This window comes from Aythya fuligula, chromosome 3 (assembly GCF_009819795.1).
Source record: "Aythya fuligula isolate bAytFul2 chromosome 3, bAytFul2.pri, whole genome shotgun sequence".
Classification (NCBI taxonomy): Eukaryota; Metazoa; Chordata; class Aves; order Anseriformes; family Anatidae; genus Aythya; species Aythya fuligula.
Genome location: NC_045561.1, coordinates 22,862,228 through 22,978,788, shown reverse-complemented (window position 1 = coordinate 22,978,788; position 116,561 = coordinate 22,862,228). Strand labels below are relative to the sequence as shown.

The following is a 116,561-nucleotide window of genomic DNA, read 5'->3' as shown; positions in this document are numbered from 1 at the left end:
AATTACAACCCATCATCCTGTGACCTTTGAGGAGATGTCATTAAGTTGGAAGAAAGTGGGAAAGGCAATGTAGTGCTTCGGGCATTTTTTGGTATTTTTTTTAAAGAAAAAAATAATTTTTAAATTGATTATCTGAACAGATAATAGCTTGAGTAAAATGGGAATAAAAATCTATTAGTTTAATATTAACCTACTTCTGGATATTGAGCTGTATAGGTGAAAGTAGCAAAAATATAACAAGGCAATCTGGTAGGTTTGTGATTAAATTCTGTCTGAACTGTAATTAATCAGAGCAACTGCGTAGGGTTCAACCTGCCTTGCCTACAGCCAGTCTTCCATAACAGGTTGCAGAATAAGGAGATAAGGACCCTCTTGAAGTATATGAGTGTCTTGTCAGCCATTTCAACAGCAATAGGATTTCGTGTTCCACCATATCTTTCACAATATTTTCATCCTCCAGGAATGTTCTACACTCAAAGTATTATCTCCTGTATCTTGTAAATGACTACCTAGAGATGATTTACACTAAAGGTTGTTCATTCCAGTGGTAACCATTAGTGCAGATGGGAGATTTTCACTTTCTAAACAGTACCTGTTTAGCAGGATAACTTGTTCTTCGGAACATAGGCTGTAATTCCTGTCACCTTAAGGTGCGGAAGCCTGGTTCAGAGCCTAGGAGAAGTAACTGAAGCTCATATTTTTCCATGTCAAAATGCCTTGATCTTGTGACAGAGTCATGATTGCAGGAGCATCAAATCACTGAAACAAATCATATGTCAAGTGGTTTAAGGTAACAGGTGCTGTCTTTACCTGAGACACTTGTTGAACTAAGCACCGAGGGCTATGCCTTCAAGGAACTGAGCTCTTGTTTTGAGCTAGCAAGCTACATCTCTGAATCATCTTTCCTTCTAAAGGACTGACTGAAAAGTACTCCATGATTGCTTCTTTTGAAATATTATTCCCCAAACCCCATATGTATGTCAATCCCATCTTATGCAGGTTTTATTTTGCAGGTTTTCCATGCAGAAGATACTTCTTACTGATGTCTTTCTCCTCAGTGTTTACCTTCTAATTGCCAAGTGGGATTTGGGAATGACCAGGGCTGCTTATGATAGTACCCTTTCCAATAGTTGTTACTAATGCTATGTTGAAAGTTAAGCCTGGCACTGCTCAGCTCTGAGCAGTCAACCAGTTTAGCTTACTATAAGTTTTACAGGCTGGCAGTGGCTTTGAGCTAGCCTGGCTTGACAAAACTGAAGAGATGCTTGGTCAGCTGGCTTTGGCAAGTATTTCTTCTGGTAACAGTGCCTACTTAAGAATCTCTTGGGGAAGCTAACTACAAAGAAAACCAAAAATTGAATTGCCACAGTTCCCTGACTTGGTAGATAGCTATATAAAAACCATTGAGGCGATGGAAGTGAGGATTTGCAGACACCGTTGCCCACTAAGAGGACTGTTCCATCAAACTATTTCTTGAAGTGTAGAGTTGGTAACTTCTTGTTGGCCAGGGACTGCTAAAGTCTTCCTTTGGCACAGCTGGCCATGGCTGAAATCTGGATTTCTTACCTTCATACCACCCTGTAGACTGATCTACAAAGGTTGATGGAAAATACACTATTGTGCCATAGAAAAAAGGTTCTAGGTGCTCTCTGTGTGTGGTATAGAATTTCTTAATCTTTGTTTAGAAATAGATGTATTTCAGCTAGGAATTTACCAAAAGTGTTTGGTAGCTGGCTAGAACTGTCCCAATACTCAAGGGTTTATATATAGGCCTTGCATCCAGAATGTCTTTTAAAGACATCCCTCAAGGTCAGGTATTAAGACTTTTTTTGTAGCCAATACTGGTTTGGCAGTAAATGGAAAACAGTGTTTGGACCATCTTCAGGTCCATGACAATCAAATTTCATTCTTCCTTTCTGAAGCTGACCTAAACAGTTTTCAACTTACTTGGAAATTATCACACTTTGTTTCTCTATGTTTTGTTGATAACAGTTAACTCAATGGCTTGCAATCTTTTGTTCTCTGTGACTCATCTGTGACCCAGTCCACAATAAATAAAATACATTCTGCTCCTATATGGTATCCTTCTTGGGCTGACTTTCAAAAACCATCTTTAACCACAACCAAGTGCTCCATCTGCACTGCACAAAATACCAAACGTGCTGGAAAGCAAGGAAATGGAGAAAGCAACCAAGGAGCCCATATATAGTTTATTATAAAATAGCTTGACAAGAAACATTTCATGTCAATTGTTTTATAGAAATATGTGCTCTGTTACTAGGAAAGCATGAAGCTGAAAGGACAAAGCAAAATTAAAGCCAATGATTACCTTTCATTTTTAAGCCTCAAATTGGTTTATTTATTTTTAAATCAGAACAAGCAACTTTCCACCCTAATTTGAGCCTTATGGGAAAATTTTAGGAACTACAAGTACAGCAGGACTACAACATGAAGACCCACTACTCCAGGCTTGTACAACTAGGCTTGGACTTGAAGTCAAGAAAGGATTATGTATAATGAAGTTCAAACATCCTGTTTCAGTAAATACAACATGATAGCTTTAACTTTGTTTAAGCAATACCAGTTCTTTTTTTGAAATAGTTCACTCTTGATTTAAAGACTTCAAATGATCACAAGTCTGTTAGAGTGGTATATTAGTTATTCTGAAGGTGAAATACCGTGAAAAGATTCCAATTTGCATTTTGAATTTGTTTAGCTTTGCCTTTCAATTATTAGCTCAGTTTATTCATTTTTGGTTTGTGTTAAAGATATTTCTACTACTATAGGTTTTTTATCCAATATGTAGGAAATCCAGACATGAGATTGAAACACCTCTTAGTCTCTTTCATGAGCTAAATAGATTCTTCATACAAAAGACCAAAATATTTCCACAGCTAGGGAAGCGCTGCATTCCTTCACATCAAGGTTCCACTGCAGTAGCTCTACCGGTATTAACACAAAGCCACACTGTCTTTCATTTACCTCAAGGACTCACCTTTATGATTTACTTCTCCCCTCTTGTCTAAAGAAGAATGGCTGAATTGTTCTATAAAGTATCTTTAACCATACACTTCTGTAACCATGCCTAGGTTTTTTATTTGTCTCATAAATTATGCAACTGCCTGGTTGCCCTGTGAGTGTGTTCTCAGGTGCTGTTGCTGAGTGTGCAGCAGAGGAGGAGATGGACTCAAATCCAAGCACCAAAGAGCGAGCTGGGTAGAGCTGGTCAGTCATTCCTACACAGACTTACCTGCAACTGGGGCAAAATAACAGTGCACCTTTTTTGGTTTGGGGTTTTAGCCTTCTAACTTTCACACCAGTATGATATAACCTCAGTCTGTTATATTCCTGCAAAATGTGTTAGGTACCTAAAAAAAACAGACCAATAATAGTCCATAGGACTGTTACACTGTATGCTGGTGCAACAGCAAAGCAGGCTGTGTTGACAGGAGCTTAGCAAATATTGTCAGGGTGTATTACTGAATTATGCAGTGTTACCATTATTTCTGTTCTGCTAATTTTCATGGATTTACTGACAGAGGAAGTGGCAGCGTGTGTATGGTGAGATTAAGGAATCCATGAGATTCTTGAAAACAACTTGTGACTGAAATAAATGAAACAAGCTCTGATTTGCTTGCAAAGACTGATTTGCTGTAGATAGTTGGTGTCAAGGTGGTCATGTGAAAATTGGGAGTGTTGCATCACAACAAGTCAGTTGTTTGTACACACGCAGCTATTCTAAGAAGTGAGGCAAATGATAAAGAGGAGGCTGATGTTTGCAGAAGTAAGCAGAGGTACAAATAATCGATGTGAGAACAAAACTGAAAGGACAAAGTACATTGCATAAGAGATGCTATTGGCAGAAGAAACTAAACCTCACACACTTGTTAGGTACATAAAAGAAAGATTAGGGCTTGGGAGGCCCACTCTGTGCCTCCGTATCAGACTGCTATCTGTATCCTCAAGCTTTTTTCCTCTGTGCAATGGTACAGTTGTCTACACTTGCCAGTCCACCCTGATTAAGAGCAAATGCAAGTTGAAAGGCTGCCCTTACTCCAGGGTAGGGAGTGCCTGCTCTGATTAATCTGCCCTCAGAAAGGGTCAGTTTTGGCTGGGTGTTTCAGAAAGGGATGCAAGGCCGCTGGGTGACTGGCACTACATAAAACCAGACATGCTTCCTAGCCGGAAGGCAACAGGGAAGTGTTTCCACATGAAAGCAAGTTCTGCATGTCCTCGTCCCAGCACCCCCAGTTATGTCAGGTGGAAAACGGCGACGATGAGAGCGACAAGCACGGCACGGCCTGTGTGCACAGCAGCAGCTCATGGCACTGTTAGCATTCATGCCTTGGCCAGGCTGGCACCTAACTGGATGCTAACTGTGGCACAATTAAAGGTTTTTACAGACCTTTTCTTCACATATACCACAGGAAGCCAACCAAGTGGTTCTTCGTCCTAATTTCCTTGGGTATCTGCTCTCCAACTCACTCCAGCAGTGGGCCTCGAGCTTTACTCACAGTGGCGGTGGTTTTATTAAGAGCCGCAGGCAGGTTCCGTGCCTGACTCGTCTGCTGTCATGTTGTAATACGCTGTTGGTTTATTTTTCAGCTGACCAAAGTTCCCCTTAAACTCAATTCATCTGTGTTTACAAATACTTCACTGTGTAATATACGAAAGCTTTTTCCCAGTGTTTGAGCAGGACCGAAGATTTACAGCTGAGAAATTTCCACATTATATGCATTAGAAAAGTGTTACCCTAAATGACTAATGGAATTTCGTTTCTGCTCCAGGAAGCAAATTGATGCTGAATGAAAGAGAGAAGAAGGTTTATCCTTTCACCCTTGTTGTGTGTCTCGCCACAGCACAAGGCTGTGCCAGAACATGTTCCCACAACCTTTCAACCCATTCAGCAGAGTCTGCAACTTTCCTGGCTATTTTTGTGTATTGCACTCAATGATTAAGTGCTGGGGACAGTGCTAATACATCCTTTCACCAAACACACACTGCAGAATGCCATCTCAGCTGCTCACACTGTTTTTCCAGTTACTCTTCCTAAAAACTGGATTATCAATAGATTATCCTTCCGATCATAAGGGCGTAAACTTGGAGATGTATTGTTCCTGGCTAGGACTCCATCTCTTAGTAATCAAGCATTATTTGTGTTGACAATACAATCTCTGCATCTAACCGAAGCCCGTTGCAGGCTGCCTTTGCCTATTACACAAACAAAGTGGCTCAACCACTGCTGCAGATTAACCACCGCCGGGGTGAAGCAGAGCAGCTATTTAATTGCACAAAGCTGGAGAACACGGTGGTTTCTTTAACGTCTCCCATTGTATAGCGGCTTGCTAGCTTCTCTTCGCCTTCTTAGTCTATTTACCAAATGTGCTATAGCTCTGCTAATGGTTTATGCTGGGCAGAAAATCCCCTTTCTGCTGTGAGAGATGCCAGTATTTCTATTGCTCAGCGAGACTGGGGTGCTGCAAACCCTGCTACCACAGCAGAGAGAGCAGTTCAGTCTCACACGGACCACATACAAGAGTTAGCCTCCTATCACTACAGTTTGCCAAACTTGTCGATACTAGAAGAGAGCCTCCTTTTTTGAGTTCAGGCACAGCAATGCAGCATGAATAAACCATCACAGCTGCTCCCGTAATACCAGCTGACAGCAACCAAGGCACAACACATCCTCAGTGACCGATGGGCAGCCAACTGGGAGCTCACGATGCAAATTGCCTCCATTTCACGTTGCAACCTGGTACAGAAAGAAAAACAACCCCAAAAAGACCATTTTCGTCAAACAGAGTAGAGGAGCACCTGGCACAGCTATGTGGGCAGGATCAGAAATCCTCACCTTCACAGAAGAGCATCTTCAGTAGTGCTTGAACCCTCGAGTAGCCTCTATCCCCTGGACTTTCAGGCAGGTTCCGCAGTGACATTTGAAAGCAGGAGGCAGTCTTTCAAGGACTTCCAGCACCAGGGAACATTTCAAAATTAAAGCCAATGTTGCTAAACAGAGCAGGCGTAATTGTAGCTAGCCAAAATTGTAGCTAGCCCAGGGGCAGAGCATGGGGCTGTTTGGGGAGTTTTCCATGCGTGTATTTCCAAACAGGTTCAGCTCATGGAGCCACCACGTTCTCACCGGGTCTTTGCAAGCCCAAATGCCACCTGATGGCAGTTTTGGGGCTAGCTGCAGCTGGGTTTCCACTCCTGCCCTCCCAGCTGGGTGTCCCATTTGCGCATCATCATCATCACACTGGAAACTTTCACTGGTGGTTTCACTATGGAGGTTGAGTTGATGAGAACAAAATTCTCAACTCATTTCAGCCTCAGGAAAGGAAAGACTAGTATCTTCAAACTGAAGCCTTGGATGCTCTTCTACTGTGTTTAAAGGCAGAACTCACTGGTTCATCAACTCATCAGACAGATCAATGCATGAAAACATTTGCTGTTCTCTCCATGTCCTCTGTTGCAGCACTTGCACATTGCTTGTTTTCCATCAGTCATGCTGTGGCAAATCAGACATTAATATGGAAGTCTCTGCAGCACCCTATTGTGGCAAAGTAACAATACCTTAGAAGCGTTTTTCCAACTCAACTGTAAGTACTAATGTATTTCTCATACCTCTGTGATCAATATTTCTCTTCAAACACAAGAGACCCACAGCACTTCCTATGAAAGCATTTCAAAGGGCAAGCGCACAGGGAAGTATAAAGCCCCTGTTGTGGAGAGGGGGATTGATGCCAAAAAGAGGGATGCAGACAGTGGTGTGTGAACCCAATGGAAAGGCAGAAAAGCAGTAGATACATTTATTTATCTTTTTTCTTGTCTGATTTAAACGTCAAGCCTTTTGTACCACATCATCATTGAGAATGTGATCTGCTGCCAGTACAGTTTGAATGGTATTTTACTGGACCACATTTGTGTGTGTGCTTCTAAATGAAATCTCCTTTGTAGCAGACTGCAGCAGCCAGCTTCACACTTTTTCAGGGCAAAAAGCTTCACCTTTGTCCTTTCTTGCCAATGTGCCTCACTTAAATTAAGCCTGGCTTTCCGATGACTGCCCCGGGGCAGTTTCTGTGCATGCGAGAGGAATGATGGCACAGGGCTGGCTGGTGCTAAAGCACGCCAGAGGGGCACGGGGAAGCGTGCTGGCAGGGGAACAGATAAACAGTGCGAACAAAGCGAGCAGCCCGATCTCGCTGGGTTGTATCTCACATCAGCTGCAGCTCTGCTGTCCCCGTGCAGCTCTCACACGGTCACAGTACAGGCAGGCAGATAGGAAACACAGCTTGAAGCAGCGCACCTCGAAGCAGCGAGACTGAAACACCCGCAGAAAAAGAAAAGGTGTGCTCACTGGGCTGTAGCACACACCAGCAGTTTCCTCTACTGCTTCTGCAATTTTTTGGAAGCCTCTTCTTTTTCTTTATCTGCCACGTACAGCAGGAAGCCACGGTCTGTGTGCAGGCTTATCAGAGATGATGATTTTTGCTTAGCAAGGCTGGAGATGAGTCACTTGCCACACCAGAAGTGCCGTGCCAAGGACGCCCCGAGGAGCCAAGACTGCTCAGGTACCTGTGGGTGTCCACAGGGCAAGAGGCTTGAGGGACACTGTCCTCTCCAAACAGCTCTCTGCAGGTTATCTGGCACGTTTGTGCTTGTTTCTCCTCCCTTACAGTGAGGCTGCTCCTCTCCGTTTCACGTCATGCTGGTGGAGCCTGGCCCTTGCAAAATGCTTTAAAATCATTGCAGAGAGAGGGGTGCACTTCACTGCTCCAGGGTAACTGACGGAGAGAGGAGTTTAAGTGCATTGTCCCCCAAATCCAGAGAGTTAATATAACCACAGGCATCCTGCCTTGGAGCTGGGGATGCCAAAAAAAGTGCTTAACAGCCATCTCTCACTCTTTCTGGCACCTCCCTTGGGGTGAGGAGAGAACCCAGGAAAGGATCGCTGCAAAAGATCCTGTAATTAATAATTCATCCAACCAGGATCTTAAGACAGTAAAAAAGAGTCTCTTTTACAGTATGATATCTTTATGGTGGACATGTTATTACACTGCTTCAAGTTCAGTGAAGCCACCCCAAATTAGTCGCAAGGTCCAAATGCGCAGGTGCTTCATCATTAAAAAAACCTCTTGCCCTTTGTATACTCTTATGTCACTGCCACCCAAAAACACATGCAAGGGAATATCCTCTGGACCATCCTCTCCCCTCAGGCATCACCAAGCCACTCACAGGCTGCAGCCTGGCAGCGCGGCACAGTGACTGTCCTGGTGGCCACTGGGTGCTTGCTCCAAAAGCTCTTCCATCCCCAGCACAGACCCTGAAACCACCGTGCACTGCTGTGCCTGCAAGCTAGGCGACCTGCTTCTGCTCTGCTTCCATCCTTGCTGCTGTAATGAGAACCTACACTTGGAAATGTTTGGAAAAGCATGGGCTTCTTGCAAAGGAAGCCCATGGAGATGAACAATTTGAGGTGTGTCACAGCCTGATTAACAAAATCCTTAAATCCTTAAGCCTCTCCTTTGAGCCACTGTGAAATAACCTTTAGCATAGATGTTGCTGAGGGCTCAGGTTCTCCAAATGCAGAGCTGACAGGTCTCAAGGTCTCTCTCCTGCTTGTTTACCTCCTATATACTTTTCTTACGTTGATTTTGCATTTAAAAGCAACAAAAGTGGAAAAATTACACCTTGTGGGAGGTTTAGCTCTGTCTACATGAGCTTGTCTATATTTTGTAGGGTGCTGCTTGCTGTATGCGGAGGGAGATCCCTCACTGTTGCTGGCAAAGGACATTCCCTTGAAGAGAGGGGCAGGCGAGGGAAGGGCCAGCCTGGGAGAGGGGAGCACAAGGCAGCATCTGTATGGGGAGCTGGGCAGCCCCTGCCAGCATGAGAGCAGATCTGGACCTGTAGGGAAGATTTTTGCACCACCCCATGCATTTCAGCTCTGCTGGCAGCAGCCGTGCTTGTTCTTTCCATGCTATAAATACAGGAGCAGGGTTTGCACGAGGTCAGGCTGGGGATGGATTCCACTGCTCTAATAGCAGGGAGTGATGCTTCATTCACTCATCCCAGCGCTGTGTCAGCCCCATGTGGGGAGGTGACCCACGGCAGGTGACATAGAGGCTGCCCCCAAAGCCTGTCACCTACTGTCCAACTCCCTCTCAAAGCTTGCAAAAGGGCCTGGGGTACAGCTGGTGCCCGAGCACAGCAGGGCAGCCAGGAGGACACAGTGTGCTCAGGACCAGAAGGATGGTAACATGGGAACGAGCAGGGCACTGAGGCCATGAACTCAGATGCCTATCTATTAAATATGTGTGTTAAATATGGTGATCACATGTTGAAGGAACACTGATCTCTCTCTGCAACTCTTTTTTTTTTTTTCCCCAGATCATAGAGAAAAGAAATTTTGGTACACTTGACATATACAGGCATTGTCCAGGCTCACAAATTATGGGCAAGGCAACTGTCTGTATGCACAATGACTGTTTGCTGAACACTGGTGTGAAGAGAAAAATGTCTCCTCTAACCATAGTTGATAGTCCCTACGCAATTCTGAGAATCGCAGAATAGTCTAGGTTGGAAAAAACCTTCAGGATCACCAAGTTCAACCATCAACCTGACCAAGTGCCATCACTAAACCACGTCCCTCAGTGCCATGTCCACACATCTCTTAAATGCCTCCAGGAATGGGGAGTCCAACACTTCCCTGGGCAGCCTATTCCATTGCTTGGCCACCTTTCCTGTGAACAAATTCTTCCCAGTGTCCAATCCAAACCTCCCCTGGTGCAACTTGAGGCTGTCAAATGAAGTTACCCAGCAGACACACGTTTTATTTGAATGATGAATCTGCCCCACTTCTGCACACCAGTGTTTGTGATCTGCCAGGATTAGCCCTGCAGTTGGAGTTAAATGATTATTTCTACACATTTATTTCTGGCTGAACAGCTGAGAGTGTCATTTCAGGTAATGATGGCTTGGCTCAGGGGAATACGCTGCAGAGTTGTAAAACTGCTCTCCTGAACATTGTGAATTATGTGCGTGCTGGACAATGTGAATTCAAAATCTTAAGGCTGTATCAAGGGAAAGTGAATTAAGTTGTTTCACTCTCATGCTGGTTTGGACACCCAAAAAATACATTCTCCGTCTTTGCTATCAAGAAGCCTGGACAAAGTAAAATTTACATCACTCCACCCTGGACTGTTCCTGCTCATCACTTTAATTTTGAGAATTCAGAGAATGATGTCATTTTTGTGCTTTGTTATATGAGTGAAGAGGGAGATTATATATGGGTGAAGAGGGAGATTTTGTTTTGGGGATGGAAGGTGGTTTAACTTACAGTAGGAAACTCTAACACTGAAAACTGACCTCTGAAATCTGATAGCTCGCTACGTACAAACGTAGAGCTCCTCTAGGCTGAGTCTGCAGAAGCAAGTTTCAAGGCTCTCAGAAACACTGAGGCAATTAAAGTCATTTCCAGTTCTTCTCACATACATTGCTAAATTTTTAATTGTCATCCATATGCACGCTGCAACGAAAGATAATTCCTGCCCTAAGGAATTGTCAAATCTAGGCAAAGGCTGGTGGAAGCATAATGTATTACAGGTAAACCACTTCCATATTTTAAAAGCATCCAATTAAGTATTAAAACATACCTGCAGAATCGCCTGTACACAGATACTTCTCCGACTGCGTTAGAGGAGAAACCACACGCATCCAGCAGGCAGCAGCGATGCCTGCTGATCGGTTTGTGCACCGTTCCCTCAATCTCTCTCTGGGGACCCTCGGGCCAGAGTGAAATCCGTATGCTGTTTATTTTCATCTCGGCCTGCCCCAACGACCACCTCGTTGGTTCTCTGGCAGCACACCTGCAGGGCTCTATCACCACCCATGTTTTTAGTTGCAGGCTATCCAAGACCTTCTCAGGCGCCAGGATGATAAGCAGCAGAGCAGGCTTGTGCTAAGGCTACCTTGGTGGAGCGTAAACAACGTTATCTTCAGGAGAAATCCACCTCGCAATCTCCTGGCATGCAGGAAGAATGGGAATTGCGGCCGAACTAACTTTCCCTCTTTGCACCACAGTGGCCTTAATGTGTTTGTAGAAGGAGTTTAAAGACATGCTCCAATGTTTGCAGAGATTTTGCTTCTATTTTCTCTTCTAAATGCAGTCTCCTTTGAAATATCAAGTCTTGAGCCAATCCCTTAAGACTTTAATGAGAATTTTGCCCAAGTAATAAAATGAATAATGGCTTCGGGTTTTGGCCCTGGATAAAAACAACTGTTGTCCCTGTGACAGAAAAAAAATACTCCATTGGCAAGAAATATCTTCGTGGTCACCAACACAATAAATCATTTCATAAATCCCTGACCACTGATCTTTCAATTGCTTTGTAGTTTGAAACGGGTATAATGCGTGCTTCAGAAAGCCCTTCATTACGCAGTTTTCCCGACGCAGCCGTTCAACCCCCTCACGCGACTGAGGCTTGTTTCTAAGGCAAAGCCCCCATGGGGAGCCGCTGCTGTGAGGCGCCTGTGGCCAGGCCGCGGGGGAGGCCTGCAGCGATGCTCACCCACAGGGGAGGGGAGAAGGAGGCGAAGTGCTCCTGAACGGGAAAACGGAGAAATAGGGATGGTGCTCTGCTCCTGGGGGAGCATTGCCCTGCTGGATGAAGCAGGTTTCTGGTCAGGAAGCGTGGCCACTGGTGTTTCTGTGGGCCAGCAGAGCGGTGTCCTGCTTGGCGAGGGGGCCAGGCCAGCTGGCCTGCAGCGTGCTGCCTGCCTCCTGGGCAGGAGCACCGGGGGAGCAGGCAGCAGCAGCTCAGCCCTCCTCTTTGGGTAATAGCACAAAAATATTCATGAGGCATCCTCTACTTCAGCAAGTCCTCCCCTCCCTCGTGGTGTATTGGCAGACGTTACTGTGTTTGTGTGAAGCATCATCGATGCTGCTGACTCAGACAGTTCCCAGTGTGGTGCGACGGAGAGATGTCCTTACAATTAGCAGGACTCAGTCCATGCCTACTACTGAACGTTAAATACCAGCAGACTGGAGTGCTGCATTGCAACTTCTGCCAGTGACTGCTCACACTTATCTTGTCTGCTGTTCTCTCTTGGGAACCTCTTCAGTGAGGATTTTTTTCTCCTGCTGGATGTCGTGTACCTACACAAATGCAGCAGTGGAGATCCCAGAGGGAAAAAAAGAAAAAATCCCTTAAAAACCTGCTGCATTTGATTGCTTTCTTGAGTTCAATATTCTGCTCCTGAGCTGCTTTAGCATCTCTTACTACACCAGTGTTACCTCCTCTGGAGGGTGTAGATTGATTCATTTTTACACTGTGATGTTTTTCTTTCCCCCATGCATTCTGCAAAGGAACAAAGCTCTTATCTTGGATATTTCAAGACCCATGAACCCACCAACAATGCAGAGCTCAGCCCCATGATGTCTGTTTCCTGTGTGATGCCTTTTGTTACAGTGCAGGCACAACTGAAACTGCAAGAAATCCCCGTGTACGCCGATGTGATGCTCTTCCCATCACTACTGAAAACTGCTTTTCTAATCTCCATCCCAGGAAAAAACAGGAGGGGTAGGATGGGCCTGCCATACCTCCTCCTCTGAGGTGCAGTGCTTCATGTGGTGTGCTGGCCACCGAGAGTGCGGAGGTGATGTAACTAAACACAATGCTGCTGCATCGAGGAACAAGCCTGATGAAGCCTTTTAAAAGATGGATTAAAAATATCCAGTCTGTTTTTCTTCTGTGCTGGTGACCACAGCTTTACACAACTGCACAAGGAAGGAAGTGAGGAAAGTGGGTTGTGGCGCTGTAGCACAGCAGCAGCTCTCTGCAGCTCCTCAGGCCAACATGGAGATCTTCAGAAATGTGTTATGACAGGTAAACACAGCACCAGGTGTATCAAGGGTATCGAGGGCAATACTGACAGTATCTCAGGGTATCTCTTCATCTTTTCAGTTCAGACCCTATATGCAAACATCACACCTATCTACAAATAAGTATGTCACTTATAAGTATGTCACAAGGGCCGTGACTACCTTCTGAGTGGGATGAAGCAAGACGGGGCTCTACTGAGTAGCTGCCCAAAGCTGTGTTTGTTTTATGAGCCAGCTTGAGCTGCACACAACTCACATTGATAGGAGTGAGGTTTACCAGATGTATGCCACAACTAAATTAATTGCTTGTGCTTATCAGCTGAGTAGTTTGCAGCTTGTTTTTTTCTCCTGACTTAAGGCACATTTATAATCAGGTGGCATTTTCTCCACCAACATGTCCATTTCTTGAAGGGGAAGCCATTTTTTTTTTATTTTTTTTATTTTTTTTTATATAGAGAAATCCCAGTGTCACCTGTTGAAGCAGGACACTTTGCCATAGTACTGGAACACATTTCCCCACAGCCTCTCCCCAAGCTCTCGGGGCTCTAGGATGGATTCACAGTGGTTGCACTGGGGAGGGAAGGGCGAGAGGGGGGGAGGGCTGCCAGCCACCCCCAGCCCCGGTTGTGCTGCGCCTGTTCCCATTTTAAGTTCAAAGCCTTCCACATGGCAGCTGAGTGGGAGACTTTCCAAAATCTACAGGAGGCTGGGAAGGGATCCAGAATCCAGCGTAACGAGGAGTATCCTGCCTGAAACAGAAGAACTGGCAAGTAAGCATATGCGAAGTGTACCCCTCTTTGTCAGAACCAGAGCTGCTGTTTTGCAAACAAACTCCCCACCCGTTTGCGAAGCAGCATTCGCTGCCTGTCTCTGTGTAGGTGAGACTGCGCCAGCCCAAGGAGCTGACAGCAAGCCATCCCTCCTCCCCACACACTGCACCGCTCCCACCTTTCCTTCCTTTTTCCAGCACTGCTAACCCTTTTATCACGCACTGGTTCCTCAGATCCTAGACCTAGCAGGCTATCATATTGCCAAGCAGATTGGTTTATTTTGGGGTCTAAAGATTCGTCATGGGCATGTCTTATATAGGACTGGGCCTTATATTTCTCACTGAGGTCCTTGCAACAATTTCTCTCCTGCCAAATCCCTTTCTGTCTAGCTCCTGCGCCCACATTCAGAATCCATTTCCTGTGGCTTTGGTTTGGCTGGGTTTTGTGCTCTTTTTCCCTTCTTAATCCCTCAGCCTTTTTTTTTTTTTTTTTTTTTTTTTTTTTTTTCCCTCTTCTCTTCTGCCTGTAACAGCATTTGTATAACCTTACTTCTTCTGCACAGCACTTAAATGGCAACACCACAGGCCTGCCTCTGAGCTGACACCACTCATTTGCAAGCATGGGAAGAGGCAGTGAAGGCCCCCTCCATTTAAACCATTACGGTATATGAGATCTCAAGCATTATAAAAGTTTCAGGCACAGACTTTGTAAGTCACAGACATGTAGAAAAATTAGTTCCTCCAAAACTTCCCTCACAAGCAGAGAGGCAAAGCCTTTACTGCTCTGCATTTCCCTTCCTGCAGTGGCTGTAATAACATCCAGCAGTAATTCAGATGAGCAAGAGGCTCCTGCTTTGTGTACAGCAGTGAAAAGCCAAAGGATGGAGCGGGCCAGTGCTTCTGGCAGAGCAGACACATGATAATTAAACAGCAGCAGCTAGATATCCGTCGGCGCAGGAATGGCATACTTTCCTGGTGAGCTGGCAGTGGCAGGTAATAAAGCTTGCATGCTTACACTTCCATTACGAACGGAGCTGCTAGGAGCCTCTCCTCCCCAAAGAATGCCGTAGCATACAGTGGAGTGAGTCTGTGGTCACCAGCGTTTCGCAGGCATCTGGCTGCACACTCAGCACACACTGGGTGTGCAAAGCCACAGCACGCCGCCCGGGAAGTGCTCAAGGGCTGCTAAGGGAAGCAGGAGCCTTCTCACATGTGCAAAGAGGGAGTCCCTGTGCTTTTAACACTTTTTGGACCACAAAACAAAGCCGTTCTCAGCAAAGAGAGATGGTTGCACTCACGAGTATGAGCCCCTAAGGTTTTTTGTGGTCAATATAAAATCCTCCCCGTTACTTCATGAGGTTCTTAGCTAATACCTCATTGATTACTGCTGCTGTAACTCCTCCTAAACAGATGAAGTATTTCAAGCACTTCAGAGAAAAGTATGTCCCCTCTCTGCACTGACGTGTGCAGAAATGCCTCTCATACTTTCTGGATCTAGCTTATCTTTCCCAAGGGCTGAAGCATGACGTTTCTTGGTTATTCTTTTCCCTGGCACTTTGAATAGTGCTTCTGCCTTGCTCCAGAGGCGAGGGAGGTCAGGATCCTTCCCCAAACATCTTGCTGAAATTACAGAAGTTCAGACATACTATTAATGTTAACATTATTGATTGTCTTAGAACATATTTTTACTGCCTTGTAATATTTACAGACTTTACTGCGAACCATCCAACTACTCCTTTCAGGCACATGTCCTTTGACGTAATGGATACAGTATAAATGCTTGAAATCTCGGGAGCTGTGAGGGTTTAGGACGCATGTGAAGATGATTAGTATTTCCTTCAGGAACTTCATGTTTCTGGGATATTCTTAACATCAAACTCTTGCATCCCTTGGACATTCAAAGCTCCCGAGGGACCTAGGCAAGCTACAGTCCAGCCAAGTACACTTATTCCCACAGTTCGCTTTCCACACCTCATTAAAAAAGTGATCCAAGATTTCTCTTCAAAGCTTCAGCAGCCCTGCACATTAAAAAAAACCTTTGGGAAACAAACCAGCATACACTGTTAAGTGCACGCAGTGCTCCAAGAGGATTATATGGCAATAAGGAAGTATTTCTGTGCAAAAACTAAAAGAGAAAAAATATTTTTAAAAAGCATATACTTTAATATGCTTTTAAATACTTTAAAAAAGGCCTGCAGAGCAGCAAGCCTTTCTGGCATCATAGCAATTACACTGGTATGGTTTAGTCCAGGTACACAAAGCAAAGCAGGGTGCACTGGCACAAAAATTTTTGCAGCTGTACATGCAGAGTGCAGTTTTTGGTGGCAATGTTTATATCAACAGTCATGTTCTACGTAGTAAAACCTCAGTATCAACCAGGTATAAATGCCAACCAAAGTCACTTTACATGGATGTGCTTACATTTCTCCCTATCATTTCTCCCACAATTTTCCTTTGGACCTCTCTTTATCACAGCCCTCCTTTTCCTTCCGTGCTGTACGTCTCTGTGCACTTACTTCCACAGCTCCTGAACCTCTGCACAGGTCTTGATGCAGACTGGACTCCTCCTAGCCCTCTCACAACACTTATAGATCACAGTGACTGGTTTGATCATTTAAATTCCAGTTTTCCTTCCAGCACGCACTTTCTCTTCTTCCCTATCTCATGGGTTAACAAAACAGCTGCAGCAGGTGGCCAATGCAAGCCCAGTTATTCCAGCAGGACAGGTGGGTGTTAAGCAATACTGTTACCTGCTTGTTCCTTCATTTTCATACAGGAAGATAGGGAATGAATACAATTTGGGAGAGGTATAATTTTGGTCTTACCATCAGACTGCCTCGCCAGCCTATTTTCCATTGCAAAGAGGTCTCCCCAAGCATAGACTTTATTTTCCCCCACCCAAATTCTCTTCGAGGCTCTCGCCCATTTATATTTATCAGAAATTTGAATTTGAAATCTACAGCCACCCCACAGAACAGGATGAGGTGCCTACATGTGTACGTCTGTCTTCCCTGATGCTGTTCTGGAGCAGCATGGTCACTCCTGACCCCAGGAGATCACTGCTGGAAGAGCTCCTCCACCTGAAGCAAAGGCCACCTCTGCGGACATCACATCATGCCATGGCTGGCCCCAGTGGTTTGAAGAGGGGTCTGAAGGCTGAGGTTTACCCACTAAAATGAGTACAAAGAGCTGTCTGGTTTCCTTCCTGCAGTCTCACTGGCCAAGCTGCAACACTTTGGGCTGGTAAACTTGAGGATTATTTCTCTGCTGGCTGTGCTGCAGGTACTGGGCTGCTTCAAAACATTGCTCAGGGAATAATCCCAGCCCAGCAAAATAACTTTTCCCCCTCCATAAGCTGGAAAAGCAAAGGGCTGACCAGCACTGGGTACAGTACTGTGGGGTTTTAATCCCCGATTACTGGGTGTTGGTCATATAAACAAGCTAACAACAAAACAAGGAAAGACCCTAGCTGACATGACTATAGGAGGAAAAAAGTCAGGCTTCAAAATCTGCCTTCCTTTGTGTTTACTCAGCTTGAGTGAGGACAGACAGGCTGCAAAGCACACAGTGCTGGAAGTGGGAAGCTGGAGCACCATGTTGATTCAGACATTAGCCTGAATCCTGCGGTGACCCAGATCACAAAGATTAAAAGCACCACAATCCTTGAACTAATGAAGTAGGTAAGTGGATAGGACTTAATGATGGTGTGATACTCGGGTTACAGTCTGTGTGCTTCTTGCAATAAGGAGAAACTCTTTGGCTGGCTGACGAACCTACATTTCTGCCTTCCTCCCAGCCTGTCTGGAACTAGTGCTTACACCTGCCTGGTGTCTCAATCCTGCCAGCAGTCCTGAGAGGGACACTAGGTGCTAGGAACATGAGAAATGGCTTAACTTTCTCCTATCAGCTGCTCTTTTTTTTTTTTTTTTTTTTTTTTTAACCACTGTAAGCTGTTTAACTAGGGCAGGGACAATTTCTTTTCATGGATTTGCATGCTGGATGCAAACCACAGTTCCTATATTCCACTGAAACCACTAGCTGCTGCTATTAAAAAAAAAAAAAAAAAGTCATAAAGGGATGTGCAGTGAGAAAGTGCAGTGAAAGTTCAGTGATTACCTGGAAGAAAAGCACAAATAGGAAGGTCAGGAGTCCAGTGATAAGTGATATCTAGTACATTTATGTGACAGTGATAGAGACAACGAACAAATAAGGCACCAATAGCACTATCAGTTATCAAAGGAAAAATTACAGCACTGTCAGCTGTGGGTGTGTGGAATCTCCATAGAAAAGCCTGTACCTCTACTATGCTGCTCTGATAACAGACGTAAACACTGAGACACTGAGCGATTAGGCTGCTGCTTTAAGGAAGATGATACAAACAAGTCACTTCAAACTTCGGACAGCCCTGAAATGCACCACAGCCTCTGCACCTATGTCCCAGCAAGCACAAACAGCCAGAGCGTGTGGCAGTGGTGGTGTGAGGCATTCAGACAGCACAGCAGTGGGTGACTGCCACAGGCATAGAAAACATTTCACAAGTTACTTGTCAAAAGTAGATACAATTAAAGAACAAGAAAAGAGGATTTTTTTTTTTTCATTTTTCTTTAGGAAGAGAGAAACCCTGGGGTATGATGTATTACAGCAGGGCTGCCTAAGCCTTGGGAGATGGGATGGCAGTTCTGCAGCACTTCTGTGGACCAGCCCTGACTGCTCCTGAGTCCTGTGAGCACAGAAGCTTGTGGGGCTCAGGATCCACACATGGGAACGCTCGGAGCCCTTGGGCTATGGCCTCACCACCAGAAATCCCTGGATTACAAACTGCATCTCTGTTAACTCTCTTTACAGACTAAACACATGGGGGATCCCCTCTAACCTCTGCAGGGAAGCGCATGATCCAAGGCATGAATATGGCAGCCAGCCTGATAAGAACTGGCGTTTTGTAATCAGGGTAGTGAAGACTGCCATTAGTTCCTCAGCTTTCAAGTCTCTGTTTTGGAGAAGGTAACACTCCCAGCAACAACCAAAATGATTAAGACAGCAGAAACTGCAGAGCAGATGAGTAAATAATAACCACTTGACTCATTTCCTAACTCAGAGATGCCTGGAAGCCTAAATTAACAAGTCTTAGAGCAAAAGACTCTCAGCAATTTCACCTTTTGTTTTTATTGTACATAAAGAGAGAAAAGTCTGCAGGGAGTGGACCTTGTGACAGTATCTTGCTTGGGTCACTTACAAAGAAGACTACACTTTTTGTGATAACTTACAGTCATGCCGTGTCTTATACACAGTGCACGGTTATGGGATGGATTGGCACCGCACCTTCCCCACATGTGGGCACCACGTGGCGTTCTATCTATGGGCCCTTCTTGCTCTCCCAGATGCAGAACATCAGTGGCTTGGGTTGTCCTTTATCATAATGGCCAAACAGATTTTAAAACAAAATTTTCTTGTTGCAAGGAAGGCTTTAAAGAATAAATAGATCTTCGGTAAATTGGTCTACAGAAGTTGCCAGAACTTGAGCTGGACATTTCACAGATGATACTTTCTCAAGTTATTAAATAGTCTGCCAAGGTGACCATGAAATCAGGTATTCTAAGTACATATTCATGGAGGTACCTGCTGAGATACAAATTTAACTGTCTTGTAACCAGAAATGAGTCACTAAAAGTATCCCAAATACAGAATTCTTGTTAACTGTGGAAAAGAGCCCCAGATATCTGCAGCCAATAGGATCCTGATAACAGACAGCCTCTCGGATGGGGTAAATGGCTTCACAGTGAAAATATAAGACATGCTAAAAACACCAAACATTTTCTCTTAGCTATAAACCAAAGTGGCACAACTGGAATCACAGAAATATTTTTTTTTTATCCTCATGACATGACTGTAGGAATCTGGAAAGGATATCAACAAAGCGGCTGGGTGATTTGCTCAGGAGCCAGCCATAAACCAGTTAAGGACAAGACTGATGATAAGGCTCAGTCAACAGGTACTCTGCTACATAAATAGGAGAAGGGCTGGGATCAGGGAGCACTGGCTGGCCTCCTCAGATATGAGGCTATCTATAACAGACAGACTTCACTGTGCGCAGACAGGCTTCAGCAGGGTGGTTTCAAGCCTGGTAGGGCTTGCTCAAAAGACAATACATTAGAAATTGCATTATTTCTTAACCCCATAATAATCTCAGATTAGCTTCACAAGTATAAAAAAGTGAAGTTTTCAGGAACTTTTACAGAATATGCTGATTTCTACCAGCCACTGCTGGCACCGGTCTGCTTTTCTTTGCATATATGTTGATTCATAAATGGTACTCAAGGATATAGGAACCAAATCTACCACACTTTACAAATGCTATATTTCCCTTAAACTACAAAGAAACGTAATTTGTGCTCATCCCTCAACAGGGGAAATATTATTAGCATATCTAACACAACATGGCATTCTAGAGGGAAGCCTTATCCTGGATGTACCCATGGAAATTCACCGCAAGTGTAAATACATGATAGAAACAATTCACCACACCTTGACAACGTGCAATCTGGATTTAGGAGTTCAAGAGATAAAATGTTAAGGTAGATATTAAAACTACTTAATTTGACTGTAATTTGAATGTCCAACAGAATGTCGATGTAGTCCCCAGTCAGCTGAACAAACGACTTTGCTCAGAAATGAGGCCTGGGGAACATTATTCATAGTTTCAAATTATGGAACAAAAAAAATAATGAGATAACCTACATTATTGGTAAAGGCTGGTCAAGTGAAAGACCCAAAGAGCCTGAGCTTAACAAACCTGAGCAGCAGAAGGTAACTTCCAAATTTATGAATTAGTTGTTTTGCTCTTATTTATCACTCATTAGTTCTCAAGAGTTTATTGAAAATAGCAGCATTTCAAATTTGGGTAGAAAAATTATACCAAAATTATAACCAAAAATATACAGTGTACCTACAGTTTTGGAAATTATCAAGTGTGCTATTTTGAGTTACGACACTGGCAAGGGATTTGCAAACATTTTGGATGCTCCAGTAATTCAAAACAGGCATGACGTACTTAAAGCAGGAGGCTTTTCCAGCCATGTGATCCATTTGTTTAGGCCATGAGTCCAGGAGGCCTCTTACACAATCCTGTCCCCATTTGTCCTACCTCTATTGCTTCTCGCATACATTTCCAATGAAATTCCTGTTAAATTCCTGGTTGCCATTAGCATGACTGTGCATACACAGCCTGCTGAGTGAAAGCAGAATAGCCTTTCATCCAAGGTAGCATTTTCACCTTTCTCCCTCCCTTTTTACTGTATCTCTCACTGGTGGAAATTTAAACTCCATCTGACTCCAAACATTTAATCAAGCCTCTTAAGCATCGGTGCCTAATTGTCTCCTGTTCACCAAGAGCCAGGCCCTGCAAGGATGTGACTTCAGCTCATCAGTGAACTGCCTCTCTCCAATGACCACAGAGAGAGCACAGATCCCAAATTCAGGTGCCTTGGTGATGTGTGCCAGATTAGTTTATGTGTAGCAGTCATATGTGTTAATTAACATCAGCATCAGGGTCTAACATGTATCTCCTTTGGAAAAGTTACTGTATTTCTGTGGGCTTGTCCAATACCCAGGATGATGGGTCTGGAGCTATCTTGAAATACACGTCCAATTAACCACATACAGAAGTTGTATACATGGTGTAGAAGTGCAGTCTCTCAAGCCTTCGTAGAAAAATTGTCCCAGAAAAATGATCCTTCATAGACTCAGATGAGTTATCATGTAAGAACCCCATGGCCAGATACAGTCTTCATGAAAAGCAAATATGCTAGGTTGTTAAAGAGGGGCAAACTAGATCCTAAATTTTCTTATCTGAACCAACATACAAATGAGCACTCAATTAGGATTGCTCTCTGCAGACTGTTATCAATAGAAGAAGACATCAATATTCAACACGATGGAGTGTTTTCACCACTGTGGTTAGGAGCACTGTGTTTGTCTATAATTCATTTGGGTCCTGGACTCATATCTGTTTCTTTCCTGCATAGTTGTTGCATATTAAGCCAGTGAGCACAGCCCACAGATTTTGGTTTATGTGCTTAAAACCTGCTTGCAGTCATGAGGTTTTAAAATTCACTTCTTTTCAACTGCTGAAGCAATACTCTGGGACAACATATCACAAAAGCAAGGCCAACTGCTTTCCAAAATGACATGTACCATGAAACAAAATAAATTGCAAAGAGAAATGGACCACTGCGAAAGCAGAAGGAAAATAGTGCAAGGTAATAACATAAGCAATCAAAAAAGCAAGCAAAAAATATGCAAGCACTCACACCACTCTTCCAGTCCACAAAATACTCAAATAAGGACAGCAGTGTTCAGTGGAAACTGCACAACAGTATCATTGTCCAGCTGCTTTGTTCTTCTCCTGTAAATACTGATCTAATGTCCAACACTGCAGTTCCCTGTTAGAACATAAGGAACCAATGCTGGCCACACACCATGAATCATAGTGAGTTTTCATCTGTATTTAAAATTTTTGGACTTTGAACAAACTGACCGAGCAGCTAAATATACAATCCAGTTCCCATTTCTAAAATCCCATTCCTGGCAAAGCCAGCAGTTCACAGCAGGTGATGGCTCTCTGTGAAGATACCAGTGCCTCCTCTTTTCTAAAAAGATGTGATGCAAGCTCCTACTGATTGGCAGGGATATATATTCAAGCAGACAGTTTCTCTGAGCTATCAGTTCTCCCTTCTGTGCTGTCCAGATATGAGAGAAGAAATTTAAAAGTTAATTACCTCAAAATTTTGCTTCCTTAAAAATATTTTGTGAGATTCTGACTTCTTGCTCCTGTTGCAAGACTGTGAAATACTGTTGCTGCCTGTGTTTGGTCCTGAATGGCACTGGTTGCAGCAAAGAATGAAAGCTGTATCTTCTTACTGGCCCTAACAATAAACCAGGAAAAAGGAAATAAAAGGTGGATTTTAACATCAAAATTACTACATAAATGACAGCTTTTCTGAAAAATATAAAGATCCACACTGGAAATCCACTCCGACTTAACAAAAACATCACTCCAAGATAAACTGATAATTATCAATAAGAGGCTGCAAGTAATTTTGAATAGGTAGCTGCATAATACTATGCAGACAAGGTTGATTAGACTTGGAAATGTTTCAATGGGGCATGTAGACTGGCTCCATATACTATGAAATTGAGGTTTTCTGTCATGCATAAAGCCAAATTCAAGCATCCAAGATCCATAAGGCAAGTCTGGAAAATGATAATGATTCTTCCATAGTCGTGTAACTATGTAATTTAGAAGCTTCACCAAATGCTGCTAATCTTACAGTACATTTGGAAATGCCGTACAGTGAAAATAAAGTGAATCCAAAAACCAGGATATTTGGGGTATCCAGCATATATATCTTCCTAATGGAAGGTTCCAAATGGTCCCATGGAGCTCCAGGGCAGTTGTGGTGGCCAGGGCTGGGTACAGGTGAGGTGTAGTTCAGGCAGGGCTGAGCACACAAGGGGATCGGGTTGAAGATCTAGGATCCTGTGGGGCTGATCAGGGCAACGATGGCCAGCTGTGCTCAGCACTGCATTCCTCAAGGTCTCCCTGGCTGCTACATCCAGCCTCACACTGACTGATGGGCTAGAATATAAAATGGAGGTCACATTATTATTCCTGAAAAAACAAAACAAAACAAAACAAAAAAAAAAAAAACACCTGATGCTAGCTATATATTTGCCTGCGTTCTCAAGGAAATGGGACTTACACAATCACACCGTCTGTTGGCACGGCCGTTAGATTTACCCCTACAACAAATCCTGAGTCTGTTGGTCAATTTTAACCACATCTGACAGAAGGGCAAGGTTCTTAAAGATAAAAGCTCTTCCAAAGTCAAACAAATCTGCACATGGGTTGCAGTGAGGAGACCGCAGCAGGTACCTCAGTGTGAGAATCAATTGCCACGAGAGCTCAACAGCCACAGGGCCTTGGGGACAGTCGGTGCATGTGTCCTGTATGGGCAGCCAACGTGCAGCAGACCTCAGAGCCACCACAGAACTGGCTGTGTCCTGCCCAAAAGAGCACTGGGGCACTGGGGAGGTCATAAGGACTCATGGGAGACACTTCTGGTTTGTGAGGCTCTGTGGGATGTTGGACACCTACCATAGGAAACCAGGCTGCATCAGCTCTGCTGCTCAGCTGGCTGTTCCTTTCTTTAAATTAATCTACAGAAAATCCTTGTTAAAGGTCACAACAACAGAGCCAAAGTTGGCACGAATATGTTGTCAAAAGCCAACATTTTAAAAGGCTGATAGTTTCAAATGCATCATGCTGTGACATTATAACACGACAGCATTATACTATACTAAAATAACTCCCAATGCTTACATAATCTGTAGATTAACATTCTGAAGCTCTCACTAAAAAAAAAATAATAATAATAATAAAAAATCCTACTGTCTTATTATTTCTGGAATTTTATGTTAATGCACATGAAGCAATGAGTAAAAACTGAAGAGCATAGAAACTCAGAATCACAGAATGGTTTGGGTTGGAAGATCATCTTAAAGATCGTCTAGTTCAGACCTCCTGCCATGGGCAGCATAAGCACTTTTATGCTGTTTTTCCTTTGTGAAAATGAGCAAGCATCTTAGGAAGCTGTTATTCCTGAAGGGAGCAGTAAGAGAAATTGGGTGAGCGTACTAGCATCAGTTTGCAGTGCTATCTTCTATCTTTGAAAACATCGGAAAAATGTGTATTTCCTCACTTTCCCCATCCTCACCAGCATCTTCTGTATAGAACCACCAAGAAATCATCAGGAAAGCAGTACACCTTATGATAACAACCACGAGAGGATGTGGTCTGTGCTCTTGGGAAAGCACAGAATCGCCAATTCTTGTCAGATTGGCTCAGGAGGAAGTAGAATGGAAAGTTTTAGAATCTGGATAGCAACTGTGAGAACAGCACTAAGATTATTTTAAACACTTGCTACCTAGAATTGGGAATGTATGATTTGTTTTCTGTAGAAGAAGAAAGTGGGTCCAATATTACTTTGTTAGTTTATAAAGATGAAAAAAAAAATCTCTCAAAATGTCTTTGAATGCAAAAGGAATCAAGCAGCGGGGGAGGCTTTGCTCACAAATTCAAACCCCTTTGCCGGCAGCATTCTGCCTAAATGTATCTTTTATTTTATTATTTTTAACATCGTCAGACTAATGGCATTTTTGTGGCTGTGGCCATCACTTTCTGACTGCCCTATTGCAGTTTCTCTTTTTTTGTGTGCCCTTCCTTCCCGTAACACAAACCTTTACCAAAGAGCAATCAAACCTCTTTAACTGAACAGGCTTCTGCTTTGGAAAATAGCCCATGTTGTTTCAGTTATCTGATCCATACAAGATCACTTTCCTTACCAAGTTATTAAAATTTACCTAAACTTATTAAAATTACTTATGCCTCTGAAGGCCTAATTAACGTTTAGACACAGCAACATGATAGCAGCTTGCAATCTGATTGAAGACACTCAGCATGATACAATCTATGAAAGTAACACAAAGAATTTCAACTCTGGTCTGCAGAGTTAACAGCAACATTAAATCACATAGCACTACAATTCCTACAGTGACAGATTGTTTGCACTTAAAAGAGGTCAGCGAAAACAGCAAATGTCATACAATAAATATAGAGGGGTGGGGGGCAGAAAAACAAAAAGAAACTTACTAAGACCGAAGAAATCACCATATTTGCAACTAATGTAAATTAGTATATCTTCAGTGTAGATGATGAATTCAGTTGGGCAATGGAGCTAAAAAATTGGCTTAAAACAGTTATTAGAAAATGGGATGGTAATAAAAGAACAATGGGGAAAATAAATTAATGAATTAAAACTAGTTCCACTCTGAAATATCCAGCAAAAGAAAAATAATAGAAATAATAATAATAAATTAAATAATGTGCTTATTATTTAATAATTAACTCAGATGAACAGACCATTCTAATATCACAGTGAACTCAGTCACCACACTCCTCCAAGTGCTGCTGACAGTTTCCTCTTGTTATCTGCACAAACTTCCACATATCTTCAGACCCACGGTGCTACTTGCCAAAACCATGAAGTGGCTGGGCTGTGGTACCCAATTTCTAGGGCATGACAAGCAAAATGCCAGTGTCTGGGAAGGGTTCCTTCCTACAGGAAGAACAGCTGGGCAAACTGAAGCAAAACACATGTGGGTTTTGCAGCTTGGTACTAGCAATGACCTGGACAGGGAGTAACTGTAAGTTGTGCAAGCCCATAATGCAAATAAGCCTGAGCTGATTTCCAAGTGTTTCATAGATTAAGTACATTTCAATACTGATAAATTAAACTCTTCTGAAACCAGTTCTTGGCACCGAGGTTAACCTGCTTGGAAGAACCAGTGTTTTTTCCAGAAAACTCCCTTACCCTCAAAACCAAGGCAGTACTTGTACACTGCATAATGGGGACTTGGGAAGGTCAGCCTGGGCAAGGTGCTGTTCCTGCCAAACAGTGATAGAGATGGTAGAGCCCCAGTCCCTGGGAACAGACCCCACACCGTTTACTTGTACAGTTATAGCCACAGTTGCCAGCAACCATCATGAATCCTTTTTTTACAGCTCCAGCTTTGGAGGTACTTCGGCCTTTAGAAGTCAAAGGCCTGGGCAGATCACACCCAGCACCTCCACTGGATGATGGTCTTGGCAGGCAGCCTCCAGAGAGCAATTCAGTCTCCCCAAGATGTGACTTTCCACTTCAGAGTGCCTATTTTGCTCCTCTGCCTCCCAAGAGAGCCTGGGTTAGCCGGGCTCCAAGTGAGGTGCTCCTGCTAGGTGCTTACAGCTGGTTAGGATCAGGCTGTGCCAAGTGGCTGGGCTGCTGTGCGAGGCAGAGGTCATGACCACGCAGACTTTGTACTGAACTCCAGAACAAGTGACTCTGCACTAGGCTCAGAAAAGAAATATACAATTGTGCACAGAATAATAAGCCTCGACCATATTTTCCAGTCCCTGGTTTCCATAGCACTTTGCAGTACTACTTGGCAGTACATCAGACATACTCTAGCATTTCTATAGGCTTCTTTTTTGTATCCTATTGCTCCTCCTCAAAATCAAGGTGGCTTTCTTTACATTGTAGGGTCTCACAGTTGAATCACGTCCCTTTGCTCCTGCTTCAAAAAAGTGCCTTTCCTATTCAAAACTTTTGAAAGACCTTGTAAATCTTCCTCTTCGTTCTCTCTGTGAGCCCTTTTGAAACTACCAGTCTTTTTTAATTTCTGTTCCTTCTTCCTGTTTGAGAACTTTCCACGTTATCTGGTACAGTCATTAAAGTTAATTACTCTTCACTCTGACAAGCATGTGGCATAGGCCCAGTCAGGAAATGGTCTGTTCCACATTAAAAATACAACATATTCATAATAACTTTGTCCAAGATTCATAAAACGTGTGTAGAGCATACTTGTCACCCCAAATGCCTGGGATCAAATAGGGTTTAAATATTGTTTTAAATGGATGTTTTAGTTTTTTTTTTTTCTAAGATAAATTACAGGACTCACTTTTGAGCCTCCTGTAGTCTCATAAACAGCAGCTGACCAGCCCAGTCAATCAATACAGATATTTAAATAAGACTTTGGTAACAGTGACTTTGAAGTTTCACTTTTTTTTTTTTCTTTTTTTCTCCTACAGAAAAGGTAGGCAATGGTAATAATAAAGCTGCAGAAATACATATCAGAGTTTGAAATCCTCACTGCCCTATAGGACAAACAAACACTAAAGAGGTTTAAATGAAAACAGTATCATAGCGTTTAGTAATTTCCTGCATAGACAGCAGTACATTCAACACTGGACTACAGTGAGGACACTCCTTAAAGAGTTAAGTGCTGCTACATTCTCTGAAACTTCTGTGGTAAAAATTGCTGAAGACAAAACAATTCACAATTCAGAATGCATATTTGGAGGTAGGAATGGCATAAAATCAGATATATGAGGTTATTATAGCAATTTGTCTATGTCATTTTGGAGATGCAGGGAATATTAACAGCAGTTGTCATAAGAAGTGATCCCATCTTCTACTCTTCAGAGTGATCTAGAAAAACAGCCGAGGATGCCCATATCAAATAAAACAGGAATACATCTTTTAACAATATCTTTTTTTTTTTTTTTTTTTTTTTTTTTTTTTTAATAATACTTCAGTTTGCACAATGGAAAAAAAAGGCATAGATTTCACAGCATGACACCTGACACATGGCCCAGTACAGCTGTTGACATGGACAGAATAAAAAAAAAATACTATGCAAGAAACTCAGAGCATGGCAACAGCACTTACAAAAACTCTCCTCTCACTTAAACTTCTTAACAGGCAAAAAAAAATCCAAAAATCAGAGTAACCATTCTTAGACTAGAGACAAGCAAGAAGGTCTGTGTAACAAAGCCTATTTTTGGAAGTCACACTATTGAAATCAGTAACAGTACTGAGTATTTTGGGATCAGTGGAGATCCTGTTTTATCAAGGCTTATGTTGAAAGAACACCTAATACTTTTCTGCCTTATTTTTCACATCTTTTATCAAGTATCATCTCAGGTGCATTGAAGTTATTTTGTGAGAAACACATTTGAAATGTCTTAATTCTACAAAGTAATCAAAGCCCAAACTCAATTATGATTTTCCTTGATTGCCTTAATTTTTCAGCTATGTAATGCTCTCCCATTTCATGAATTTCTAAGCTGCCTCGTTATTTTCTGTGCAGTACTTAAGGCTTGAAGATGTACCACTAGTAGTGGGCTTCCCAGAACACAAGAAGTTTCCACAAGCACTGGGATAATGAGAAATCAGTGCATACATACATCCTATTAATGCATGATGCATTCTATGAAAAAAATAATAGCTTTTATTTATTTGATTATTAAATTATTTTTATTATTTTTAACTGCTATTATTTTAGGACAAGGAGAGTAAATCCCAGCAGGGTGTTAGAATTTGTTGCACACGTTCCCAACTAATGAATGCCTGTAATACAGGAGCAATGGGAAAGGCAGAACTCATGCCAGCTCTGTGCAGAGATGGTTCAGGGCAGACTCATATGAATATGAATATTTCCATCTTTCAGGCCAGAATCATCCTGGCTGCAGCCAGGGGAAGTGGTGGCAGCACAAGTCACCACCTAGGTAAGAAAGGGAGGAGAGGCAGCAGGAGCAGCCCCACAGACAAGAAGAAGCAGGGCACAAAAATGCTGAGGACAACTGGGGAAGCAAGGAGGCAGTGTGTGCAGTCCTGCAGGGCACAGAAGTGAGGGGGTGGCATCAAATGGTGCCAGCTTGAGAAAGGCTGGGAACCAGCACTTTACTTGATACCCTGCTCACTGAGGGTATCCATATGGACCATGTCAGTACCTTGCAGAATGGTGCAGCAAATACATCTGTCTTCGTTTTTTGGTGTTGAGGATTGCAAGGATCTGGGAGAGCAGACACTAAACTCTGCAATTATTAGGCGATAGATATTCTGTCAAAGAGCAACTGAAACGGCGTGGTGCAAAGGAGCATTCCAGACCCTTTCATTCTGTTCAGTTGAGGGACTGTCTTGAACTCAATTTAAACTTGAACAGAAATACCAGAATAGAGCATACCGTATAAAATTAAATACAAATTTGTCATGTAACATAATGCAGTGGTGGGACACTAGAAGCAATCAGACAGGCAAAGGCTATGGAGCTGGACACTGGCAGCAAGACGTCTAACCCAGGCCAATGTACTCAATGTGATGGAGGTGTCCTGCTCTGAAGTATACATATTTCAAAAGATCTTAAGATTTATACTCAATATGTATATTGAAGATCATATATATACACATAGTCCTAGTCCAGTTCTATCCCTATGTATATTTAATGTTTTTAACTGGAGCAGAGAGATCAGGATCATGGGTTGCTTTTCAAACCAGTCCTCTCAGAAGAGCATTGAGACTTCCAGATCCGTTTGTAGTTCCGCTGCCTACCTGTTCTGTAAGAAAATGTATGGCTTTACTTTCCAGACACCAATTTTAATGACAATTTTAAAGGAAATGTATTATTTAAAATAATTTTTAATTTCAGAAAATGGCACTCCTGCATATTTACATTTTTTATTACAATATCTGGCCTTTGGGCTCATTTGAAGAATTGGTCCTTAATGACATGTTAGCACATTTCTAGTCAATGTAACTTTGATGACTTTGGTGATTTTATGGTCTCCAAAAAACAGAGTAGAGAAGAATCAGGCTACCAGTTTTTCCACAAAGGAAAAAAATGGAAGAGATTTCTGACATACCCCTGTGTGGGGGCATACATTACCAAATGGTTTAGCTTATTTTTCCTTTAAGGTCTGCCTTACTTTCAAACCAGTTAATCAGTGAGAAAGAATCTAGGAAGGGATTACAGAGGTTCTTGGTTATTACTACAATCTTTCTGCTTCCCCTCAGACAATTCCGAGGTCTACTAAGATGGAAAATAGTCTGTGATTATTTTTTTTTTCCTTAAAAGCTGGCAGCTTTTTAATGAAGAGATAGACTGGAGTAGCATGTGCAGTCACTGCAATCTGTTCTGATCAGTGCTGGCTAATTAAGGCTTTAGCTAATTTAATTTTGAAATATGGTTTGAGTTAGAATCTGAAACCCCTTGTTTAGTAATACAAATGAGAACTGAAAACATATGTTACTCACAACGGAAAAGGAAACAGCGCTTGTACAACTGATCTCGAAGGAGGCTGTAGGTGTCAATGACAGCAGTTAATTTTACAGTAACAACTCTGACTCAAGGCAGACTATAGTCTCCTAAAGTGTGCAATAACCTACTGGCAAACTCTGGTGCTTGAAAAAGGACACCAGAAATGAGAAGGCTGAAGTAATAAGTGGTGAGAGTGAATGGAAAAACTTCAAAAAAGGTTTTATTCCCTGTAAAGTATCTTTTTCCAGAGAAAGGGCAAGGATGCAGTTTTGCTTCATTTGAAGAACCGTCAGTATGAATTTCTATTAGTTTGACTAGCAACGTGCAACATTTTTCCAAATGTCTTAAATCACTGCCTGTGCTAAGCTATCAACAGGCTGACACGGTGGGCTGCTGCTTTGTGGTGTTCTCACAGGCTAAGAAGGACTGGTGGGGCTGTGCGCAGGCAGCTTGTGCAGCACAGCTCCTCTGTGCTGTAGTGTGGTTTGAGCCAGAAGAATATTAAAGATGGGCTCTTAATTTACTTTGCCAGTAAACTATCTGGGTGTTGTCCATGATGAAGATGGGATTTAGAAGAAATACAGTTAGGAAAGGTGATGGCTTTGGCAGTAAGACTGGCCTAGAGACTGCCATCCCTCTCCACCTCCTTGGTAGAGTAACTTCTGAAGCTGTCTTTGCACTAAAGCCAGGGCACCTTCTCACTGCTTGGTAAAACTCACAAGCTTTAGAATATATATTGAATGTCACTCAGTATAAAATTTCTGACTTTTAATGCTTTTACGTGGCAACATAAATAAAAGTATGTCTACAACAACATTTCAAGTTGGTTCTCCTTACACTTGGCTGTGATTGTGATCAACTCATTTTATGCTGCTACAAAATGTTATATATTACAAAAATATGGCTGGCTCATCTTTTAAGAATACTCAAACATGTTTAATATTCTTGACATTTGGCTACCTGTTTGCTTTCACAAAACTCTTTCTTGAAAGTGAAAATACAGCAATATTTTTCTGGCACTGTTTAACTTTCTGATTCTTAAATAGTAAAGCAATGCTGCTATTTAGATTGCAAGGACAGCAGGAAGAACATTTACTCTATTTAAATCTTCCCTTTCCGAAAACATGGTTTATTTATTTATTTAGAATATGTGAAACACACTTGATAATAGGTTTTGTAAAAAACAACAAAGGGATCAAACCAGAGTTATGAACTGAAATTACCATAACAGTATGAAAAGGCTGATATTTCGGAGCTAAAGACATGTTGTGTTGATAGCTCGTAATTCAGATGGAATTTGTCTTTTCCAAACATGGAAAAGTTGCACATTGTCTAATCACATGAAGTTTTATTTCTCAGAAAATCTTTATCTTTTTAAATGTTGTTGACTTAAGACATTAGAAATGGTTCCAGTCTACAGCAACGAAGGGAAAAAATCAGTTGTTAAACATGTCTGACTCCTGGAGATAATTCAAATGGAAAAAAATCCAGGTCATTGGCCTTTTTAAATAGACCCCCGGCAATATTTACTCCTCCATAAATAGCACAGTCACATGAAATAAAACTGTGTTCAGTAAAGCCTGCAAAACAAAAGAACAATTTACAGACTGAAACGCAAACTGTGGCTCATGTGTTCACTGGGTAGGATTAAGTGAGCTTGCTGCACGGTCTGTGCTTAGTGCCTGTGGTGTCAGATCCGCTGGAAGGAGAGCAAGTCAGGTCACCTAAGGGGCTCCATCCTTCTGCAGAAAGGCTGGGACTCTGCTGTACACAGCAACCTGTGAGAGACAGCTCCTGCTGTAATGCCAGGCTTCACTGCAGCAGAAACAAGTGCCGCTTCCTCTACCATCATGACTAAGAGCACACCTACATAAGGAAAATTCTCTGGCATTACTACACTGCTTTAATTTGACCACTACGGCTCTATTGCTATAGTAAAGGCGGTAAATTTCCCCAAGGTAGACAAGTCCTAACATGGAGGTGTGTATTCCTGAAATGGCAAGAAAGGCTGTTTACTTCATCTGCTGGCAAAAATAAACCTATAAGTATGTTACAGACAAAAAGACAAACAACTAATTACTATAAACATTATTAGATCTCTCAGAAGCTCATTTCAATCTCTTCTGTGGGCATATCCACAATCATGACTTTCTCTCTCTCTCTTTTTTTTCCCCCCAAAGATTCAGCTCTGGGAATCACGTTATTGCAGGGCAACAATAGCTGTCTCTTTTAAAACTTTTCCAGCTCTGAAAGCTGTTGAGTAGAACTTGAAAACATGAAGCAACTGCACACAGAAGCTTCATAACCTATATGACAAATTCATAGAATCCACAAGCGCATATGACTTGATTTTATTCATTAGCCAGTGAGTGGGGGGATGGGTTATAATTATTCAATATTTAGGACTCCTAAAGTAATAAAAAACACTTGTTCTGCTTTTCCAGCATTTTTTTTTTTTAAATGTCCCTGAAAAGCTATGGTTTGAAACCAAGGAGTGACAGAGAGGGGACAAACTTGCACATGATGGTTGTCAGGACACTGGCTAGCAGACTGCAGAGAAATGGCTGTTGAAGAAGACTTGGCTCTTTGTTTCCAGTTGTTAAATCACAGCAGGGACATGTGAAAATATAGAAATTATGTTCTGCTACTATTTGCCAAGTAAGAAATTACTATTTCTGACATGGGAATAGAATTACAACTTAAGATACAAAACTAACTCCTTATAGCATATGCTATGCTGTCAAAGCGTTCAGAAACTCTGGTACAGTGAACTCTTTCCACCTTGGATTTACTGAGAGACTTACACTTCTCTTCATTTCTCTTTGTTACAGCCAACATATCTGGTTCACATCTCTTGGCCATGTTTTATACTTTTCTGGCTGCCACATTCATTAAGTTTCCAAGAGCAGCTGATTCTTAGCATGCAGTAATTCTTGTTAGCCTGCTGAGAACTTGACAGAATAAACCTTGCTGTTTGTTTGTTTAATTCCCTTCACTGAGCATTAGGAATTATTTCTGAAAGAACTCTAGCTTCCAGGTGTTCGCTATTAAATGCAAACATTTCATAACAGAAATACTTCCTTTTTATTTTCTAAATGTTGTGTTGAATAAGCTTTGTAGAAGACTGCAAAGCTGAGGAGAGTGCTAGCTGGCATTTACAAAGGCCTGGTATTCCACAGACAAAAGCATTTAGAAATTGGTAGTAGTAAGGCTACAGCTGGGTGTTTTTTTTTTTTGGTGGTGGTCATTTGGTGTTTTTTATTTTTATTTTTATTTATTTTATTTTTGGCATTTCAGTGAATAGGGGTGCCACTTTTTCCATTTAAAAATACTACAAATCCACTCTTTTTGCTTAAGATCTTTCACCATTTTACATATAAAATGTAGGGTGATCTTTAGCACAGACAACAGATTAATAAATACATATACGCTCATGTTCTGTCAATTTTTGCTAAGAAAATGTCATTACAGCAAAGACACTAGCAGACTTCGAAAGCTTAGTTGTAAACCTATGTTCCTAAGGGTTGCTTTGCATCATACTAAGCCAGATTCCTATTGCTATCTCAGACAGCACTGTTTCCACCCAAAATGACAGTTCAAGACAAAGACAGAATTAAGGAGTTAAATTGGGGTACATTTTCACTGCACTATCAGTTATGGCAATCAGTGTATGCATGCATGTATGTGCTTGTGTGTACAAACTCCTTAAAATAATTTTTTATTTGCAACCCAGTCATGCTGGATTGTCTGACAGAAGATTTAATTAAAAGGTTTTTAAAATAACAACATGAATCAGAGCTAGTTTTAACAATCCATTGCCTGCAAATACCCATGCACATAGTTTTGCCTGGAAAGACTGTAGTGACGTATTCATAGGTATGTGGAAGGAAATCTTACTCAGCGCCCTTAAAAAGAAGGTCTTGCCAACTAATCTCTGGTTTCCAATCCCAGAATTTCAAATCCTGCTCTGGGAGGAAGGTGACAGATGGTCCCTGAGATAATTGATTCTGTATTATTTAAGGATTTATCAAGCAGAGGACTTAGGAAGACTTCTGCTAGATAGTGACTAGCCAGTGCAGACCACAGAACACAGTTAACCTGACGTTTGTGAACAGTAAGCTCGGTTTCACTGGGACAGTTCACATGCTTAAACTTAATTGAGCACAGCCTTAGCCCAGACAGTGTTTTAAGTTAGCTGAAATACCTTGAAGAACTGATGGAATGGCAGCCAGACACATCCCCATAGCAAAATCTCCGCAGCAACCCAGTACTTGAAGCCCCACACTTCCAAGTTCGACAGGGATCTAAAACTTAATGACACATCATAGTCCCATTCACCTTTCCACTCCTGGATTAAAAAAAAATAATAATGCTAGGAAGGTACAGGGAATAAATCTCTGTGACTGAATGAAAAGAACTGCAAATGTGACTTTCAGTTAAATCTGTTCTAGAATGCTGCTTCTCTGTTGTGAATAACGATCATGAATGATAATGAGTTTTCTTCCGAGTAAACTTAGATACACACATAAGGCTTTGCAGAATCAGTGCTTCGGTGCACACTGAAGGCTCTGCTTGAAGAGTGGGAACAGCCTGGCAGAAAATTACTATTCACAACATTCTCTGTGGACACCGCAGACTTTTATGAATTAGATGTGGAGCCGGCAGCTTATAACCTGGCATCATCGCTGTGTGCCTTTAAATACTCCGTAGAAACCATGGGGTTCAGAAGCTGACTCAGAAGCAGCTCAGGCAGCTGTGTAGGAAGCAGCAGCGTGTGCAGAAGCGGGGAAGGCAAACTTCAGCCTTCCCCAGCGCAGCTATTTCAGACTGCCAGCCGCAGCTCTCGCTTTCAGTCTTCCCCCAGACACCCTGGTCCGCACACCTTTACAGTCAAATGGCCTCCCACATCCACGTAATTCCACCGTCCTCAAGCAAATGCCAGTTCAACCATTAGCTTTTCAATTTGGGAAACTGCGGCTGGTTGACAGAGCTGCTGCTCATTCGTTTCCAAACCAGAAAAGTTATATTAACAAGACAACAGAAAACTCAATAGCTAAAAATACTTTTAATTTATTCACGACAATAAAGCAGCCTATTTTTTGCTCCGCTGACAGACTTCACCAGTACTTCTTTTATGAGCAGTCCATGAAGATACGGTCTGAAAATATTTTCCAGTGCAACTGATATGAAAATGCCATCATTGCAAGGCTATACCTATTATTTACTTAGGGCTTTGCGTCATGAATCTCAACTGCCAATAGGTTTTTACAACATTGTTTTAAGCAGCATGGCAACCATCCCAAAGCCTAGTACCTCTGAGAAAATATTTTACATCTCAGGAGATATTTTTGTGTTACTCAGAACCTACTTAATGCTTTTCATTAACCGTTTTCAAAATGTTCAATTGATGAAACGCGAAGGTAGGCACTTTCACACGGGGGACAGGCAGCAAGGGTTGAGTTGCCAATAAACAGTATACAGGACACACCGGACCGTGTCACTTTCTAAAAATGGGTGCAGAAGAAAATGACAGCTGTTGGAGGGCAGGCAGGAAGAGGGGAACACACTGACACGAGGTCTGGGCCTTAGTGCTCTGAGTAGGACCTATGGGCCATGTAGTGAAACGTGAATTAACCAGGTAAGGAATGCAAGCATTGCTTTTACTGCAATGGATACAAGTCAGAAGTTTAAAGGGCAAGTGTCCAAAGTATGCCATTTGGTCTTCAAAATTGATTTTATGAAATAACATATATATATTAAAACGTCTGTAGACATCCGAGAAAGATAACAGTATATTAGTTATCTCTGTTTACAAAACAACCATTTTTATGCTCATATAAAGCTGCTATCCAAATATGGCTTTTGATTTATGGATTCTACATAGTAAGTTTGGCTTGTGAGAGCACATAAAGTGCAATTACCTTACAGTATTTATGTCCTACCAAAATTTTAGATTTTAGCCTTTAAAATGCTGAACATGCTTACTTGCTGAATTGGCACCTAAAGCTAGGCACTAGGAAGGCACATGCTGGTGTGCATAGAGCCTCCCTGTACTTGTATGACCGTAAGCCATCCCACATGCTGGCAGTTCAAGAGCTGGGCTGTTTTTATATGGAAATGGGCCTGGGAAAACTCACTTTAAGGCATCCCAATGCCGCATGCACAAACATTGTGTTTTCCATGTGCTGCAGCGATCGCAATGCACGCTTCTTACAGCCTACCTTCAGCTTGAGCCACATAAACCATGTGGCATGTTTACTTTTTGAAACTCATCTGTAACTGAGACACCTGATGCAAACTTTACACAAGCGTAGCATTATATCTTTGGGGCAGGAGGATTATGACCTCAAATTTCTCTCCCCCATCCTTCTGCCTGCCTTACCGGCGCTCCCTGGCTCAGACACCAACACTTGCTACCCCAAACCTACACGATTCTCACTGTTCTCATCCTAACTCAACAGAGGAGTTAGAAACCCATCCCAAAAGGCAGCCAGGCGCTGCCGGAGCTCCGCCGCGAGGCGCACACGGCCCGGTACCACAGCGAGGGGCGGCTGAGGAGGCAGCCCCCACCCTCCTCCTGCCTGAGCAGCCTCAGCGGCAGCGCCACGAGCTAACGGCCGCCGCGCCTCGCGCCCAACGGCCGCGCTCCGCCACCGCCCCCCGACCTCGTAGCGGGAAGCCCCACCCACTCCATTTCCTTCCTTCCCATTGGAGCATCTACCCGCCAATCTCTCCCCCCTCTCCCCACCCTCTCCTCTCATTGGGCGCCCCGCGCTGTCACTCACCCCGCCACGGCCCCGCCCCCCGTCCCCCCCACCCCTTCCCTCGCCGTTGGCGGCGGGCGGGGCAGAGGGCGGGCGGGATGGCGGCGAGGCAGGGGAGGGCTGCGGGCGGCGGCGCCTGAAGGCGGGGAAGGGGCGTGCGGAAGCCGGGCGCTGGGGAGCCGCCCCCCCGGCCAGCCCGGCGGATGACAGCGGGCCCGGCCCGCTGCGAAGTTTGCCGAGCGCCCCCCCCTCCGCGGGGCCGCTCCACGGCTGGGGAGGGAACGGCGAGGAGGCTGGGTCGATAATAATTTTTAATTATTATCCCATTTTCATTTTATTTTTTTTTAATTTTATTTTTTTTTTTTCCCTTCCTTCCCGCCCGCTTTGATATATGCCCGCGGCGAGCGCGTCCCCCCCGCGCCGCCTCGCCGCCCAGCCATGTCGGCGGCCATCTCCGCCGCGGAGAAAGTGGACGGCTTCACGCGGAAATCCGTGCGCAAGGCGCAGCGGCAGCGGCGCTCGCAGGGCTCCTCGCAGTTCCGCGGCCACGGCAGCCAGGTGGAGCTCTCGCCGCTGCCCCAGCTCAAAGGTACCTCGGCGAAACCCTCCGCGGGGCCCTGCCTCGTCCCCCCGTCCCTCTGTCCCGTCCCTCTGTCCCCTCTGTCCCCGTGTCCCCCCCTCCTCCGTCCCCTCTCTCCCGCGGTGGCTCCTCCCTTCAGGGGGGTTTGCAAAGAGGAGCCCGGTGCCCCTGGCATCGTGTCCCGGGCTTGCCTCGGGCCTCCCCAGCGCTTTTTTTTTGGGTTGGTGTTTGCCCCGCCGGGGTTTGGGGGGAACGAGGCGGTATCTCAAAAGCCTGGGTGAAAAAAAAGGACGCCCTGGCATGGAAACCGGCACCGCAGCCTTTATCCTTCGTCCTGAAACTCAAATCCGGGCAGGCTGATTGCTAGCAGGTTGCAAAAATGAACCAGAAGTTCAGTGCAGCCTTCCCCCCCCGCCTTCCCACCAAAGTTTTCCCTCTCTTAAAAATTACAAAAGTAATTATTCAGCGGGGAATACGAACTCCTTGTTAACGTATTTAACAAGAACCTGAGCAACAAGGGGCAAACATTACCTTACCATTACCCCATAGCAATTGTGCTGTCACTCGTGGTGAAGTTTTTGAAGCTTCATCGTACGATGGAGGGAAAAAATAACTCTTAATGATCTGCAGTAAATGCCCCAAATCAGAGTGCAGTGTGGCCGACTTAAAAATAGTCCTAAAAGCTAAATATTTTTTTTCCTGTTTGATTTTTGTGGATTATACAGTCACAGCTGTAGTATTTCAAGGCAGTTTCTTGCTGCTCCTGAACGGCAGATGTTCATGAATCATGAAACTGGCTATTAGCAGAAATGTTATTAAATGCAAATAAGCTTGGGCAGGAAGGTAACATGGGAATTATTTTTTTCTTTAGCATCTTTGTTGCAGTGGCTGAGCACGTTGCTCTTAAAAACAGAAGAGGTGTTCTTCACGGTGCTTGTTTTGGGTTTTCTTTGTGAAGTTTTGTCCTCCCTTTAGCTGGATTTACAGGATTTATAACCAAGATGATTTCTTTGAAATCAAGCTTCAGTTTCTGCTATTGGTATGACTAAACTTCTGCCAAGTTTTAATAATAATGAAAAGCTAATTCCCATGCTGTACAGACAGTTTATTTTCCTCAAAGATAATTTTTTTATAAAACCATTCTTGAGACCTTGTAAAAGCACTTGGCAAATATCGCACATAGGTGGCAGACTTCAGAAAGTTTGGGTCCTGATCCAGCAAACAGTTAAGCGTACGTACTTTATGCAGGGAGCAATTCCAGCTTAAATCAGCAAAATGTCCAAGTTTACATTCTTTGCTGAACTGGGACTTTAATGTTAGATTTTTAACTTTGTATGATTAAGTCTTCTCGTTTTGTGAGTGCAGTTTTACAGCTTTTTGCTTATTGTACGGGGAAAGTTTGTGTGGCATCAGCAGCTCGAATGTTTGGAAATTTGAGGCCATAAACTATCAGAGGAATCTGTTCAGTTAAGCAGAGTTTTATAGTAGCTCGAATTGCCTGAAATTCTTAAAGGAAAATCGCATCTGTCTTCATGCTTATGGTTTACATTGAAAGTCTTGCCCTCCAGATCTGTTTCAGAACAGAAACTGTGGGCAAAGCATGCTTTTATGAGTAACAGTATCCCAGGTAGCCAGTTATCAGAAAGCTGGGCAGCACTCTTCTGCATGTTTTCTCCCATGGGTTTGCAATGTTTGGATATATGGGGAATTTTGATTTGTTGTGAATATCTGATGCTTTCTCCCCTTCCGCTTTTCTCCTTTCCTCTCTTGACCCTCCCCTGCCTCCCAAACCAAAAGAGCTGATAGAAAGAGTTTGCTCTCCATAAATGTATGGTTTTGTGAAACTTCTTGTTGTAATTGCATACGTCTCGGTAAGATGAAGCTCTGCTTTATTCTTTAAAGCCAGTGTGGAATTCAGCAATAGCTGTGATGCTGCCAGCGTAGTGTCATCTCCAGCCTGGCAGCCAGCGTTCCCAGGGAGGGGCGGAAAAAGGAAAGTACAGTCATTATGCTGGTGCCTAAGGGCCCTCAGCATGCACTTAGGAAATTAGATTAAGAAGTTTTGCTTTTCCAGGTATCTTACAGTAAGGGGCTAAATGTAGGGCGTGTGAAGCCTGTATTGGGAGATCAACAGTTTGTAGATGAAGAAGCAGTTTGGTGTTATACTGCAGTAAAAATACTTAATTTGATTTATAGTTCCTGTCCTGTTTGATCACTTTCAGGACAATAAAAAATATTCTGAAACTCCCAAATAGGTTTGTCAGGCAGGCCTGAAATACTTGTATTCTACTTTATTGGAAGGAAGGGTGTTCCAGAAGAAAAAAATAAAAACTAACCACTCACTTTATCAAACATCTTCCTGGGTAGATTTTTTTGCCTTTTATCTAGGAACTGTTTATTTTTTTTGTTTGCTACTAATAGGGCCAGATCAGATAGTGTAACACCCTGTCATAGGGGTGTAAGTGGTATTGCTTGAAAGCCTGTAGAAAGGTAACATACTTATTTACATATTTCTGGAGCTAATTGTGGTGCTGCTGGGATTACCAAAATTTCTGGATTTAGCTGCATATTCTGTCACTGCTAGGAGAAGCCGAGTTTCTGTCACTAGCAGGTGAGAGTCCCAGATAGTACATGGTCTTAGCTTTAGGGGTTTGGGTTTTGGGGGGACAGGGAGAAGTTGAGGGGGTATAGCGGGATTGTGTGTTGGTCATTAACATTTCACGTTATTTTTACATCAGATATTATGTATCATCCTTAGATAAAAGCTTAGCAAAACCTTACTGATGACAGGATACATAAAATAAATGAGGAATTACATTTCCTCTGTTATTCAGGAGAGTGTACGCTTCACTGTAGGGCTTCATAAGCAGTACTGAAGACCAGAATAATAAAAAAAAAAGAAAAAAAAAAAAAAAAAAGAAAAAGGGGGAGGGGAGGGAAGAGTGTTAGACCTGTGTCAAGTTGAAGCTGTTCCCCCTCCCATCTCCTTTTCATTTTGTTACTTTGCAGTTTACTTAATACAAATCCTCTGAAAATTTGTAGCCAAAGTAACATGCTGGTTAACAGCAGGATTTTATCGCTTAGTGAACAGTCCTGGGAGTGTTGAGTTTAAAGAAATCTGATGAAGGGATTGTTATTTTTAAATTCTTAAGAAGTGGTCATTTTGTCTCAATACCGAGTCCTTTTTAAACACTGTAATAGCCCATGCAGTTACCTTCATTTCTGGAAAAAGACAATCAGCTTGACCTTGGGAGCCAGTCTGACTAATCGCACTGAAACTATACATACACGTTTCTGTGATTTTTTTTTTTGGTTGAAGAAGCATGTGAAAATACAGGTGGAAAATGGTGACCAGATAGGATGAAAAAAAAAAAATCTTATTCAAAACAGCTTGTTGCTTTTATTTAGCACAGTTAATGTGGGCTGTCAGGTTGTAAAGAGAATGTACCTTTTTTCTGTTACCAGAGATGTCAAGTCCAGCTGGAGTGAATAAACATTTTCTGATGTCTCTCTGTGATCTTCTCAGTACTGAGCATCCTTTTGGGAAGATGCTTGTCACTGCAGGCTTATTTCCTATAACATGCACCAAGCACAAAAATATTACAAGAAATTCTTAGTGTTTGTTTCCAAATGAAACTCTCCCCATCGAGAAAACTCTGGCTCTTACAGCAGAACAGCTGGAAACTGGTCCAAAAATCTGTCAGCCGTAGGCTAGAGATGGTTGTAAGAATCTCAGTGGGACTGCGAGTTACAGTGGTGAAGTATACTGGAATAAGACATTTTTAAAAGACCTTCCAGTATGCAGTTTCAGCATCCAAATATGGGGTTCAAAACGGGTGTTATCAAAAGTATTTGCTTTATTTAAACCATCAAGGGACAGCTTGGATTTGACTGAGAACCAGGTGCTGTGTTCAAGCTAAGCTTTCATGACAGCATTATAGGAAGGCCTAGTAAGCTTGCTTATTGCTAAAATTTTAACCTTATTACATCCAGCAGGGTCAGTTCAGATGCTTTGAATCATACAGTGTGTATTTCAGAGTGACAAAAATAAGCAGAGTTAAAAACAGCTGAGAGGAATTTTATTCATGCTAACATTAAGTTGCCTTTGCTCCAGAAAGGAAAATAGCCTTCAAAAATTTTAGAATGGTTTACTTTTACTACAGCCTTCATAAATATTTGTAAGTTAAATGACAGTTTTCTGTTGCTCAGATTTGCACTGTTTTGTTTTGTTTTTGTTAAATCCCTGATGATTCATTGTTATTTCCTCTTCCGTAGTCCCCCATCCTATACCTTTTGTATTCAACCTCACTTGCATCTGTGACCTTCCCGGCTGATTTTTTCCTTAACAAAGACGATCTTTAGTTTTCAGATGAAGATGAGGATGTTCTCTAAGGAATTTCCATTTAACTCTTACGCATAGTCTCAACAGGGCACTCAACAAAGTAGTCAAAACTTGTGTTTAGTCAAGTTACAATCTTGAAAAATAGAGAACCTACAATAGCTAAAGAAGACTTAAGAACTTTTAATTTTAATATTCTAATGTAGTTCCATGAAAAATGTACTGCTTAATTTTCTTCTATATTAAGGAACTGTTCCTAGTTTATGGAGTGGAACATTTGGTCTTTAATTCTTAACAAATTGACCTTTTTTTATCCTTAGACTTGAATTTTTGGTCTTAGAATATACTTCCATCAAGAGCAACTCCTAAATATAGAGCCTATTGACAGTCTTCACATGAACTTTTCTATTTAAATCTTTCACATCTTCTGTGTGCCAGCTTAGGATCAGATTTCTTTTTCCATATTCGTTGCTTTCTAGTTTAGTCAGATATTAGTTTTGCAGGTGCCAATTTTAATGGTAGTTGCTGTAGGAAATACAAGTGGAATTACTTACTGCTCTGGCTGTCTGATCGAAAGAAGATTATATCAATCTGCAGAGTTCTTTTTAATATCCACCTATCTTAAAATTATTTGGTGCCGTTGAGAAGGCACCGTACCAACAGCTCGGGACAGAGTAAAGTTGTCTTTAAGCATAGAAGGGCTATGTGTAGTGTTATTATGAAGAAAGACATTTCCCTGTGGAAGGGTTTAACATTCAGTTTGTGCTATTGTCGTCCTGACTCCTGTTTTAATCCAGCAGGCTAAGATTATACGTATAGGCTCATCACAGTGTGTGAACTCTGAAGGTTGGAACCACAGGCTAACGAGACCAGTAGGTAGTAAATAAAGTCTGTTGTATAAAACTCCCTTGGCAAAATGCTCTTCTGGAAACTGGACCAACAGCGACAGCTTATTTTAACATCTGAATCATTGATTTTTATCAGAGAGTCACTGAGCTAGTTTCTGTTAAGTTTTGCTGAGCTCGTTGGTCAGTCTCAGTGGCATACGTTTGACTTCGAGGCAGGACTCCTCTTAGTTAAGGTCGCCTACAATTTTCCTTCACAAGACCTTATTCTCAGCTGCTTACAGCATTGCTAAACAGTTTGGACTGAAGTTTCCATGCCAAGTATGGACAGTTTTATTTGGAACTGTTCCTCAGGCTAATTTTCTGAGTTTCAGCAAAACCAGTTCAAACCGTTCCTAAGACTAGAGTAAAAATGCGTTATATGTTGTTGATATTAAAATAATAATAATGGTCTTGAGCTCTGATGTTTGCTGTACTTTGTAGCTTAGCATATAGCTCTGGATGAAAATTAATCTAATGTGGTCCAAATTCTCAGATGTGCTCAGCAGCTTTTGTAGCTCGGTAGCAAGACTGATGATGATTCAGTACCTCCTGTGCTGCTCTGCAAGGAACCACCTCTTTGAGGCTGCTGTGCACGGCTTTTCTTTGGTTTTCCTGCACTATAATTAAGTGTATAGAAAGCTTGCAATATGTTTTTCTGAAAGCAGGAGCCCAGAAGTGTGCTACAGGTGGCAGGATGGTAAGAAGCGGTGGGCTGACAGGAGATGCAGGTGGGAAAAGAGGGCAGGAGGGTGTGCTGCTGGAGCCAGCTCCTCACCTGTAGCTGCAGCAAGTCCTGAATGTCAAAGGCTGGCTGTGAAATGTACTGGAAATGTTTCTTACCATATCCAGTGTGAGTTTCTTCACAGCTTTTCATTGTGACCACGTTTTTTGAGACTTTACCTGACTCCAAAGGTAAACCGGAATTGAAATTTCATGTGCTTAGGGTTTTTGTTTGCTATATCAGGAATTGATTGAAGATGAGTTGGTTCATCAAATAAGAGTCTTAATTCGAGAAGGTAAAGATTAGAAGAACATACCTGCAGCTGCCATGATCAGAGGATGGAACCTGCTGGCAGTCACTGGCTGCAGTGTGTTTGGGGCAAGGAGGGCTTCTCTGGACGTCGATGCAGAACGCCAGCTCGTAGCACTGCTGGGGTGTAGAGAGGGACAGCATCTGAGCTGACCAGGTGGCCTGTAGCCTGCTACAGGAGTAGCTCATATTGCTGCTGTGGATATGGTATAGGGATTTCAGAAACAGACTGTGCTGTTGTGTTGCCTTGGCTGCCATTAGGAAAGGTTTTCTACCTTGTTCCTTGTCTCAGGTTCCCTCTCTTGGCTGTTGTTTCCCAAGGGATAGTTTTTGTCAGCTTCCCATCCCAGAGTAATGTGAATTTTGCAGTGGAGCTGGGAGGTCAAGGTGCAAGTAATGACAAAAAGTGTATGTGCATATACAACCCAGAACTGTGCTGCAAAAGGAAGATTTCCTAATTCTGGTCAGTGGTTTGTAAACTCTCAAGAATTAATAGCATTAAAGCTGCTCCCTGCCATAGCAGGGATACTTTAGTTATGTTATACAAGTTCACTTTTTCAAATTGCTGGTCAAAAGTAATCAGTACACCTGAGCCCATCACACACTTGAAGAGTTGAGAAGCCCTGGATAAAAGGGGTGGAAGTGGCACAGGGGATTTTCTCAGAAGAATTGGAAAACGAGGAGGGGCAAGCGAGGAGGGCGATATAGTGTGGGCCAGGAAAGGCAGATCCGAAGAAAAGCAGGAATAAAACGTTAGAGCCATTTGTCTGACTGTGAAGGGGAAACAGCTTTTTGTCTGCTGTTGCTGTACTTGTGAGCTGGCAGGGTGCATCGTTGCATAAGCAAGTGAAACTTCGGAAGTTAAAAAAAATAATAATAATAAATTACAGAATCACACAGAATTTCTAGGTTGGAAGAGACCTCAAGATCATCGAGTCCAACCTCTGACCTAACGCTAGCAGTCCCCACTAAACCATATCCCTAAGATATGCTTTTGTTGTATTCATTTCTTCCCAAGTAAAATTTTATGGGAAAGTGTGGGGGGAAATGGGGATTTTTTTTTATTTTTTATTTTTTTTAAGTTCCAATGCAGCCTAGTTGGGTAAGGTTTTTTGAAAACTAGATGATGTTTCTAACAAAAAAAAATAATCTATGCTTATTTAAAATATGGCGTAGGTGTAAACTTTTTGCAGTAGGACTGAAGTCCTGTTAAGCAGCATAAATTTTGGTCCCATCTGTATGTAACAGGAAGAAGAGTTGAGAACTACATGTAGGTTTTGAATTGCATATGTAAAATGAAATTGTGCATTTCAGCATTGTTGGTTTCTGAGGAAAACAAACATTTGTTATACTTTTGAGGAAAAAAATTTAGAAGCAAATGTCAGAGTCCCCTAGAGAGTAATGGTCTGGGTCCCACAGTACAGTCGGGAAGGACAAGGTTTGATAATTTACATTTGTGAGTACTTTCCCTTAGGAGAAGGAAGCAGGAGCAAAATAAACTCACTACATCAGAATGGTGTAAATAGAGTTTTAAAATAACTACGAGATTTTGCCAAATGGGAATATACTTAAGTGTAGGATCACTCCTTCATTACTGAACACTTGATGTTTACAATTTTTGTTAGAAAGAAAATAACTGTTGATGGCTAAAAATGAAAAATAAAAGTTTTTTGACCTTTTATGTATGCAACTAGATGCTTAGTTCAAGTGAGATGGATAAGGAGATCTTGCAAGTGCTTGAATATTTGTCTGCTCTGGACAACAGTCTGTTCCCATTGAGGTCAGTGGCAGGTAAGTCACTGAATGCAGCAAAACCAGGATTGCACCTGTATTCCCCATCTGATTTAATCTTAGTTCTTCCTGCTTAAGACATGATTAAGTATCTTGTTATTTTATTTGTCTGAGAAAACTTTAAAAACCAAGAAATATGACTTCAGACAAATATTGAAGTGTATATTTATCCAAGGAATTACTCCAATACCTGTAACTTCCACCCCAATTTATGCAGGGATTGAAGGGATGAAATTGTACCTTGGCTTTTGAAGACCTAGATCACATGTTTCCTCTGGCACAGATTTCCTATTAACTTACTCCCCTATACATCCCCTTCACACGTTTAAAATAGCCTAAGTGCTAAATTAACTGCAAAATGAGATTCTGTACTTCTGTGAAGTAATGTTTAACAGTTAGCCCTTGGTTTCCAATGAAAGATATTTTTGTATGGCACTCTACACTGATTTTGCCATGTGAAAATTCAAAGAGCATTTCTGCAGTTTTTGGACAATAAAAATGAATGTGATTTGTAATGCTGACTTGTGTTTTCTAGTGTGATGCCAAACTGGAGCAACTTGAGTATTTAATTCAAAATTAAGTTGTTAGATCAGGTGGGATCTTAAAATAACTAGGGAACAATATAAGCTAATAGACTTTAAATAAAAATAAAAATCCTGCGATGGAGCCATTTATGGCCTATTTCATTATCAGCAGTCACTGTTTATAAAATACCACAGTTTCAGTCAGAGGTCTTGCATTCAAATTAATAAAAAGGGAGCTTATTCAGATAGTGAACACAATTTCTATCCTTACAAGCTTAAAAGGTGCAAATGAATTTGTTTCAGGCTCTGGTCTAGCAAGGTGTTTAGGTTTAGGCGTTTGAGGATGATTTTAATAGTGTACCATAGGATGGTTGTTGAACTGGAGTTTGTGTCTGTGTGGCACACAGCTTTGTCACTTGCTTTTCAGCCGTCCTTATCCCCTGGTTCCCATCTGAGTGGAGTGCTGTGGCTGTTTGAGGAGGGAGCAGCAGCAAACAGAGCCGCTCACGTTACTTGGTTAACGCTGAGCCGGGAAGGTGTGAAGCAGTTCCTTGAGTCAGCCTCTTCACAACCCGAAGGGTTTGTTTTGTGTCTTCAAGATGAGGTGGGGAAATCGGAAATTCTATCCAACACTTAGATTTCAAGAAACAGCATTTACTTAAAAGCAAACATGGGTGTTTGGGGACAGGTAGAGTTAACATCTGGTCGGAAGTGGACAACAGCTCTGTAATTTGGATGCAGTGTATGTTTCGGGGACCAGCAGCACCACGGAGGTGGTTCCTTGCAATCTTTCTGATTCCACAGTCCGAGAGGCTTGGTCCCTGGTCCCGTTCCCTTTCTGTAGGGTCCTGCTGGTGGTTGGTTTTCCCACATGTTGGCGTGCAGTGAGCTACCAGGAGCCTATCTGTGGGTGCTTTTGGCTTGTGGCAAATAGAAAGTAATTGTGAGTTAGTAGGCTTTTAGGAGAGGACTTGTTTATATACCCAGGGCTTTACCTTGATCTTTATTTGCCCTCCTCTTGTTAAGAGGACTTTTTGAAAGCGCATATGTTTTACCATAACAAAAGCCTTTGTTACATTTCTATGTAACAAAAGCTATTTATTCTTGCTTTCTCTTTGGGAAAGCAGTTTGCATTACCAAGCCTTTGTGATTTAAAGTTAAAGGTTGCCATCTGTCCCATCTTTGTATCTCCAGAACAACAATTTCCCATTCCAAAAGTCAATTACTTACCCTTCTACCCCAGCTTAATGATCTGGCTGCGTGCATTAACTCTGTGATGAGATTTATCCCTATCTTCCTTAAAGAAGCAGGCTTCTTATTTTAAATTAATATAAGATCGATATTACATAATATAAATATAAAATTACATAATGTTCCACCTTCATGAAGCCAGTGAAACCGTTCTTTGGGCTTGCATGCAGGAGAGAATGCTAAATTCCCAGAGCCTCTGGTTACATTCGAGATGGGCCTGTCCTGGCGTATGATCAGTCGTCACCACTGCTTGATGGTTTTTAAATGAAGACAGCAAATGTAGTAGCTGCGTATGCCAAAAACATAAGTGAATGCACTGGGGAGCATAATAGTTGGCTTACTGGTGGAAGAAAGCTTTTTTGAATTCAAGAGGAGTAGCATAATTGTTCTTTGAAAATGCACACTACAACTGCACAAACTGAAATTTCTTTTATAGTAAGATTTCTTTTAGAATTTCTTGTATAATAAATTCATTATATCATTCTGAGCAGAGCTTGCCTACAGGTAACCATATGCAAAGCTCAGCATCTTGATGCTTTCTGTTAAAAGCAGCATAACCATGTCCTGTCATCAGACAACATACATATATATATATTTTTTTTTTAATTATTATTTTTTTTTCTCCTCAGAATTATTTGTTGCATGTAACTGAGTTTCAGTTCTGAACTGTCAGTGATGCTCTTGAGGAAATGTTTGTAGGGTTCGTGATGCACATTTTGTCAAAGATGTCTGCAGGGTGTTTAACGTTCGCATTCGACTCGTTGGCATGGTGTTTGATTTTGTAGTTTTTCTCTTTTGTTTAAGAAATGAGTAGGGCTTTAATTCTCCTTTTTGAGAAAGTTGTGGGAGAAATAAGGTGGATGTTGTCAGGTCTGGTCACTAGAGTCTTGCTGTTCATGAACTTTTTGAGGACTAAGAGAGTAATTTGCATTATGTTTTGCATCTGTCTTCATGTTGTCTTCTGTAATTAACCAGTAGGAAATAAGGCTATTAAATAGGAAAGCACTTCAGCTGGGTACTTTCTTATTGTCTGAAGTGTTTTGGTTGAGTCAAATTCTCATTAAAATTGAGGGATTTAATGTGGTAGGAGCTCTTAGCCATACGAGATTATAAGAATGCTTGGAAGATGACAGAAACAATTTAGATAAGAAAGACACTTTCAGTTTACTATCAGTCCAAGGAGTCATGTCAGAGAAAATTTGTGACAGATGTTGTTGGATCAGCATAGGCTTTTCAGATTTTCTGGACTGATTTGTTAAGGTCAACTGCTGGCCACATGGACTGGCAGACGAGCCTTACTGAACAAACAATATCTGGTATTGGACAGGACGTAGCTTTCGAGAAGTGCTTTTAGTAAACAACTTTAAAATTCTCTATAGCCTAGAATATGTAGCTATCTCTGTAAACCACAATAGAGTATGTGAATAAAAATCATCATAGATTGTGTCCTTATTTAGTTTCACTTCTTGTGTGAGACTCTTTAAATTCTTTTTTTGCCCTGGCATGTATCAAGGAGTTAATCTTAAATTCACAATATTCTAATGAGCAAAACTTGTGATTTCTTAGCTATTTCAAAAGAAAATGGAGATTTACTTGGATGGTGGTGTGATTTTTTTTTTTTTTTTTTTTAGCAGTTTGGTTGCTTTTTTGCAATTTTAATTTGATTTTGCACAACTGGTTGGAGGAAGGTGTGCATTAAATTGGATAAAACGCTTGCTGTGGGGGCAGTTGAGCAAGCAGCGTGTTGCAGTGTATTTTTAAAGTACTGCTCAGGTGGATCACTAGTGTAAGTCCTGCCTGATGAGCATCAGCAGGAGAGTTTCAGTGGAAGGAGAAGTTCAGCTCATTGCTGTGATTGCTCCTTTGCAGGCCTTTGGATTTCTGAAATAGGGAGGTTGTGTCCATCTGTATGAGCATGCAGATCCCAGACAGGATTGACCAATGTGCCTTCTGTACCTTTAGCTCTGTGCCAAGTCTTTATTTTGGCCATCTCCCATATGTGGTATGGACTTCTTTGTAACATCATGTTTGAGAATGGTGTTCTGCTTTGTTGTCTTCCAAACCTCCTCCTAAAGAATAAACCTCCTCTATAGGGAGCTGGTTAATTTCTAAGATGCATGATGTTCTGTCTGACTCCCTTATCTGCCTTGCAAAGTCTGGGCTCTGTTTAGTGAAAACATGCAGAGAAACTTACTCAGCCCCTTCCAGAAATCCAGCAAGAGATGCAGGCTTCAGGACTACAGGTAATTCAAATATATATGCTGTTCAACTCTGAATAGGGGAAAAAAAAAAAAAAAGGCAAATAATCAAACAAACCCCCGTAAGTCTGTTAAGAAATGGCACTTACTCCTTAGGCAGCAATTTATTTTTTTTTCTGTATGGGGGGAAAAAAAAAAGAAAATACTAGTGATGAGATTCCATGGATACCTAACGTGCTGCATAATTACTAGTCTGAGCGGCCTCACCAGTTTCAGCTGGGCTGCTGAGCTACCAAAATGGGGAAACTTCTCTTACAGATGTAAGGAGTTACTGCAGGAAGGTTTTAGACCATCAGTATAGCATGAGACTTTATACAGGGGCTGCATCTTCCTTTAGAAAGGAGCTTAAAGTTGCTTTCCAGAAGAAAATTAAAAAAAAAAAAAAAAAAAAAGAAACCAACTAGTTAATGTGTAATTAGGATTTTTCAGTTACCTCATACCTGTGAAGCTGGAGGATATGGTTACAGATGAGCTAATGAACTAACTAAACAACTTGCTGCAGCTGAAAGAGGAGTTTCTGCTCCCACCGCTAACCTTGTGCCAGACCTGATGATCGTCAGGCCCCTCCAGAAGCCATCTAACCTCACTAATATGGCCATGTTATTGAGTTAAAGCAGCTCGCAGAAGGGGCTGACAAGTTGCAGAGCCGGTGTTGAGGGATGGATGTGACTGGGAGCAGGGGAGGGGAAGGGAGGAATAAATGACAAGGGAGTAGAAGGGCAAGGGACCTCTTTCCTCATTGTCAGCCAACCATTGTGCTGCCTGCCAAGCTGCAGACACAGACTTCGGAGAACTTGGAAAGATACTTTGTCTCCTCCCATAACATCCATTGCATCAAAACTCCATTTTTTAACAGTGCCTCCTCCTTACCAGCTCTGTAGCACAAACACCGACACTTTCGGGTGCTTCAGGAGATTGCGATGACAGTGTACACAAGAACTGCACAGAACAAAAATAAGATTTAAAATGAGGTTAGGCAGGTTTCCTTATGCTTGACTTGCGTGGGCTAGGCCAGAGATTCAACAGCATTGATATTCAAATAATGTGAAGAAAAAAAAACACAAGTATGATGTCTCATGGTACCTGTGCTTCTCTCTGTGTCACTGTTAGGGCTTCATTCTGTGCTAGCAGATCCCACTGCCGTCGAGTGCAGCTGCACGTAGCACAGTAAATATTGGAAACCTGTTACAAGTGTTTGAGAGGGTTTGTTTTGCATTGGCAGGGAAAGTAAGGTTTTCTGAATTTCCAGTTTGTGAAGGGAGTTCCGATTTTTTGACTTTCCAGTTGAGAGGGGAGTTCTGGGGACTTGGATTCTGCTTTCTGCTGAAGCGAGGATAGTGTTTTGTTCCCTGGCTTTGCACAGGAGGTCCTGGATAAACAGTTCTGTTGAGAAAGGAGAAGCATCTTTCTTTTTCCTTCCAGGAGAAATGCCTGTAAACATGCGAGATAAATACACTGTGGGAAGACGTCATTGTAGTCCCCTGGTTAGTGCTATGGCGGTGTCTGTCTCTCGAGTTATATGCTCATGAGGTAGCTCAGACTGTAAAATTTCTTTATCTTTATTTTGGTTGGGTCCTCCCTGGAGAAAAAAATCATATTTTAACTCAGTGCTCCATGCTCAGACATGGACTGATAACCTGGAAAGTATTAAAGCATTTGATTTTGAGACCAATCTGTACAGTCATGCAGCTCTGATGTTTAGTAACTTCTGCTCCGGAGGAACTTGTGAGTCGACTTGTTTGTAATTTTTTATCCTTTGATATTGTGGCTATTGTATGTAATGATGAGGCTTTTGTAAACAGTAGTAGTAGTCTGTTGAGAATTTCAGTACCATGAAGTGCAAGGATCAAATGAACTATTTTCATCAGTTGCAAACATATTTTACCATCTATCCTGCAAATGACCAGAGGCAATGACAATCCTCAGAAAGAGTGATGGTTAAAATGGATCGTAATTTACGATAATTTTTTTTTTTTTGTATTGGACACAACTTTTTGTTGTTAGGATTTTCTACTGTCATATCTGATTAGGAACTGTCTCTCTGTGGTTGCCTAAAGTGTCATTAGGACCTTCCCAAGGACCTCAGGTCAACCGACAAACAGCCCTCATACGGATGTAACAGTGGATTTAAAGAGTTTCCTAAGACGTGCCTCTGTTGAGCAGCCTCTGGAAAACAAAGTTGAGCAAATTGGATTTTGATCACCCGGAGCAGACAACATACAGACCGTTTTCTATTATTTTTTTAAAGTGACTTTTCCAACAGCATACAGCAATGTAAGGACAGGTGGTTAATAGAATTCAGTCTTCGGTGTTTTGTTTTGTTTTCCACTTGAAAGTACAACCCGTCCCTAGGGTTATTTTCTTGAAGCATCCACTGCCTACTTTGAACCTGTGTTACCTTCTGCGGTCCTCCTGGTATTTAGGGTAAGCAGTTTTTGTGAACTTCATATGCGTGGAATAAATCTTGATAGAAGTTAAATTAAAACTTATTTAAAAATCGTGCCACAGGTTAAACTACTAAAGCTCAAAGCTCTGGTGTTGATGCAATAATGTTGGCAGAGTTTATTTTATTCATAGAGCTGGAATAAACTATTGCAATATGATTTTACTGCAACGTAGGGTTGTCTAGCTTTTGCTGTGCTGGGACAATTAGGTGTAGTTAAAGACAAGGCTTAAAAAAGCCAGGAATGCTGACATGAATATCCCCAAAGCAGGCAGTGGTTTCCATGGCACCTGTCCCCAGCATTCCTGGGATGCAGGTGCCATGTGTGAGGCAAGGGCTAAGCACATGAGATGCCGCAGGACTAGTCCTCGTGTTACCTTCCTTACAGTTTTCATCTCTTGCACGTGTCATTATTTCACCATTTCCCCTTGTCATTGTGAGTAATGGATGCATGCGTAGAAGAAAATACTTTGTATGGCTTGGCTTTAAATGGTGCAAGTAACAACACTGATTTATGGGCAGGCTTTTCATTTAGGAAGATGTCTAATTGAGATAGATCAGATCGCTAATGAAAGGGACTGGTGATGCGTGGCCGCAGAGATATGATCTCTGTTACTCTGATGTTGAAATACAAGTGGCTAACACCAGGATTTCTTTGATGTTCTAGGGAAGGTAATAAGGGATTTGATGATTTCTTCTGAATTCTGCTTGCTTGATTTCAACTTTGTTTTAACAAGTTTGTTTTAACCACTATGAGGAGTATTCAGACAATGTCAGCTGGTTTTTAAAACATTAAATTTTGGTTAATGAAACTTGATTTAACTGAACATCACCCAAAGATGCTGTATTTGCTGCACCTCACTACTGGCCTTTGCTAACGTGGAGCATAGCCAGGTTTTTAGTGGGCAGAAGTAAGAGCAGATCTGAGCCCTGTGTGCGGACGGCTGGCAGCACGAGGTTAGGCTCAGGGGAAGCTGTGTGTCCTGGGGCAGTTCCGCGAGCGAGGCTTTGGGGATGTTACCCACAGCGTGTCACTGTTATTGCTCTGTTGCTATGGCGCAGGTCTTACTCATGCAACCCGCTGCCGAATATTAGACGATCTGAGCTGAAACGTTATGTAACTTACAAATGTTTTTACAGCTGACGTTGATTATTTTGCAGGGTGTAACGATTCACGTCTTTGGTATCGTGCGATTTGTAGATAGCCGAGCAAAAATTAGCATCTTACGACATCCGCATTCAAAAGGAAAATGGTTAAAATTGCAGAATTAGCATTCAGTAGTACAGATCGCTCTTTATGAGGGAATAATAACCTCCGGCTTTCTGAAAAGCCCGCTGAAGTTGTTATGCTCAGTTAATAAGATCTTAACTGTCAGATGGCAAACGGGAATGCAGTGCAATACAATATTCTGGTGTTTGGACTTCCAGGGCACGGCGAGCAGTTGGGATTACAGTGGAGGCATTTCAGGCCATTTTAGCAATTACTTTTTTGCTTGTACAGAAATGCAAGAATTCTGTCAGATAATGACTGAATGCTAAAACCCCGGTTGTTGTTCTGGCCGCTAAGTGGGAGGTGCTTGGTAAGAAACTTGAGCAACTGGCCTCGTCAAAGAGTGTCTGAGTTGTTAAACTTACAAACTTAAAGTTTGCTTATTTAGAATACTCCTAAAACAATAAAGAGAAGTGTGAGACCTTTCTGTGTTTTGTTCAACCTTTAAAGTGAAAGATAAGATTTCCAACATTCAGTGTTACAAGGCTGGGTTCCTTTCCTTGTTGTGCTAATTTCCTTCTGAGGAAGCAGCAGCGTTCATGTAGATACTGCAGGGAATGGATGAAGCTAAGGGATTAGGTAGTCTGTCTATAGACAGGTCTTCAAAGTTTTACAGGGGGAAAGCATTCCTTAGTCCCAGATAAAACTGGGAATAAAAATTTTTCAGCAGAACAGGTGAAATCCCAAGTGACTGATAGAAGAGCTGATACTATTGCTGGAGTGACTAGGAACCCCAACGAGCAAAGCAAAAAAGCAAACAAAGGGCATTTGGGTTCTCAGTGTGTGTCTAGGCAGTATGACAGTCATCCGATTTCTCAGTTAAAACTACAGCTGCTTTTGCTGTGATCCTGCAAATTTTGGTTATAATATTCTCAGGATGTATTAAGTTTTCGAAGTATCCAGTACTCAATAATCCATCTGCCATAGAGCTAGTGTGAAATACTAATGGAGTAATTCTGTTTATCTACTACTGGAGAAACTGCACCATGAAATGATGATGCAGAGTCACACATTGTCGTAACGGGCCAAAAAAGATGGAAAGCCTGACATGACTAAGATCATGATAAATTATTTAAACCAAAGCATGAACATTCAGGATTAATCCTTTTGAAATATTGGAGTTGATTCTTAAGAGAAACGTTCATCACATGGTATCAAAAGTATGCAAGGTACGTTGCATCGTGGTTTACAAAAAAAGAAAAAAAAAGACAAGGTTCCTTCAAAGCAGATTTTACAGCTTTTAAGCAGGTTATGTAATAAAGGATTAGGGAACAGAATGAGACAAATCGGATGAATGAAAGGTTAGTATGATGCATTGCTTGTGTATGTGACTTTTAGTGAAGGCGAGTTGGTACTTACTAATGTCTGTGTACCTCAAATAAAATTAATTCACCTATTTTCCATATATACATCTACAACTATATTCATTATTTCTATGAAATACAAGTTTTAAATAGTGAATTTTTCATTCTAGCATACTTAAGCAGATCCATTCACTATCATTCAGTTTTTACAGTATTGTCTATTAATTTGCTGGTCCTGCATCATACCATTCCTCAGTTACAGGTCTGACACATGATGGGAATTTTAGTCAACAGAACAGATTTAGTAATCCTGAGTTTGCTTCTATGGACTTAGGTGTTGTTGTTTTTTTTTTTTTTTTTTTCTTTCCTTTTACAGATGCCACCTCCAATGAACAGCAAGATCTCTTTTGTCAGAAGTTGCAGCAGTGTTGTATACTCTTTGACTTCATGGACTCTGTTTCAGACCTGAAAAGCAAGGAAATTAAGAGAGCAACACTGAATGAACTGGTTGAATATGTTTCAACAAATCGTGGAGTGATTGTTGAATCAGCTTATGCTGACATAGTGAAAATGGTAAGTAGAATCTGGAATGGAATGTTCATGTGATATATTAAATTTGAATAAAATATCCTAAATGAATCAGTTTACAATTGTAACGGCACCTAACTCAGAATTGCTGTTGTTTTTTTTCTGCTTATAAAATATAATATCATTTGTTAATGATATCTTGGCTTACAGGCTTGCAAAGAAAAGAAAACCACACTACTTGTGTGTTCTAATTATTAGTTGAAATATGATGCTTTCAGGGTAATTAAAATGAAAGAACTGGTGTAATGCAGATGCTTGCATTCTGGATAAGCTTTGAAGTCATTCTCATTCAGAAAATGGAAATATTTCAGTGCTACCTGTCTTTGTTTCTTTAAGAACGGCAGTGGAATGACAGCATAAGGTCTTCTGGTAAAGATTCTTGTGGGTGCTAGTGTCAACAGAAAAGTTTATCAGTGTAAGAAAACGACTGTGCTTTGTAAATACTTGGTGTGGTTGTTTGTTACTGTTTGGGCCTGAGAGAGCTGTGCTGGATTGGTCTAAGTGGTTTTCTCAGTCGTAAACCACAGAATGACTTGTACCGTGCAATTTCTACAAACGGCTTGTTGAATAAACAACAAAATATGTGGCCGTATCTGCTGACTTTCCCAGATTTTAATGTGCATTTTCAAATGCTACAGAAGAGCTGTTTTACATATAACTACTACTTCACGTGCAGGGAACATAACTGAAGGACTATTAAAATACTTCAGAATGCTTTCAAAACTGATTTCTCTAGATATTTGAAATGTAAAAATAACGTGTTTAGTCCCCTTGCATTTAGGCTAACGGTTGTCTAAACTTTGGGTAAATTTACATATGCACAATGCTAACTTTGAAAGTAGCTATCGGGTGAGTAAGCAGACTTAAGAATATGGCCTGCAACTTTTTATGGTTTTCTATACACTGAAATCTTTTTTTTCCTTCAGTGTTGTTTTTGTTTGTTTGTTATATTTTTTCTTTCTAAGAACATTAATATAAACAAGCGTAGAAATTATACTGTTATACTGAAGAGCTAAGATATATTGAAACACTTCTAATAATTTTGTCTGTTTCACCAGATGCTTCTTAATCGTCACAAAAGATCTAGGACACTTCTGTTGTTTATTTATTTATTTACTTTAAAGGAGATGTGTTTCCTGTTTTTTTTTTTGTTTGTTTTGTTTTGTTTTGTTTTTTTTACCCAACACCATAAAGGACAGAGTCTGTCCACCTATTCCTCAGCTTTTTTTCCCCCACTGCTGGTGGCAACAAGCCTGAATCCTTCTAGTATTTTCTTACTGTGTGTGTCCTCTGTAGCCTGCTGTTCAAAGAAGGAGTATACTAACTAGCCTACCATACTTGTTGAAGGGTGAAGAGATTTTCTTTTATGTTGGAGCTGCTTCCTTTTCTTGGAGATATGGTGTTAAGCTGTTCTTTTGAGGATGTTGTTGTTGTTGTTGTTGTGCAAATGATTGGGCTCTGTGGATGCTTATTTTTCTTTCCAACAACCTTCCATCTCCTTTTCTCCCTTAAAATGACAGAAAACGAAGAAGGCCTTAAATGCTCAATGAGAGCTTTTCCAGAGCTTGAGACAAAAGATCACTCCAAGCCTGAACAGTATTTTTAGTCTCCCTGGCAACTGGCAGCAGCAAAGGTCTTTGCTATGAATTAGGACTAAGTACCAGCTTTCAGAAGGAGCTCTGGAATGGGTCTCTCCCTTCAAACAACACGTGTATCAGGTTTGAGGCCTTTCATTGTAGCTTCTATGAGTTGTAGAACTTTTTTTAATTTATTTTTTCAGACTTTTTTTTCTCTTCAGTGTTAGTGCATTAAAAGAAAAGGCATTTGATTTTATTTTTTCCCCCGGAGTTTGAAGGATAGTGGTTTTGAGGCAAAAAAAAAGTAGAAATCAGCCTTAGTGAATCCCAACTACTGTGGCTGGTAGTAAAGGATGGACGGACCACAGCAATCCCCTTAGAAAAAGCCATAGTGGCCTTGGTGGCAGAAACAGAGCTAATTTCTTTCCAAAGCACCTCGTCTTTCCCTAGACCTGGGACCCCTTTCCTGCAGCTTGCAGAGGAAGCAGCACAGTTTCATTGGAATTGCCTTTGTCTTGGGGAGGCAAAGTCAACAATCCCTTACAGATATCAAAAGGAAAAATATTGTTGTTGCTGAGCAGCTCATAGGCAAGGTGTGTGCAGGTGAGGAGGTCTCTTTGCTTTCCTTGCCTTCGCATGGTCTCTGATACTGTGATAGCTGCTGAGCCAAAAGCACACAGTCGTGCCTCCTGCAACTGTCCCTCCTCTGCTTGGATCCCGAGGTAGGCAGCACTAGTTGAAATGACACTAATACATTTTCAGGCCCTCAAGGATGGGATAAGATTATAAAAATATCTTTGTTTAGATGTGCAGGATTATTTTTTGGTGTACCAGGCAACCTGATTTTTCTGTAATTCCATTGCCAAAGTCTTTGTGTTAAGAACTGAGGAAAAGTTTTGCTTACGAATAGTTTTGAAGGGGGAGCACAAAGGGCTGTGCACCTCCTTTCTAGGTCATCCAAAATTAGCAGTTCCTCGGTCTGGAAATTGTCTATTGAAAGTACTCCGAAGCTAACAGCAAATTAGGGGTTGGCATTACAAGTCTTTTAAAAGTTTTAAAACCTCCTGGGAACCTCGAAAGCTATAGCCTGTACCATGTTTGGAAGCAAGACGTTAGTAGAAGAAGCAGGTGAAACTGGAAGCAAAACTATTTCAAATATAATGAAGTCATTGAAGCAGTTTTTTAGGGGAGACTGGTTAGTATAAAAACTGTATACAGCTTGTTCTAAGATTTTCTATGGAGACTGATAGTGCTAGTTAGATGTATGGAATACTCTGGAAATCATAAAATTAGTTTTTGAAACATCTGGCAGAGAGAACTGCCATTTCTCTGCTACAGCAATGTGTTTGGTAGTTAATACCTTTGTTTTGGACTAGAGACTTTGACTGGGTCAGTTCAGCAGGATGCATCTAGAAGTAATAGGATGTATTGTCAAGAGATGTTACCAGAAGAACTGTTACCAGAGGTGTAGCCTCAGTAGGGGACTGATTTGTGTGTTTTTCGTGGATCTTTTCTTGCATGCCTAATACGAGTAGACATTATCAAGTAACAGAACCAAGATTTGGTCCTTGGCTTTGATTAAAATGCAAATTCTCTCAAACTCCTGTTTTTCCCCTCCTTTCACCAGACACTTTTACTTGTGTCCTGTTATGTTTGCAACATCAAACAACTTCAATACAGCTTCTGCTGTTCAGAAAACTGGGAGATCGTGCTCTAATGGCCATATCCACATATCCACAGAACATCATTGCCCTTCTAGTGTAGAGCAGCAGTACCTGCAGATTTAACGTGTCCAGCAGGCCACAGGGATGGGGCATAGAATGGAGGAACTGAAAAGTCAGTTCATGCAGTAGCTTTAAGCCTTGTTTAATGAAGCAGCTGATTCAGCTATGCAGAGCCAGCTGGTGACTTCAGGATATTTTCAAGCCCTCTTGCAGGATCCTTCCAACGCCTTGGAGACTCCATGGAAGCTGTGCAGTAGCATTTGCTGCGAACTGTCAAACAGTCTTTCTTTTGTGCTTAGCAGGGTTGGGTGGTTAGCAGCTATTTGAAACAGGTTTGATCGAAAAGGCTAATGTGCTTGAAAGTTAATTGGAAAAATTGGGTTAAACCTGTTCCTGAGAGAACAGTAGAAAATGCAGAAATGAAGTTAACTTCATGTTCTCTATTGTTCGTGTTAAAGAGATTTAAAATCCAGTGTGTTGCATCTGGCAGATGACATGGCATTTATTTTTCTTCTGACATGCGAAAGATGGGTTTTCTATCCAGACTTGCATATACTTGAAAAATCCCCTTTAAATTTGCTCTTTTGAAATTGATTTGATATGACTATTTTGCTACTGAGTTACTTTGATTACCATTTTTCTGTTTTTTGTTTTGTTTTGTTTTGTTTTTCTCTAAGTTACTCTGTGGTTAGATCAAAAGGTTACAATTGTTACATAAGTTTGACTTCCCCAAACCTTGAAATATCTTGAAATGACGGAAGATGAAAAACTGTAAACAGTTCTTCAGCTCTTTCTTACAAGTAAAGAACACCTTGAAATGAAGTTAAGTGAAGAACTCTAAAATTAGATATATTTTGGGATTGTCTGTCTTACATGTGAAGAGATCTGTTTAAATCACAATTGGTTAGTCATGCTGTGTTTGATGTCTTATATAAAACTTCAGCTCTTGATGTCACATAGTTTAAAAAAAAAAAAAAAGAAGTTTTATTATGGAGGAAACAAAATGTTCTTTTAACTTTAATGGCTCTAGAGAAAAAAAAAAAAAAAAAAAAGATATGACAATATCTAACTGCAAATCTGTAAAACAATGAAGCCAAAAATTAATTTATTGGTGTTTTCATTAGCCTGCCTCATGCTTTCCTCAGTTTGAATTCAGGGCTTTTAAAAAATGTAAAGAAAAAGGTGTTGTTTTTTTTAGCTGGTGTCACTTCATGTACTTTTAGGATAAAAGCAATACCTTGTTCGGTGTGCTCTGTGGAAGAATAAAAAGTGATACAATTAAACTTCATTTTTTTTTGTTACAGATTAGTTCTAATATTTTCAGAACACTTCCACCTAGCGATAATCCAGATTTTGATCCAGAAGAAGATGAGCCAACTCTTGAAGCCTCATGGCCCCACATACAGGTGTGTGATTCCTTTATTTTCAAATCATCTTGTAAGGCAAGAACCAGGAATGCATACTTGAGTAGTTTTTTGCCTTTGATATGAACTTTAGAATTGAGCTTTACGAGTATAAGTGTGTTTCTATGCTCATAAGGGAAAAAGTGGTTGTTTTCCTTGCATGTATAAATACAGCAGAATGTAAGCATTCCAAATTGCTTAAATGCTCTTTTTGTTTTGTTTTGTTTTAAATTGAGTGATTGTGTTATTGAAATGTGGTATGTATATATATGTCTTAAAATTGTGTGGGTATTTTGGGTAATTATGTTCTTTATTTAAGAGATTGTTTTCTGTACTTGAGCAATTTTTGTATGATTTCAGTGAAATATAAGCAGATGTTAGCAATTCAGTTTCTTGTGACAATAACAAAAATGGAGCAATAGCCTTTATTTGTCTTTTCAGCAAGAAATAGATATCTCCTCATTCTTCCCACCCTCTTCCCTCCCTCTGTGCAAAAACTTTACAATATAGGCGTTGTTGTTTGGTAACAGTTGGTTAGTTATTCTATTGTTGCGCTCCTGTACCAATCTCGTGATTATTATAGCGTTGCTGTATCAATCACGTGATTGACTTGCAGTACTGATGAATTTTTCTCAATAAACTGTTAAAAGTTGAGGAATTCCAAGTCACTTGTAATCATCCACATTCATATCTCAGGTTATTTGTTGTTGAATTTGTAAAAGTAGTATCTATTAAATAAAATCTGCTGTGTAGCAACTCCTAATAGTGGGTAGAAGAGTAATTGCTGCTGCATATCTGTATACCATCTGCTCCCCTCTCACAGAGGAGTTGGGATCGTACTCTGTCCTCATAATACCACATGGACATATATGTTCCTTTGTATCAATGATATAGTATAATCAAGAAATGCTGTTATTAAGGCCTGGACTTTTAATACTGGATATTTAAACTTCCATGTTCAGGATAGTATTTCAGACTTAAACCAAGTAAGAAACAAGATATCACCAAAAAAAAAAAGGCTGTGATAATAATTAGTTTGTGGATGTCTGCGTCTAATTTGTAGGAGTAATGGCTATGCCTCAAATAAAGGGGGATTGCTTGGTTGGACAGGGGGAGGTTTGCAAAAGGGCTATGCAAATGTCTCTTATGGTCGGTAGAAACATCATCATCTGACTTCAAAATGCCTGTCTCTCAGGAGTAAAACTTGTAAATGTTTTCTCAGTTCACTTTAGGACACAAGTAAACTATAGTTCTTCTTATAGAAAAAGACTTGTGGTTTCTGTGACCGTTTCACTTTGTGCTTTATGCTTGACTAAGAGAAATTGAAAGAGTATTGTGTGTTATTATCTGAAATTTTATTTTCAGTGTTTTCCTTTGCCTTTTTCTAAATGAGTTTTGGCCAGGCTGCTTGATTATTGATCGTGGATTTCCTTCTCCTGTGTCAGTTATTCATCCTGTCCTTGGAATGGATTTGCTCACTGCAGCACAGTGACAAGTTTGTGTTTTCCTCTCCTTTCTTTTACATTTCATGTGCCCACAACTGGATGGTAGAATTCAAAATTCTGATCTGTCACATAGCCAGTTTTCTGGGAGGGAGAAGAAGAGAAAATCTGAATCTCTACTGTTCTTTGTTCTGTTTAATCTGTTGACGTTTCTCTATACAAAAACATCATATATAATGGCTTAGTAACTTACCAGCAGCATGCATAGCCTCTACAAAAGACTATAGACCTACATTGAAACTGGTGTGACATGAAAGACACAACTTTAAAGCAATGCTCCAGACAGTTGTAGCAACTAAACTAGGGTACAGAGGCTAGCGTTAGTCACCCTGTGTTTCTATTTAGGGACCTGTGGATGGTAGAGTTGTTAGCTTAAAGCAATAACATTCTAGTGGTCCCTGCAAGAAGGAACACAGAATCACCAAAATGTAATAGGAATTATTTGCTCTTTTACCCACACAGACCAGTTTTTGAGAACTGGAACTACCAAAGCCAACAGTTCTCCCATGATTTAGTAGTATTACTAATGGTAACCCTTCACTTACACTCAGGAAAGTTGAGCATAGCTGTCTGGTTTTTGTTTGTTTGTTTTAAGGTAGGACCAGCCAGTGTCTGTTGCAGGTAGAATCCACCCTTACTCTCCTTGTTGATGCTTAGGGTTGTGCTTCTGAGTTTGCAAGCCTTAGCTTACAGAAGAAGGGTGCCTGTCCAGAAATGGCCATTACAGTTTGCTTCCTGAAACACCTTGGATAGAGCTTCATGGATTTCCCAAGGAACTCCAGAGTCACTTGACACTTTTACCAGCTCTACAACTCACTTTTGAGCATGGATTGGGTAGCTAGCTGTTCAGGGATTTTTGAGCCCTAAATATTTGTTTTTCTGAAAGCTCCTCTCTTTAAGAACAATAGCAACAATTGAGGTTCTGCAATAGCCAGGATTATACAAAGCATTCAAACAGTGACTAATGCATCTTTTCTCTGTTGTAGAAACGAGGCATGCTACTAATTAGTTTTGCCGTCACATATTGAGAATCTTGCATTAGTATTGATGTGTTCTACTTTGTAGTCGAGCACACCTATTCCAAAACCTTGGGTTTGGTTCTGATTGATACCCTAAAGTTAATCTTGGGCAGTTTGTACAAAGATGCTGTTAGAGCATTATGCTTTAGCCTAGTTCTTCTGCTGGCTGTTCATCCCTGTTCCCATATCTATTTATGGAAAGAAGCCATAATTGTCCTCTCTGCCCCACCTTGCTTTAGGGGAAACAAAACATCCCCGTTCAGTCTTCACTCATAAGGGGCACTGGGGCCCAACAGGATTCTAGGGGCTCCTCTGCATCCGTTCAGGTTTTAATAGATTTTCTGCAGCATACATAGGACTGTGCATCTCTGTACTGTATCGTACATCAGTATCTTCCTGGAATATGTCTGGTTTTCATTTGTTGCTGACATGGCTTCATTGTGTGGCTGGATCTTTGTTACCCATGGTTTACTAGCATTTAGGACCAGTATCCATCCCTTCATTTCTCAGTTTAATATTTTCTTGTTGCTTAGCAGAGGTTTTTCTTGTCTTTTTAACTGTCTTTGCAATCACTGAGTTCTGTCCTGTATCTGTCTATTATTACCTGAGGCCTTCAGAATTTTCTTGTCCCTTTCTTACTGATACCCTGATATTGTTTCCCCCCCTTTCCCCTCTGGTGATAGCTTCCAATATTGCATGCAGCATCACCCCGGCAGTTATCCTATGACTATTATTTGTTGTGGTCACTGATAGTAATGTTTAATATATGAAATAATGTATGAATAGTTAATGAAATTTAATTCCAAAATTAAATCCTATAAAACTGTTAATGACTTCCCTCCAGTCATATGCTTCCCATTTCAATACAAACCACTAACAAATTTATCTAATTTCTAGCTTGAAAAAGATCAGTAGCCATGGTCAATCCCTAAGACAGAGGATGGAGTGTGGAAATACGTCTGATTACGCTATTGGATTGGCTATTACCAGACTTCTAAAAAATTGTCCTCTATTGTTCTGCAACTGCTATTGTCTGCAGTGTTTATGTGCAAGAAGACAAATTAAGGCTGTGCAGGGAAGCTTGGGTTTTATACAATTCTGTTTATACGACATTTGTGTATTTGGACTGTTGATTTGAAAAGCTATTGTTATGGTCTCTGTCAGAGGGGAGGAAAGAGTGAAGGGGAACTTGTGTTTTTGAGCTTCTGCTCTGCAGATACAGCATACCCCACTTGAGGCTGTGCGTAATAACTGTGAGCTCAAACGTTCTAGATAAAATTGCTGATTGCTGAGTGTATTTCTCAAGTGAACTTTTTAATTATGCATTACTCAGATGCTGGCTTTTGGGGGTTTTATAGGTACTTGTAGTGGTAATCGCTGAAATACATGCCTGTGTGTATGACCTCAGTGGGGGTTTTATTCAGGAGTCCAGCCAGTGATGTCTGCATACATCTAAGCTGCATTTTAGTATTATTGCTAATTGTTTAACTACTGTGGGGTTAAGACTAGGCATTGAGACCATAAGAGGCCCTGAATGCATCTAAACTGAAGACATTTTTCTTCTCAATTCTGTCTTAAGAGATGCCTGATGTGTATTTTATAAATTGGGAGAGCGTGCATCCTCCCCCACCTGCCATTGTTATGGAAACAGTAATTTGTCTTGGACTTCTGATGAATCCAAAAATATGGGACTTGTGCTCTGGCTTCTTCATGCCTTTCTCTGCTACCTCAGGCCCTCGCTGTCTGTCTTTCCATCTGTGGGCCATCTGTGGGCAGGATCATAGCGAATGGGGACTTGAACTCAATAGAAATAAGTACTACAAAATATAAAGGATATTGAAGGTAAATCTGCTGAAGGTCCTTTTGTTTGAATTGAATGCCCAGGATATAGAAATGTAACGTTAAGCCCAATTGTTAGGCTTCTACATATTCATTCAGCTTTTTAATGACCTTTCATTTTTGGAGCTTGCAGCTGAAACCTGGCTTCAGAAGCATTTAGCAAACTTTCTTTAATCTGTTTTTACAGAATTACATAATGTTAGAGCACTTAACTTTATCCTCAGTGCTGATAAGTGTTTGATAACTTATTTCTACATAATATGTTCTTAATATAGTAGGAAGTGTGAATTTGAGTAATACTTAGATCTTTCACTTGATTTTTGTGTTACAGTGATATCTTCAGTAAATTATTTATTAAGCCTTGACTCTTCTGAGAATTAAAATGTTCTTGATACTTACAGTAATTCTTACAGTAATTCCACTAGAGGCCATGATTAAGCAGTGATGTGTTAGACCTCAGTTTCCTTTTATACCTTTTATGTATGTAAATAACATAAATAAAATCCGTATTATGGTGTGCTTATTAACTTGTTCAGAATTTTCATTTTCATGTTTGTAGTTGGTGTATGAATTTTTCCTAAGATTTTTGGAGAGCCCGGATTTTCAGCCTAGCATTGCAAAAAGATACATTGACCAGAGATTTGTACAGCAGGTGAGTAGAGAGGTTTTCTATCTCAGATTCAAAGACCTCATCTCAGACTTAACTGCCGATTGTATGCTGAGGAGAAAGCAAAGCTTTTGTTTTGACACTGGGTTAAACCTTAGTTGTTCCAGCAATGATTTCTGCCAAACACTAAATGAACAGCACTTCATATCGCACAGGCTATATGTAATTAGCAACTTCAGAAACACTGTTTTCAGGTGGTATCCTCAGTGTTTTGCAATACAAGATTTTTGTATTTTGTATTTTGTGAATATGAGTTGTGCTTTTAATGATTTGTAACTTATTTCCAGTCAAATCAACAGTGGGCCAATTAAACTGTTTTAGTGCTTTGTAGTGCTATTTTGTGTGCTTTTCATAGAGGTTTATAATGGGAAAATGTAGAGCAGAATTGTTTTTCCTGTGAATAACTAACTTACTGTATATGAAGTGTGTTCCAGCACCTGCTTGTTGTTACTGGATAGTGTCATTCTCATACTATCATGTGTTAAGCACGGAGGGAAAATCAAGTAAGAATGTACATAGGAAAATCATGGAAAATTATGTTTCACCATGCAAAGTAACTATGAGCAAGAAAATTAAGTGAGACGTTAAATATAACTTGTCAAGGCTGTATGATACAGTAACAATTTTTGTCCCATATTACCTCAGAGGGGATTTTTACCATGTCAAAATACTCATTTTTTTCAAGGAAAAACTTGAGTGAGTGCTGGCAAGCCATAAGAGTACAGCAATGAAAAATAACAACATAGATGAACACTCCCCCTTCCCACCTTCAGTGACTGTTTATATTTCCGTTTGTTTGGTTTTACTGTTCTTGTTTATAGGTGTTCCCTTCTCTGTTTTGTTCAACTTACACACAAAATTCAAGGCTGAAGCTGCTGCTGACCTACTGGCCATGCAAATCCAATTCACTAATTGGACCGTGGTTCTTAGGAGCCACATTGCAGAACTTCAGTTCCTGATGTTTTCATGTGATCTTTAGAGTACAAGAAAGACAGTGCAGTGCACAGACAGCTATAAATGGGAGAAAAAGTGGGATAGTGACCCTGAGAAATTCCTTCTAAATGTAAAAATGAAATGAGCCCGAGCAAACTTCGTGAACAGCTGTTTCCAGTGTCTGTTGCTGCTTGGTGTAGACATACCTAAGCTCATAGACCTGGACTGAGCAGGAGGCTGTAGTGATTACTTGAGCTAAGTTACTGACTTACTGAGCACGGTTAGTATTTCTAAATATGCTCTTACTTGGACAAACAGGAGGAAAAAAAAAAAAAAAAACAACAACACTAAAGTAGTGGCCTGTAATGGGATTGGAATACCTTTTGATGTCTTCAAGAGTGCAGTCTTTTCTGTATCCTTGGAAAACCTTCCAAAAGCAAAAATGTGTGGAAAGTCTTGCTAGCTTAGCTTATTGGGACATTTAGTCTGTTTTAGAGAATCAGTTAATTTAATTACTTTATGATTCTTATGAATTTAGATTTTTGTAATTTTTTTAATTAAATCTTGAATGTCTAACATTCTTGTATAGGAACAATACCAAACATGACCATTACCCAAAATCAATAAGAAGAAAATGGGGTGTGCGGGGTAGGGGGGGTGTGGAGGTGTTTAGATAAAAGGAGACACTGATAGTAGATTCAGACAGAAATGAACCAACTTCTACTTGTGATTTCCCACCCCCGCCCCCAGCCCATTTTTAATGCATTATCATTCTGTTAAACGTATGTATCCCTCTTCTTCCCCTGGGGAAATGTGCATTATTCTTATCATAGACTTGTCTTACAAAATGATTCTGCAGAGAATTATGGGTTTGCTTAACCTTGAAGACATGAGTAGCTTATTGAAAGCAGTATTACAGGATTTTAATTAAGAAATTGTAAATATATGACATAAAATTGATTCATTCTTATATCTTAAAGACCACTTACCTAAACCACTTACCTAAAATTTGGTAATCTCATTCTTAAAGTTTCATTTTTATTTTGATAGTGTAATTGTTGGAATGGCTTTGTTCATGTCTGTTGGATACATATGTTTTGATATGACTGAAATGAAGCTGCTAGGTTTGCTTATAAAAAAAAATAATTAAAAAAAAAAAAACAGCTTTACTAAAAATCTAATTTTGAAAGTAACATTGGACATCCAAACAAAATTTTAGGTCAAACTGATTGTATTTTCTCTAATGCAAACTGTAAGTTCAAGATAAAGCTCAGATTGGTTAGTAGCATGACAAAATTTAAGTCTTCTAAAAGTAATACATTTCAATTTAATTTTTAAAGTTATTGGAGCTCTTTGATAGTGAAGACCCACGAGAACGTGATTTCCTAAAGACAGTTCTTCATCGAATTTATGGAAAATTCCTTGGTTTACGAGCATTCATCAGGAAACAGATCAACAACATTTTCCTCAGGTATGCCCTGTCTGGCTGTATGTCTGTATGTAAGGCAATATTTTATATTACCTTCATGGTCTGTGACTGCAGTGATTTGTTCTTGAATGAAAAGACCTGGTTTTGATCTGTGATATGGCTTTCAAATATCTAAAATTTATTAAAGATTTTTTCTTTTTTGAATCTCTCTCTCAATTTTTGTCTCTTTTCATAACAGGTTTATATATGAAACAGAGCACTTCAATGGTGTTGCTGAACTTCTTGAGATATTAGGAAGGTAAGTTTGACCTGACAGAAAAAGTATGAAGTGTTATTGTGGGTGTTTGCTTCAGCTTTCTTGCTTTGGAACTGGGAAAGGGAGGAGTATAGTAATGAGTGATAAAGTGCAGTCACTGATATAATCTAATACTGTCTTAGTTACCATGTGAATATAAAATTAGGATATTGAGTATAAATTGTTCTTTTTCAGTACAAGTTTTAAAGATGACAGGCAAAATATTTCTCAAGAGTCCTTGCTTGTGAGGAATATATCCAATAAAGGACATGTTCTTTGACTCAGACAATGAATGTTTACTTTTCACCTCACATTGAATAAAATGCTTTAATCTTCAGCAGGCTGGTTTTGTTTAAATGATATTCAGGAAAGCTTTGTAAGTGCTTTAGTTACCATTTTTGCCATTAATTCACTAATTTCATTTTTACTTAAGTTTTTTTGTGGTAGCATTTTACTAGTTTTCTAAAACTGTCACTGATATATTCACAGTAGAAGAATGTATAAATATTACTGCCTTACTGAAAATCCAAAGACTGTGCAAGTATCATGGAAAAAATCGTAATGAAAATCAAGTGAAAGGGATACCGTTTTCTCAAATTAATCTAAAATCTAGGGAAAAAAAAACATGCCTGAAGGACTGCTGTTCTACTACTGTCTTTTAAAATAAAATTGAGTTAGTGACAACTTTTTCACTTCATTTTTGTACAGAAAAGTTGTTCAAAATAAGCGTTCAAACTGCAATGTTAAAATAGCATAAACGTTATATACCATCTATTTTTTTCTCCTGCAAGGCAAGTTGTCTTAAGTGATTCTGTGCAAAATGAATCAGCTTCCTGATGTGTGTAAGCTTTACCATAGATTATTTTGCCTAATGGAGGTTGTGATAAAAATACTTTTTTAAAAAAACTTTTTTTTTTTTTTTTTAAATAAAATTAAATCCTACTTCTTCATGTTTTCAGTATTATCAATGGTTTTGCACTGCCACTGAAAGCAGAACACAAGCAGTTCCTTATGAAAGTTCTGATTCCCATGCATACTGCAAAGGGATTAGCTTTGTTTCATGCACAGGTAAGCTTTTGCCTATTTTTAAGAGTTGTGGTTTTCCCTGTATTTGCATTTGAAACTAATGAAAATGTAAAGCAGTATGTGTTATAATGTCGATATTCCGAGGTATTTGCAAATGCAATCTCAGATACTTATTTATTTTTAAGATCTTACATATCTTGTCTTAATTTTGAGATATTTAGCATATCTTAAAAATGCTAGAATGTAACAGCAATTCGAAGTCACATCAATGGAAGTTTGTGTAGTTTGCTACTCAGTCACACTTTAGTCCTAGGACCTTGTTCCATTGCTACTTTGTTTATGTAACTGAAATGCTGTGTATAAAGGCACCTGGGGTATGGCCAGGTGCTTATTTCAGAAGTGCTTTTTTATTTCTAAAATTCCAGTGGCTGAAGAGAGGGGAAGGGTGTTGGATATAAATGGCAGAAATGCATTATAGCTCTCCAGATCAGCCAGAAATTATGTAGATCCATGACATGCTGTCAAAATGTTGCAGTTATTCATTTGACTTCCATTCTTATACTTAGCACAGACGTTCATCGTCTTATTGGAGGAATAATATATATCCTTTCCAGACATATGGCACTTGAGTATTGAGTGTATTTGATGAAAAGTCACAAGTAATTCTGCTGTGGCTAATTAAAAATTTGCTTTGTTAACTTAGTCAGCTTGCTAATATAGCTCCTTTATAGACAAAAGATACAAGGAAATGAGTTTCTAATTAAGGTGAAATCATTATGACTATACAGCCTACAAACAGGATCAAGACAAGAGCTCAGTTAAAACTTTATATGAGAGCTAGGAATTAATTTAACTAAATCACTTGTCTTTGTGGTTTATTACTGTGCAATAGGCTGCTCCATGGAATGAGTCAGTGATATGAAAGGGACCTGTCATATGCCAAAGGTATTCTCACTGATAGATCAGTACAGCAAGCTAACCTTTTTTCTGTAATATGTTTAATCTGGGCCACTGGTACCTGAAAGGGTGCTATAAACTCAGCTGTACTGGGTGCTTTAAAGTAGTGTTTGGCTTGTTGGCCAGGCTATTCACCTATCCCTTGGTAAACCATTAGTGCCATGTACCAAAATACCACTTGGAAATGAAGGAGCAGTTTTGTCACTGTATGTTTCTGGCTTTGTGTTATCCGGAAACCAGCACTGAGCGTACTGCACAGTCAGGAGTGGCCCATTGCTTTGTTGCTACAGCACAATTTAGCCTGCTCTTAAAGTCTTAAAGCTGGCTTAAGATTGAGCCTTTGTGTCTTTGAACAATAGATATATTGCACAGGAACACTTTAATGGGATTTTGAGATTGATGTGTGCTGTGTTACTTTTGGGATCCATGCATACACATCCTTATCCTGAGGGTAGGAGCAGTAAGTTAGGTTTGTTGTAATTACAGTATTGTAATTGCCTCTTTTGGAATAACAGATTCCAAAAAAAAATAGAAAGGTAATGCTTGATTGCAGACTACTTAAGTATGGAAATATGTATGCAGTGCCCATAAATAATTTTGTCTCTGATCATGTTGTGAGATGAAGCATACTGTGATTTCCCCAATTCAGTCTTTATGGAATCTAGGGTTTCAACTGCTTCAGCAATAGGGTTAGTGTATGGTTCTGTGCATGGCACAGCTGTAGTTGTTTTGTTACTTAACTGCATGCTGAGTAACTAAACAATAGGTAAATGTAAGGAATTATGGAACATACAATATCACATTTTGGCCTGGGCAGAAATCACTGAGGGCCAGGAGAGCGTGCTTGTGACTTGGTCTCCTTATGCTTCCCACACTCTCTGCACTCTTCCACCCGTGTCTGTTACTGGCCACTGCTGGGGACGGGATCCTCAGCTAGATCTGAGCTCTATGGGCAAACATCCTTTCACATGTAATCTTACCGCTGAATTTTGACACCTATTATTTGAGTAATGTGTGGTCAGTCAAAGTTGTTCTTTAAAGCTTTTCTTTTGAATGAAAGTACCAACTTTTTCCCCAAAAATAGATGTTTGAAAATCCTAGCTTATTCACAGTGTAATGTTAATACAGGAACTGAAGGTGAGGAAAACCTGTCTAGATAATGGATCTGAGTTAAGGAAGTACTGTCAAATTTAAAAGTGATTGTCTTCCAGGATGATAAAATTGAAGATTTTTGGTATGCAGGAAGTTTTTGTAAGATACAGCTAGCTTGTATATCTTGCTGTTTTAATTGCTATTTTGTTTAGTTTGGAAGAACTTTAAATGGCTGTTCTAGGGGTGTTTGGGTTGGGGTTTTTTGTACCTTCTTCCTCATCTGAAGTGCTTCCATTATAAGTCGGGATATTTAGTTTTGCTGCAATGTCTAAACAGTGTCTGTTTAAACTAAATAATCATATGAATTACATTCTAGCTCGCCTATTGTGTTGTACAGTTCCTGGAAAAAGATACAACTTTAACAGAGCCTGTAAGTGTTTTTTCAGTTGAATGTTTTTCTATTTTTAATTTCAATGTAGTATCTCACTGCAGCTCATTGGAAATGCACAGCAGTGCTATCTGTGATATCTTGATTAATGATCCATAGTCATTGGGGGGGAGGGAGGGGGAATAATAATTAAATCTAGGATGGTTGTTAAGAAAGTCCTGGGTTTCAAAATGCAGGTCTCTCTTAGTCTATAACCAAGATGGAGCACAAATTTAAATAAAAATTTGAACCACTGAGATCATGTGAATCACCTTATATAAGAACTTATGTAACAACTGTACTCCCTCCTGGTAACAACTAAAATTTCAATGTTTTTGGTGCTGATGGCTTATGCCTAGCATTAATTTTCAGGGAAAACACAGTCAGAAAATAAAAGTGAGAAAGAGTAACAGCACTTTATTTAGACAGAAGGACCCTGATGTTCCCCATGTGATGTTCCTGTTCTGTCCTCTCAGTTACTGGGGTGCCTCTTGGCAGTTACAGTACAGGTGCTTCAGGCATCAGAGGCTTTTCCCAGGCTGAATCTCCCACGCCATGCATCGGCAGTTCAGCCAGAAAGGGGATTGCAGTGCTTTGTGCAAGTAGTTTGGCAATGCCCATAAAGAAGAATGCAGGCAGGGCAGCACAGCAGCTCGTGGGGAGACAGACTAACATCAGACCAGCTCAAAGAGAAACTTAGTTTGACAATCTGATGTCATTCTGTTAGGGGTATGTTGGAATTTAAACGCTTCATCACTTTTTGTGACAGAAAAGTGAAGAGCTTATGTGATTTGTTTTTTCTTAAACAATGCTAATCTTCACCAACCTTTCAGTGGAAGCTTGTTTTCTGCAGGGTCACTTAGTGTTGGTGTTCGTCATCAGGAAAGAAGTTATTTTGTAGGTGGTGGAAGTAGGCCTGACCGTGTATAAATTTGTCCTGTCTGCTTGAAGAGCCTTCCTCCCCACTGCACTGCAGCGTTGCCAGCTTAGCTGGTCAATAAGCTGATTTTGTTGAATAGGGTGAGGAGAAAGGAATTGTGTAAGCTCAGTTCCTTAAGCCAAGGGATAAAGCAATCCAGGTACTTGTACAGTTACAGTTGACACATGAGCAGCAAGTGTGTAACATTACATAAAAGCCTGCAAGGCTGAATGAAGTGACAACATGGCAAAGTCCTGATGTGAATTTACAGAACTGTGATACAGGCTCCAAGCCCAAGCTCTGCAGGGGGAAGGCAGGTCTTACTGACGTAGGAGTGCCACAGTACGACTCTGAGACTTCACCTGGGTCATAGCTTACAATTCTGGTCACCTCATCAACAGTAAAGATGAATTCAGAATGGAGAAGACACAAGACCTGTGCTTGCCTTGGTCATTAATTTGAACATAATGTAAAACTGGTTTTATAAAAGAAGAGTGTTTATAAGTGAAGCTTTAAGAAACTTTTTGAAATGCTTGAAATGTAAGTGTTGAAATTTGATGGGGCAACTGATGAAATAGCACTGTATTTTTTTTATTTGGCTTTAGGTCAAGTAGTATTTTAAGCACTCCATCGGAAGGCTATCTTCATGAGTACCGCACTGTTATTATTCTGGCAGGAATTGTCACTCAGGGTCAATTTAGAGGACATTCAGTCCAAGCTCTTGTAACTGCGGTAGTCTGCCTTAGGTCAGTCCTGATGTTTGCAGAACTGACAAGAGGAGCTCATTACCTAACCCTGCTAAGTGCCACAGCCTTTACATCGGAGAGATTTCATATCATGAGAACCAGGCTGAACGTGCAGCCCTGGTGCATAAGCTGTCTAGCGGGTGTCTGCTGCTGTAAGTCAACTTTATAGGAACTTTGTAGCCTGGGGAAGAATATTAATTGTGTGCGTTTTGTGTAGAAAGAGCGGTAAGATTTCGGATCTGCATTCGTGTATTTCTTGGAATAAGATCTTTGAACTTAAATGTGCATGTATCAGCTTTTTTAATGGGAAAGCATGGTCAGGCTGGAAACTGATCCTCTAAAAAGCGAGGATTAGGTATGTTGTTGAGGTCTGCACTTCTCTGCTAAGAACATGTTATTTCTTTGTCAAGTTAAGAAGTTGAGAATGTGAGTCTATGTAGTGAAGCACATTTGGCACTCATTGCTGAGTGCTGGAAACTGGGCTGCTGTAGCTAACCCAGTTTTGTGCTTCTAACACCAGGAAATTCATGCTCCAGTTAAGAGGTGTATGGTAGGTTCTCACAGCTTTCCTTTGGCAAATGCAGCCATCTGACATTTTTTGGCTTTCTTGCATTGTTTTGGGGAGCAGGGAAGGTGTTGACAGAATGAGCTATTGCACCTGTCAATGTTCCAGTTTGTTCTTTAGAAATACAAAATCTCAGTAGTGTGTAACAGCCATTCAGTTACGAGCTAATTAATGAGAAAAAGTGGCCCTAGAATTAAAGTGTATTTAAATTGTGAACCTAGACAAAGAAGTGTAATCAATTTATGCCAGCCTGGCTCCTTGAGGGAGGAGAAGCAGGTGATGAGAGGACTGCCAGATCAGGTCATGTAGAGAAATGGAGCTCAGGGTTTCCCCTCCCCATGTCACCGCACCGTGTTCGTGAAGCCAGCAGCAAGGAGGCCAGGCCAGCAGCGGAGGAGCGGGGCAGGGAGCGAGCTCTGCCTCTGTGGCCAGGCTGCAAAATGGCCCCATCAGGTATGGGATGGTGGCATTGGGAGTCTGGCTGGCTGGGGCACGTCACCAGCTAGGTACAACTGCATGGCTGAGGCTCTGTGAGGGATCTGCCGTTCTTCCCGTGTAACTTGCTGTTTTTCTGGATTTGAGGATAAGTTTTTGAGCTGCCTGGGGTTTCACCTGCCAGGTTTCATCTGAGACACTCAGTTTTGTAGAAGCAGAATGTTTGTGTATCCTAGGATCGCAACTGGTGAGCACTTAAAATCCTATTATTGTCAGAAAGTCACTTTTGGAAGTACACATCGTTGTCAACAAAAAAGCCAGCTGGGAAGGTTAAAAGTAGAAAAAATCAACATGGGAAAAATCAAATATGGAAAGTATTCGTGTAGTTGAGTAAGCTTTATGGTTGCGTATGATCCATTAGGTGCTGTTATATCATAAAAGCAGAGGTCCTTTGCTCCGAATGAAAGTTTATAGTGCTTGGGGAATGTTTCTGCTTCCAAAACATGCAGTTACGGCTTTTTTTAGCCAGCATTACTTTTGTAATTTAGATGCCATGTCAGATGTTTGTTTCTAGGAAACAGGCCTCCAGTCTTTTTGTTTGTTGTTGTTTCCCTGTTTCCCTCCTCCTCCACCTTGCCCCTCTTAGGAGCTGTGCTTTCTAATTACGTTTCCTGAAGGGTTTTTTTCTAGTCTTACATGTGATAGTTTCCAGTGTAGATACTGGAAACTATTTTCTCTGTAAGTTCATATCATTTCGAGTTTCCACTCTGTCACACTTCAAATTAAAGAAGAAAAAAGGACGTGGTGGAGGACAGGGCTCCTCTGTATAACCCTGTTTGTGCAGTCAGTGTATGCTGCTTGCTCTTGAGCTTCAAAACCAAGACAGGTGCTCCTCAACACATGGATCAGGAGAAAAATATGCTGGGCTGTCTAGCTACAGGAGATTTAATTTCATTTTGTGATGCTTTGATGTTATCAACATGATATCGATTAATGTGAGGTGGGAGTGGAGTGGGAATGGATAATCAAAGACTTCTGTTAAGGTTTAAATTGTTCTGATAACCAAAGCAAGATAAATGTTTAAATAAGGCAACAAAGTATGTATTTTCAGTGGAATTACTTTTACCTGTATTCAGTTTTTATTGAACCTCTGGACAGGGAAAAGCAAAGTCATTTTATTTAGTTGTTTATTTTTAAATTATATCAGATATGTAATAGAAACTTGTTCTGGTTTTAACTTGTTTGTATTTTTCATATAGGTAATCAGAGGACTGCTCAAATTTTGGCCAAAAACTTGCAGTCAGAAAGAGGTTGGTTTTGTCTTGTACAAGCTTCTTGTCTGCTGTTACGTAAAACATAGCATGTCAGGTTCATACATCTTACCTCTGCTGTGCTTTTCAAGAGATCTTGCTGAAAACGTGCAGTTCTTGAAACTGAAGAGTGCTCATCTTTGCTGGACAGCTCTGCCATTTTTTAATGTCAGTTCTTACTATAGTGCTACTACGTTAAAAACTGTGTTAAAATTTGCATTCTTATCGAGATACTGTATAGAGAAAGAGATTTGATGGGTGAGAAGTGTGTTACTAGTTACACTGGTAGGCTGGGGGTTGTCATCTGCAACATGACCCAGACATAGACTTCTACTTGGTATCTCAGTTGCTCAGTTCTTTCTCCATAGTATGAAAATAACTTTAAATGGTCTTGGGGATTTTATTTTTTTTTATTGGTTGTCTTTCTTCTATGTAATTAAAATGGGTACAATCAGGAATTTGACTCATGGCACCAGATCTCACCCCAACAGCTCTTGACAAGTGGGGCTCTTTAACTCTGTTGCCCCTGTTTGAGTGGTATTGAATTTTTTATGCCCCCTGCCTAGTGTTCTGCAGGTTGTAATTTAAATCAGATATTAACTATTTACCACTACAGAAGCTACTCTGGAGATCTCAGGTAAATGTAACCTCTCTGGCAATTAGTGAAGAAATAAATTATTCTAGCATCTTTTTAACTGTAAAGAAAAAATATTCTGCAAAAGCAGCTCTGTTAAGTGTTCAGAGCAATTACACAAAAGAATAATTCCACAATGGGAGCTGTAACCAGGTAGCCAAACCTGCTGATTGACTTCTTTCACACAGCAAAAAAAAAAAAAAAAAAAAAAGTGGATGTCTAATGCAATTGCAATCACGTACATTGTTCTTTGCAGGATTCATGACTAATGTCTGAGCTGCATGTTGTTTGTTTGCACTGGCGATGTAAAACATTCTCATGCTTCTTGATGTATTTCTTTTATACCAACAGGTGATGTTTTTAGGTGAAATTGAAGAAATCTTAGACGTAATAGAACCGACGCAATTCAAAAAAATAGAAGAGCCTTTATTTAAGCAAATATCCAAGTGTGTGTCAAGTTCACACTTCCAGGTAAAAAAAAAAAAAAAAAAGGCATCAAAAATAACTTGTAGCAATCTATTTTGTGGTTTTTGACCCCTAACCCTTCTATTTCAGGTTGCAGAAAGAGCTTTGTACTTCTGGAATAACGAATATATTCTCAGTCTGATTGAGGAGAACATTGATAAAATTCTACCAATTATGTTTGGCAGTTTATACAAGATCTCCAAAGAACACTGGAATCCGTATGTAATCTTTAACTTCCTATAGTACTGTAAATATTTTTTTTTAGTCTATTGTTTCAAGTTTAGATCATAAGCTTGTAAATATGTCTGCATTTTGACTTAAATCAGATGAAATCAATGAGATTATGGGTGCTAAAATGGACACCCTTTTCAGCAATATTACACTTTCACTGCTCTGCACTGCTACGATGCAGAATTGGAATTTACTGAAAGCACAGGAGGCAACTGGACAATGGTCTTCATATTCTAATTACACTTGATCTTATGTGTTGGTTGAAAAGCAAATTAATATTACTTAGACTAAAACCACTTGCCAAGTGATGTCTTCTACAGTTGTACTGTGCTGTCCTTTACTACTTCAGATAAATTCTGTCAGTGACTGTGTCAGTAATTTTTGCTGCCAGACAAGATAAGAAAGGGCAAAGATTCTATCATAGAAAAGCAGTGCCGGCCACTGTAAAGGATGGTAGCAATAAGTTACTGCTTCGTTTTACATTTAATTCCACAAGTTGCTAGTATTTCTATTTCCTGTTAAAAAGAAACTGAATGACACTGAAATACTAAAATGCAAAGTTTGGCTGTGTCCAGCAACCTAAACTGAGCTGAGTCAAATTTGCAGAATGTAAAGCCTGTACAGGCAAAAGGCAAGGTAGGCAGGAGCCTTCTGTAACTTTGAAGCAAATCAGATACCCTATTTTATGTCCTCAGAGACTGTGAAGTTATTCTGAATTTATCTAGATGGCATGTCTCGTTGCAAATGTTTCAGCTGAGACTGAATATAAACTTTGGAGAACTAATTCTTGGAGCACTAATAATACTTCAGGCCTCTAATCTGAAGAGTGTTCTTTCCCTAGCCATGGCCAGAAGTTGCTCTTTACTTCAGGAAGGACCTGAAAGACACCAGATAACTATCCCTTGAGGACCAGGATGTTTGGGGTAGAAAGTATAACTCTTAATTGGCTTCAGAGTGTAAAGAAACATACTTTTATCTATCAGCTGTCCACCATGGCCTTAACTACTCACTTAAAATCAAGCTTTTCCTCTCAGAAAACCAATGATCTAAATAAGCTTTTGTCTTTAAACCACGTGAATGCCAATGTTCAAAAAAGTGCGTAGACAGAGTAAATGTATTGTGCATTTTGAATGAGCATAGCGCCTCTGATAAATAGTAGAGAGGCTTCCTAGTGCCACAATGGACAGAGTGTACTGAAAAGGCAAACCTGGTCCTTTGGTTACTTCCTTAGATTTTTCTTTCACTCGTTTTTCAAGGTGATGACTGCATGGCACCCCTGCTCTACAGCCTTAAAATCAATACTGCTGTGTGAAGGTGAACTGCTAGGGAGGGGAAAGAGGGGGAAGACAGCTTATGTGTTTTTTTTAAGTGTTAAGTTTGAAGATAGGCACCTTCTTAATGTTCAATTTCATTGCAATTTCTGCATTGCTGTGCATAATTATTAAGAGTAGGCTTAAAGGAGATGAACATTACACTTACCTAAGATAAATTATTGAAATAAGAATACCTTCACAAAAAGAGGCAGAAGAAAGAACGATAGCTAAAGTGGAAATACTGACAGCCACATAAGACACAGCCAGTATTGTTCAAGCTGTTCAGTTTCTTGAAGATGCCATGGTATCTGAAACAACGATGTGATCTTCTTATGACACTTCTATGCAGCAGAGCTGTCTGCTGCCCTTAAGTGTTCTGGTACAGCTTCTAGCTGCTGTATTAGACTGTGCAGCTGTGGTTCCTCCCCTGCATTCTTTTGCCCAAACTTAAACCTATTAGGCAGGAGTTTCATTTTTCTAGACTCTCATATTTTATTACTTAAGTATTACAAAACTGTTGTTAGAATTCAGTTTGTTAAACACATAACATAACTCCATGGCTTTATAGTATAGCCACTGTACCAATAATTATAGCTTCTATGATTATACGAGTTGAGAATTTAAAGTTAAATAGCATTTCAAAAAAAAGAATTTGGATATGCATTTGGTTAATTTACAGAGGAAATTATAGTAATTTTGTTTCAAAAACTGATCAACCTTACAGTAGCATCTTAAATACAAAGTTCAGAGTCCAAAAAGGAAACTGAACGCTGTTTTACTGAAGCTTATTTTGTGTTGAGTAATTCTAATGGTTGTACTTCTTCCGTTCCAGAACTATTGTGGCACTGGTATATAACGTGCTGAAAACCCTGATGGAAATGAATGGCAAGCTTTTTGATGATCTTACGAACTCATACAAAGCAGAAAGGCAAAGGTACTGATTATTTTGTCCAAATGTGTGTTATGAATACATACCTAACGTGTACCAGCTGACAAGCAGAACTTAACGGTAGTGGCGGCTGTGGGGTGCTGTAGTGGAAGTGCTGGCTGAATATTGCTCCTGGCTGTCACTTGATTAAGAAGCACCCACCGTGCAGGTGTGTGGTAGCACCATGGCCGGTGCTGAAGCCCCAGGGTGCTCGGCACAGGAATGCCCCTGGCGTCACTCCTGCCTGGCAGGGAGTGCTCCGTCTCGGGTGGGGGAACCGGGCTCAGCTGCTTCTGCAGGGGGCTGCGCTGTCTGGAGAAAACGCTGCTGGATAAATGCTTCATAGCTCAGCCAAAGCCTGCCCTATCCTACTAACCTACTAACGTGTACTGTTGGAGCAGGGTGGACGTGGTCCTAGGCTGGCTGAAAGCACATGCTAAGGCTCCATTCAACAGTTGTGCTTCCACCACCCCAAAACGCTCTGTTCCTTGCTTCTTTGCACACGATAAAGAACTTAGAACTGTAGTCATCTGTGTAAAACCATCCTACAGCAGTTGTCTGAGTTGGAGCAAAGTTACTGTTTTACCACTAACCTTTACTAATTTGTACGTTCACTTTTTAATAGAGCAAACCTATTTTGCCTCAAAATAGCTTTGGGGTAGAACTTACAATACAAATTACTAGATGTAGAAGAACACGGTTGCTTTAGGTACCTGCATCTCCACATTGCACTTAAAACACATCTGAAATTGATACTTCGCTCTTTCCTACAGAGAGAAAAAGAAAGAATTGGAACGTGAAGAGTTGTGGAGAAAGCTAGAGGAGTTAAAGCTTAAGAAGGCTATGGCAGAAAAGCAGAACAGCACTCACAATGTGCTAAACACACACAGTACAAGTGCCAAATAAAAGAAATGACAACCTCTTCTCGGCAGATATACTTTTTGTACCCTTTTGAAATATCTAAGAATTTGCAAAATAAACCTCATCAGTATATAAACAGCCAGCTTTTTCTCTGGCGCAGTGTAAATGAAAAGATTTGAATTTAAATACAGCAGTTACGTGATGTCATTACCACAGCATATTGTAAATTTGTCTAATTATTGATATACTGTCACTTCCAGCGTTTCATAGACCTGAATTATCATCCTTAATGAGTGAAATAATTACGGGAGTGGTGAGAATTATGACTTGAATTTTTGATTGTGTTGCACATAGGTGGTATAGTTTGCTATGTACATTTTTTTCCTTGTTTTATATGTGCTTTTCACATCGCTGCATACTTTGGTTAAGAATATAGAAAAGGCTTCTAGTTGTGCTGTATTTTCTCAAATAAAACCAAGGTACGTTACCAGTAACGTGAAAAACGCAGTATGTGCCCCTTACAGCCTTGAAAGGAACTCACGTGGTGCTGTTCTTGAATTTGTGATTGAATTCAGATTTAGATTTACGTGCAAGTTCACATTAGCATGAGGCAAAGTAGGAAAAGAAAAAAAGTCAGCTTGATCAGGTCAGGATGGTTCGTGCATCTGCCTGCCACTTGGTGAGTGCCTCTACCCCCTTCTCACTGCCTGGTGGTCCTGGGCCTACTCTAAGATTTCCTCCTGCTATAGCTGAGGATGGAGCTTCCTTTAGAGAGCCCATCAATGATGCTCCTGGTCAGCCCAAGGACTCCCTGCAGAGTCGTGTCATTCTAGAGACTATCTCGGACACCTCTGCATTAGTTTTAGCACCTTGTGGACTGAAGAGTGAGACCAAAATTGAGATTTATTTTTTTTAGTGCAGCAGGAAGGCTGTCAGTAACTAGTTCCTTGTTTTATTTAAAGAAAATGCAGTCTGCTTTTTAAAGGTGGAAAGTTAACTATAGAAGTCTTGTCTGTTTTACTTGATCAAGTATTTTTCACATCTTTTATCAGAGTACCATTCCAATCTCTTAAATTGCAGTTGTGTGGAAAACTTTTGTAATGAAAGATCTTTGGGGAATTGAGCAGCATTCAATAAAGTCTTTATGTTTGTATTTAGTGCTGTAATCACATCTTTGTGCTTATAAAGACCAGGAGAATTAGAACGGCTTTCACAAATAACCCTTGAACTGCACTACACTTGTCACTTAATGAAAAGCCACGAGTTATTTAGACAAAACTGTTAAACCCCAGTGACCCCTGCTTCTAACTTTAGTGAGTAGGGCAGAGGGGTTTGGTCTGCTCTGTTAAGCCCATGGGGCCTGAAGAAGATGCGAGAGCAGGAACTGCAAGTGCCTCCCTCCTCCCCTCACCTGGCTGGACAGAGGAGAACCTGTACACTGCATGCAGCCAGTACTGCTGCTTTTCTAAATTTCTTGATTTTGCTCTAGAAATCACCTGGAAGTAGTACATTTTGTCCCAAAACACTTCCTTAAAATCTCAAGTACAAAGAACTGGGGGGTGCTCTTGCCATACTTACTGCTTTATTAGCACTCTCTGTTAGTGGAGGATGGAAGAAGCAGAAGTTAACTCGGCATGCTCCCTTCCTCGCAGCAAACCCTTCCGAGCAAACACGCAGTAGTGCACTGCTGCCTTGTAGACTGCACAATTCTTAGTGAGGCATCTGGACTTGTAAGGGACTTACTTATAAGGAAGAAAAAGACTACACACCACACAGCACAGTTAGTTAGTGCACATTCTCTGTATAATAGAGAATCTCATTTAAATGCCAAGCTGATGAAAGACTTTTTTAATTCCTCAGGAAATAAGGAAGGGAAATAGTCTTGAGAATTAGATTTTGAAATTTGTCATCAGCTCAGATGCCCAGCTATGCTCAAGTTTACTTCGAGTTAGACTGATAAATTTTTGTTTTTTACTTACACGTTTTGCCTTAATACTCCCATTTAGATTAGCTCCTGTGAAACTCTAGCTGCAAGCTGAGAGCTGGCAGTTTCAAGAGAAGGTACACAACAGCTTAATTGAACGTGTTGGTCTGTTTTAATATTAAAGTCAATACACTTTAAATCAAAAGTGACATGTAATAGAATTCCAGTGTATTTTAAGACACACTTTGGAGAGGGGAGGCCAGACCGTTTTTTTTGCATGGTCTTTCCCTTCCACTTAACAGTCAAAGAAGTAACTGCATTCTGGTAGCAGATGCAGGTCACAGCTCATGCAGAAGTTAAATAGCTTCCTGTTCTGAGAAGCATTCAAAACTGTCTTTTTTTTTTAATATAAAGAATTTAACTGCTACAGCATGTTAGTGAATTTTCTCCTCTCTCCCCACTCCCCTCATACATTGAGGTAAGCTTGTTAAATTTGGAATAGGAAAGCATGAGTTTGTTAGCCCTGTCTAGAGTTAGCTCTGTTCTGAAGTTCAAACGTCAGTTCGCTAGGCTGTTACTCCAGCAGCTGTGTTTTTCCTGAAGAAAACATACCTGGTTTACATCTTTAACTGCTGTCTCGCTGAATGAAGTTCATTCCAGTTATTTTCTGTCCCTTCTGCTGTGAATAGTTAAAAGGCAGTCTTGGTCTCAGCTTATGTGGTTCATTGCTTGACTTCTCCTCTTCAGATGTCTCTTTCGGATTTTGATCATCCACTTAACACTTAACTTAGCAAAGTCTGCTGCCTTAAACAGAGCCAAAAAGATGCCACAGAGAAGAGCAATCATGTTCCAAGGATTTGCTGTGATTATCTGAAACAGATTAAAAATATTATTCCCCTCCTCTGCCTTGATATACATGTATATTATACCTATGCATTAACAAACAATTTTCTTCTTCTAACAGCAGCGTTTTGTGGCCCATGCCTTCACGCTGCACAGCAGGCCTGGACTTAGCGCCTTTGCCACACATCTGCCTTGCTCTACGATTTTTCCAATTCCTTCTGTGAGGAAGGAAACGCACAGATCCCAGGAGATGCCTGTACTAGCTGCTAAATTCCTTTTAGACTATTTCAGTATGGTAAATTGTTTAAAATGTAGGAGATAATTATTAAACTGCTAATTTAACCATAAGGATTACATTTACTACGTTATTTAAAGATTTACAAAAACAAACAGTCCCATGAAAGACGATCTTCCAAAAGATAAAGCTAAAAGAAGCAACTGCTGGAAAGCTTTAACAAGACAGTGTTGTAAAGCCAAACTAGGTTTTGACAGCGGCAAGCGTTTCTGTAGAATTGCAGCAAGTATTTTATGTTTCTATTTTTAACTATATTTGGTTCAAAAGTAGTTAAGCTTATTTATAGTTTGCAATTCTCCTTGCGCCCCTAGGCACAATGATGGCTTCTAGGATCTCGAGATGAAGTGAGGGGATCTAGGCTGAGGCAGCAATAAAGTAACAGCTTTCAGATCCGCCACGGGGTCTGCAGCACTGGTGACGGTCAGCACAAGTGCGGTGTCACTAGGTCACCAGCCAAGCCAGAGGGCCCTAAAACAGGCTTCCCCTACTTGTAAATCACAGTGGCTTTGGGCAAGAAAAGAGGAATTTGAGAGATTTTGTTCATGACGGACCAGGTTGTCAAGCTGGGCCATTTTAAATGCCAAATTTTAAACAGATTGACTTCGCACATTTTGCTGTTCCGTATTTTTCTAGGGAAGGCAAATAAATCTTTTTCCCCTGTGCTCCCCTGGAGCACCAGATCCATCTCACATGCTTAAGCACATATACCTGCAGGGATCCACACACCTTCTAAGCACTCCAGTGACTGACAGTGATCTTGTCTGGCACATGGCACACCTCTGGCTGCAGTACACTGAGCTGAATTTTGAGGTTTTGTTTTGTTTTTTTAAATGCAGTACCAAGTTCTGTTCAGATAAGGGCCAAAAATTAGACCACTTTGGTTTTTATTATTATTATAAATTTTGGTTTTATTAGTCTGATTTACGTCTAGTCTTCTTGTGTGTCGATTAATAGGAAGAGTCATTAAATCAATTTACCCAGGCACACTTACTTATTTAAGCAAAATGTTCAGACTTGACCTGAAGCTACAATTTGCAGGGGCCAGGTTTCTTAGCTACGTGCACCTTTAGCTGCAAGAATAATGCTGAGTGTCACTAAGACAAGGCAAGGCTGCAGACAGTCTTGAGCCCCACTTAATAATTATTGCTGATTTAAAATAAAATAAACAAACAAACACCCCAGACTGAAATTTAAAGAGTAACTCTGCTCTTCCTCTGGTACCTCACTCCAAGTAGAAACTCAGAGGCATACATATACACACACACACACACACCATGAGCACATACAGCCTGACAATTCAAGAAGGTGCTAGAAGGTTACTTACATCCTGCACAGTCTGTATAAAAGGATCTTTCCATTCAAAGACGACAAAAAACAGCTGGTCACTTCTCGGTTTAGTCCTCTGGTCAATATAGTTAACCACACTAGTCTGGGAGAGGGGGGAAAAAAAGGTGAAAAAGGTGCAGGTTACTTTCTGTAGTAGTGTAATCCAGTCTTCTGTGCAACAGAAAAGGCTAGAAGGTGAAAAAGTCTTTCTTCACACATACCTTACAGGTACTCCTTTCTGTCCCCACATGCTCACAGCCCATATTCTCTTTAAAAATCAAAATGATTAAACAGATGCACAGTTAACTTCATATACCCAGGCAAGGACAAGCCAGATTTGTTCCAGTTGCAGGAAGGCAATAGGAGGTTTGGTGTAATTCAAGGAAGAGCAAGAGATGCCAGATCAAAGCCTTCATCTAGAGCGTTGCTGCCCAAGCAGCTTACTGAAAGCACTTTGTTCCAGGAACATCAAGAACAGTCCCATTAAAGACAGCCTATCCAGTCTCAAGATAACTGCAGCTGAGCTTTGGAAATGCCATTATACATCACTCTTCAAAAGCAAAGAATTTCCCCTTCCAGGTGTGGGGAGCTCATTTACAAAATTCATTTACTTGGGGTAATATGGCCTTTGGAAAGTTCCCATGAATGAAGGTTACGTTACTGTTATTTGCCAGAGAACTACACAATGGTGGCAGGAATAATCTTTTTTGGAGGATCAGTTGTAGCACAAGCTAGATACCAGCAGTTGCAGAATGAAAATGGATGGGGAAAAAAAAAGCCTACGTATTAATGACTAAAACCATACCTCCAGTGCTGCCCTTTAACTGAGTTACCACTTGAAACCATCACTGACTGGCACATGTCTCCCTCTTTGAATGTTACTTCAGTCCAGGAGTGTAACAGGAACGGTAGAGATGAAAACTGATTCAGCGGACACTGCATGGGGAATGACCTACCACAAAAACCTCCCACCTCTCTACCACGGCTTACTTTCTTTACGCATACCTTCAGATTTCTGCCAGACTCCTCCCTCCCATGAAGGCACCCTGTGCCTGGCCAGATTTTAGGCTGTGAACACACAGCAGCACCGTACGTGTCCGTTCTGAGCATATGGGAGCTTTACCACCTCTCGTTACCTTACACTTCTACAGCCCGTGTAATTATTGCAGCGTGCGACCACCCCAGCCATACTCACTCAAGAAAACTGCACAACAGGAAACAACCAGCTCACACAGCTGCCTACAAGCAGTGGGAAGAGCAGAAAAGACCAGGTAATGGTCTTCTCTAGGTAAGTACCAAAGGGCAAATGAAACAGAGCTGTAAGTGATGAAGGACAGACAGCCCGCTGCTGCCAGTGCTTACATGACATCAGCCGACTGCTGCATCCCTTCCTTCAAGCCCAGGCCTTCACTGCATGACTGGGGGATTCTTCTGCTGCCCTCCCCCAGTGGAACCAGAGGGTACCCAGCTCTCAGTCACACCTCTGCTCTTCCCCCAACCCTTTGCCACATAAGCGGTCTTTTCAAGTGGACCACAGACTAAGGGAAAGCGTAGTAGTGTGCCTGGAAGATGCACTATCTTAAAAGGACTGCTCTTAAAATTCTCTTTTCTCATCACCAATGAGCTTCTTCCTCTCCCACCAACACCGGGAGCAACCTAACAGGCTCAGGACACAGTTATTCTCCTGTCCGTAAGCGGTAACAGAGCAGAAATGAAAGTCAAACTTACTTCATCTCTAGCTAAATTTGCACCTTCCACTTGTATATTTTCTAGCTTTAAATGATGGAAGAAGTTGAGATACTCCACATTTCTAAGGATACTCAACAGATAAAAATACCAAATTCAAACAAAAAGCAGATGTGAGAGTGCTATAAAGGTACTTAGCTTATGTTACCTCTTCATCCTACTATCAGACCCTGTGGTAACCTAAGCAGTACCTCTTTCCATTACTGTTACTTAGATAATTCCTTTGAAAATCCCTACCTCGAACTAAGGCAGCTCTGTTAGTTTTTCCGTATCAGTCTCTTCAGACCCATACCTCAAACTACAGGTGTCACCAATGACACAGGCAGGGCCTGGAGTTTCTCACCTCTCTGCTAAGAGATGTTTTTCCTGCAGTGTCACCATATCAGTAGCAGAGCACACCACAACATTAACGCTTTGACAGAGCCTCTCCACGTTGAGAAGGAACACAAGTAACTGCACAGCCAGTTCAGCTTCCAAAACCACCCAGTGGCAAGTGGTGTAACGAATGCCATTAAGCAAAAGCCAGCCTCCTGATGCTTCACTTCAAAACAGACAACCCCTTCCTCCAGCTCACATTGCTAAGTGCTCCAAGAGGTAGTTTTGTTAGCCAATTATCATTAAAAACATGCAACGTTTTGACAGCCCCCAACCTTTAAAGCAACTAACAGGTCCTAAAAAAAATAAAATCATATCTTTGGGAAGTTAATATTATCTTTACCTCTTGTTTGAATTCAACAGTCTCACTACCATCTTCTTCCTTTGTTTTCACCAAGGACATCTTGACCCAAGTTCGAAAGCCTCCGGAAAACTTCCAGCTGGAGTACGAACTTTCACAGTCCTTCATGAATTCTGCTTTTTCTGGGCTAAAGGAAAAAAGACCATTACTTTACTGACCAAACTCTGAGCAGTGTCTGGGCACTGAAGGCAGTGAAACGTCAGGCCTACACTTCAAAGCACGTTCAAAATGCCCTTTATATTTAGATAGGCTAAAATCAAGCCTATCTAAAACATTGCTAGTAGTAATGTTTTAGCACTTGCACTCTTGTTCTTAACTGCAGAAGACCCACCTGGTGCCCTGCTGTCCCAGTACTGCCTCCCCGTGCAGATCTGCTGCTTTAGGGGAGCTGTGACTTAATGCTGTGACTTGCAGCCATTTTAAGCCTCCCCATGCCCCTCACACAGCAAGTGATAAAGAGGTAACTCCAGGGCCTGTCTGGTGTCTGCTAAACGCACAGGACATGGTGAATTCACCTCTCCGTTAACTTTGAGCTCCTCAGCACTGTGATTTTAGCCACATTCACGTCACCTCCACGAAATAAGCCTGTCCCTGCAGCTGCCTTTCAACAAGGTTTCGCTTGAAACGAGCAGGTGAACCACTGCGATGAGTCACGAAGCAGTGAAGCGCAGACTGCTGATTTTTACTAAAGATAGATTTCATGTTACAAAGCCATGCCAGGGTATGCTGGTCCTTAAGGCAAGGGAGAAGGAAAGGGTTTTTCCCTCCGAACAAACAAATCTTCCTAGGTGAAGGCAAAGAGCATACTTTCGTTCACATGGCAGAGGGAGTGAGTGGCTGGGCCTGCTGGGAGATGAAGCCTTTTTGGTCTTCCAGGAGAAAGATGCAAAGAAGTAAAGAAGACAAGGAGAGCTGAAGAACAGGCCAATTGGGAAGACTGGCCCTGCACCAGCACTGGCTGGATTTGCACTTTGCCTTTTTCCTTAGTCTTCAGAATTAGGGCTCCTTTTCTAGTTTAACTAAAAGGGGAGATTCAGATGAGATGTTAGGAAGAAATTCTTCACTCAGAGGCTGGTGAGGCACTGGAAGAGGTTGCCCCGAGAAGCTGTGGATGCCCCATGCCTGGAGGCGTTCAGTCAGGCTGGAGGGGCCCTGGACAACTTGATCTAGCGGGTGGCATCCAGTGGGTTGGAACTGGATGGTCTTTAAGGTCCCTTCCAACCCAAGCCATTCTGTGATTCTGTGGTATCTTCGTCTATCCGTACCATTAGCTGTTTGCTCAGTTGTCCCAACAGGATGGCAGCACACTTCTCCAGCCCCCACTGGGAAGATTTGGGCAAAGCATCACAGCAAAGTCCAACGCCTGACTGCTCCTTGCCATACGAACCACTGACGTAGGGAGACCTACCCTGACAATTATTTCTTCCCCTTTTGGTGTACGGGTACAGCAGCAGCCGATGGGACAGTCAGGAAGAACACGGTGCTTTGCCACACGGAGGAACATAATTAGCACCCTGCCAGCCAGTCACACGCCTCATGCATGACTCAACACAGCATCCCAGCGCAGCTTTCCAAACCAACATGGAAAATTGAAGCAGGAATCTATGACATGGAGCTGAGCACTACAGCCACAACGCGCTCGGTAAGCAGGCAGCAGTACAGTATTTTGCCTGTGACAGTAATTGTGGGCTTGAAAAAGAAACATTAGACTCTTAGGAGGAGCAATCTGAGACGGCATCTCCTTGCGTGCGCCCATAACCCAGGCCACTGCCAAAGAGATGGGGGGGGAGAACAAAAAAAAAAGGGGAGGGAAAGGACAGAGCAGAGACACGGAAGCTTTGCACAAATAATAGCAGAGGGCAAGCAATGCCTGCGAGTTCCCCTGTGCTCAGGGAACTGGAAACTCTCTGACAGCCATGGGATGTAATAAAGGGTCAGATGCGGTACCGAAAGTCTCGACCCTTCTGTGTTGTTATTTATTTCTCTGCACGCAGCAATCCAGACCAAAGAAGTAAAGATGAAGCTCTGTTTGGACACAGAAATAATCTCTGACCTGTTCAGACTGGTATTCATCATCTCACATGACCAGAAGTTATTTTACATGCTAAGCTAACAATAGTTTTGACTATTGACTATATGTTCAGAGGATTTTCTTCTTAAACCCATGTATTACACTAATGATAGTTGAGGAAAGGAACTTGTATTTTTAGCTACACTTTTTGGGTAATTTGCAAGGGTTTCATTATTTCCTTCCCTCCAATTAATATGGCACAGCAACTGCCACTGTCTTAGGAAAACAAAAAAAAAAAAGAAGAAAAATACAAAAGAAAAAACACAGTGGCAGTACCCTTCCAGCTCAGTCCAACAATAGCATATAGTGCAGCAGTGCTCTGCGAGGGCCAGAACAAAACCAGCAAGCACTGCCAGCTTCATGCGGTCTGTTGATCCAACTTTAACACGAGAGCTGCAGAGAATAAAACCCTTGACAGAGACAACTGGACCCTGAGTCCTTACCACTTGCTATGCCTCAGGAAAATCCTTAGAGATACAAGAACCCAGATGCCATTTTTATTATTGCTTATGATATGCTTACTGTTCACTGATGCGATTATTGTTATTTAAAGCAAAAGCGAGCTGCACAGAATTGTGCCTGCAAAGAAGCTGTGCCGTCGATACAGCTGGACCACCCTCACCAATTTCAAAGGCGTTCAGACTGATTTAAGATGATGGAATACCTACAGACATACCTTACAGCAGTCTGCCTATCCATTCCGTCCTAAGCTCTTTGCAGCCATTGCAAATAAAACTGTAAAGGTAATCGTGATAGCTGATGAGTTTTAGCACGTAGCTCAGGATCTTTAACAGCACTTTACATGAGTTGCTGGGCACGGTGCTAAGAGCACGCTCTTGTAACCCCTAAGTGAGACACTTTGTCAGGAAAAGTAGTTACCAGCAGTGAGCGTTTGAAGCCCTTAGAGGCTATATGGAAGGACAAAATTACACTGTCGATGCACAACAGTTTCTAAGGATATCAGTCGAGACCTTCCAGCAGCTAAATTCAGCAGCAGCTGACGAGCCGGAAGCCATTTCTGCTTCCTCTCCTGCTGGAAGCCGGACAGAACAAAGCCACATCCAAACACACCCCACACATGCATGGCATTTCACATGCTCAGGAGAAAACGCAGGTTTTCAGCCTGCCCCAAGCCAGTCTGGTTGGTGCCCTGGGATGCCAGGAGAGCACTGCACAATCCCAAACGAGATAAGGCATGCAGTTTGTGCTGAGCTTTGGAGGATGCTGCAAAAGAGGCAGTACCAAAGCATCGTGCACACACTGGTTCTCTGTACTTTACCCAGACACGCAGATCATGTCCCACCACATTTATAGATCTTTGCCAATTTTCCCATTACTTGCATTACTTCCAAACCAGCCTCACCTCACGTTCCTGTCTGTCACAAACAGGCACAAAGGATGCATATCCCCAACCAGACAACATTTCCTGCCTTTTGCATTGCTCCAAGCATGCCCCAGCCTCAGCCTTCATGCCCCAGCCTCGGTTCTGCTGCCTTCCAACAGGGACAAAGCAGCTTCTTTAGGAACAGCATGTCAGTTCCCCCTCTCTTCAGGGACTGAATCTGCCATCTAACCTGTCTGACCTGGGAAACCTGGAGGCAGGAGCTTGCAACCCCAGCTTCTCCAGGCAGCTTACAGATGATTCTTAATTATTCACCTACCGTGGCACAAACACAGCCTTCCAGCTAGAACCTTGGCAATATTGCTTAGTGTTGTTTTGCACACCCAACCTACCTTTGCACAACGCGTGGCAGAAGCATTTCAGACAGCAGCATGCAGACCTCCATGCAGGGAGAGACTTTACATACTGCCAGCCTCAATGGGACACGCATGTTTTAGTTTGGAAGCAAACAGCTCTTCAAAATGGCTTACCAGCAAATTGGTACAATGAGCAGAGAAATTGTGCTTCCAAGACTCGAGCAAAGCTAGGCCAATTTGCGTCTTGGTAAGTTTGCTCATTGTGCAAAAAGACAGCGACCAGATGCAATGCAACCACACCTTCTGATCTCTCCTCCACTGGGGATGCTCTCAGACAGCTCATGTTTTGAGGCACAGACCCAGCTGTGCACTTCAGTGGATTCGGTCGCACTGTAGCTACCGCTAACTGCGGCATGAGCCACAACAACTGAGAAAAATCCAATGCACAAGGAACAAACAGCACCTTCTCTATCACTGCTCTCCGTTGGTGTTTTCTCATACTGAAATATAAAATACCCAGAACGCTAGGGGTGTCTGAGGTGCCTTTGTACAGTTACAGGAAGTACTTGATAACCTAAGCTTAATGCCTGTCTCCTTCACTGAAGTAAACACTTTGTAAAAAGCGAATTCAGACAACTGGTCTTTGGCCACCCACAGATACTGTGACTGAACACTTTCAGTCTGCTCCATCTGAAAAACACCAGCATGATCATGCCCAAGCCTCCAAAAATGCTTTGCTGCAATAAAGTGTTACTTCTCTTCCCCTCCACCTTAATTCACTCTGCACATGCCCTTTATCCACTCTCCCTTTTTCACTTTGCATCCAGCCATTACCAAAGTAAGGCTTTCTATTAGGTCTCACTGTGACTAATGCCTCTTGACTAGCTTTTAATCTGGATCACAGAGAGAAGAACAGAACTTGAATTTAAATTAAAAGCAAAAATTAAGCAATTTAAGTATGGAGTTTATTCTTACAAGCAAGGAAAAAAAATGGGTCTTTCAAGAAAGTTCAAGACAGGATTAAATCCATTCCTGTTAAAATTAGCGAAAGGTTGATCAGCCACTCCAGTGGCATTGCTATCAAATCAAAACAAAGTACTTTTAAAACCCCCATCTACTAAATTACATCATCCTTTAGAATCTTAAATAAAACTAGCAGTACAAACACTTATGGTTAACCTTACAATGAAATCAACGAAATAAATCGTTCTAGGAATCTGATCTTTATAGTAACTGCTTAGAAAAAAAAAAAGGAGGTACAGAAACATTTGTGTTCTTAATGCCCTTCATTATCACACTGCCAAGTACAACCCACCTCCTGATCACCCACAACAGAGGTGAAAGACAGTGAAAACTTCAAAATGTCTAGAAAGTGCAGCAGCAAATGGCTGAAGCACAGCTGAAGGGCACTTCCTGTCACTGCGTGTATCCTCAATTCATTTTCTAAAAGGTGAGATTAGTAATCTAAGACATGAAAGTCCAACAGAAATAGTCCAAAATTCTTTTTTTTTTTTTTCTTTTTTCCTTTTAATAAAAAGAATCGTCATAAAAGCCTCTCTAACTTTCCACCCAAAATACCTTCCTTGCAGTAGTATTGCTGTGGATGCAAGTTCACTGCTGTTACAGGTTCATCATCCCTTTACATACCTGTTGATGAACTCTTGGAAAGAAGAAAACAGAAGGTAGTCAATGGCACTAAAATCTTGGTCCGTTTCATTTAAATGAAACTGCAAAAATACCAGTTCCTTTTTCTTCACATCACGAGGGCCTTGAACAACCAAAGCATACTTCTATAAGCAGACAGAGAGACAGTGAGTAGGAGAGGAATCCTCGTTTCCCATTCTTGAATTTGCTGTCTGTCACTAATACTTTACATAAATCTAATACACATCGAGATTTTCCTGGCCTCTAATAAGTGCACACCTATTAAAATACCCCCAATTAATGTCTGCCTTGGTATTAACAAATTCCTCTTTTTGGTTGTAAAAATGAAGTCTCTAAACCAAGATTTAGTGTTTTGCTAAGAAATCTGCTCTAGTTCCATCCCAATCGTTTGGGTTCATGTGGAATTACCAGTCAAGGCTCTGCAGCCTGCATTCTGCAGACAATCAAAAGAGTTTTAGGCATTACAGTCCAGGAACCTTCAGCTCTTGACATGAAACAAGTTAATTTGGATTCTGATGTGGAGAACATCAGGCCTGTCCTCGAGAAAGGAACAGTTTCATAGCCCCAAGCACCTTAAGAAAGCTGCTGAGGAGGAATGAGGGGAAGAAAAAAATTTAAAAAAAAAGCTAGCTGGCAGGCAGAATACAACTTAAATAGTGCAAGAATTATGCTGGACAGCAAGCTGTTGCTTGCAAAATGACTCCACCCATTTGAACATGGCTCTATGTGGTTCAGAGGTCTGCCTCAGTGCCTCTGCATTCAGTCATAGGACTAGAGCCTTTGGGATCTACAAGCTCCTAAACGAACCTACCACACAACATAAAAGGCAGGTTCTTAGTTTGTTAAAACATGCAAAAATAACGTGATACTGGCAGAAATTAAATATTAAGACTTAAAGGACTGTTTTCAGATATACTAAGGAGCTGCTTCCCAGAAAAAAATGGTGACTGGAAAAACGCAAGACATGAAGATAGATAGGGGAAAAATAAGCTGACCAAAGAGGTAACTAAATTGTTTGTTCGTGTTTAGTTTCCTTAGAAAGGGCCTGAGCAATAACTTTAGATGAGATACAAATGATCATATTTAATGGTTTATTTTCTGAACATTTACCTGTACAGAGGCCAGATTCCCTGCGTTTTTAAGAGGAATTTAAGACAGATGTATCAACATATCTTATTGGCACGCAGCACTTCAATACAATGAAATGCTTTGGTGCCCAATCAAGAATTTTCCAAGTGTGACAAAAATAGTATTTAACTCCTAGCAAACACACAAAAAGACAGAAGTTATCCTGCTTCAAATGACATAACTGCTATTGCTTTCAATCAATCTTAGATTCACGTTATCAAGTTTGCTTGCCAATTCATTCAGGAGAGGAATTAAGGGGGAGTTTCATTGTGAAAAGACTCCTGTTCCATTCAGGCTTTCATGTTGCACACAGCCACATGACAACTGATCATTCCTAACATATATACACACTGACTGGGGTCTTTTACATTTCTGAAAACAACAGGATAGGTGGCTTGGAAAAAAAAAAAAAAAACAAAAAAAAAAAACAGAAAAACAAACAAGCCAACCCTTCCCCTGAAGAAGTATATTTTGCAGCACTCCAGAAATATTTTTACTTTCAAATACCATTATGAACAGAAAACCCCCACTGAGTAAGTTTTACTCTATGATATTATTACCATCGTTTGATTAGTAAAAGGATCTGTGTAGTTGATTCTCCAAGTGGAGCACTCAATTTTTCCTTGCTGACCTGGATTTACCAGAGGTGGAATGTGATCATAGTAATGATGCTTGCAGCTAAGCAGCTGAGCCTTGCCTGGGTAGAAGGCAATACCTGTTTCGGGAGAAAAAAACAAAAAAACATTGAGAAGAGTTGACTTCTTTCTTATGTTCATAGATTTTCATTCTGGGATTTAATCCCCCAGGATACTGAGCTATCTTGCCAAGATCCAGCAAAACAATCAAATTAAACCATGTGCTCGACTATTTTCCTGTAGCAGGACAACAGTGCCAGCCACATCAGGACAGAAGCCCTGCAATGTGTTGCAGAAAATCCAAGTTCCAGTTCAGTAACCACAACTAAAAGTTCACAGAAGTGACTAAGTTTCCTTAGTCCTCCCACAAGCCGGCAGCTAATGAATGAGTTCCTCTGGCCCCAAATAAGAAGAATGTGTAAAGTAAGCTAGGAGACCACTGAAGTCAAATGGGACACAAAGTGCTTCAACATGTACGTGTTTCCAGATGCTGTCATTTAACACGTCGTATTTTCACTGGAAAAAGCACATGTACTATACATGAGAGATTAAAGGTCACTGTCTGATCTCATAAAAGCAAAAAGATGCTCTTCAGAACATCTAGTATTTTCTGTTCACAAAATATGTCATGATAAAAATCAAAGCCATAAAACAAGTACTAACTGTAGCAATCGCTTGTTATTTTTATTGCTAGGTAGGCAGGCTACTTCTTCACCTTTATGGAAATTCATTCACATGTATATACCATAAGTCTGTGGTTTCACAGCAAGAGCAAGCATTAAAAAATCTCAGTCACCTCAGCTGTAGAAAGCTAGCAAAATATAAGACCCAAAACCAAAAATCCTATTATGCCACATTTAGTATTGGAAACAAACTTGCCTGAAGATAATCTAGACGAACTACCAAAAAAGTGTAATTTATTAGATGCGATTAACTCACACAGCTGAGATGGCCTGTCCACCAAAATGCAAGACGTCAAAGTAGTCAGAATACATCAGTCTAAAACTGCTCTCTTTCTTTCTTCAGTGCTCCATGCTTGGAACTTGACATCTCATCTAACCTTAACAGAGCAACGAAGCAAAGGGCTACATTAATTTATGTTCTCTGACCTGGCAGGAATCCCCTGCCAATACTTCTGGATTTATAAGTATGTTGCTCTGTTTCTTTCAACAACATTTTCTTTCTGTTGCTGAATAAAAAGCTCACATGCAGATGAGAGAAAAGGGAAAAACAAGAAAGAAAAAACACCTGCTTAATTTACTGTCAGAGCTATACAGATCAAATTCAGAGACCTACTAACACAGCTGAGCCTAACTAACCATACAGAAAAAAAAAAATACAGGAATACAGCAACATGAAACACTCACCTTTCAACCACAAGTACTGGAACAGTGATTTGCAAAATGTGGCAAGACATTAAAGCAGACGTGTTATTTTTAAATAGGAAAGTGACATACATGGAGCTTCCAATGCTGTTTGAGCGGCACTTGCTGCCACAGCTCCGTGTATGAATGGTTACTGGATAATTTAACAAAAATAATAATTCATTTTTAATTATTTAATATTTAATAATTCACTATTCAAAAAAGGTTTCTGCACAGTAATCCCTCCTGCAAACTGCAATACAGTTTTCTGGCGCCATATCACATTTCTATGCCACCATTTCTCCGCAGCCACATCACATTGTCGTTGCCTTGTGATGTAACATGGCATTGTACATAGTGTACAGCAGTAGGAAGTGGCACTGTGAGTTTTTTTTGTGGTTTGTCTGGAGAATCCACCTTCTCAAGTGTCAACAGCACTTCACTGTCCAGTGCAGGATCTGTACCATGATCTCACTCCTATGTGCTACCCTGCTTGAATGATACTGTTTTGGGAGCATTTCATGAGGAATTATCTTTGTTCCTCAAAAGAGGGCTCATTCTAGAGTGTGCAAACGTTTCCTGTCTTTCAAATGTTGCAGCACACTCCACAGCTGCTGTCATTCATGTTACTGGCAGGAACCCCCACAGATCTGTCCTATAACGTTCATAATTCCATGCAAAGTCAACACAACACAGAATAATTAAAAAAAAAAAAAAAAAAGGCAAGTAAAAGATCTGGGTCAAAGCATTATATGAACTCCGGGCCCTGGAGAATCAACACTGAAAACACAGAACAGTGCAAGATCAATGTGAACAACAACTCTACCCCTTCAGTTTGTTACCAGACTTACCAGGTGCATCGTACAAGGACACTTCTTTGTAAGAGACAGACATCACGGGGTGCTTGAGCTTCTCCCTGAAGTCACTGATGGTTTGGTAGACAAGGAATACAGCTACAGCCATGAGTAGCAGATAAATAAACAGGAGAATTACTGAAAAAACATTCTTTAGGCAGGTCTTGCTGAAACGCAAGGAAGGGGCACTGGTACCCAGTTCACTATCTGGAACCAAACAGAATATGAATTAGGACTTTAAAACACAGATTTGGGGGCTGAATTTATGTAGTGTTGATTTAAAGATCAACCACTTGAGAGGAAAGTAAAAGAAAATCATCTTGATTTAAAAAACACAACTATTGCTGTTTTTAATGATCAATAAGACAGCTGCTTCCTTCTCCTGCATGAGGCACAGTCTTTGGATGATTGTGCCTTTTTTTTTCTCCACGCATTGAATTTGGCATTCACTTACGGACATGGCAGGAAACAAAGTTTATTTTCAAGAATGCCAACCCAGAAATAAAGTTCAAAGTTCATAAGAAACAATTAACGGCCAGTCTTTCCTCCTGGAAAATACAACTTATTCCCCTCCACCTTCCAATCTGAGCTGACTGACCACGTTTAACGTGTGTGTCAGCAGAGAGATTTTAATATTCTAATAATGCAAATAGCTGCGTAAGAGCATTATGTCTCCACCATAATAGCAGTGATTGTGCATTTGTTACCCTCTCATATCTGGGGTCTAATTTATAACTCCTTGTGCATACTGCAGAAAGTTTCACAAAAGAAGGCTTCTTCCAACTATATCTAGAAAAAGGCAGACCTGATCCCTTCCTCCTTGCCTCTAAAGATCCTCACACTAGTCTCACCTGTGCACACAGAACTACACAAATGTTTTTTCTCCCCAATACTCCTTACAAGTATTGTCAGAAGAAATGGAGAGTGCAAGGTAAAGGTTTAGGCACTCGAGTTACATGTCACATTTAGATTGCAGCAATATATGGCTTAACACATAAAACAAGCATTAAAACCCAACATATTGGAGATAAATAGGCATATTTTATACTGACTTTTCTGTGGTGTGTAATTTAATGAGTCAGGCCCTCTCAGGCTATGCCACACTGCCCTTCAATTATAATAGCACGGTTTGGTATTTGGTCCTTACCACAGCAAACACTAGCCTTATTGTAGCTCCTGCTGAGCACATAACCTCATATAAATGTCCGTGGCCACGCACGTGTCCTGAAGTTCATTGCCAGGAGATGTCAGCCAAGAAAATTAAGACACTGATATGCATAAAATTGCACTACTAACATAACAACAACAAAAAAAGCCATCTTAAACAGCTGCAAAATATTTAGGGGATACTCAGTTCTTGTTGGCTTAGCTTACCACCCAAATCTGGGCTGCAATAAGCCCATTTAACACTGCTCCACACTCTCAAAAAGCAGGTCCAAACAGTCTAACTAAAATCTGTTTTGAAGCCTGTGCTTGGTTCTGCATCTTGCTCACGTAAATCTGGCACAGACTTTGTTTGCAATCCACTGCCATCACAAACACTGCAACTCAGGAAAGATACAGCCAGCACAAACAGCAGATGACATACTGAGCTATCTCAGCAGCAGGTGTGACAAATCTTCCTTGACTGAGCACATTTCATGACAAAGAAATATTCTCATCCCAATCCCCAGAAAAGCTCCTTAGCTTTCCAGCTATGCTTATTCCTCAAAGTAAGTCACCTAGTGCTTTGTTTGCTCTCAAAGTGCAATTAAAAAGAAGCTCACACAAAAGCAGCTTATCAGTCACTTTAAATTGGTAGGTTTTCGGTCAATAGTTCTCACCTGGTAAAATAACCGAGCTGGCATCTTCATGAACTCCCATCTCTCCTCCTCTCTCCTCTGCTGGGTTTTCAGATACTCGCTCCACATCTTCACTCAGCTGTGTAGTTAAAACAGTGGTTCAATTTCCAAACATGCTCTCAACTCGCAATTGCTGGAATTTCTATGGTACAAATAAGAGAGGCTCCAACTAACCAGGCACACAAAAACATGCCCCCAGTCCAAGAGCACCCAGAACCCGTGCCGCTTTGCACAATTCAAGAGTCACATTTGCACAGCCCTATACCTGAAAATTACATGACTTGCACACTGCAAAAGAGAAAGATGGCATATTACATGTAACCTACTTCTAGCCTGCTCCTTAAAGAATAGCATCACTTCTTTCAAGATCCAAGTAATTGTTCCCCCAGCAGCTTCAGCTCACACCAAACCCCCAATTAGGGCAATGCCTTCTGAAATAAGCAGGAACTCTGTTCTGTCACTCAAGAACATATCTTCAGGTATAAACAAACCACAACACAAACCAGCAAACAGACCATTACCACTTCTTAATAAACGTGCGTAAAAAGTAAATTGCATTTGGACAGGTACTAGGGCAAATAACTCAAACGCAGTCCCAGCCACGTAGGTAGGTGGGTCATTAAAGCGCTACAAGCACCCCCAACATTTCTGGTACTTACTTGAGCTCACTATAAATATTACTCGGTATTAGTGGTTATGCAACTAATTAGCCTCCCAGTGTTTCTAAATCAGCAGCAGTGACCAGATGTTTTCTTGTTTTGCTGTTCAGAGCTCTGGGCCCAAACTGCCAGGACACCTCCACCAAAGTCAGAAGCTTGTCACATCAGATAGGCATCACATGAGATCACGAACCACTGGACTATTTTTCCTCCCCCGTGTGTTAAACATATCTACTATATGTCTCCCAAGCTTCTTTTATGCCAGGGAACAACACACAAATTTCAGCACGGTGAGCTGGGGCCTAAGCTTGCAGCCTATCATGTGTTGCATGGGAACTGTCCGAGCTGAACACTCGGTATCAAATAGCTAATTAGGTAAGGGAGAGGAGCTTTGGTCCTATTTTAAGGGAATCGGGTGCACGGTTCATGCAGTAGCCACGTTGAATACTGTTAAACTTTACTCCCCCAACTTACTTAACAGTAACACGCATGCATCCATAATGAAGTATTTTCCTTTCAAGCAACTCTAATTAGGCATCAAAATTATCATCATTACACAAATCATCATTAGCATTTATTAGGAAAGAGTCCACTCATTTCACATCTCGGAAGACTGACGTAAAGCCTCCATCACCTCCTGACGTACTTCTGTATTCGTTTCCACCATCCACAGCAAGTTGAAAGCAGTAACCCGGTTGTTTTTGAATGCTCTGCACATAAATAAAGTATGATTTCCCATGGTGTGAGGCAAGGAGCACACAGGTAAATAACAGGCTACATGCTCGGCTCATTTGCTGGAGACTTATGGGGGTACAACTGAAGATACTTGTTTCAATTTCCTTCATAAAATAAATGAAATTTAGGATGGCCTTAATTTAACTTCTGTAGGGCCACATCAGTTCTGTTTGTTTACCTGAACCCCAAACAAGCTATTCGGACACAGGAAGAATATTCACTGGGCCTTTTGCACCAGTTTTGCTAAATCAGCTAAAAAGCCGGTTCCGATCACACTCGTGCCAATTCCTCACAGCGGGGCTGACCCAAACAGCTGCCACAAGCTGCTGGGGCGCTGCAGTTTCGCAGCTGACCCCCACACCTCCTGGTTGGGCTCCCAGGTACAGACACCTCCTCGGCTGAGGTGGTGCAGGGGGTAGGTGAACTCTATTTTTGGCAGCAAGAAGGTATCGACATGAGTTTAAACGAGAACGCAATTTGCAACACTTATTGTCTTCTCAAGGGGCTCTACAGTGCTTCTAACACATAGGAAAAGAAAAAGTCAGAAAAACGTAATCTCTTAGCATTCCTAAGAAACAAACAGGAAAACAATACATGACCACATCTTATCTCTACCAGGCAGGCAGCCCCACGCGCCCTTCACACATACCACAGGACAGATGGTCAAAAGCAGGGAGCGCTCACGTTGCCTCGGCTGTGCTGAGCTGAGCCACGAGACCAAGCCCCCAAAAAACAATAATTTCACTGCAAATCCCAAGCACCTGCCCTGACAAGACGTGAAGGCAGGCGAGCGCACCCACCAAGGCCACTGCGAGCCCGCGCTGCTCACGGTGCATCAGGGCATCACGCCGACACCGCACCGCTGTGCCAGCTGATCCTGGCTCCTCCAGAAACCAGGCACAATCCCCAGAGCACAGCACCCAGCAGCAGGGAAGCTGCCACACGCTCACACCCACAGGCCAGCTCTGCCCACGTGCTTTCGATAAGGAGGCGAAGCGCGGTGATAACGCGAAGGAACAGGGACGCGCAGGGCGGCTGAGGCTGCCGGAGGACACGGAGATAGGGCAGGACAGCGAGAGCAGGAAGGGCACGGAACAACCTCGCTCGGCGAGCCTCAGGGCTCCCCAGGCAGCGCTCCCCTTTCTCACACAGGCTTTTTCACACCAGCCAATTTCATCCCGAGAACCACGGGGTAAAGCCTCCCCAGCGGGCACAGCCCTCAGCCAGGAGGAGAGCTCCTCTCTGCAGCTCTATGGCCGGTCCGCCGCCCCCACCCCGCCGCCAAAACCCCACGCAGAGCCGCCCCCAGCAGCCAGCACCCCGAACCCATTCCCTACCTCCTGGTAGGACCCGGCCACCTCCGCCCTCGGCATCGCCCCGGCACGGCCCAGCCCGGCCCGGCCCGGCAGGGACACGCAGGCGCCGGGTCCCCCCCCGCCGGCCGCTGCCCGCCCCGCCGCGGGCTGCCGGGAGCTGTAGTCCGGGGCGCCCGGCTGAGGGGAGCTGGACCAGTACCTGCACGGCCTGTGGGGCCGGGTTTGGGAATCTCGGCCCCATGCTCGGGCTCTGAGTAACGTGACGTTGGCCCGTGTGGCGTGGGGGTTCCCCTCACACGCATAAGCGGTTCTTTGTGAGGGTTGTAAGGACATTTCCCTCCGGGGTAATTGCATCAGTGTGCTCCTTAGTGATGGAGCAACTGTTTATTTTATTTTATTTTAATTTTATTTTATTTTATTTTATTTTATTTTATTTTATTTTATTTTATTTTATTTTATTTTATTTTATTTTATTTTATTTTATTTTACCTTACTTTACCTTACTTTACCTTACTTTACCTTACTTTACCTTACTTTACCTTACTTTACCTTACTTTACCTTATTTTACCTCACCTTATTTTACCTCACCTTATTTTACCTCACCTTATTTTACCTTACCTTATTTTACCTTATTTTACTTTATTACCTCAGACACCTCACAACACAAGCTGTCCGAGACAAGGACAACCCAACTTAAAACAGTTTTGCCCACTCCCCCTGAGAGACATTTGCTCCCTTGGGGCTGCTAGCCATGCACTGAAGCAAGGGCCCAGCCTGGCACAGCAGCACCGACGATGGGGTGCTCCAGGAAGATAAAAGACCAAAAAACAAAACAAAACAAAACAAAACAAAAAAAAACAAACAAACAAACAAAAAAAAAACACCATCAAATAACCTCATTAGACCTGACTCATGAGCCATCTGTACACAATTACCTATTTTTCTCCCCCAGCGTGTAATTGGTGACATTTCATAATCAAGAAAAAGCACGCAAAACATTTCTTGCACTGAGACGTAACACTGCAGTAAGTTGCTGCTGACCATTTCCCCGTGCCTAGGACCCGAAACCAGTACATTAATAACCAAGAACTGAAGTCCCTTGACGACAGCATTCCTAATGCATGGTCTCTCCTTTCTGAAATGATACTTTAGGTCTCGTTACTCATTTTGCACGTGGCTGTGGCTCAAAGGCAGGCTCTAGCTCACCCCCAAATCCCTAACACTTCTGACAGATGTTGGCTGCTATTCAGTGCTTGCTGCCCTCCCCAGGGAGACACTAATAACTAATTATTTCAGAATAATAGGTAAGTGTATAATGTGACTTGAACCAAACTGACAAATTAGTCTTCTGCATATTTCCAGCAGCATGGCTCTCTGCTGGAAGCCATGCAGGATGTTTGCAGGCCGAGTAACCAGGCAAATGCCAGAGCTCTTTCCAGTGTCTTGCTTGTGCATAACAGGAGCGCTCAGGAGCTGTTCTGTCCCAGCCCTTAATAAAGGTCTCTTTTCTGCTTGACATTTCCTGTCTGTCTTGTGGCGTGTGGAGGCAGCAGATGGAAGTGATGCACAGACAGGGTGGGAAGCCCAGCTATTTCTGGGGCAGAATAGGCAAACTTCACTGCCTGAGGAGAGTCACAGAAACAATTTTTAAGCCATCACTGTAACAGCAGTGATACTCAGCTTGCCATGCCAGAGAGCAATCCACAGCAGCAAGATCCCAGGTGGCCTTAGCCTCCTGCTTCTCCCTGCCCTGGCTCTGCAGGATCAGGCCAACTCCTGGGCACAGGGACATGTCTTGTGGTTGTCACCTGTCTTGTGGTTGTCACCCCCATGGCCCTGCTCTGCTGGGCTTCTGGTCTGGTGATGCTTTTGTTGACCAGAAGAGATCTATGGAGATGCTGGTTTGGGTTTGCTGCCACACCTCTGCTTACAGCAATGCACCCACCTGCCTGGGGAAGAAGGGCTGACCCTCAAGCAAGGGGTGTCCTCCTGAGGTGGGCTCATGGATTTCAGGCAAGAAGGGTTTATAAACAACCCTTAAAGTTCAGACCTGCTTCTCTCTCCCTGCTGAACTGCCTCTGACCAACAGAGCTCTCACTGCCAGGTGCCTCTCAGTGACCTGCTCCTGAATCCTCGGTTCCTCCCTTGCAGGCTGAGGGGTGCCACACGAACACAGGAATGTTTAAAAGTTTCCAATTTCCTTAATTCTTGACAGAATTACAAACATGAAACCGATCATTCTTTTGCCAGAACGTTCCCCCACGCTATATTTACAACACGGGGACAGCGCGTCATTTGAAATAAGTAAAAAACAAACAAACAAACAAAAAAAAACACCACTATTTATTCCCTCCATCCTTCGGCTGAACAAAACCCAAACCAACTGCCACAGGTTACGTGACGAGAAGCGAAACCTCCTCAACCCTCCCCGCGCCATTTCACCCGCCCCGAGCCCCCCGCTCCCCGCCGCCGGCCCCGGGGCCGGGCAAGCCCGGGGCTGGCTGAGGCCGGGAGGCGGAGGCGGAGGCGGGCCGGGGCCGGGGCCGGGGGCGGGCATGGCGTGGCGGCTGCTGCTGGTGGCGCTGCTGGCGGCGGCCGAGCAGGAGCTGCGCTTCAAGCCGCCGCCGCCGCCGCCGGGTGAGGCCCCCGTGCGGCTTTTCACCGAGCCCGAGCTGGCCAGATACGACGGGCAGCAGGTAGGGGAGGCCGGCGGGGCGGCACGGGGCCAGGGAGCCGCCGCAGGACGTGGGTTGTGCCCCGGGGGCTCGGGGGGAGCCGGTTTGGGTCGTGCGGAGCTCGGCTTGGCCCCCTGTGGGCCCGCCGCAGCAGTGCACGGGCCTGCATCCTTCCAAGAAACTAACCAGCTCCTGACTAAAAATACACCTGATGTGCAGCAGCCAGCGGAGAGGCTGGGGCTGGTTAAGTAAAGCAGATGTCAGCAGGTCAGCTCTGCGTGTTTGTGTGTTTACCTCGCACTCCCTTAATCAAATAAGGAATGCTGCGTGCCGCACACCTTTCTGTCTTGGACAGCACGACGAGCAGAAAGCTGTAGTTTATCGTCTTCCAGCAGACAAGCGTCATGGGGTGACTTGCACGAGGGACACGTTCTGTATCATGGAGATTAAACAGATTTTCTTACCCCATATGCTTAAATCCTCAAAAGATCTCTGGGACAATTTAAAGCACAAGCAAGAAATTTCAAGAGAGAGAAGAGGTATGTTTGTGTACACACAAATGAGAGGCAGATTTCCACAAAATAAACTGAGTTTTAACCCATGGCTATTTCTCTACTCTCCCTATTCAGACTGGAGAGGCTTAGAAATACGATGTTGCCGCTAGTTTTCCAGGTGACACTCAGATTTTTTTTCAGGGAGCAGCTTGTGATGTGGGAGTGCACATCCTTTTTTTATCTCCTTTATAGTCCCCAGTGCTGTTTTCATTTTTCTTTCTGCTGCGTGATGACAACAGCTGACACAAGGATGCATGGATAGGTGACAGAGGAGAGACTTCAGATCAGCCAGGTATAGAAATGCCCCATACTGTGTTACCCAGATGCACACAGACATATCATTTTTACCAGGCTGCTGATTATGGGGTCAAATAAAATTGCCAGGCTATATATTTATTGTGCATTGGATTGTAAGCTCCTTGAGAATATAGAAAAGAGCATTTCATTCTCTTGTAAGTATGGATTTCATAGCTAAAAATAGTTGTCTTTTGCCTACCCTTAAGAATTGAGGATATATTGACCACTTTCTTTCCAGGAAGGACAGCCCATCTACCTAGCAGTGAAAGGAGTAGTGTTTGATGTCACCTCTGGAAAAGGCAAGTTTGCATCGCTTCTGCTGTCTGCTTTGGTTTTGTGGTGTTATTCAGTCATTTGTTCTTAAATGTCCCCAAACTATTAAAAATCTGCAGCTCAGTTGCAGCAAAAATTTTTTTTCCTTTTAAAAAATACCTTCCACTGGCACAACCCATGCTAAGAGTTTGTCTAGAATTTACTCTGGTTTGAGCTTACAGCACACACACAGACAGACAACCCAGTGTAGTGCAAGTAAGCTTGCAGGCTGATGACAGCTGCTGAGTCCTCACCAGCTGTGGAGCCAGCCATTTTATTGCCCTGGGTATGTGAGCTCACCAGGCCACTGCCACTTCGGATGTGCCCATATTGCACCACGTAGTAGCAGTGTTCCCTCAGCTCTGGGCCTCCTCCCATGTTGAAGGGGTGTCCAGTGGTGTGCTCAAAACTGTTGGAAGAGTTGGCTATGATTTTAGATGGGGAGACCCACGTAACTTTTTCTCCTGTAAAATTTTGTTACTTCATGAGGCTTCCTGTCTCATCATTTATACTTGGCTTAGTGCTCTACATGTATTTGCTGTTTGTGCCTTCCCTAGGAAATAGAGATGTTTTAATTTGAACTCTGGTTCTTTCTTCTCTCTCTTTCTTTCTTTCTTTTTTTTTTTTTTTTGGTTGGTTGGTGTTTTTTTTTCTGTTCTTTTTATGGAAAACAGGAAACATTCATAAAATGTTTGAAAGCACCAAGGAGGCCTGGCCACTTGCCCTAATGTCATAACAGGCACCCTCATGGCTTGCTGCTTTACTTGTACTAAGCTTGTCAATACACCTTGTCTGGACGTATATATCTGATGATCTTCAAATCCTAAGTTAGACAAGGCTTGCTGCTGCAAATTCTGGAGTCTACAAACTGTTCATGAGAATGTAGAGCATAGCTCCCTAAAATTTTAAGACTGCAGTATAGGAGTTCAACAGTTGTGTTATACAACTGCACTCTATGTTTTTTTGTTTGTTTGTTTGTTTTGTTTGATTGTTTTTTTTTGTTTGTTTGTTTTTGTTTGTTCATTTTTGTTTAAGGACTCGCATATATTATAAAAAAGCAGCAAATCAAAAGTCAGTTTTGGAAGGAAGGGTCTTAGACTCAAGTTGTTTGTTTCAACAAGTCAAATAGGCTGGTGAAAATTAGAGGCTGAACCTATCCTGTACATTGTCAGACCATCACTTTGTTGTCTTATTTTGCTTTGTTTTATTTACCTCTGACAGAATTTTATGGAAAAGGAGCCCCATACAATGCTTTGGTTGGGAAAGACTCAACAAGAGGAGTTGCAAAGATGTCTCTGGATCCAGCAGATCTTACTCATGACATAGTAAGAAGTGGACTATTATCTTAATTGCACTTTGCAGAACTTTACTCTTTTGCTTTGTGTGCTGCTAGTTAATGCACATGAAAAGCTCAGAAAGATGATGAATTATAATATTCAATTAATTTATATTAGAATAGAATAGTTCAATTAGAAGGGACTTACAAAGATCGAGTCCAACTGCCTGGCCATTATTAACTCTATTAACTTCATTAACTTTATTATCTTTTATTAACTTCATTAACTTTTATATATATACTTTATATTATATAAATTTATATTTATACTTTATTTATCCTTTAAGTACATTTACATCTTTTAATTTAAAATCAAAATGCATTAATATTAATTTTATTTTCATATATATTTCAATATATATATATATTTCAATACATAAAATGTATTTTCAATACATAAAATGGACACATACTTAACTGCTTATGAAAGCTGCCATACTAACAGCCTTGGAGAGGGAAGTTTTTAATCTGTGGAGCCAAAACAACTTATATAACCAAGCATGTAAAGGGGAAATTGCCTGCTGGTTAAAAAGATGCTGCCAAAGAAAGTAAATTACTTTCTTTGTCAATTGGTTTAGTTTATTCTGTGTCACTGATGTGGCAGTGGATGCTAACTGTGACAGTGGGTTGCTTATTTTAGGTGTGATTTACTTAGGCAAGAAAATGAAGGGAGACAAACCATCTGATTCAGAGTAATCAACAGAAAAGAAAAATGAATGTAATTATCTACTTTTTTTTTTTTTTTTTTTTTTTTAATTTTTGACCCTGTTTCATTTAGACAGGACTCACCGAAGAGGAGCTAAAGTCACTGGATGATATCTTCAATAATGTTTACAAGGCTAAGTATCCAATTGTTGGCTATACTTCTCGAAGAATCCTGAATGAAGATGGCAGCCCCAACCTAGACTTTAAACCTGAAGATCAGCCACATTTCAACATCAGAGATGAGTTTTGATAAACATTTTTGTACCCAGAGAATGCCTGGGGAGGGGTGTGCTAGGTTTCCTGAAAGGCAAACCACTTTATGTAAACCGCGTGTGTACACACTCATATATTTTCTAAACAAAAGACTGACTGATGATAGCTGGTTGTAATGAATTCCTGAAAATAGGAAATCAAACAGATCTGTATTAGTGGCATACATTCAGGCCGTTTATGCTGAATTACAGGAACTTTTTATATAATCAAGTTCTTTCTGTCTGTGTTTCTTTGTCTACAAGTACATAATGTAAAATTACATTCCTTAACAGAAAAGAAAGTTTTTAATAGTTGAAGCATGAGTGGTCTTTTTGTAAATCCCAAGTTGTTTCCCATTCCTTGGAGAAGCAAATGCATTATCTGGACAAGCTAACATCAATTCTCTGTACTTCAAGTGAGTATAGGTCTTGTGTATAAACAGGTATAACAGATGCTTATACTTTAAAAGGCATTGTGGGTTTAATATTTGAGAGGTTTGAGAATAATGGATATAAAACACTTGATCTCAAAACATAGCTACAGTACTTATGCAAGCCTGCAGATATAAAACAAGAAAGTCTTTTTTTCCTCTTGAGAACTACTGTAACGTTTCAAGTAAGACTTATTGTGTTAGTTTTGAATAAATGACACTTTATTTTCATTTTTTGAAAAAATAATCAGAGATGTCGTCTATATCAGATTATGATGATTTCCTTCTAGCTTCTTCCACTTTTCTCTGACAAAAAAAAAGATAACCCACTGTTTACTATTTACAGCCCAAGTGTCGTGGTTTAACCCGGCTGGCAGCTAAACACCACGCAGCCGTTCGCTCACCCTCCCCCCTCCCTCTCTGGGACGGGGGAGAGAAATGGAAAGTGAAGCCCGTGAGTTGAGATAAAGACAGTTTAATAAGACAGGAAAATAATAATAATAATAATAATAATGATGATACAATGGTGATAATACGAAAGTAATAATAGTATGTACAAACAAGTGATGCACAATGCAATTGCTCACCACCCGCTGACCGATGCCCAGCCTAACCCCGAGCAGTCCGGCCCCCTCCCCCCGGCTAGCCACCCCTATATATTGTTTAGCATGACGTCAGATGGTATGGAATACCCCTTTGGCTAGTTTGGGTCACCTGTCCTGGGTCTGTCCCCTCCCAGCTCTTACTGCACCCCCCAGCCTGCCCGTTGGCAGGACAGAGCAAAGGCTGAGATGTCCTTGGCTTAGTATAAGCACTGCTCTGCAACAATTAAAGCATCGGGGTGTTATCAGCACTCTTCTCATTCTAAGCCAAAACACAGCATTCCACCAGCTACTAGGAAGAAAATTAATTCTGTGCTAACTGAAACCAGGACATCTATCCACCCCTTATTCCATACCATTTATGTCATGCTCAGGTTACACTCTTTTCCATACATTCTAATTAGTCACCTATAGTAATCATGGTAGTGATAACATACAGTATAATATACTATTTAATATGGTGCAATTCAGTTCATGGGCTATTCTCACCCAGTATTAAATCTCCTTGAGGTACACACCGGACCTCTCCGTTCTTTTGCATCACCCACCAAGTATATCCAGGTCCCTGAGCGAAAACAATTCCACGAATAGGTTTGCCTTTTCCTGAGGCAGGAGTAGCCCAGACTGTTTTACCCAGCATATTTTTTACATGCACTACAGGAACTTTATCCCCATCTACAGTATGTAACAGGTTTGATTGGGCAGGTCCAGCTCGGTTGGTAGATCCCCTAGTATTGACTAACCAGGTGGCCTTTGCCAAATGCGTATCCCAGTTTTTGAACGTCCCAGCGCCCATTGCTTTCAAGGTAGTCTTTAACAGGCCATTGTATCGTTCAACTTTCCCGGAGGCTGGTGCATGATAGGGGATGTGATACACCCATTCAATACCATGTTCTTTGGCCCAAGTGTCTATAAGGTTGTTTCGGAAGTGAGTCCCATTGTCTGATTCTATTCTTTCTGGGGTGCCATGTCGCCATAGGACTTGCTTTTCAAGGCCCAGGATGGTGTTCCGGGCGGTAGCATGAGGCACAGGATATGTTTCCAGCCATCCGGTGGTTGCTTCCACCATTGTAAGTACGTGGCGCTTGCCATTGCGAGTTTGAGGGAGTGTGATGTAATCAATCTGCCAGGCCTCTCCATATTTATATTTCAGCCATCGTCCTCCATACCAAAGAGGCTTTGACCGTTTGGCTTGCTTGATTGCAGCACATGTTTCACAGTCATGAATAACCTGTGCTATAGCGTCCATGGTCAAGTCCACCCCTCGATCACGAGCCCATCTGTATGTTGCATCTCTACCTTGATGGCCTGAGGTGTCATGGGCCCATCGGGCTATAAATAATTCACCTTTATGCTGCCAATCCAGGTCCACCTGAGCTACTTCAATCTTAGCAGCCTGATCCACCTGCTGGTTGTTTTGATGTTCTTCAGTAGCCCGATTCTTGGGCACATGAGCATCTACGTGGCGTACTTTCACAGCCAGGTTCTCTACCCGAGCAGCAATATCTTGCCACAATGCAGCAGCCCAGATAGGTTTGCCCCTACGCTGCCAGTTGTTTTGCTTCCATTGCTGTAACCATCCCCACAGGGCATTTGCTACCATCCATGAATCGGTGTAGAGATAGAGAACTGGCCATTTTTCTCGTTCAGCAATGTCTAAAGCCAGCTGAATGGCTTTCACTTCTGCAAACTGACTCGATTCACCTTCTCCCTCAGCAGCTTCTGCAACTCGTCGCGTAGGACTCCATACAGCAGCCTTCCATCTCCGATGCTTCCCCACAATACGACAGGACCCATCAGTGAACAGGGCATATTTCTTTTCATTCTCTGGCAACTGGTTGTACAGTGGGGCTTCTTCAGCACGACCCACCTCCTCCTCTGATGATATCCCAAAGTATTTGCCTTCTGGCCAGTCCATGATCACTTCCAATATTCCTGGGCGACTGGGGTTTCCTATTCGAGCCCGCTGAGTAATCAGTGCAACCCACTTGCTCCATGTAGCATCAGTTGCATGATGCGTAGAGGGGACCCTTCCCTTGAACATCCAGCCTAGTACCGGTAATCGGGGTGCTAGGAGGAGCTGCGCTTCAGTACCGACCACCTCCGAAGCAGATCGAACTCCTTCATATGCTGCCAATATCTCCTTTTCAGTTGGAGTATAGCGGGCCTCAGATCCTCTGTATCCCCGACTCCAAAACCCCAGAGGCCGACCTCGAGTTTCCCCAGGTTCTTTCTGCCAGAGGCTCCAGGTGGGGCCGTTCTCCCCGGCTGCAGTGTAGAGCACATTCTTTACATCTGGTCCTGTTCGAACTGGCCCAAGGGCTACTGCATGGACTATTTCCTGCTTGATTTGTTCAAAGGCTTGTCGTTGTTCAGGGCCCCATTCAAACTCATTCTTCTTACGAGTTACTTGGTAGAGTGGGTTTACAATCAGACTGTAATTCGGGATGTGCATTCTCCAAAACCCCACAACACCTAGGAAAGTCTGTGTTTCTTTTTTGTTAGTTGGTGGAGACATAGCTGTTATTTTGTTGATCACATCCATTGGGATTTGACGACGTCCATCTTGCCATTTTATTCCTAAAAACTGGATCTCCCGTGCAGGTCCTTTGACTTTATTTTGTTTTATGGCAAAACCGGCTTTCAGAAGGATTTGGACTATTTTCTTCCCTTTCTCGAAAACTTCCTCTGCTGTGTCACCCCACACAATAATGTCATCGATGTACTGCAGGTGTTCAGGAGCTTCCCCCTGCTCTAGTGCAGACTGGATCAGCCCATGGCAAATGGTAGGGCTGTGTTTCCACCCCTGGGGCAGCCTATTCCAGGTATATTGGACTCCCCTCCAAGTGAAGGCAAATTGTGGCCTGCACTCTGCTGCTAGAGGGATGGAGAAAAATGCATTAGCGATATCAATTGTGGCGTACCACTTGGCTGCCTTCGATTCAAGTTCATACTGAAGTTCCAGCATGTCCGGCACTGCAGCACTCAGTGGTGGCGTGACTTCGTTCAGGCCGCGATAGTCCACTGTTAGTCTCCACTCGCCATTAGACTTTCGCACTGGCCATATGGGACTATTGAAAGGTGAATGAGTCTTGCTGATCACTCCTTGGCTCTCCAATTGACGAATTAGCTTATGGATGGGAATCAGGGAGTCTCGGTTGGTGCGATATTGCCGCCGGTGCACAGTTGTGGTAGCAATTGGCACTTGCTGTTCTTCGACCCTCAGCAACCCCACAACAGAAGGGTCCTCTGAGAGACCAGGCAAGGTAGATAATTGTTTAATGCCCTCTGTCTCTAAGGCAGCAATACCAAAAGCCCACCGGAACCCTTTTGGGTCCTTGCAGTATCCTCTTCTAAGATAGTCTATGCCAAGGATACATGGAGCATCCGGACCAGTCACAATGCGGTGCTTTTCCCACTCATTCCCAGTCAGACTCACTTCAGCCTCCAATACAGTCAACTGCTGAGATCCCCCTGTCACTCCACAAATATAGATGGGCTCTGGTCCTTTATAGCTCGATGGCATTATAGTACATTGTGCACCGGTGTCTACTAAAGCCTTATACTTCTGTGCGCGTGATGTGCCAGGCCATCGAATCCACACAGTCCAATAAACTCGATTGTCCCTTTCCTCCCCCTGGCTGGAGGCAGGGCCCCCCTAATCCTGGTCAGAATCTTCCTCGTTTCTGTGTTTGAAGGACTGTCTGCTGGAAGTTGGAGCAGCAAACTTTTCGGAGAATCCCTTTTTCCTGATTGTTTTCTTTTGCAACTCACGTACCCGTGCCTCTAGGGTCGCGGTAGATTTTCCATCCCACTTTCTCATGTCCTCTCCATGGTCTCGTAAGTAAAACCACAGGGTGGCACGGGGTGAGTACCCACCATATCGTCTTCCTTGTGTGGATGAACGCCTACCCCTGACAGCTGAGACACTGCTTTGTACAGGTGCGAAGGAGAATAATCTCTCTTCAAGTTGGTGAACCTTTTCAGAAAGTTTCTCCCAAGTGTTCTCCTTTGGTCGGTGGGCACTGGTTGGTTCAGGTGGGGAGGACAATAGATTCTCTTCAAGTTGGTGAACCTTTTCAGAAAGTTTCTCCACAGCTGAGACGCAGGCCTGTAAGGAAGAGGAGAGACTTTCTTCGTACTGCCGGAGTTGTTTAGCCGCTTCACCCACTGTGGGTTCCTCATCCTCTTTCCAGGCCATTATTGCCAATGAGCTGGCATATGATGATGGTGCACTCCGTACAAACTTCCGCCACATGGGTCGTGTACACTTGACTTCATCTGGATCTGTGGATGTTTGTTTGAGGTCTGGATCCTCATAAATCACTTCCCGTACGGCTAATTCCCTCAGGTACTGGATTCCCTTCTCCATAGTGGTCCACTTGCCTGGTAGACATAAAATATCTTCCTTGAAGGGATACCTTTCCCTCACAGCTGAGAGGAGACGCCTCCAGAGGCTGGTGGGTCGTGCTCCATCTGCAATTGCTTTGTCAATGCCGGCGTCTCGAGCAAGGGATCCCAGCCGCTTGGCTTCCCTGCCGTCTAATTCCACACAATTGGCTCCAGAGTCCCAGCACCGGAGCAGCCAGGTGACAAGCTGCTCACCTATACAGCGACCAAAATCTTTTCGCACATCTCGTAGCTCGCGCTCGTTTAGGCTTCGGGTAGTTACTGTTGCTCTTTCGGCATCCTCATCTTCCTCCTCCTGAATCCTTGACGGCCCAGCGTCGTCATCATCTTCGTCATCTCTATACTTAGTTTTGGCAGAAGCCTTACCTGGATTGGCAGAAGACTCTCTGCGTTCTAAACGACTTGAATTTCTATACCATATTTTCACCTTCTCTACAGGGGCAGCTTGCACTGCTACTGCTCGTTTCTCTGACTTTGTTACAGGGTCTGCCACAGGGGTTGGAATGCCCTCTGCAGGGTCAACTTGCACTGCTACAGCTCGTTTCTCTGACACGGCCACAGGAGCTGGAGCGGCTACAGGAGCTGGAGCAGTTGCAGGAACCGGAGCTGTAGCGGCTACAGGAGCTGGAGTTGGAGCTGGAGCAGTTGCAGGAGCTGGGACTGGAGCAGCAGTAGGAGCTGGAGCTGGAGCGGCTTCAGGAGCTGGAGCTGGAGCGACTTCAGGAGCTGGGACTGGAGCAGTTGTAGGAACTGGGACTGGAGTAGCGGCCGGAGCTGGAACTGGAGCGACTGCAGGAACTGGGACTGGAGCAGCTGCAGGAGCTGGAGCTGGAGCGGCTTCAGGAGCTGGAGCTGGAGCAGCTTCAGGAGCTGGGACTGGAGCAGTTGCAGGAACTGGGACTGGAGTAGCGGCCGGAGCTGGAACTGGAGCGACTGCAGGAACTGGGACTGGGGCGGCTTCAGGAGCTGGGACTGGGGCGGCTTCAGGAACTGGGACTGGAGCGGCTGCAGGAGCTGGGACTGGAGCGGCTGCAGGAGCTGGGACTGGAGCATCTGCAGGAGCTGGGACTGGAGCGGCTGCAGAGTCCACCGTAGGGGTCACAGTGGCCGTTGGATCTGTCACGGGACTTGGAGTGGCCGCAGGGTCTGTCACTAAGTTGATAGCAGTATCCATGGCAGCTCGATAGGCATGAGCCAGGCCCCAGCATGTTACAATGATTTGTGTTACTTTGGAACTTCCCGAATCGCGACACCTTTTATTCAAGCATTCTGCCAGTTTTTGAGGATTTTGCACTTGTTCAGGGGTGAATTTCCAAAACACTGGGGGTGCCAACTGGTCTAGATGCCTGCCCATATCCTCCCATACTCCCTGCCACCCACAACTATACTGCCTCCGGGCAGATCTCCGGATGAGCTTCCTAAGTAGTTGTTTAACTTTAAGCAGAACCTGAAGTGCATTCAGGAGGCAGAACAACAGGACTATGCTGGTCTGAGTATCCCAAGGATATTCAATATCTTGGAGAGCTATTGTAATAAACTCGGAGGATAAGAGGGTGGTGAAGGAGGAAGGGAGAGTGATCAAGGAGGGTACAGGGGTGGTGAAGGAGAAAGGGAGAGTGATCAAGTAAGAAAAATTATCTTCCCCTTTCCCCTCCACAGATTGACTCCCTAATGAAAAAAGGCAACAGATACAATTGCTAATAGTTTCCAAAATACAGTTTCCAAAGTATAGAATCGAAGATGTTACTGAGTACAAATACCAGGTTAGAGTCATGGCCAGATATTTCATCATCTCATAAGCCACTGATACAACACACAGTACCATAATGGTCTGAAACCAGGGCCCGGAGAGGATAAACAACATGACAGAGAGCACATACGGAAAATAACGTGCTATAATACTCAATTTGGAAAACAGGCGCAGCACAGTTGAGATTAAAGCAATCAGCATTATGACAAGTGACTATTAAGCAGGTCTAATACTTATACCAATTTTAGTTTAACACACTCTGGTCAGATCTGCCGTTATCTCAACCTTTCGTGCCCCACGTTGGGCGCCAAAAAGACTGTCGTGGTTTAACCCGGCTGGCAGCTAAACACCACGCAGCCGTTCGCTCACCCTCCCCCCTCCCTCTCTGGGACGGGGGAGAGAAATGGAAAGTGAAGCCCGTGAGTTGAGATAAAGACAGTTTAATAAGACAGGAAAATAATAATAATAATAATAATAATGATGATACAATGGTGATAATACGAAAGTAATAATAGTATGTACAAACAAGTGATGCACAATGCAATTGCTCACCACCCGCTGACCGATGCCCAGCCTAACCCCGAGCAGTCCGGCCCCCTCCCCCCGGCTAGCCACCCCTATATATTGTTTAGCATGACGTCAGATGGTATGGAATACCCCTTTGGCTAGTTTGGGTCACCTGTCCTGGGTCTGTCCCCTCCCAGCTCTTACTGCACCCCCCAGCCTGCCCGTTGGCAGGACAGAGCAAAGGCTGAGATGTCCTTGGCTTAGTATAAGCACTGCTCTGCAACAATTAAAGCATCGGGGTGTTATCAGCACTCTTCTCATTCTAAGCCAAAACACAGCATTCCACCAGCTACTAGGAAGAAAATTAATTCTGTGCTAACTGAAACCAGGACACCAAGTTTATTATAGTAGTTCAGAATCCTGTGGATATTTCTAGCATATTATGTGGACAATTTCTAATCTCATTTTTAATTTCTGTTAATTTTTTCTGTGTTTTTAATCTAACCTCATCGTTGTTGCAAGGAGATAAGCATTCACGTGTTGCTCTTCCTTTTAATCTAATATAAAACTCCAGATCCTCTAGGGTGAAAGCACCCCCCTTTCATCAGGTGTCTGGCAGTCTTTCAGCAACCAGAGGACAGTAAAAGCGTGTGCTATATAAATTGCTGCTAACCACTGACTTCTAGGAATTTAAACAGAATGTAAATTGACACATATGTGGATTTACCTGCTAGGTTGAATTGTCATGGAAAAACTGAGCAGCTGCTCCTAATTCATCAAAGATGTTTTGTATTTCATTAGTGTTGTGGCATTTTTGAAGGAAATATATTTAGATTATTCTCCACTTTCTGGTTTGCATATTATGCTGGGAGAAAGGGACAGTTACCTGTCGGTGAAAAAAAACGGAAAAACTTTCTTTGCATTTATTCTTTCTTTCTCAGTGCTACTGATTTTACTCTAAACTTGTTTTGTATTTTATTAGACCGCTTAATTTGTCAGATGGGTTCCATGAGCCCCTTGCTATTTGATAGTGCTCTCAGGTGAAATAAGTAACTTGTCATTTAAGAAAAAGTACTGCTTCAGGTAATTATTTTTGTTTTACTGCTGTTATTATAACTGCTGACCTTTTGATTAGATGCCAACAACAGCTGGGAGTTAGCTCCTTGATAAGATACCTGCCATCTTTACAAGAATGCATATGGGTTTGGTGATAATGGTGGCAGTTCTTTTGCCAGGAGTTCACAAATCATTTCCCTATTTCTACTGTTTTTCCCCCTTCTCTTCCCTTCCTTTCCTTGCACGGTTACGTATGGGGCAGCTGCAGCAGTTGTGCTGCTGTGATTAGCGTCATAGTCTTGGCTGAGCCAGGATCAGCACGTCCACCACCGTTTCAAAAATTTTACATGCATAATTTTGTAGCTGGATTGTAACCCAGTACCACTGAGTGGCTTCATGTTACTGTTTGCTTTCTGCGTTTCCCTTTGCTGATCTCAAAGAGGGTAACACACCTCCTGTTTGTACTAAAATTCAGGTGCATTTCAGTGAAAAAACTTGCTGATGCAGCAGGAAATGGTTATATAAACCTCGCCCTTTTAGCATGAGATCCTTGTGGATCCAACCTGCTCTCACTTGTGTCTGTAAACAGAGAGAAATGTTTTCACTAACTTCCTTTTTTTTTTTTTTTTTTTTAATGGTCCAAGCTTTTAATGCATTGCCGTGCTGAAAATATCTAATGATAGTTCTCTCTTCAGAATGTTAAGAAATATCAGATGGGCATAACCTCAGCTGCTGTTTACCACCTGATACTTTTTTCTGATAGTTCCTCACTTTGTCCTGACACATTTGACTAATTTTTATGACAGGAAAGATTCTATTATCCTTAATCTAGACTCCTCTGAATAACAACTGGAGCAATACGACTAACAATATAAGCAAGCAAAATTCAGTAAAGGGGTTATGAACTTCAGATCAAAGTATTATCTTTATTTTTGCAGTTGTAGAGGCTGCAGTTAAATTAAAACATACTAAAAGCATGCAAGATGTATTAGCAGAGGTTAATTACAGCGTTATTATTGCATCCTAATCAAAAGACCACTACCTGCCAGAATGCTGGGACTCCAAATCCTGAGCAGCTGGGATTTTTCCAAGAAGTCCATGTCTTTGGTATTAGACCAAGTTACTTCTTTCCTAACTGTTGTGTGCACGTAGACACTGTTTCTATGAAAAA

The 116,561-nt window shown here is 41.8% G+C and overlaps 3 protein-coding genes across 5 annotated transcripts; 2 read left to right on the top strand and 1 right to left on the bottom strand.

The window, feature by feature from the left end:
* Positions 1–37,273: 37,273 nt before the first annotated feature.
* PPP2R5A (protein phosphatase 2 regulatory subunit B'alpha) lies at positions 37,274–80,824 on the top strand. The gene is made up of 13 exons (XM_032183725.1): positions 37,274–37,694; positions 55,159–55,355; positions 59,976–60,077; positions 64,994–65,086; positions 67,375–67,505; positions 67,702–67,761; positions 68,718–68,826; positions 71,210–71,263; positions 75,185–75,235; positions 76,221–76,340; positions 76,425–76,552; positions 78,711–78,812; positions 79,580–80,824. Exons 1-13 carry the CDS (start codon positions 37,544–37,546, stop codon positions 79,710–79,712), a joined length of 1,431 nt encoding a protein of 476 aa, XP_032039616.1. The 5' UTR covers positions 37,274–37,543; the 3' UTR covers positions 79,713–80,824.
* A 920-nt stretch (positions 80,825–81,744) lies between these two features.
* PACC1 (proton activated chloride channel 1) lies at positions 81,745–100,609 on the bottom strand. Of its 3 annotated transcripts, none has more exons than XM_032183728.1 (8): positions 100,525–100,609; positions 97,776–97,872; positions 95,950–96,051; positions 93,660–93,814; positions 91,954–92,096; positions 86,520–86,664; positions 84,054–84,158; positions 81,745–82,461 (listed from the first exon to the last, which is right to left on the bottom strand). In XM_032183728.1, the coding sequence occupies exons 1-8, from the start codon at positions 100,558–100,560 to the stop codon at positions 82,300–82,302; spliced, it is 945 nt and encodes a 314-aa protein (XP_032039619.1). In that variant the 5' UTR covers positions 100,561–100,609; the 3' UTR covers positions 81,745–82,299. The 3 variants fall into 3 exon arrangements, with proteins under 3 accessions (XP_032039619.1, XP_032039617.1, XP_032039618.1); XM_032183726.1 differs by having other exon boundaries at positions 95,950–96,159; positions 100,525–100,607; XM_032183727.1 differs by having other exon boundaries at positions 95,950–96,159; positions 97,776–97,935; positions 100,525–100,585.
* Positions 100,610–103,056: 2,447 nt separating this feature from the next.
* On the top strand, positions 103,057–107,385 carry NENF (neudesin neurotrophic factor). Its single transcript, XM_032185818.1, has 4 exons — positions 103,057–103,200; positions 104,269–104,329; positions 105,564–105,667; positions 106,457–107,385. The coding sequence occupies exons 1-4, from the start codon at positions 103,060–103,062 to the stop codon at positions 106,631–106,633; spliced, it is 483 nt and encodes a 160-aa protein (XP_032041709.1). The 5' UTR covers positions 103,057–103,059; the 3' UTR covers positions 106,634–107,385.
* The last annotated feature ends 9,176 nt before the right edge of the window (positions 107,386–116,561 follow it).

What these genes read in the sequence shown, in the direction of transcription:
- PPP2R5A (XM_032183725.1), top strand. Translation starts at nt 37,544, where the DNA reads ATGTCGGCGGCCATCTCCGCCGCGGAGAAAGTGGACGGCTTCACGCGG. An exon ending in GCCGCTGCCCCAGCTCAAAG is followed by an intron (nt 37,695 to 55,158) that starts GTACCTCGGCGA and finishes TTCCTTTTACAG; the next exon opens with ATGCCACCTCCAATGAACAG. An exon ending in ACCAGAGATTTGTACAGCAG is followed by an intron (nt 65,087 to 67,374) that starts GTGAGTAGAGAG and finishes TAATTTTTAAAG; the next exon opens with TTATTGGAGCTCTTTGATAG.
- PACC1 (XM_032183726.1), bottom strand. Translation starts at nt 100,560, where the DNA reads ATGCCGAGGGCGGAGGTGGCCGGGTCCTACCAGGAG. An exon ending in CTTTTACTAATCAAACGATG is followed by an intron (nt 92,097 to 93,659) that starts GTAATAATATCA and finishes GTCTGCTTATAG; the next exon opens with AAGTATGCTTTGGTTGTTCA. An exon ending in CTGTTGAATTCAAACAAGAG is followed by an intron (nt 84,159 to 86,519) that starts GTAAAGATAATA and finishes CCCCTCTCCCAG; the next exon opens with ACTAGTGTGGTTAACTATAT.
- NENF (XM_032185818.1), top strand. Translation starts at nt 103,060, where the DNA reads ATGGCGTGGCGGCTGCTGCTGGTGGCGCTGCTGGCGGCGGCCGAGCAG. An exon ending in CCAGATACGACGGGCAGCAG is followed by an intron (nt 103,201 to 104,268) that starts GTAGGGGAGGCC and finishes CTTTCTTTCCAG; the next exon opens with GAAGGACAGCCCATCTACCT. An exon ending in CAGATCTTACTCATGACATA is followed by an intron (nt 105,668 to 106,456) that starts GTAAGAAGTGGA and finishes TGTTTCATTTAG; the next exon opens with ACAGGACTCACCGAAGAGGA.